At 33.3% G+C, this 144,179-nt stretch overlaps 1 protein-coding gene across 4 annotated transcripts; it reads right to left on the bottom strand.

Moving 5' to 3' along the window:
- Positions 1 to 33,804: 33,804 nt before the first annotated feature.
- Positions 33,805 to 134,658, bottom strand: LOC150110390 (uncharacterized). 4 transcript variants are annotated; one of them, XM_090393462.1, is made up of 9 exons: positions 122,171 to 122,210; positions 114,888 to 114,986; positions 109,718 to 109,784; positions 71,177 to 71,307; positions 60,395 to 60,456; positions 54,226 to 54,351; positions 41,857 to 41,955; positions 37,541 to 37,614; positions 33,808 to 34,013 (listed from the first exon to the last, which is right to left on the bottom strand). In XM_090393462.1, the coding sequence occupies exons 3-8, from the start codon at positions 109,780 to 109,782 to the stop codon at positions 37,564 to 37,566; spliced, it is 534 nt and encodes a 177-aa protein (XP_090249588.1). In that variant the 5' UTR covers positions 109,783 to 109,784; positions 114,888 to 114,986; positions 122,171 to 122,210; the 3' UTR covers positions 33,808 to 34,013; positions 37,541 to 37,563. The 4 variants fall into 4 exon arrangements, with proteins under 4 accessions (XP_090249594.1, XP_090249588.1, XP_090249604.1 ...); XM_090393468.1 differs by lacking the exons at positions 109,718 to 109,784; positions 114,888 to 114,986; positions 122,171 to 122,210 and adding an exon at positions 86,547 to 86,581 and having other exon boundaries at positions 33,805 to 34,013; XM_090393478.1 differs by lacking the exons at positions 33,808 to 34,013; positions 37,541 to 37,614; positions 41,857 to 41,955; positions 54,226 to 54,351; positions 60,395 to 60,456 and adding exons at positions 126,622 to 126,680; positions 132,450 to 132,620; positions 134,609 to 134,658 and having other exon boundaries at positions 122,171 to 122,299.
- Between the last annotated feature and the right edge of the window lie 9,521 nt (positions 134,659 to 144,179).

Below are 144,179 nucleotides of genomic sequence, written 5' to 3'. Positions count from 1 at the left end.
ATTGTTGCCATAGAAAAATCTATTGCATGACTCACACAAAAGAACGTTCTGCACACTGTGACTGGCATTAGTGCAGCAGCAGATGCACACATTTTTACAACTATGCATTTGCGATTCGATTGGGTTTTTGTATGTTTTTAAGCAATTGGGGCAATAATAGGAACTCCCAAATAGAGCTGGCACATTAAGCACAAAATCATAATGAGAGCTGTCGTGCATTTGGTCTCCAAAACACCACAGAAAAATCAGCATCTGTCAAAAAATTGCGATTTGGTATTCAGGAGTCAAATGCTTTTGAATGAGACCTGCTTCTGGAATACCGCAAGAAGTAAACCGAACCCCTGCAATTCTGTCGAGAGTTAAAATCCTCTTTGTTTGTAACTTTTTACGATCTACCACACTTGTCTGTATGTTTGGGCATCATCAATGTGTACAAAAACAGCAAGAACAAGTGCTCGGGCCATGCAAAGATTGCCTTTGTTGGTAATTTCCACAATAGCTTTTTTAACTTCACAAATTCATCCAGGCTAAGCAGCTTTCTTCTTTTTACACTGGTTCTTCAATCACTATTGTTACTTATTTTGATAAGAACAACATCAATAACAACATCATTTGCCAAAATAAACTTATGTTTCGATTGGGCAACAGTATAAAATTCATCAATTATCCTTTGAATAGTTAGTTCAGAAAGCAACATGAATGGTAAGTTAACATTGCTTTCTAAATTGGATGTATTAACGCCCAATCAAACATGAGAAAAAGTTCCTAAACTCAATAAACGCTGAATGATCTCATTAAGCATATCTTGAAACATTTCAAACAAACACTCTGTTGAGAGGAGTTCAAGATCATGAAATCGAATTTGATACTCCATTTGACGAGTTTGATATTTGATAGAATTACGTGATTGGCCCACTGAAACAGTATAAAAATCCCTGTAGAGTGAGGAGTCAGCAGTGGCAGAAGAGCTTTTAGTTTCACATTCAGAATGTAAAAATTGTGGGGGGTCACCAGCAAGAGAAACACATGGATGACCTGTGTGTTGCTGTTCATATTCACTTACAGATGAATCTGTTAAATCAACTTCAACAATAACTGCACAATGCCGCCACTAACAAACCGAATGACTGATGATCACTATAAAAAGATGTAAAAAATTATGTTCTAGATTCAGAAATCTTTTATAAATAAATATTAATCATCACAAAGTGATTTTGCAATTGCAACACTATTCGATCCTTTCACTAACTCAAGTTGATTAAAAATCACCCCTTAAAATCTTTCCAAAAACCCTAACAAACAAAAAATAAAAATAAAAATAATAATGACTTATGGACATTTCACTTAACACAAAACCACTTTGAAGTATTTTCATGAACATGTTTTTAATTCCATTGCAAAACCACATTATAAACTTATATATTAAAAACTTAGACCTTAAAAAATTATATTCTAGATTTCAGATAAATGTTACTCATCATAATGTGTTTTGCAATTTCAACACTACGTGATGCTTTCACTAACACAATTTTACTAAATAACCACACTCAATATCTTTTCACAATCAATAACAATATATATATATATATATATAATGACTTATGGGATTTTGCTTAACACAAAACAGATTGAAAATCATGAACATGATTTTTAATTTTCAATTGCAAAAACCACCTTATTACTTTATAGACAAAACTCGCTAATATAGTCACTAAAAAATTCAGCTAATGTTAAAATTTTCAAATGACATTGCCATAAAAATGATATAAAATTAACTTAGATTTTCTCCAGAAAAACTCATTTTGGAACTACGAACTTCTGAATGCATAAAGATATTCCAAATACTGGAAAGACAAAGGGAAGTAGTCTATTTAAGTAAGCCCATTAGTCTATTTATAAGAAATCAGAGCCATTGGAAAACCAATAATAACAACAACATGTGACATCAAATAACTTAGTTCTCATCAATCACATGAAGTCAAATTAGAAACCTTTGCTACCGAACAGTAGTGTAATCGATTCCTGTATCACCTCGAAAACAATTAGTCACATCAGAAATCATGAGTAATGTACACCCGTGGTAAAAAATTTTACCTTTGAAGAAACCATGATATGTCTATGAAAGGAAGTGATTCGAATAACTTAGTTCTGATCATCACATGAGGTTAAATTGGAAACCTTTGCTACCCAACACTTGTGTAAAAACCTAGTCACATCAGTTTTCAGGAGTAATGCACAACCATGGGAAAATTTTACCTTTGAAGAAACTTCGATACGTCTATGAAATAATCAATATGAAAGTGATTATTTATTACAAATGTCTAACTAATGTTCCCAAGCTCTGAACGAGATCTGATCGGATATGGGTCACTCAGTTATCCACACACAAGTCTAATGAAAATTAACAGTGTGGGAAAATAAAACACAGTTTATTTATTTATTCTCCTCAGTTATTCTGGTTACAATATGTAGTTAACAGAATTTTAAAAGTAAAATAGAAAATAACCAATCATTTGAAATAAAGAACCATATCAAAAAAAATAAAAACTCTGCATTGAGAGAAGAGAAATTACCGATCCCTAGTGGATATATTAGTCAAGGAAAGACAGTTTGAGGTTACACTCACCACCTTGGGAATAAAAACATGGTATGACCCAATGATAAGGAATTAATGGTGTACCAAACGGACAGAAAATCTAAGGAACAAAAGTCAAATAACTTTTCAAATTATTACAGAAATTTCGTTCTCTCAAGCTTGTGTTTTTGCGTGTTGTGGTGTGGATAAAAATTCAACTATTTTGGAATATCTACTTGCATTAAGAAGAATCATTCTGGAAAGACTCTAAGTAAATTTAAATTATTATTAGAATTTCTAGACTACATACAAAAAGTTATTGTGAGCTTTTAAGTCTCCGTTTATTTTTAATTAGTTTTTTAAAATGGCATTTGGTTTTTTCTCTTCATGAAAACTAAAAACAAAACACCATTACCCAAACATTAGTAAACAAGATAACGCTAATTCGAAAAGAGGTTGTCATTTGCTAATAATCTTTTTGTGATGTCACCTCCAACTGATAGTGATAACTTCAGAGCAAAAAAAAGTGTATGTTAGGGACACCAGTATATAACTAAATTATTCAGAAAAGCCTAAACACTGCCGCCATTAGACTCTAAGAATTCTCACCCTTTAACAGGAAAGAAATACCCCAAAATGTATTGGAAAATTAGTACAGCCATCTATAGATAACCAAAGACAAAACATGACAACAATGAAGGGTGAGTGTCACCCTGGAAAAATTCCAAGATATCTTATCTCAAAATCATTGCGCACAATTCCATAGGCAAACCAAAACACAATGTAATATCACAGAGACATATTTCCCCAGAAATTTACAAACAAAAAACGTCATGATTCCTTATCTCTAAAAACACCCACAATGCTTTAAGCAAACCAAACAGACCACATGATGTCCCTGACAGATGAGGGCCCCCAGCGAAATTCCAAATTTTACCTTATCACTATGCATCACCCATAATACCATATGCAACCATTTACTCAGGGCCGCATTTATACTTTTGGAGGTCCGAGGCGCAACATCATTATGAGGACCTCAAAAATAAGAGTTCTTTTAGTTTATTATTATTATTATTATTATTTTAACGGTGTCTCCATGGAGTCAAAAGACTCATCGCGGGAGACCCGACATTGACACACTAACCATTATTTACACAATACCTGTCATACCTCTCCTTAAATTCATTCACAGTTGAAGCATTCATTTTATTGAAATTTTATTGAAAATAAAAGTCAACATTTCCATAATAACTCATTTTAATAACACAACACAACATTGGTATACATATATTTGCATTTTAAAAAAAAGTATGAAAAGAAATCAGTTCAAATTTAAATAAAAAATTAATAACTAAAAGTTTTTTTTTTCTGGTTTGGTTTTAGCAAACACGTATATCTATAATGTCATCATAATTGATTGAGTCCATTACATCTGATTCAATGCATAATATTGACAGGTCATTTGTTTTATTTTGGTGCGAGTTGCTTCTTAAATAATTTTTTATTCGTTTCAACACTGAAAATGAGCGTTCAGCACTTGCATTTGAAATAGGCACCGTCAAAAATATTTTTAAAATTGTTTCTACGTTCGGAAAAGTAGACCTTAACCCATCGTTTATAAATTTGTACATATTTTTAATTGAAGAATTTTCTTTCTTTATTAAAAATTGCTTAACTTCATCAGTAAATTTTTCTGCATCAATATCAGTACCATAAGTTTGTAAAATTTTATCAATACTTGTCTTGATCTATATCTTCCTTCAAAAAAATGTCAAACATATCTAACATGTCGAATTAGCTTTTTGTTCTTTCATTAATTTCCAAAATTAGCTTATCGCAAATGACATTAAAAGTGTTCACAGCGAAAATTTCTTTCCCATGTAATATAATCTCATCGTTAGATTTTGAGACTTCGTCACTCATTTTTTTTCGTTTATTAACTCTTTCCTTTTCATCTTTAAATTTTGTCTCATCTGTTAATAAATTCCCTTCTTCATTTACAGCAGCAAAACTATTTCTTATATCTAAAATAAAACCAACTAAAGAGTGTAACAAATTATTAGCTAAAAACAAATCCATATTGGATCTTGTAGAGATTTACTAGTAGCATTTATTCGTTGTAAAATTTTGTCCCACACAACTGTTAAAATTGCTGTTTCTGGTTTGTCAAAACGTTCAGCCAATGATGAGCTCTCCGATTTAGAAATAGGGTTTTCATGAGGAAAAATGGATAATTCAAATAATGCGTCTTTAATTTGTTTATATCCACGTTTCAAAGTATATTCAAAATGTATATAATTACTTTTCATCTTCAACAAGAATATCCATTTTCTTGTTGAAGATGAAAAGTAATTATATACATTTTGAATAAAACAAAAATATTGCACTGCCTCCGGACAAGATTCTGCGGCATAGTTGCTAATTAAATTTAAGGAATGACCAGCACAGTATATAATGTGCAGAGGGACTACGTTTTTTCAGCCTAGCTTGTAAACCTGTATAGATACCTTTCATATTGGCAGCGTTATCATAGCTTTGCCCTCTGCCCATTTTCATATCCAAATATAATTCTTCTAATTTTTTAATACTACCTCTTCTAAATATAAAGAATTATGTTGTGTAATTCTGTTGAACCCGATAAATGTTTCTCTAATGTCAGAATTTGCAGCAATATACCTAAATATCATAGCTAGTGGTCGTTATGAGCGATGTCTGGCGTTGAATCGAGTATTATTGCAAAATAAGCAGTTTCCTTAATTTCTGATATTAATATTTCTCTTGTTTTTTTAGCTATTAACGCTATGAATTCATCACAAGTATGGTAAGAAAGATAATTTGATCTGCCAGAACCACAGTTGGTGTACATTTTCATGTGATGTTTTAAAATATCATCAAATTCACTTAAATAATGTAAACATAATAAATAATTTCCGCAAGAATCAGAAAAAATATCATTTGTATTTCCACTAAATGCTAGCCCTAGTTTACTCAGTAACTTAATGGTAGCTATTATTCTTTTTAAAACCTCTCTCCAATAATTTTCTTCAGATTGTATTTGTTTGATCAATTCAGAATCAATTCGACTATTTACAGAACTTGATTTTCTTTTGCGATATGTGCACATCGCCCGTATATGTAGAATGCTCTTGATCACATAAGGTTCGTGATATATTTCCCCAGTCATTAAAACCCTTTTATTATTTCATTATTTGACTTAGTAAACAATTTACAAACAAAGCAGTAAATTGCTTTGCTGGTTTCTGAAAAAATTAGCCACTCTCGTTTCTCTTTTGTTCCATTCGCCTTTTTACAGTAAAAGTGTGATATATTTACATTTCTGCTATATATTCTATTGCGTTCTGTTTATTCTTTTTTTTTATTTTAATTTTCGATTTTACTAACATTCTGGGGCATATTTATTAAAATATGCTCGATAAACTGTTCATTAATAGTAAGTGGCCACACTGCTATGGTAGGATAAGAGATAGCTTGCTTGCTGGTAAGTACAGACTCCAATTGAAAATTTTCTTCAGAATCCTCTTGATTTGTTTCATTTACTTCTTTCTCTCCTTCTATGTTTTCCACATCATTTTGATGTTCTTCATTTTCACTTTCATCTCCTCCTGATAATGATACCAGTGTTTTGTTTTCATTCTGAGAACTGTGAAGTACAACTTCAGTTCTACGAAATTCTTCATTTTCAGAACGCAAGAAAGACAAAATTGCCCCCTTTTGACGATTTAGCTGTTTTTCATTTTCGCTAAGTTGTTTTCTTTTACTAGCGCCGAATTCAAATTTTCTTGGCATCATTATGTGTATTAATCTATCAAAAGCGAAATAAATATTTATTAAATCCAAAATAAACTTATGAATAAAATAAACAATTACGATAAAAGCTTAAAAAATACAAAACTAGAAACAGTAATATCTTGGTTTTGTTAAAATAAACGAGTAACAGTAAAATAAAAAAAAAAAAAAAAATCAGCTAACACCTGTTTGTTCCCGAATAGGGAGTAGTCTAACTTTGGAGACTGAGTGGGCAGTTCAATCTCCACTGGTAGCTAATCAGAGAGAGATAGCTGGCCCAAGGCCAGTAAAATAAGAATAATAATTAATTGAATAATATATTCTTACCGACTGCGACAACTACTTTAACCGTATAATTAGGTATATACATTTGTATACAGCTTTACAAGTACTAGTCAAATAACGATAACTAAACTGTCAGTTTAATTACCGTTTTTTGGAATTTTCTTTACTGTTCTACGATATTTGAACCATTTTTGGTGCACAATTTATTTATTGTGTCTCTTCCCAAAAATAATAAAAGAATTTCATATGTATACAATAAATATTAATATTAAAAAAAAAATTGGTAATATTAAACTAGCAACCTTGTAAGTCATTTATAAATAAATGACTAACTTATATCGATGGATTATAAATAATTATGCAACTTCTACGATACTTTATGTTTAATATTAAATTGTCTAAATAGTTTAAAATCTTTAATATAATTCTAAATGTATATATTATTTAGATTTTTAAATATTCCATGTAATTAAAATATTTCTGTGAAAGATTTCAATTGCAGTGTTGATTATTGATTTTGAGGACGTTGATTTTGTTTGACAAGCATCATAGTTGCTACAAAAATTCTGAATACCGAAAAAATATTAAAAGATATGGTAATAATTTAGTATAAGGATAAAAGTTTTTTTTTAATAATTTAAATGCAATCAAATTCAGCTTGCTAATCATGGTAAAAATTGAAATTCATGAACTGTAAAGTTAAGATATTCTCACTAAAAATAAAAATTTTGAATTTATGGTAATAAAAATTATAGCAAAAATCACCATATTTAAAGAATTACAATATTTATTTATTACAAGATTTATTCAACTCCAGCTTTGATTTTTTTAAGTTGCGGTAATAAGCATAATAATTCCAGCTTTAATTAAAACATACAGGCAATAAATAGTAACGATAACTTGCTATGCTCGCTAACATCCACTTTTTTACTCGACATTTTACCTTCTAATGACTAGAATCTTGATGCACAAAAAATGAACTGAAAAATTAATTTAATTTATAAATAATAATAAACTTGAAATTCAAATGCTCTATTTATGTGATATAGAAACTGCTCTTACCCAACTAATTAATACAAATAGCAGCAGGACACAAAAAACCTCTGTTGTCTCTGGACCGTGTTTCAAAATGATCGCAAAAAACTTTCTTTAACTCTAAAACTTATTTACTCTGTTTACAGTTTCCACTCATTAAACTCCTAGTATACTTGCAAAAAGGTTACCAACTCACTATTAATTTATTTTTACACACTGTATATCTACTTCAAATATGCCAATAGATTCTCTTAATGACACTTCTTGTTATTGTTAATCTAAATCTAAAACAAACTAAAACTAATTATCCAACTAAAACACAATATAAGAGGAATTACACAAAGGTATATAACTTACAAAATCTCTGTATCACACATTCAGTCAAAGGTCTTGCACAAAAAGTTTTAAGGCAATTCTCTCATCTCAGATCGTGAGCTTCCTTCAGGAAATCTGGCTTCAAAAATATCTCATTGGAAAAACAGCGGACCGTGAACTGCGCCCTGCAGTACTCATATACAGCTCCGGCAAAAAGAAAAACTTCCGAGCGAAGGTGCTTCGGGTAATTTGTCTCGCCTTTTCTACTCTGCTTGGGCTAGCCAGAAATGCCTGAACAACTGCCTCCTTTTTCTGCTGCCTCCACTAACTCAAATTGCCGCCAACTGTTAACCAGGATTCCTCTCTGGCCTGGAAGCTTTTCTCAGGCGATTGGAACATCTCCTTTCGGCAACCCGAAGTCTTCTCTTAAGACTAGGACCAGGAAGCTCCTCTCTGGCATTGTTTGGAAACGGGAAGCCCTCTCTCTCTCTCTAGCGACTTCTGGATCCAGGAAGCACTATATGCTTGGCTCTGTCTCCTTTTATTATGCCTTCTCTGAGACCTCGCACGAAGTTTGTAACCCCCGAAAATTTCGGCATGATTCTTTCATCTTAAGTTTCAAGTTCGGCCTGCTCTTTGTTCTCTTCTGTGCCTTCTTTTGATTGTAAGTTGCCGACCATCAGAAAGTTGTTTGAACCTTTCTGACTGACTTTGGAGGTGTTTACGTGCAGAGCTTATAAGCCTTTCTCATACATACAAAATTTAATAAACATCCTTTTATGTCTCCTTTTATTATGCCTTCTCTGAGACCTCGCACGAAGTTTGTAACCCCCGAAAATTTCGGCATGATTCTTTCATCTTAAGTTTCAAGTTCGGCCTGCTCTTTGTTCTCTTCTGTGCCTTCTTTTGATTGTAAGTTGCCGACCATCAGAAAGTTGTTTGAACCTTTCTGACTGACTTTGGAGGTGTTTACGTGCAGAGCTTATAAGCCTTTCTCATACATACAAAATTTAATAAACATCCTTTATGATGCCACCATGTAGATTTATTACATACAGCTCTGGCGAAAAACATTGCCTTTGTTTTTTTAACACTCTAACATATTCTTATTAAAGAAGTATATACAGTTATTTTCCAAAGGGCTATTTACAAAAATATCTAATACAAAATATACAGAGACAAACAAGATTATTTTTTACAACATTCTTATGGGACTTGACATAAGTAAATAATCGATGTAATGTGCTTTGGAATATTTAAGCTACAATCCAGCTTTAACAATATTGATAAGAACAATAGTCCAAAAGTCCAGTGAAAACCATCTGTGACAAAATGAAACTAGTTATTTTAAAACACAAAAATACAAATTTATTAAGTATATCTTTATAGAATTCATAATTAAAAGGACTCTAATAATAATAATAATAATAGATTTCTACAGATGTGTCTCATTTTGTTTTGGTATTGTCAAGTTATTCTGAATCATTATGAATTTCGCTATTTTATTATTATGCCGCTAATATTTCTTCAAATGCAACGCGTTTTACAACAAAACTGGCTAAGTTATGTTGAATATATCTGTTCGCAAATATACTCAAAATCCGTTTGACCTAATAAAAAAAGCAGCATACTGATGAAACTTCATCAGCATTCAATCTGTTAAAATGCAATTACACTCTCCCCCCCCCCCCGCCGTTAACGGACTGTTGTAGTTAGGTGCACTGTATTTTTTGGATTGACCCTTTTTTGCTGCACAGAATTTCACATGTGTGAAAATAAATAATCAAAATGTTTGTTTGCATTGGAAATATTATGTCAAATATTTATATTTTTCTAAATAACATTTATTGAAATAAATGTGACATTTTGCTTGCTTTCCTTGCAAAATAAGATTATATGGGTAGCACATTTCAGTTTTAGGAACGATTTTTTTATTTATTTTTATGAACAACAAATGGTGCTAAACTACATTAGTCGGGGTTTCCGATTGTGAGTCTTTTTAATTTATAAGCAATGGTATTTTATCAGAGATTCTACTCCTTTGTCTTTTGCTTATAACTGCAACAGTACAATTACTTTGGAAAAATAACGAACTCAAACAAAAAGAAAGTGGGCACAAGTTATCTAGCAGTATTTGTGTGTGTGTGTGTGTGTGTGTGTGTGTGTGTGTGTGTGTGTGTGTGTGTGTTGTGATAATTTTGGGAGGGGGGGGTTAGCCATTAAAGGCGAATTAATTCTGTTATGAAAATTTTGGAATAAAATTTCATTTTGATGCATGCATACCTACACAAGTTTCAAAAGATAAACTGTAGGGAAAATATCGCTAAAAACTGCCGCATAATATCGAAATTAGCCGAAAATATGTATCTAACAGTTAACTTCATAACTGCCGTTTATTTTGATTTGTAGTGAGTGATTAGGGGGGAAACCAAGAAAGTTGAAATGCAAAAACCAACAGATTACGTTATAGAAATTATGCATTACATGATATGATTCAAGATTTACGTATGATAACTAACCTTCGAACTAAGATTATGAATGAAATAGGAAACTTAATTTGGAACAGATGGAGGCTGTATTCATTTTTAGATTCGGATTTTCATGAATTTCTATAATAATTGTTTGACAAAGATAATTATCTTCAATCAAGTTCTTGGAGAATTTTAAAATGTATTGGCGATTAAAATAATTAGCAAAAAAATTGATCGCTGGCATTCAAAACTATAATTATACGATAAAAACAAGCAGCAAAATGAATATAACTCATAGGTATTTAGTCTGATATAAGTTAGATTCAGGTTACCGAGCAAATGGCAAGTAACTGTGTTTCTTGCTGTAGGTCAAAGAACGTAGTAACTAAGTAGGTCAGGTAATGTAGTTAAGTGTTCTTTTAAGAGTGGAGGATTATCACACCTTCTAATGGACATGACGGTCAAACTACACTTCTTAGTCATGTTCTTTCAGCAGGTGGACAGAATATTATCCAGGTTTGCTGGACGTGTATATACGTCCAGCATAGAAATGGTACACTTACATACATGACTTATATGGAATACAGAGTTCCTATTAGTTTTATATTCTAAGGAAAGAACAATGTATTTCAAATGGAAGCGGGAAGCTTCACATATTTTTCAGCGGCCTCTAGTTTTTATATTATGAATTTAATATTAAAAAATTAGTATTTTATTTTGCAACTATAACTACGCTGTGATTTTATTGTTTTTTGTGAGGAGTAAGGTTTTAAAATGAGGCCCCCTAGAGAGCGAAGCCCCATCTTGCGCCTAATGGTAAATTCGGCTCTGCATTTACTTATCTACAACTCATAACAACACCCATCCAGGACACTGACATCGCTTCCCCTTTCACCCTACCCCTATTTGGTTTATAGTATCTCACCAATCACGACACGAATGCTTATCCACTAATATCTTCCTTTTCCATTCAAAACAATAACATCACTTATTTACAACTAACAATTACATCACTTATTGTTTTGTCTGGTTTTTAATTTATTTCTCATTTGTATAATGCTATTTGATTTAGTGATCACCACTCTTTCTTCTACCTTATTATATATGTTGGCCTCTGTTTCTATCCCTTACCCTTATACAACCCTAAATTGTCTGCCTAGCACTGAGTATATGATCTTATTGCTTATCTGACTATTTCTAAATTTTGGGCTCCTAGAAAATACCTAATCCCTGATCTCTACAAGTCATCTGCATTTGCTCAGACAAATTTATTTCCTGCACCAGCATGGGCTTCAAGGACAAAGTCAAACTCAGCCTAAGGGTGGTTATAGAGTATTAGATGATACTAGTATAATTCTCTTGAAATCAGAAGCCATAGGTTTTCCCTTTTGTTTGTTTGTAGTCGTCTCCACTTTCCTTTCTTACTTAGGATGTCCCCGCGCACATATATATATATATTCATCAGGTTCGTATTTTTTATGAAGGCTCTAGATCAGTCTACATGGTCAGAAAAGCAAGCATGGAAGATAACAAACAGATTTAATGAATTCATAATTAATTACAATATAAAAGACAAAATTGATATTTATGCTAGATTAAAACTCTTACGTTTCTCTCACTTTCTTATTCTTAGATAAACATGGATTTCTTAATCTCTATTATACTATTCCTTTAACTTATCAAATATTTAGTTTAAAATTTAATACGAGTCAGCTAGGTATTGGCGCATTATTAATCTCCCTCAAGTAGGTCACAACAGAATCTCCAGTAAATTAATAGTTCTCTGAATTCAGTCTAATGGTATAGAGTCATTCACACAAATAATAATTCTTCATGCTTATTCTTATCATAAATTCGAGTTACACTTTTTTCCGTTTCAGTTAATCAAGTTCTCTAAAGAGCTAGAATATGTAAAAGTATTTATCTACACTATCTGAGGTTCTTTCGGGATTTTCTCCGTCCTTCCTTCTAGAGAAGTTCTGGCTGCCTTGGCTCTTGCTACGTGGGAATCACATGCTCTCCCTGGATCGGGTGCTTGGTTTCTTTACTAAGGATTTACGTCGATGCTATTCCTTACCGACGGCCTGCGTTCAAGATTTGCTGTGTTCTGTACTCTATACCATTAGACTGAATTCTGAGAACTATTAATTTACTGGAGATTCTGTTGTGACCTACTTGAGGGAGATTAATAATGTGTTCTGTGGCGGTGCCATACTGGGATTTCTCGGAGATCAGCTCTTAAAGATAAGAACTGAATCACGATGACCACTTGAAGCACACAGTGAGAATACAGGAACAAACAAAACGGGGGGAATTCGATTCTGTGTTGCAGGTTTTATCCCCAAGGGCGCCACCTTTCCGAGTTTGATCTCTCCTTTTGCCCTTCTGATCCGTCCCCGACTGGGTGACTTCACCGATCCACATATGGGACTTTCCAATTCTGGAAATGCATGCGTCTTGATGTTTTCTTAGAGGTAGCATCCACAGACACTTACACTGCTATTGTAGTATTGGGTGACCTTTGCCCCTTCTTACCGAATTATTGGCATTCTTTCACGTGTAGTAATTCACTGATAATTACTCTCACCTGAGCCCTTTGTGTTGATTTACAGTTACATTAAAGTATAAACACACTAACTACAATACAAACAGTTCTTATTCTAATTTGCCAGTTGTTATTTCATTTAAGACATAGTTAAATTGTGCCAAATGATAAGTATGCTCATTTAATGGATATCTTCTGTTAGATTCTGGAAAGGTAACCTCATTTAGAGTGAGGTCGCCCATTTCAGATCTAACATTATATTCATTTGATAACAACACATCCACGTCACGATTACTTATCTTATGTTGATCTTGATCTGGTCATAAGTGTCCCACCAATCATGACACGATACCTTATCCACTAATATATCTCTCTTTTCCATTCAAAACAATAATGTCACTTATTTACAACTAACAAATTACGTCACTTATTGACAACAACAAATGACCTCACTTATCTACATCTGAAAAACAACACACACCCACGACACGATTCCTTGTCTTATCTTGATCTTGATCTGGTCAGAAGTGCACTACCAATCATGACACAAATCCTTATCTCTACCATCACCCATAATTCCATACGCAAACCAAAACACAAGAACTGATGCCATCGACGCATATGCCCACAGAGAAATTCCAAACATTCGAAACTCATGACATCACATACACAATGACGTAATCTTCTTAATAACCAATCACGTCACGATTCCTTGTCTTATCTTGATCTTGATCTGTTCAGAAGTGCCCGTACTACTACTGAGGGCGTTATGTAGACTGATGAAACGGTAAACGGTGTATCGCTGTTCCCGTTTTCATAGTTTTAAAGTGGTTCTAACTCCTGTTTTTAATGTAAAAGTATACCCGGGTCTAAAAGTAGTATTGCAAAGTAATTATACTTGTCACGCTGAAGACAGTGATATATAATTCCCAGAAATCGACTAAGTAGAATCCAAATGCTGAGTGCTGAAAATTGAACACAGCATGAACCGTGGTCACCAACAAGTGAAGAACAAAGGATGACACCATTTTTAGAGTCACACTACAGTTACTCAAAGGAATAAAGGTGAGTTATGAATGCAACCAGTGCCTGAAGGATCTATCTTACGACGAAAAATCATTTAACTTCTAGGAAATGCTGTAGTTTTTACATGTCTTTACATGTTCCTGCCTTTCAGAAGCAACCTGGCAATGTAAATCCAAGACAAAACAGGAGGAATGGAAGTGCAGGGAGAAAAAAGAAATGCTGCTACCTACGGTGCAGCCGATTATACAAGAGGAAAAATCCAATGATGAAATAAACAGGCAAAAAAAATACAGTGGGTGCTATAATTTAAATTCTTTAAATAAAATACAAGATGGTTTAGGGACTGTAGATTAGTAGATCTTGTCCAAGAACTCTTTGATAACCAGAAAGAATAAATAAAATTTTTGACTAATATGAGGATTTTCTTAAAAACAATAATCTAGAAGTAGAAGAAGTCTAACTGGCAGGCAACATAATTTGATGAAAGGCACGTCTGAATTCTGTCAAGAACTTAATTTCCCAAAACTACAATACGAACTTTTAAATCAGCATCAATATACAGAAGAACTTGTCATAAACGGTCTTTCTGAATTTGCACCCACAGAAAATCTCAGAGACATAGTTTTAAAGTTAGGCCATGCAACTGACATCCCCTAAAGCATAACGACATTCAGACCGTAAAATGGAATTCCCAGGAAAAGCAAAAAACAAGGCTTGCCATGACCCATACTACTCACAGTTCGTCTTACAAACAAGCCCACAAGAGACAATCTCATGAAAGTCAGCCGTCCGAAAAAAATCATTTGCCAAGGACTTGAATGCACCCCAAGACAACACACCAATTTTTTTGGATCAGAGATGCTAAGGTATTCATAAACTTCAAAGTCGTTACAAATCAGAAGCTCGGAATATACAGATAGCAGTGAAAACAAAAAAAACTCATAATTAGAACAAAAAGAAGACCTAACACAACAAAAAATGAATGTGAACCATCAAACAGATGTAGTAATCAGAGTATATCAGAAAATGTACTATTGACTCCCTCTATGCATCGAAACAACATACAGATCAAACGAGACGCGTCTCCATCCTGCATATTAACATCAGAAACATCCGAAAACATTGGTTAATGTTACAGGCTTATCTGAAGAATCTTCCAGTGTTATTGATATATTGGTCCTAACAGAAGTATTCTTTACTAATGATGAAGCAACCGATTTCAAAATTCCAGGCTTCCAACAATATAGATCATGGTGCCAAACAAAAAGAGGTGGTGGAATATTAACTCTCCTACCGGCCAAGGTGGAAGAAATAGCAAGACTACCCCAGACTTTTTCATGGATCTAAACTTCATCAGCATTCTATCTTTTATCAAGTATTTACCCTCTTCCGCTGTTAATCCTTAATGGCGATTTGAGAGCCATTAGCGGATTAACTGTGGTCGAGCGACTTTTGTGTCACTTGTCTTTACATGTACTCTTTTACTTCGAATTTTCTTCACTGTACTTGGATATTTGTTCGTTTTTTTTTTTTTTTGATAAACAATTTATTTATTGTGTCTCTTTCCAAAAATAGAAGTTTGACATCTGCCAAAATAAATAATCAATCCTGAAATGACCATAGATCAGCTTTTGCAATGAATATACTTTAGTAATAGTTAATTTGCTCCACTTTACACAATATAGATTCTTTTTCGCGAATTTTCAAACGTCTGTTTACGTTTAAAATATTTTGTCAAATATTTATATTTTTAAATAACATTTAGTGAAATAAATGACATCTTGCTTTCTTTCTTTGGAAAATAACTTTATATGGATTGTCACATTTCAATTTCAAGAACGATTGTTGTTTTTTTTTTTTGAACAACTAATGATTATAAACTGCATTACTCGGTTTCCGATATTGTGTCTTTTTTAGTATCAAAAATATATACCTAATGGTATTTTATCAGAGACTCTTCTTTTGCTGAAAATTGCAACAGAGGTTTTTTTTTTTTTTTTTTTTGTAGCATGCACATTACTATAATATCCAGTGCTTAACCACTGTAGATATGTTGAAAATATAATAGGAAGGATATCCTGTATGGAATGATTAAAAATGTATGATCGTTTTTAGGATAATTTACTGCACCCCCCATTCCTGTCCTGGAACTGAGAAGCTTTCAGACGGTATTCAAAATCTCTTATTTCAGCTTACCATTTTGACAAAAGAAATAAAGTAATAATATTGTTGTATATCGAAGCTTCTAATTCCGTACTCTTTCTTTGAATCTGAAATCAGCAATCTGCTGAAATTGTTCTAAGATTTAGAAATACTATGCTGTATTTTCAACATGTAAAACTGTATACCACACAAAGAAATTTCAGTTGTGTTATTTCTGTTTCTTTTTTTTTTTTAAATCTAAATATTACTACTTCTATTTTTGCCGATTGCTATTTCTGAAATATGTCTTAGAAATGCTGGACAATAATCGTCTTACCTAGAAAAAAAGCTAAAAGTCATAGATTACTCTTTTGAGAAACACAAGACAGAAAGTTTCCGAGAAGTCGCACTAAATTGCCTCAAGCAAGAATGTCTTGTTTCATTTTCTGTTGTTCAGATATCATAACACAGTAAAACTGACATTTCTTTTACAGACTGGTGAAGTATTTATGCCAAAAATGATTTCTTTATTTATAGTGATCAGTTTCACTTTTATTATCTAAAAATTCAAAATTATTTGATAATTATCTTGAAAAAAATTACTGCTATTGCTGCTGCTGCTCTTGCTTGCCATCTCACAAATGAATTGTATATTGGGCATACTTTCTAATATTCCTTTCTGCCCAGTAACAAGTTGTAGACTAATGGAAATTACTAACCCCCCCCCCCCACCCACACACACACTGGGAACTAGATCAAAAGAATATGCCCAGAAGGCAGCCCACACTAAAGTACCTCGTACAATAATTGAATATTTTACAGGCAGAAATTCCTTGTTCTGTTTTTCCATCTTTCTGATTGATTAGCAGACATTCGAAGCATATTCTGATATTGCATTTGTAGGATGACAGTGTTTTTAAATATTAATTTCCCCTATTAGCCAACGTCACATAACTTCCTGATTTATTATTTGTTTTTTGCTATTTATTTATTATTTATAATTTGCAAATAAATAATGATCAAAATTTAGTTTCTGTGTCGAAAAAAATAAACGTTATGTGCAACAATTATGGAAAAGTCACGAATGAAATAAAAACTATACCTATGTTTCATAAAAGCTTTCGTGTGTCTGGTAATGTTGCAACGGCAGGGGGGGGGGGATGATGCAATCAAAGTTGAAATAAAGTTCATTTCTATTGTGAAAATATGAAATTTCACATTTGATACATGCACATATACATATTCTGTATCAGGGCATATACGCAAAAGTAACGCTTACTTTAAAATTGGAGCAAAATATATAAACTAGCAGAAAATACATGCATATCAATTTAAATAATATCTGTTTATTTCATTCTATGAAGACCGATTATACAAGGAACCAAGAATGTAAAAGTACAAAGAACAGTAGATTACTATATAATATAAAAAAATTTAGTGATATGATTAAAGAATGTCATGTTATTCTCTATATAGCAAAGTTGCTCCAGCGTGTCCCAAAGGAAATCTGTGAAGTATTATTCGATTTCGATGGTTTTGTACAAAAATAAAAATAATATAATCTGGAACGTCGGCAGCCGGTTTTCTTTTCCTTTTTAAAAAGAATATTTCAAATAATTATCGTGAATTAATTTCTTCGAGAACAAAGCAAAATGTTTTGTCAAGAAAGCGATTAGAAAAAAATTAGCGCAAAAAATTAAAAATGAAATTGGTTCTCCAAGGTAAGGCAATATTTAAGTGAAGAAATTATGCAAGACCTTTATTTTGTCCAGAAATTAAAATTGTATTGTACAATAAAAAGAGAAAACAAAAATATAAATAATTTCTCTATTTTTAGTCTATCCTATATAACTAAAATCCAGTTGTCCAGCATAGAACAAGAGTGTGCGTTTCTTGTTATAGGCAACTGACAGGTAGCTACGAACATGAGATAATGCGATTAACCGTTATCTTCAGCGTGATGGTTTATCACACCTTCTAATGGACAGGACGGTCAAATTGCACTTCTTATCCTGGTTCTTTAAACAGGTGGGCTGAATTATATCCGGATTTAGCTGGACCTCTATAGAAGTCCTGGCCTTTGGAAGGTTAATATTTATCGAACATAAATTAAAGCAAAAGAAATTGTTTATCAGTTTGAGCATGCTGAAATCCTTTGCATATAAATCATTAATATTGCAAATCGACAGCACTCTTTAATAATAAATGCTATTTACAGGCCACCAAACTTAAACCTGATGAAATTCTTGCACGAACTAAACTGTTGGCTGTTAAGCCAAGAATTATGCTCAACTGCATACCTAATGATAATCGGCGATAAAAACATAAATATTGCAAACGAAAACCATAACAGTAATGTATAATACCTAGATACACAATCTATATATAACTTAATACCAAACATAACGTTATGCACTAGAGAAGAAATAGTTGGACATGCTATCACTGCTTCTTGTTTAGAACATATAAACATTCGGGCACCACCACCAAATAGTTACTCTACAGTTGTCATAAAGTGCAAAGTAGCAGACCATTACTTTATGTCTCTAAACCTACTAAACATTAAGACAATATCCACGCAATGCTCCACATACGAAAAGCAACAAAAAATAATAATAGAAAAAAAAATATTCAACAACGAAATAAGAAAAATCGATTCAGAATACATGTCATCGCCAGATTCAACAGATGCCTAATGCAACAACAACATTAAACTCACATTGGATAAAATATATAAGTAAGCTCCAAAGAAAGTCAGAATTCGTTAAAAACAATCTTGGACTAAACATAATCCTAGATATACACAGAAAAGGCATCCTATGAAAACAATTAAAACGATATCCAAATCACGCAGCTTTTAAAACGAATATAAGATAACAAGGAATTACTTTAGAACAAATAAGAAATGAAAAAGAAACTACTACAGAGACAAAATAACATGAAACAATCTGGCATCTGATCAACGAGATGCTAGATTGTTTCAAATACCACTCCCTCTGAAACCATAAAACACAGCTTCGTGAAAGACGCTAAATCTATCTAATAACTAGCAAATAACTTTATGCAGTACTTTGTAGACACCATCTAAGAACTACTCAAAAATATCCCTCAATCACAAAACGTGATCCTCCACTTGGACCACAACAAAACAAACATTATGTTTCCCAAGCATAAAAGAACCAGATCTTCTCTCTGTAATCCAACAAATCAAACCAATCAAAGGCTCAGGAACCGACAAAGGATATCAACGAACATGCAACTAGCCTAGGCGCTGTCCTATTAAAATTAATAAATAAAATATGTAAAACCAGACAAATACCAATATGTTAAAGACAGCCATAATCACACCCATATACAAACCTGGAAAAATAAAAATAACTGTTGCTATGAGTCTGTAAATAATTACAGACCCATAGAACACTACGAATTATCAATCAAATTATGGAAAGGATCGTAGTTAGGAAATTTGAAACATATACAGAGATCTTTGGTATTATCCCCAAAACACAATCCGGTTTTCTGAAAAAAAAAAGGGAACAAAATATCTCTTGGAAGACTTGACGTACATAATTAATACTACTCTAGAAAAAAAAAATTAAAATTGTCATGGTACTCTTTATCGATTTGACCAAAGCATTCGACACACTCACACATCAAATCTTATTAGAAAAGCTGAGACATATTGGAATAGATAGGCCTCTTCACAGGCGGTTTATAAACCACCTTTAAAATAGAACATATATCACACTTATCGGGTGAAACCGCAGCAAAATGCAACCAGTAATCTGTGGAGTGCCACAGGTAGCTGTTGTTCGCCCAACTCTATTCAACATTAAATGCACGATATTGACCAGCTTCCTCTCAAAGACAAGATCTTCCAATACGCTGACGATACAGCTATAATATCCATCTATATTAATGCAGGCATAGCTCAAAAAATATGCAACATGACGTATATCTTCTGACTGACTGGCTCACAAAAAAAACTCCATACATCTAAACTCTGACAAGATAAAATTAATTATATTGAGAAATCTCCTGGCTGACTGAACCAGTTGATAATATATATATATATATATATATATATATATATATATATATATTATCAACTGGTATCTTAACTTTAAACTTTTCTGTCATTTAAATTCATTTTTGAATATTTAATTTTTTTTACTCGGTAAAATTATTTAATTCATTTTTTCAAAAATGAATTTAATTATTAAATTCATTTTCAAGCGAAATTCACTTGGTCAACTAGGATATCATTGAATAAGTAGTTATATTTTATAACTCATACAAATATTATTTGTATATTTATAAATAAACATATATAATTATTTGCTTGTATGCATAAGGCGGGTAAATTGAATTTCTAGAACAGCGGAACGAAACTAAAGTTTTATATATGTAAAATATTATTCCAACGGAATATTATTATTCACGAATATGTTATATTTTAAACATTTCATTTAAAACATAAATTTTAAACGAAGTATTCCTTTCATTCCATTATATAAAATTTATCAAAATGTAGGTATTTTGATAATGAGACTGTCTCAGTACCCACAGTGCAGTAGGCTGTGACGTCATTCCTTTATAATTCCTGTGTATCGAAATTTAAAACAGAGAGGGTGTTCCAAAAGCTGTGTGAAATTGTGTTGCGTTGCACAAAGCTGAATCAAACGCTTTGTGCATTACAAAGCTATGCAAAGCACATAATTATTTTATTATTATTTAACATTATATTATTTTTATATTATACTATTTATGTTGTGTGTATTTTTTTTCCGAAAAAAATCAAGATCCCGTGGTACTTTTGCTCTCTGCTGTGAAATGTAAACTTATATGCTACTCACACAACGAAATGTAAATGACTTAATTAGTTCTCAAGGCTCTATGAAATTAATTTCAATTTCATTTCATGAAAATTATCCAAAATTGTTTAGAAACGAGGACATATATCATATCAGGCTTACATTTTTAAATGATGCCAATTACACACTTCGAGGGCTCTAATATTTAAATGTTATGCGCAAATTATCAAAATATAATTTTAATATTAACGGTGTTGGCTTATTTTATAATTATTTAAAAGTATTGTTTCAATTTTTTTCCTGATTGGATGATGAAAAGCACCTACTTATTGCACTTGAAGTACATATCCCGTGATTTTTATCTTTCGGTGCAAAACTGTGTTTATCAGGTTGTTTACACCAACGTATGAATGGCGTGACATGGAATGACGGAGACATCTACAGATATGATAATCAAGCAACTGGACATGCAAGTAGAGTGTTAACATGTAGCACAAATTTTGCCGGAAAGAGACTCACCGAAGAGAAAATACCCCAATGTTAAATGCACTTTGATTTTAAAGTTTTACGTGTTTTTTCTATGTGTATGTGTATATGCGCGGGCGCGCGCGTGTGTTTGTGTATGCATACATTATAACTGTGTAGTTATTTTGTAGTGAACAAATTATGTTTGTTTTGTATAGATTTCAAACACATTTCATAAAAAATTACATCACTGAACAGGTACATTGTACTTGTTCTAGTACTTTCTTTTTCTACAGTTTTTTCTTTAAATGCAGCTGTCAATATCACCCCGTTATACAATTTATATAATTGGTTTTAATTTTTCCATCTCTTGAATAAATTTTAGGAACTTCGAGATATAAATTAACCACAAAAAAGTGAATTATTAGTGCTTATTAAAGATTCATATGCTCACTTTTATGACAAGTAAAAGTAGGTTTCGAATCTCGTTTAGGACACGACGAACTTGACCGAAATTTCACATCAGAACGCTTCATTGAAACCAACTGACTTAGTGCTTTGCATGTTGAATCTTTAGAATTTACTACATGAAAAACTACATGGAAATTCCTTTGTGGAATTTCCATGCAGAAATTCCACAAACACTATGGATACGCAGGCCAACCAAATGAACAAGTGATATAATAATAATTTATTTCTCTTAAAGAAATGTAAATATCATTCGGATCACTTTGAAATGTACCTGTTATAAATGATAGATAAGTTGGTCCATTTTATCAAGATTAGGTAGGTATGTGATCTCTTATACAAGTTCTGTTAATTATGAATTAAAAAGAATATTTAACTAAGCATATAACAGAATAGTTTGCATAATTGGCTGCTAACCTAGGAATTAGTAATGTATTATAGTTTAGCTAAAATAAATAAGTGAATTTTTCATTCGCCTAACAGCATTTTTTGATAAGAGTAATACTTAAATATATTATACTTTATAACTATCTAGAGTGCAGCACAGTGAAAATGATGACAGCGCAGTAGATATATAAATGCTGTACACATTAAAGTTAAAGCAATCAAACATTTAGAGAACCTTGAATTAATAAGAAGAATTATTTAAAAAATGTGCAAACTTTGGCAAATAGTGAAAAATATAGTTTTTTTTACAATTTTGTGTCCACACTTAACAGACATCTTACACGAATAGGCAATTATTGTGGTATTTTGAAAGGAAGAATAGCACCAGTGATAATACGTGGTCAGTGTGATCAGAAAAAGTAAATTCGCTTCAAAAATATGTAATCGTCGTATATTTATTATTCGTATACGTAATAAAGCAATTTGTAAATACGTTATAAGAAAACTCTATGGGAAAAGTGAAGAAGGGATAAATGTATACTAATTGGATTCTAAGTAGCCAATGCGCTTTACATACATGACTTGGGATTTATTCATTTATCAGATAATAGTAAATGGTTTTCCTGAGTTAATACAGTACATACAATACATACAGTTTGAAGACAGGCAAAACAATTTAGTTACCTAGTTACCGTAGTAAGAAAGTACTTCATGAATGTAAATGTGTTGTTAAGGTGATGTTATTCGTAGTTGAATAACAAACTGGCAATGTGTTTAGCACGTTTACATAAATGTTACTTGTATTTACATACAAGTAACGTGTATGTAAACGTGCATCACTTACTGGGAATGGAATCTGGATTATCATAGACATATCAGAGAAATTAGCCATTAGAAAAATCCGTCATTTAAATCATCACGAGCTGCTATATAAGAGTTAAACAATTAAACCAATGTTAGAGTTAAAGTATACATTGCAAAGGACTACATTTTGCTTACAAAAATTAATCCGTATCATTTTTATTAATAAGCTAGTTGTCATGATCATGTAACGGTGCAGTAATAATAATAAGTATATTATTATTACTGCATTAATAATAATAAGTATATTATTATTACTGCATTCCACTACATACACATATCCGGCCGTCTCCCCTGCTAACTCCTATAATCACACAAATAATGACGTAGATTCCCTAAATATATTCTTTAAAGAGTAACATTGGTTGTTGAAATATTTACAACAGTATTCAAAATATAATATGCTGCATTACAGAATTGTCTAAACTTTATTTTCTATTTTTATTTTTTTAGATGTTTTAAAAATGCTGATGACTATATGCATGGGGATTATCTTCTGTTTTGGGGATGCTTATCTATTTTGTTTGCATATTGATTAATATTTAGATTTATTAAATATAACCTTCTGGAACAATTGTAGTGCGATTACTCAGTAGAAAATTATATAATATCGTGCACATATACCTGACGTCATTTCTTTACTTACCCATATTTAAGCTTTTAAGTGCCTTTTAGCAAGCCTACCTCCCATGATCTTCTATCAGAATGACATCAGAAGAATGACGAATAACGAGATAACAATTAATCTTCTATTGGAGATGGTTTTCTTACAAATAAGCTCAAAATTTGCGTTCCAGAATCATTATCCATTCAGTGTCGCACAGTCTTTTAATCCACCATCATCTACCTACTTTACAGGACAGGAGCAAGTTAATATTGATCTCATTCTAAAGAGAAATACCATGATCTATCACATTTCACCCCCCTCACTTCCGTTTTTTAAAAAGTCCTGGAGAAACTCAGCTATCGAAACTCATTTGGGCGGTTCATGGGCTAATTAATAACTAGTAATATGAATTCCACTACTCTCCACCCACAAAATATATTTTGGACTACCTTTAGATTAGCCTATGGAAAAGTGTTAAGAAATTTGCGCTCTCTCTTTCTCTCCCTCTCTCTCGATATTTCCTGAGAATTTAATTGGGGGAAAACATAAATACTTACTATCCAACTGCCATCTTCATTTCTGTCACTCACATTTTGCAAATAGATTGCCAGTTTCCTCTCCACTCATTTACCTCATGATATATCGAAAACGCTTTGTACGTTTTTGCATCCAATATTAATAAACATAAATGAGTTCTCACTAATCCCAAATCCTTGTCATAATCCGTCAGATCAGCGTAGTCTATTGATTTCTTCATTTGACAAATATTTCGAGGCTAAAATTATTTCATAACCAATAAAATAAACACCACTGAACTTCACGGTCTTCAATAGTACGAAAAAATAACACTCTAAACTTCGATATCAGTAAATCACAATCGTGTTTTATTTCTAGCAAAAAAAAAACACTTCGTTTCCATTTTTCTTAACTTTCATGTTAGGCAGAATTGTAATCAAGACCAGATTTTTTGTCTTTTTTGGTATGACATATATTTAACATTTCTTGGTACAAAGGCGGTAAATTCACAGTTGCTTAACCACTAAATACCTTAATGCAGTTTTACACTCAAGACAATACTTTTTCGCCTTTATAACTTTTAACAACTGGCAAACCTTCAATCCAACCAGAATCAGAATAGTGTACTCACACTCTGGTCCATCAAAAGCCCTCTTTAAAAGTGAGAGACACTTGGTTAGCAGATGACTCTTTTCTTTTACATACTTCTAAATGTCCTGTATTTATTATCCTTTTTCTGTAGGCATTTTAATGAACTCTGTTTTGTTAAACTTGCTGCCATCAATTCTACACCAATATTTCTTAAAGCAAGTGAAAACACAATCTGTTGCTTGTTGAAATCCATTCCGTGTCCGGATTTATTTCAAATCCCACTTCTAATCCTTCTCATATTCCATCCATATCGGTTCTTTGGAAAACCGATATGGATGGAATAATACTATCTTTCCCAAAGAACACATCCTTCAACCTGTTTAAAAAACAAACAAAAACATATTAATTGGTTGCGACACTAATATGTTATAGGTTTTCCTGTCCACAAGAATTCAAGTCTGAGAGAGAGAGGTTTAAAACAATAATGCTAACCAAACAGGCGTTTCTAAATTGCAGTCAAACCGCTTCCTTTTATGAGATAACGCTTCATTTAGCAAAATCATTCAAGAAATACTTCATCCAAATCGATAGATTGATGCAAATTAAACAGATATCGCATCATTTTAATCTCTCTCTCTTTCTCTCTCTCTCTCTCTCTCTCTCTCTCTGTGTGTGTGTGTGTGTGTGTGTGTGTGTGTGTGTGTGTGTGTGTGTGTGTGTGTGTGTGTGTGTGTGTGTGTGTGTGTGTGTGTGTGTGTGTGTGTGTGTGTGTGTGTGTCCTTTACAACCGTATTCAACATTATATTCGAACTATACCGAAATTTTCAGTCAACGTTAAGCAATTGATGTTTAGGTTGCTTACTGCAGACGTACGATTTAGCGTTACTGATATATTTTTTCCCTGATATTCGTGATATTTGTCTTCGAAAACATTTGAAGGAGGCAACCTGTAGCTATTCCAGCAGAAGAATCCATTTTCAACCCTTCCTTCAGTCCAGTGTCAACTTGGCTAAAATTCTCAGCAATCTCCTATAATTCGAATTTTTTCTCACTGAAAACTTTCGTTTTCTCATAGGGGGAGCTTTATATTTCTCAACTGCCAACTGTCTCCCTCTAATCGTTCTGCCATCTGCTTGAGCTGCAGTTCCTGTTCTGCTTTATCCTACTTCAGTTCAATCTTAATCTATCCTTGTTGCTCAGCAGTGACACTTATTACTCTTAACAAATATTTCTTAACTGTTCCCTTGGCATATTCAAGACACTGAAATATACATATGTTATCGGTTTTCAGGTTTCCGATTGGTGTTCATATAAATAAATTAATAAAACTCTCTTACATCACTGATCGTATTTCCTTGACATTCATCCATAGTATAATCATAATCGCCTCCATCACAATTAATCCAATATAATTCTCTTCTCGAACCAGACACTTGCCTACTCATTCTCAGCATAACGAGTGTTTTATTTTTCTTTATTTCATGTGAGTGCACTTATGAAATGTTCATAATTTATAGTACTACTTTAATGTTAGTATCGTGGCTAGGTCAAGGGTTAGATAGTCATGAAACATTGCTTTACATAAGGAATACAGAAAGTTTTTTGAAATGATTGTTTGGTGCCTAATAAGCAGAGTGCTATGATGCTTTCATTCTGCTTACTAGACAGGGAGTATCATATCAGTCAGAGAAATACATCCTCTCCATAAAAGAGTTCATAAATATGTCTGCAGTGGAAATCGAACCTATCTATTGGAGAGCTGAAGCACTAGCTAATTAACCAACAAAGTGGAAAAACCAGCACAAAAAGTACATTTCGTTATTATTAGACATGTTTCTTATACAAACACTTTATACAGGTTTTTTTTCCAATTTTCTTAATATTCAAACATATTTAAATTAAAAAACGTATCGCATTTTTCATATTCATGCATTACAAATGTGAAACTGAAATTCGTTCTATCTAAAGTGTGACCCCATCTTATGAGGTATAGAGGATAGGTTACATTAATTATGCTATAAATTTTCAAACAATTTAGATTTAGTATGCCAATGTCTACCAAAAGCTTAGAGGAATATTTTACTACTATTATTGCAATGCTTAGCTACGTTATGAAGATGTTGACAATGCTACTTTGTACTTCGTTTTTTATCAAGCAATAAAACATATGTTTATTGATTCTGAGAAGATACTGATTATGCTGCATGGACATTGCAAAAATGAAATCTCGAAATTGTTGAAAATCTTTGTGTTTGGTGTAAGATACTCTTCAAACTGATAGCGAAGAGGAAACATTAATTGACGCTTCCTTCAGACTAACTAAGACTGGGAATTTGATTGTGAAGAAAGTTTGAGCAAAGATTCCTTCAAAATGTCAAAAAATAAATAAATAAAATAATTGAATCAGATCAAAAATGCTTTTCTTTGCATATGTTTGAAGAACAGTCTCATTGATTAATTGTTGTATATTTATTTATTTTTTTAATCTTAAAAATTTCATTTCTCTTGTATATAGTCGCATCCAAGTAAATTCGTGCTCTTCGGGAAGTACTCATTTCGGAACAACAGACAACAAAACTTGTAAATTTGTTCAGCTTCCCTTGAGTTAAACATATTACTAACGCAGCCAGTTAAAAACATGATTAAAAACAAAATTCTTATCAATAATATGGTGATTATAATTAACTTAAATCCATAAAGGAAAAAGAAGTTAAGGTATAGTTTAATTGGTAATTTATGCAAACATATGATAGGATACATGCCAAATACTGAATGATTGTTCTAATAGTTAACAGCGGTTACCATTAGGCAACTAAAGTTAGGAGACGTCAATGTTCTGCATATTATGCTCTCACCTATCTCTGTATGTCCTTCTTTTTTCTTTTTTTTTAAAAAAAAGAAAGAACATGAGCTGTCGTCTTCTGTAACAGGCTGGACGAACGTAGTTAATTTTCACTTTAAGTAAAATGGAAGGGGGGCGGGGGTATTTGGTCGCAACTGTGATCTAAGATGACAATTATGATCATAAAACTTGAGTTTTGAAAACAAAACAAAAAAAATTCTTATCTAAGTCACGTTATTCACTATCACAGCAAGTGAACCTCGATTTTTTGTCTATATACTGTAAACAGCTTTGTCATTGCCATTTTCGACGTATACGATTACTTCTATATCGTTGCGAATCTTCTCAGATTTTTCAAGTAAAGTGGTAAACGTTAAATAAAATCCATGTGAGTATTTTTAAAAAATATTCTTCCTCTTTTTCTTCTTCTTCTTTTACGTTTCAGAAGAAGCTCAAACTTCTTGCATTCCCATCAAATCCAAATTCTCTCAGGTGGAACAATTTCCTATTTTTAAGGAAAATAACGCTCGCTTTCATTTATTATTTATTTCAATTTCTTATATAAATTTTATAGAAGAAATTCTATAAACATTTTTTTTCTTTTGATTTCAGTTCCTCTTATTTTACTCAATAAAAGTCAAATTCCAATAGCTTAGACTAACCTTCCAAATATTTTTGCTCTTAAACTCTTATTCTAGCTTTAAAAGCGTATTTAATTTATTTTCTGTTATATTCTTCATATATTTTTCTATATGTCATAGAAAAATATATGAAGTTTTATGTCATAAATATGTATTAAAAGCCATTTTTATACTTTTCGTTAGTTCTTGTATATAATAGGTTTGGCCATTAGTTTTGCATTTTCCGTCTGGTATATGTTCTAATGCTTTGCCATCTGCTTGTTTAATGTTTGTTTTTAAATATTCATTTAATCAGATTGAATTCATTAGATTTGCTTATTTTACTTTTTCAATTTATTTATATTTTGTTGGAGCCAAGCAGTTTCTATGAAAGGTATCTCAATATACTCACCGGTGGCTTTCTATGTCTCCCAATATTAGAACTACAATTCCCAGTATTTCATTGATTTCACCGTATCTTATGCAATTATATAATATGTAGTAGATATTTATATATCACTGTTATTTCTACATTCTAATTTATCTTGATGTTTGCGATTAAATAGTATTAGTTTTTCCGAATTATATGTGCAAAATTGAGGTAATCTTAAGGAAATTCAATCTGCCTTCATATCCATTTCAGATCCGAAACTCAACAGATTTTAGGATGTATTGATTTTTAGATCCTAAAATCAGACTGATCCGAAAACCGATAGGTCAATATTTTGTTTATTAATTAAATTTTGTTTTAGAAAATTACGGCCCATAAACATTCTTGATGTGATGATTGGCTCATAGGTAGAAATTAAAAGTTATTTATTTCAATAATTTATTCTTATTTTCTGCAATTTGAGATTTAATTGATGTGATGATTGCAACATTGGTCGAAATTACAATTCATTATTTCAATACTTTATTCTTATTTTCTATAATTTAATATTTCAAGTGTCTACTTTGTATTTAGAGTTATTTTGTATTCATTGTTTTGGGAAATTCGTCATCAGATTTCTTTTTTCTCATCTATCAGATGACAGGTTGAATTCACTATGAATATGAAATCTTTCCCATTTATTATTCATACCGTAATTAATTTATAGCGGACTCTCTATCTCATACCATTTCTGTCATCTCTCTGAAGCTCGATAATTGTGAGCTTTCCTTCAAAGACTGCCTAAGTTTTCTTTGGTCTAATTCTTGATCGCCTTCCTTCAATGATTCCATTCAAGGCTATATTTGGTAATCTCTGAGAAAACATCCTCTGGGGGTATCCAAACCATCTTAATTGCTGTTTTAATATTATATCTGTGACATATTCTCTATTATTTAATTCTTGTTTACTACTCATTTGTTTTGTGGTCTGACCACTGAGCCTAATTTATTTTTCTTAAAGATTTCATTTCAAATGCTCTGATTTGATGTACTCAGATTTCTTTTTGACTGTGTCAACATGTTATGGTTCCATATGTTGTCCTAAGAATAATAATGTGATTTTATAGAGTTCAGAAAATAACAGCATTTCATAAAGCCTCAAGGCTTTTCGAAATGTCTTCGAGATAGACAGTAATTAAATTTAGTGATAGTGGGCAACCTTGTGTGATTACAGAAAGCGAAAACTTGTTTTGAGCTTGTCACCTAGTTTGAAAGGTGAATAGATATATATCTAATATCTCTGGATTATCATTTACGTAACAGATTGTTTTGTTAGCGCTATTTCTTTTTAATTTTTAGTAGTTTTTTTTTTAATTTTTAATGATCTGTTCTTGTTTCTCCATAGTTTGTGTTCCCCCTCTAACAAGCAATTAGTATTTAACATCTACATTGTTAATTCCTCAATTATTTATACAGATATTATTTAATTTAACAATAATACTGAACATGCATGCGAAAATTGCGCAAAAAGCTTAACTGTAAACGCTTATTTCCAGTTAAGGATTGCGTCAGTAATATGAAATTATTATTCGTTTGTAATTTGTCAAGTTATGGTGAAATGTGTATCTGATGTTGTTCTGCTGTTGTTCTCAGTGATATATTATTTTAAATGGTGTTCCTTGGTATCAAAATTGTATATGTTTTTCCTAAATAGACCTATTTGAAGCCATGCTGTGTTGTTCTTTATTTGATGTGTGTTTGTGTCCGGTGTTTTCTTATTATGTAATTGTGATAATCACCGAAGATGATATGGTTCATTCTGGTAATCCAGTTTATAAATCAGTCTGAAGCCTCGAATGATTTGTTTGGTCGCTACCAGTGAATCAGATTTAGACCTAGTTGTTGAGGCAGTTATTTAACTCCTCAATAGTTGGGCTATACTCTGTGTAGATAAACCTATAACATGTTACAGTCTACGCTTACAGAATAGTTGGTTACGAGAAGTTAAATTTAGCAAACTTTTATACGGTAAAGAATCTGTATTATCTTTTTAAAACGATAACACATTCATATCATCCTATGTAAAAAAATATAGTGCAAGTGTCACCATCTAGCGATGAGATTAGGAAATATCATCGTTTGATGGTGCGAATGTTAAAAATAGAGAAAGCATTATACGTTTCATTTTAGGGATGGAAACTAGAATATTAATAAAGAGACGAAGAAAATTGTAGCAGCGGAGGTTACTGGAAACAGCATTATTATTTTTGTTTATAATTCATATTTTACTAATGGGATTTTCTTTGATTATTACTTCTATTTGTTTGAAATTTTTAAGTTGTAATATAATTCATACATTTACACAGACAGTTTTCTTGTTTGTTATTTGTCAGAAACTTCAAAGTAGTTCTTTGCAACATCTTAGAAAAAGAGAGAGACATTTCTCCTTCTGAAGCCTCGCTTGGATCAATCACTTCATTAAATGCAACAAAAAAGGAAAATGAGTCACATGAAACTGATATTTGATTACAGTTTCGTGAACTGCATCAGAGTTACTCATGAATATGATGTTTCTATCTTCAGCGTCAATCAAATTTGAATTTGATTCTGTCATATGATCTCAATGATCTGAATTTTTATTTCAGATTACCATTTAAGGGGACTAATTATGTATATGTTCTGCAGAAAATGAGTTGTAGAAGTCAAAACCACTCTAGGTTTGTTTGTTGGGAAAATATGAACGACGTACAGAGCACAAATGTCCTAGGACTTTTTAAATTGGAAGGAAAAAGAAAAATCTTCGTATTTCTATAAAATAAAGGGAGAGAGAGAGAGAGAGAGAGAGAGAGAGAGAGAGAGCGTGCAAACATAAATTCTTCTGACGTGAAAGAAAACAAAGAGATAAAATGAACCCAGGCTACCAATTAAACTACATTATATTTGCAATATATAATTTCGAAGTTTTGAATTTTTTTGTCTAATTTTATAAATAAAGTAGCCCAAATTAAATCGAAAATAAGTCAACTAGAGAAATTGAAGAAAAATAAATAAATAAATAAAAAGGTCCGACCATATATCATACTGCCACTTTGAAAATTTTGTTTAACATACAACTGTAAAACTGTACAACATACAAAAATCGTCAAGTTTCATGTTTGTTTGGTTTCCAATAAGGTGTTATTGTCCACTCCACATCTGGAAAATAATCAGATCTTCATATTCGCAATGGGATGCGAACAGAGGACAGAGGTTACAATCGCTATCGGGGAACTAACAGACCAGCAGTCTGTTAGTTTGTTACTAATTTAAGTCTCCTTAAATTAGTAACAAATTATTACAGTTTTTATATTTACGAGGGTGGTCTGAAAAGTTCTCGGTCTCGACCATAGATGGCAAAGCTTTCGGCAAGATTGTTTTTTTTTTTCTTTCTACGCTGATCATCTGTCATAAGCATCCGTGTGAAACTGCAAGACATTCTATCAAGTAGTTTGTTTTATGCAGCTGTCTGAAGCAAACGTATTGTCTGTATCCCTTGAAATGGATAAAATTGAGTATTGTGCGGTTATAAAGTTCTTTGTAAAAGAAGGTTTAACGCCAAAAGAAATTGATTCGAAGTTCATAAATGTTTATGAGCACACTTCTCCTTCGTTTTCGACAATTAAGAAATGGGCTGCCGAGTTTAAACGTGGACGTACCAGTTTTGATCCACGTGACGGACATCCAAAAAGTGTAACAACACCAGAAATCATTGATCAAGTGCACGATATGGTATTGAATGACCGGTGAGTCAAACTGCGTGAAATTGCTGAGACTATAGGCATTTCAAAAGAACGGGTAGGATTTATTTTGCATGAAGAATTGCAAATGAAAAGCTTTGCGCAAGATGAGTGTCGTGCCTGTTCACAGCAGGCGCGGCACTCATCTTGCGCATGGGATATGAACTGGATTTGGATTCACCATTACACACAAGAATCTAAACAGCAATCAAAACAGTGGACAGAAGCCGGTGTTCAGCGCCAAAGAAGACAAAGTCGGTTCCACTAGCAGGAAAGGTCATAACATCGGTGTTTTGGGATGTTATGGCATTTAATTCATTAATTATCTTGAAAAGGGTAAAACAATAATTGTGGAATATTATTCCAATCTTTGAACCAGACGATATGAAAAAATTCGGGAGAAAAGACTACGTTTGTAGAAGAAAAATGTTATCCTTCATCAGGACAATCCGCCTACCCACAAAGGTGTTTTGGCAATGACAAAATTAAGTGATCTGGACTATGAATTGTTGGAACATCCACCCTATTCCCCAGATTTGGCTCACTCTCACTTCTGTCTCTTCCCAAAAATCAAACTCTTACTCGCTGGTCAGCGTTTTTCTTCGAATCAACAGGTGATTGCAGCTGTAGAAGGGAATTTGCAGATCTTACTAAGAACCACTACAGGGACGGGATAATGGCTCTGGCGCATCGCTGGTATAAATGTGTTGTTCTTAAGGGAGACTATGTTGAAAAATAAAAATAATTTTGATAATATAAATTCGTGTTTTCATTGTTAGGCCGAGAACTTTTCAGACTTCACTCATATGTATTACAAATGTAAACCTGCTTTTTCTTCTCTCTCTCTCTCCCTCTCTCTCTCTCTCTCTCTCTCTCTCTCTCTCTCTCTCTCTCTCTCTCTCTCTCTCTCTCTCTCTCTCTCTCTCCTTATCTCAAAGTTTGACCCATTCTTAAGAGATTAAGAGATGGATTACATAATTCGATTACTAATAAATATTCAAATGACGATTAATTCAAATGCTGTAATTAGAATAAGCACAATATATTTAATATAACAGTTTCCTTATGCTGTAATGTTTGGCAAAATTTGATACAGTATTTAAAAATGAATAAATCTCCTTGTTGCTTTTATTAGAAGGTCGAAAATAAAGTAACACGCCTTTTTTTATTTGTTTAGTAATTATTATGTATGTATGTAGTAAAATGTTTGCTCTTGTTTCATTTATTTTCTTTAACAATAGGATACATCAATGTCTGTCATCAAGAGTATATTTAAATTATCTTGAAGAATACATTCAATATATAACATTGGTAATCATATGATCCAAAAATTATTGATAGCCAACATGGATCTGTGTTATATTTATGGTGAACATAAAGAAACCAAAATACGTGACGATGTCTCATATGTATTCTTTTATTACTGGGTATTGAAAAGGTCAAAAAGAGGAACCTCTGAAAAGATAGCTTCATGTTGGAGAACATTCCTTTTCCAACTAGAAAGAAAGAATCATCCGATTAAGAACACAAATAATTGATAATCATGTGTCACAATGATCAATAACCTTGCAGGTTTTCTATATAAGCACACTTCCAAAAAGAAAAAGCTATTAAATAATAATAATAATAATCTGCAGGGGAACCCATATGTCTTTCAAACTCTTCACCTGCCCAAAATGGCTTTCGTAATAATAATTCTACGAAGGTCGTTCGTCTAATGCTTAAAATCTACTTTGTAAATTGTTGCGTTCAATAGGGAGCAGAATCGTTCCCTCCGTATGAGTCCAACTAAGTCATGACAACTAAGTCCAACTAAGTCGCGTGCTATATAAGATTTGAATCCAAGGTATTCCATCCAAAGTGCTTGTTTCCAACGAACTGAGCTGCGAAGTCTCTCAACAAGTATTAATGGAATAAATGGATTTTTTTTTTTTTTTTTTTTTTTTTTGGCTAAAGGACAGTTTTCATCTCACGAAACAGGAAGAAAAAAAGGATCAAAAGAACACATAACATGTAGACACAACACACAGACATCACATCCTTAGTTGCTTCTGTCGCAATTGCAAGCAAAAAAGCAACGACATCTTAAACGAGGAATCAACGAAAATCCTCTTTTCATTGGCTAACTCTTACCTCAAATCTCTCTTCGCACAAACGTATTACAGAGATTGACACCTCTGCATTTAAAACATTAGGTTTTTTTTTTTTTTTTTTTTTTCACTCGAAGCATTATGTCAAGTTTAACCAACTACTAACCTATAGAAATCAAAAATTCGCCCGACCATTGAACGATAGCTTTCACATCTGGAGTAGTTTCCCTAAGAGCTATCTAAAAATACTGGATTCTGTAGAGAAAAGAGCAGTTATATTAAATTGATTGACTGATTGCATCTCTCTCTCTCTCTCTCTCTCTCACTAATTCACTCCACTCACTTTCTCACAGGCATTCAGCTTCCGCAGCTTGCATCATCTATAAATACTTATATGACAGCTGTTCATGACGTATCCAAATTGATGATTATATAAATTTATTTTTCATTTAAGTCTCATATATTGGCTAAAGGTTCTGTATTTTATATTTACTCGGATGTAAACCAAGGCATTATTTCAGGGTATCATCTAAAGTTTGCCATCTTTGATTAATTCGTGATGGCTTCGGTTTTGAGACATTATGGTGTGAGGTAGAAGTAAACAGGATGAAATATTTAAATGGATGTTGCTATAGACCTGCTAATATGTAGGTTAATGAGACGGAAATGTATAGGCAAATTGGCCTAGCTAGCAAGAAACAAGTGATCATTATGGGCAACTTTAATTATGGTAATATAGACTGGAATCAAGAGACTGCATCTGGAGATAAAGAAAATGATTTCGTGGGGTTTTTGAAAGACAATTACCTTACACAGTACGTAACGAAGGGTACACGAGGATCAAGAGTATTGATTTTAATCATTTAATCAGATGATGTTATTATGAATAAGGTGTCAAATCTTCCAGTTGGTGAGAGTGACCACGAGGTGATCACTTGCAGGGTGACCAGTCATTCGAGGACGTCTGTTAGAAAGGGATATATGTGGAATTATAAGACTGGTTATTACGAAATGCCCAGGAATCAGCTTGTGATAATAAATTGGAAAGAGGAACTGAATGGAAAGGATATCAATGCTGCTTGGGGCATACTCAAGAACTATTTGGTGGAGGCAATATCAGAGTGTATTCCAAAGGTTGAGAAGCTAAATAGAGCAGGTGTGAGATGGATGAATCAAGAGATAAGGTATTCAATCTGGAAGAATAATAAGTTATTATGGAAGAAACGCAAGATGAGTAGGTATAACAATCAGTTGAATGAGAAGTACAAAGAACTGGCGAAGAAAATGACTTGATAAGGGTAGCAAAAGTGCGGTATGAGAAGCAGTTAGCTAAAGCGGCCAAAAAAAATCCTAAGGTGTTTTTTCTATATATGACCAGTAGAAGAAACAACGATTATGGTAGGATGGGATTGATTGGTGAAACCAAAGGAATGATAATCGCTGCGGAGAATATAGTTGAGATATTTAATGAGCAATTTGTAAAGGCATCTCATTCTAATGAATGTGACATCATGCTGAACTGGAAAGCAGTGGCAAAGAAGGAAGAGGAGAAGGGGTAGGGGACTGTTAGTAAGTGAACAGGCGGTATATGAGGAATTGAATAATCTTGATGTAAATAAGGATGTGGTACTTGATGCTATTTAATCACCTATTTTCAGAGAATGTTACAGAGAGTTAAACACAGATTTTGCATATCTTTTCAACATTAGTCTCTCACCGAGTCAAGTTTCAAAAAAAGTGGAAAGAGGGAAAATTTGTTTCAATTCATATTGAATTATAGACCAGTCTGTGTATCTGGAATTGTGTTTAAGGTATTAGAGAAGTTAGGTAGGACTAAGATTCAGAATTGGGCTGAAAATACTCTTTGGCGGCCAGCATGGATTTACTAAAGGAAGATCGTACTTTAGCAATCTGCTTACTTTTTTTATAATAACGTTACAAATGAGTTGGATAAGGGTCTTGCATATACAGTGGTATATTTATATTTTGCAAAAGAGTTTGATAAATTGCTACATGACAAGCTGGTAATTAAACGGTAACGGATGAGGCCGAGCAGTGGGTTAGTTCTATGGATTGGAGATTAGCTGTCTGATAGCTATCAGCGAGATGTCTATGGAGAAGCGATATCCCAGAAGAGAAAAGTTACTAGTGGTGTATCCCAAGGGTCTGTTTTCGGTCCATTGCTATTTAGTTTGTATGGAAATGATATTTGGAGGGGTCTGAATGGAGACATGAAGTTGTTTGCAGAAGATGCAAAATTAGGGGTGAGCTTTCAGGATTGGAAAGCTCCCCCCACAGAGGTGATGCTGTAGCTTTGCAAGAGGACTTGAATACACTGGCTGAATTGACAAAATTGGGGATATCAATTCAATGTTGCAAAGTGAAAGGTTTTGAAATTTGGGAAGCAGAGATGGGATGTAGAGTACACAGTCGGTGGATATCGGAAAACTCAAGTTTCCTTGTGGGAAACCTGTTTCTTCCATTTCGGCTAACTCACCTAGTGAAAAGCTTTTCATGTTCTGGAAAGAATTTGAACACACTAAGTTACAGAAGATCTCAACGTACCAGAAAACTCTTAGTATTCATTGTAAAAGAACTGTAAAGAGAAAAATTCTCAATAATAAAGACGTCTTTTATATTATAGATAACAAAAAGTTTTGAACATTTTTAAAAATAAAGTAATTATTCTGTGAACATTTCTAAATAAAATTCATAATCCAAATTGTGGTTAAGGATATTATTAAACTGTCGTTATAGCCAAGTTGTTATTCAAGGCTATCTGTATTTGAAAATGATATGTTAATGATATCCTTAAACATCCATAAATTAGCTTGGATGAATCATTTTAGGCTCTGTATTCTAATGATTTAATAATCGTAATTTACATGGTGTAATAATATTCAATAAATTTTCCTTTCCTAAGTAACACTTACTTTAATCATACAGAGTTCAGCTTTTAAGATTCCTGAAGTAAACATGCCAAATGACTTAAATCAATTCCACATATCTGAAAAATAGAAAAATAAAATTCTTCAGTATGAAGCTATACTCACACAATTATTCCTATATAGCTACTCATTTATAGTTCACATAACATTCTTAAACGTTAGTTACAAATGTTGCTTTTATAATGCTTTTCGATGTTTTATTACATAAATTACGTGATCTAATTAGTTGTGTACAAACACCTGATCGATTGCAAAAACATAACCACCAGTCCAAAGATATTCATTATTCATTACTGTTGTATGATAAATGCATTATTAATATAAATACCAGACACATAAATGTTAGTATTAATATTTAAAATAATAAATATATAAATAAACCCAGTAGCTTCCGTTCACTAATAAGTGAACGGCAGCTACCGTTCACTAATGAGGACCAGAGTCCTGTTCAGTGAATGGACCAGAGATATTTCTGGCTTTCTAAATCATCTGAATCAGGTAAATCATCTAACAACTTATTTATAATTGACTGAGACAGACACTTATTTGATTTTTAATGTTCATGATCATTTTTCGTGAGCATATTGGCATTAAAGTTTAAGCCCGCAGCAGACTTTGAATCAGTTTTCTTATCTTTAGTTTCAGTGATTTAAAGACATTATAAACGAAGTAAGAAACACTACATTCCACTGTAGTGGAATGTAGTGTTTCTTATTCTGTCGGGAGTTTAGACCTTTGTAATATCATCCCTCGTATTCCTTGCTAATGTCTGTAGCTCATATAATCTCATTCTGTACTTATTATTTGTGTTCGGTAACTCTACGTATAGTCTTTTTAATTCTCTTTAGCACACTGTATAGCTTATTCATCCCTTCGTAATCCAGGACAAGAAATAACCGTATACTAGTAGAGGCGTGGTTTTACCAAGGCTTTGTAAAGGGGCAAAAATACTTTCCGTATTGAAATTATTCTATGGGCTATAGTTGCCGTGTTTCCTCCGTAGTCTTTGAAAATAATATTAGCGGACTTGGAGAAATGCATGAGACCCCAGAACTTGGAGTTATGAGGAGATAGGAAGCCGAACTATGTAAACATTTGTTTACATAGTTCCGAAATTTTATTATACTCAGTAAATTATATGCAAATTAAAATAAATTTTCTCCTGATAAATATCCGAAATCAAAACCATAAAGCCAAGAGAAAGGTAGAAAATAAATTAATAAAGAATACTATTGTTATCAGTGTATGATTAATAATCATTTGAGCACCTGATATCAGGTCCTTTCCAATATCATTTATGTATAGAGAAAACAATGCAAGGACTGATCCCTGTGGTACATCAATGGTCATCTTAAATCTATCAGATTCACAACTCCCTCATATACTATTTTCTGTGCTGTCGGTCAATAGTTTATTATATTCCGGTCCTACACCTGCGACTTATGCAACAGTCTTTCCAATTTTGTCTTTCTAATCCTAGTCAACATCATTTTTCAAGTGTATGCGAATTCTGCTGTCGATTTTTCTCAGATGCAAAGATTTACCAAAGTATCTTCTTGAAAAAAAATTCACTTGTTTGAGTCAGATATCGACCACCTTGTGACAGTTTCAAAATAATAATAATAATAATAAAAATAATAAATCAGAAAATGGCATCCAATAAGCTGGATTAAATGAAATCTATATCTATGAAGTCTTTCTTCGTGAGATCGGAGTTTCATGAACACTTCCGTAATGCGCTCTCTCTGTTGTCAGTGTTGTTGATGACGAGGACTTTGTCGTTATTTGTAAATATGGAAGAAATAACTAAGGCTCTAAGGGCATGTAATATGCCTATAATGCTTTCTATAATGCTTGTATTATACCTTCTTGCTGCTTTACCTGGTGGTGGGATGAAAAATACTGCTTTATGGAAGGAAAAGCTCTTCCACTTCGGTAAATGATCTTCAGTGTGCATAATACCTTTCATCAATTATTAGGTCAGAATTAGATATAGAATCTCAGAAAAAAGTAGGAGTTTCCGCTTCCTTCCAAACTTTGTTAAATGTTATTATACTTAAATTATATGCAAATTAAAATAGCTTTTCTCTTGATAAATATCCGAAATAAAAGCCATAAAGTCAAGAGAAAGTAGGAAAATAAATTAATAAACAATACTATTGTTATCAGTTACTATTGTAATACTACTCTTACCTTGGCAAGAAGTCATTTAATAAGAGGAATTTTCGGTGTCTTGTTTCAAAACCATTTTGATGCATACATTTAAAGAGGTATTATTTCATAAGATAAATTCTAATTTTTTTTTTTAGTCAAGAAGCCTTTAACTCTTCATTATAATTAGTAAATTCTAAAAATTTGATAAGCTTTCATCTATTATTTCTCTTTAGGTTTTGTTGAGGAATTGGAACTTCATAGTTCTCCTTATAGAGTCCTCCTGATAGAGAATGGTATATTACAAGTCTCAACACCTTACTCTTCATTTGTTTCATTTCTGAAAACAGAATAGAACTGTTTTAGTAGCGCTGATTTCATATATATAGGGTACAATCCTGGTATTATTACCAAAAAAGATTCCTCTGCCTGTTTTTCTTTCATCCTATTTCTTTATCGATAATTTCTATAGTTTCCATTCCATATGTCAAATATTTGATTCAGTAACTCGACAGATTAATCTTTAATTCTCCTTCATACAGAATAGTGAATGAAATTCATTCTTGTTCTATTGAAAGAATAAATATTCTTCGATTTCTTTTTCACATTTTCTTAGTTAAATGCCTTCATATTATACGCAGAAAATACTATCTACTCAAATTGGTTTAGAATGGAGAAAAAGCTACATCCTTTATGATAATTCGGATGAATATCGGTTTTATTGACAGTCATGCCATATCTACTAGATACAAAATTCACTGTAATAATACTAGTGATACACAAAAGCCAATTTCATTAGAAAGATTGTAGAGCTGTGAAAGCGATCTTCATCATCTGCACCTAAACAGAAATGCTTTTCTATAATTTATTCACTTTTGGAAAGTTATCCTACGTGATACTTCTCATGACTGTTCTAAATAATTGATTATTTGATAATAATTTTGTTTCATTTCTTTGAGATTAGTTTACAGAAAAACAAGATAAAGCAATAAGTAGTAGAATCATATATGGATTAATCTGGTGTTTACCTACGGAAATCAAACATGGGCAACAACTTAAAAAACAGGAAGTTGAGTTGCATGCTCTCCAAAGAGCCTTGGAGAGAAGGATGCTCCACATAACAAAAATGTTACAATACGAAATATTGTAATTAGAATGACAGAGATGACTGGAGTAGAAGAGAAATTGTGAAGGTTTGTAAAGCATGTAAATTGAGATGAGCTTGCCATCGTAGACTGCCGAAAGGTGGACAAAATTAAGAACTAAGAGGGTTCCAAAAGAAGGAAAGAGAATGAAGTGTCGCCGAAGAATATCCCTCTATCTTGATCAGCAAAAGTTTGAAATAAGATGGTGGACGTTAGCTAAAGATAGACAGAACTGGAAAGTTAAGTTTGCCTGTATTCAACTTGGATGGAAACAGTCTAAAAAAAGAAAATTTGTACAACGGGGTGTACCTTTCATTCTCCAACTGAACGCACTAAAAAATTGTCTTGAAACAAGATGCCGAAAATTTTGCTCTTGTTAAATGATTTGTTTCCAATGTATGTACATTTTAAATTCCCTATCTTATATCATAAATGCTTCTTACATACGTTATATATGTTCCAAATTATTCTGTCTTGTTGGGCAGTTTACTGATAATAAATTATAGGAACATGAATTTCTTTGCCTGGAAATAGTGGTAGGTTTAAAAGTTCGGTTTTTGTGCACAGAATATTTTCTTTCTTTCTTTTTTTTCAGTTGAATAAAATACATACTCAGAAACAACGCCGAGATTCTTAATGAGATGGTGGGTAAAAGAATCCTAACTTATTCGACATCTAAAGAGGAAAATTAGTCTTTTCTTAAACTAGGCAAAAATGACTGAACTCTAAATTTGAACTCTTCTTCATTTGCTTTAGTATAATAGTATAGCCTTATATTTACATTTTGGAGGGGTACTGTTTTAGAATAGTTATGTTTTGTATTATTAATACTCTCAGTTTTTCAACTACTATTCCATGCTTTTCAAGTAACTATTAACATGATTTATTATGTAATAAATCATGTATGAAATCTTCGCTTTCGATTAATGTACAACATTCCAAAGGAAATGTGTTTTCAGTGAATTAAAAAAAAAAAGGTTTATATGAAAATTAAAGATACATTACCTTACTAGATTCTAAAGCTTTTTCTAGTATTTGCTCCATACTGAAACCACTTCCTTGTATTACTTTCTGAATAGTGCAATCCAACCATCTCTTCTTAAGCTAGTAAGAAAAGTTTCTTTTGATTATTAATATCTTATATTATTCGATTCTATTTTATTAATCACAAATTGATTATAAAATCATATTTGCCGGTGTATATAAGTTGTTCGAGTATGTGGAGTTCTCACAAAAGGATTTTTGTAATCATTTTGATGGATTGTCCGTGCATGTTGTATTAAATTTTCACAGTTATACTTTTCATGATGTATTCCTCAATATAGTTTTACGTGCTGTGCATAACAAAAAAAGAAATAGCGAAAACACTTGCTTTAATCTCTTAACATTTGTTTTTTTGTATACTAATGCAAGAACCATTCGAAATAAGAAGGAAGAGTTTTTGAAGCAGAATTTTTTGACTTGGCTGACAGCAGAAGATGGGATTATTGGAATATGCGATGGGTACATTATTATTTGGGAGAACAGAGAAAATAGAACAAGGGGAGGAGGACTACTGATGATAACTGAAGAACTGCAGCGACAAAAAAAGTAGGATATCAGGAAGATAGACGTGTGGATAATAGTTCATTTGAGGCAATTTTGTGGAAATAGTGGCCAACGGAACCAAATTTACGGTTGATTGCTACGATTGGCCAGGGGGCAGAAGGGGTGACATAGAATGCACACATCAGAAAATTAGTGCAATGAGTGCAGGTCGTGGATTTATTATGGAGAATTATAACTATGATGATATCGATTGGAAAAGGAAAGATCAAGTGGCAAAAAAGAAATGGAATTCATACATCTTTTTATGAGATAATTACTTGACACAGCATATAACGGAAGGCCTGTTGGTGGGAGATTATTGGATCTGGTCATAGCTTCAGAAGACATATGTATAAGTACGCTTTCCACGTTACCTTCGAATGGTGAGATCGATCATGCGGTATTTTCACTTGGGAGGTTGCAAAATTTATGGATTTCTCTCTCTTAAGAAGGGGGGGTATGTACGGAACTACACGTTAGGTAATTATAAAAAGCTTCGGATAGCTTACAGGCATAAAACATTGCAGGGAGAATGATGTTAGCAGGGAATGGGATGTAATCAACGGGTATCTGAAGGAAGCAATACTGGAATGTATTCCCTTAGTCTGGAAGATAAATAAGGTAGCGGTTAGATAGATGAGTATTAGCATTAGGTGTTATCTGTAAAAAAAAATGATAGAGGATTTGCAAGGAGAAATATGATGAGTATACTCACGAGCATAACAAAGCTCAGGCTAAATAGGTTACCAGCATAGTAAGGAATAATACATCGATTATAAAAACACCTTAGCCAAAGAGGTCAAAGGAAATTCCAAAGAATTATTTCGCTACGTGACAAATAAAACGAAGAATGACTTTGGAAGGATAGCTTCAGTAGGCGCTGATATTATCGAGGTGACTGAGTCAGATGTAACAGCATAAATATTGAGTGACCACTTTTCAAAACTCTATCACCTGAGAGAGCATATTTTTGTGTCTCATGTAGCAATAACTGATATGAGAATTGAAGTTAATGTATCAGAAATACTTACGGCATTGTAGAATTTAAATGCAAATACTGCTCTAGGTCTGGATGGAATGTCAGCTCGGGTATTAAGAGGAATTGTCAATACCTTTTATTTGGCTATTTAACTTAAGTTTGAGCTCTGCTAAGGTCCCTAGGGAGTGGAAGGAAAGTAAAGTAGTTCCTTTCCATGAGAAGGTTCTGCGGTAGAAAAGTGTACACCAATCACCATCTCGAGAGTGATGGTTAAAAGTATTAAAAAAATTGGTTGAAGACAGAATTCAGGAGTGGAGCCAACATGCTATTGTTAAAGGTCGGTCTTGCCTTAGTAATTTATTAACTTTTATAATAGAGTGACAGCTGAATTGGACAAGCGGACTGGCTACACGATGATACTGCTGGATTTTCGTAAGGCTTTTGACAGAATACCCCATGCAGTACTATTACACAAATTAGAACAAATGGGATGTATATCAAACTGGTGATGTGGATAAGAGAATGGCTCATGGAGAGATCTCAAAAAGTATGGAGGAGCAGAGTCCAGGTTGAAGCATGTGACCAGTGGTGTCCCGCAAGGCTCTATTCATGGACAATTATTGTTTAATTTGTACATAAATGGCATAGGAAATGATTTGAAGGAAGATATTCAGTTGTTTGCTGATGATGCAAAGTTGGGTAAAACAAAAATTAATCAAGCTGATGTAGAGTTCTTGCAGGATTATTTAAATAAGCTGACAATATGGGCAAAGGATAATGATAATGGATATCAGTTCATTGCAGAAAAGTGGAAAGATGCATTTTGGGATTAGAGGATTACAAGCTGTGCACCAGACATTGATGGAACTGTACTCCAAGAGTTTGATTAGACTATGGATTTGGCGGTGTTAGTGGATAGAGAGTTGAAGTTCAGAGAGCATATTGCTAAGGAATCCATATTTCCCATAGTATTACTTGGTTATTGAAGAACACATTAACATGCAGATATAAAGAAGTTATTATTCTTCTTTATAAGGCGTTGATATGTCCACATTTGGATTACTGCGCTCAAGTGGCATGGATTCCTTGGAGATCAGGAAGTTGTAGAAAAGATTCATAGGCTAGTGATAAAGTTGGGAGTGGTGTAAGGAATGCTTCTTACATTGATAGATTAAGAGTTTGTGGATTGGTTGATGAGGGTGTTGTGATAGAAACATTTAAATTACTAAAAGGTTTTATAAGACTGATGCAGCGGAAATATTAATAGCAGTGGAATGGTAGTGGAAGAACAAGATGTTATCCCTGGAAATTAAGTAAAAATGTGGTTAACAAGAGTATGAGGACTAGATTTATCGCTTGGAGAGTGGCGAATGAATGGAATGCGTAGCCTGACTCAGATGTGAGTGCTTCGTCTGCCGATGAGTTCAAGAAGTTGTATGATAGTCATTGTGGGAATAGTTTCGATCTCCCGCAATGATTCTTCTTACTCCGTGGAGTGCCCGTATAATAATAATAATAATAATAATAATAATAATAATAATAATAATAATAATTTTTACAATAATAATAATAATAATTTTTTTTCAATCAAACTTTATTTATACATAATATTTATATTACATTACATGAACAGAATTGTGCGTAACAGATACTTGCACTTACATAATACTATTTTTAATTTTATTATTATTATTTTTTTAATAATAATAATACATTTTCTTGATTGCTAAAATATTTATACATGTAATAAACATCTTGTGTAACATTGCATCTTATAATTTTACAGAGTTCAGCACTAAGTGCTGCAATTCCTACATTGGATTTCAATTAAAAATTTTAATAATACTTTTTTGCCTTTATATTATGTATTTACAACACATGTTCTTCTAATATTAACAATGAAGATTATACAGAATTTTTTTGTATGATTTGTTACTTTATTTTTATTTATTTATTATTATTATTTTTTTTTTAAGTTTGAGAAAGAATGATCATACATACACATTTCTGCATTTGCTTATAATGATTAATTATAAGCAATTGAAGATGAGGGAGGCAAGTTAATACCACCTACTTCGTAGCTTGGGTTAGCTTTTATGAAGAGAGTGGGATTTAGCCTTCACTATTTGTGTTGCTGCTACAGTTTATGTATGGGATGTAGGCATTGGATGCTAGTGATTTGTGATGTGCATATTGGTGTTAATGGTTTCCTAACTTTGTTGGTATATTTTCCAGAGTTCGTTTTTTAATCTTCTGTAGTTATCTACGTGTTTCAACTTTCTTGTTAGGTTGTTGAGTTGCGTGGGTATCTGATGTGATCTCACAAAAGAACCGTATGAGTTGTTGAAGGGTGTGGGGATGTAGAGAGTTGTTGTAGGTCGTATTATACGATATGTGATATGTTTCGATAGATGATGTTGAAGTAATTCCTTGTTAATGTCATGTAGTGTTTCAGGTTTTTAATACTCAGAATTCTGTGTATCGCCATGTGCTTGTCGGATATTGGTTGTTGGATGTAAGGTGTCCAGGTCACTGTTGACACGATTTTCCTGTGTAGTGTCTAATTTTGTTAGGTGGCTGTTTGATGTATTTGTATAGACTGTTATTCCGTATCTGAGTAGGGATTCGCAGATACCGTGATATAGGAGTTTTTTTTTTATTATATAATAATATTTTTTATTTTTTTATTTCTTCATATATATATATATATATATATAACAATGATAATAATAATTTACAATTATATTGTTCAGAGTTACATGTTGTATAATATTAGATGTTGTGGTTTACTATTTTTTTTTCCAAGTTTCAAAAGGTGTGATTGTACAACAGTATTTACCCATATGCAATCTAAATATTATGTTTCCTTATTTTCACAAACATATGGTGTAAACTCATGATTTTCTTTTAAAGACTTCTTTTATTTTTACATTGCATACATTTGTTAAGTTATTATATACATATATAAATTTGTTGCAATTATTATATACATTACATTTGTTACAAATTATTATATATACATTTGTTTACATGTGATATTTACATTACGTAATTGTTTTTTTCATGCGATACGTACATTACATGCATTTGGTTACATATGATACATCTTAGATGAGAACTAGTTTTTGTTCTGCTTTCATCCTCTAAGCTTATATGTAAGCTTATCTGAGGATGACACCAGTTGGTTATTATGTTTTTTTTTTTTGCTGTGTTGGGAAGCTACGAAATCTATGATTGAGAAATTCGCGTGCGTGCACGCACACGCTCACGCACGCATGCACAAGCGCGCGCGCGCACACACACACACACACACACACACACACACACACACACACACACACACACACACACACACACACACACACACACACACACACACACACACACACACACACACACACACACACACACACACACACACACACACACACACACACACACACACACACACACACACACACAATAACTTGGAATGTATTGATGCGTCGTGAAATGGAAGCCTGGGTGAATATTGTGTTTCGTTAAGTTTGGTATTTTGGGTGCGTGTTTCTTGTTCGTAGTATGTCCTTAGAGCTCATTTCAGGCTATTGTAGTTCGTAAGGTTTCTGTATTCAAAAGGTAATTTGTTTATTATGTCTAGGATGTAGAAGTTTCGCGTGGCCTTTCCGTAGTGATTATTGTATTTATATGTGATATAATTAGTAGTCTGAGGTCTTGTTATACGGTATGTATTTCTAACTGTTCTGTAGTTAGTATCGAAATAATGTTTTAGCAAGGCTGCATAGTGACATGAATGTTTTGCTGTCAGTATTTTGTGTTCTGCCATTGCAATGTTTATAAGGTCGTGATTTTCTCTTTGTTCCCAAAAGATCAGTTTTGTCATTTTGTACTATAGCGACATTAATCTATTTAATTTGTAGGGTGCACAGAAATCATACGTTGTTATAGCGTATCTTGGTATATTTTGGCATAGTGCTTTGTATATTAGCGATTTTAGGCGTATGGGAACTATGTCTTTTAACCTGTAGAGTTTGCCATTTATTGTTCGAAGTTTGTTGTGTAGACAGTTTATGTGGCTATTCCAGTTCATATCTGCATCGAAGTAAATTCCAAGGTATCGTATGGTTTCAGCCTAAGTGATTGTAGTGGTTTTGCTGTTCTGTGTGTTGTTTATGTTGGAAAGTGGATGTTGGATGGTTATATATTTGTTATCAACTGGTCGAGTCAGTGGATTTCTGAATATCATTAAATTTGTCTTTTCTGAGTTTAGGTGTATGGAGTTTTTCGTGAGTCAGTCTATGATCAGATTTATATCATGTTGCATATTTGTTTGGGCTATGCTTGCGTTATAATGGATGGATATTATTTCTGTACTGTCTGCGTATTGGAATATCTTACCTTTGAGTGGTAACTGATTAATATCGTGCGCGTAAATGTTGAATAGAGTTGAGGAGAGTACAGCTCCCTGTGGCACTCCACAGGTTACTGGTAGCTCTCTGCTTCGGTTTGATCCGATGCGTGTGATATGCTTTCTATTGTGGAGGTAGTTTGTAAACCACCTGTAGAGAGGCCCGTCTATTCCAACATGCCTCAGCTTTTCTAACAAGGTTTGATTTGTAAGTGTATCGAATGCTTAGTTAGATATATAAAGACTACCATGACAATTTTGTTTTTGTCTAAGGCGGTATTAATTACGTCTGTAAAGTCTCCTAAGAGAGATGTTCTTCCCTTCTTTTTCTTAAAACCGTATTGTGTTTAGGGGATAATATGAAAGATTTCAGTATATGAGTTTCTTCAGTATGATCGGCTCCATAATTTGATTGATAATTGGTAATGTTGCTATGGGTCTGTAATTGCTGATTAAATTTCTTTTTCCTTGTTTGTATATGGGTGTAATTATGGCGGTCTTTACCATACTTGGTATCTGTCCTGTTTTAAATATTTTATTTATTAATTTTAGTAGGATAGGAGTTAAACTAGTTGCATGTTGCTTTATATCTTTAGGTCTGATACTATCTATTCATGGGCCTTTTTTTGGTTTAATTTGATGTATTGCTGAGAGAAGTTCTGCTTCTTTTATGGTTGGGAACCATAATGTCTGTTTTGATTGCGGTCCAAGTGGAGGGTCTCGTTTTGTGATTGGGGGAATATTTCTGTGAAGTTCTTGGATGGAGTCTGCAAAGTATTGGTTAAAGTCATTTGCTAGTTGTTGGATAGGTTTTACGTCTTTCATGAAACTGTGTTTTATGGTTTCGGAACCGGTGGTGTTGGGAACAGAATCTAGCATCTCATTAATCAGATGGCAGGTTTGTTTCATGTTGTTTTGTGCGGAGGTTAGTTTGTCTCTGTAGTAGATTCTTTTTGCATTTCTGATTTGTGTTGTAAGGCGATTCCTTGTTATCTTATATTCAGTTTTTAAAGCTGTGTTATTTGGATTATCGCTTTAATTCTTTCCATAAAGCGTCCTTTCTGTGTATTTCTAGGATTAAGTTTTGTGTTATCCATGGATTTTGTGTTGTTTTTGATTGAATTCGGACTTTCTTTATAGCTTTCTTATATATTTCATCCAGTGTGAGTTTAATGTTGTTGTATAAGATATCTGCTGAATCTGATGCCAGGTGTTCCCAGTCTGTTTTTCTTATTTCCTGGTTGACTATTTCTTCGTCTATTATTGTTTTCTGTCGTTTTTCTTCTGTGGGACATTGCATGGGTATTGTCTTGGTGTGCAGGTTTAGAGCAGTGAAGCAATGGTCTGCTACTTTGCACTTTATGACTGATGCAGTGTAACTATTTGGTGATGCTCGGACGTTTATATGGTCTAGAAATGAGGCAGTCATAGTATTTCCGAATATTTCTTCTCTAGTACATGACGTTATTGTTGGTATATTAGATTATACATGGATAGTGTGTCTAGTTATTGTACAGTGTTGTTCTGGTTTTCATTTGCAATATTTATGTTTATGTCGCCAATTATCATTAGGTGTTCGGTTGAGCATATTTCTTGGCTTGAAAGCCAGCAATTGAGTTCGTGTAAGAATTTTATCATGTTTAGGTTTGGTGGTCTGTAAATAGCATTTAGTATTATGGGATGCTCTGTATTTTCGTAGTATTACTGATTTCGAGGCAGAGAGTTTCAGCATGCTCAAACTGATAGGCCGTTTCTTTTGCTATTAATTTTTGTTTTTTAAATAATAATATTCCACCCTCTCTTTTTGTTTGGCGGCATGATCTATATTGTTGGAAGCCTGGAATTTGGATAGCAGTCGCTTCGTCATTAGTTATGGATAATTCTGTAAGAATCAATATATCAATAATATCAGGTAATTCCTCAGATAAGCCTGTATTAATAACCAATGTTTTCGGATGCTTCTGATGTTAATATGCAAGATTGAGAGACCTCTGGCTTGTACTGTGATTTGTTTCCATGCATCAAGGGATTTGAACGTACAATTACTGATGTATTCTGGTGTAATTACATCTATCTGATGGTTCACATTCATTTTTGTTGTGTTGAGATCTTCTTATTGAACTAAGTTGTATAGACTTTGAAGTCTGTGACTTTCTCAAGAATATTTTGCCGTCTTTGATCCATAAAAATTGATACTTTTTTTCTGTTTTTTCTTTTCTTGCTTGGTACAAAAGATTCTGATTGAAAGGTGTTAAATACTCAGATAGAAAGATTGGCGTATTGTCTTGCGATGCATTTAAATCCTTGACTACTCTTTTTCAGTCTGCTGGCTTTTATGAGATTAATAATAATAATAATAATAGTAATAATAATAATAATAATAATAATAATAATAATAATAATAATAATAATAATAATTTTTAACTGCAATCACATTTTATTTATCATCGTACAGGGTATTTACATATATACAATAAAGCATACTCTTATATTTTCTGTTCAGTACAAAATGTAGAGTACAGTGATTTTTTTTTAAATATAAAGGTGCATATTTTTTTTCAATATCAATATCACAGCTTATTATTATGCAGCCTGTTTGCATATACACAATTTTTTATATCATTATCTTCAAAGATCCAGAAAAGAAATGGGATCAAGTTAAAGAGAAAATTAAGTAGGTTGCAAAAGAAGAAATTGGATATGTGAGAGCTAAAAGAATTAAAAAAAGTTGGATAACTAATGAGATGATTTCTCTAATGGAAAAAATAAAGAAAAGGGATAAAGAAAGAAGAAAAGGGAAAAATAAAGACACTCTAGAAGGGGAAATACAATACAGAACTCTGAATTACAAATTGAGAAGGGAAGCAGAAAGAAGTAGAGAAGATTGGCTTAAAAAATGTGAAGAAATAGAAAATTATGAGAGAGTGGGAAAGTTTGACCTTTTATATGAAAAGGTAAGAAGCATGAATCACAAGAGTAATCGAATCCGAGGCTAGAGGCATAGAAAATAAGAATGGAGAAATCATAACTGAAGAAGATAAAATCCTATTGAGATGGAAGGAATACATTGAAGATCTATATGATAAGGAAAATAGACCAAATGAGTTGCCATTAGAAGATATAAAGAAGGTAAATGAAGATTATCTAGGCCCAGAGATTTTGAAGTCAGTCAGAAGTAGAAATGGCCATTAAATAACTAAAATGTGGAAAGGCAGAAGGAATAAACGAAATACCTGCAGAATTCCTGAAACAACTTCAGAAGAAAGGAACTGAAGAAATAACCATAATAATAAATGTAACTTACAACAAAGGTAAACTACCAAAAGATTTTATGACCTTAATATTTATACCAAAGAAACGTATTGCAGTGAACTGCAATGATTTTAGAACAATAAGCCTCATTTCTCATACATCAAAAATACTTATGATAATATTACCACAAAGAATTGCATCTAAAGTGAAAGAATTTCTTGGAGAAGATCAGTTTGTTTTCAGGAAGGGTAGGGGAACAAGAGATGCGATTGGACTGTTAAGAATAGTAAGGGAAAGAAGTCTGGAATTTAATAAAGAAGTTAATGTCTGTTAAATAGATTTTGAAAAAGCTTTTGATTTTGTAAAATGGGATAAGATGGTAGAAGTAATGCAAAAGGCTGGTGTAGATTGGAAAGACAGAATAGTAATTATTTCACTATATATGGAACAAACTGCCATGGTGAGAGACATATATGGTACAACAGAAACAGGTATCATTGGACGAGGGGGTAAGATAAGGCTGCTCTTTGTCACCAATTTTGTTTAACAAGTATTCCGAAGCAATGTTAAAAGAAGAGTACTGGAAAATTCGGAAGAAGGAATAAAGATTGGAGGTAGACAGATATTTGCAATAAGATACGCAGATGACAAGGCATTACTATCAAACACTGAAATAGGACTACAACATCTGTTGAACAGGTTATTGGAATCCTGTATCAATTATGAAATGAAAATTAAATCAGAAAAACAAAGGTGATGAAAATAGCAAGGAAAGAGGCAAATATGGATATAAGTATAAATGGGGAAACATTGAATGAAGTAAAGACATTTAAATCTCTAGGAAGTATTATTAGCAGTGATGAAAGATGTAAAAGTGACATAAAATCAAGAATAGCAATAGGAAGAGATGCCTTTAATAGAAAATGGGATTTATTCAGAAGTCAAATGGATAGAAACCTAAAGAAAAGACTAATAAAATGTTATGTGTGGAGTGTTGCCCTCTATGATAAATAGGTTACCAGCATAGTAAGGAATAATACATGTGTGGAGTGTTGCCCTCTATGCATCTGAAACTTGGACATTGAAGAAAGAAGAAATTAAGATTTTGGAAAGCTTTGAGATGTGGATTTGGAGAAGGATGGAAAAAATCAAATGGACAGATAAAATAATTAATGAACAGGTCTTAAAAAGAGTAGAAGAAGAAAGAAATATGTTAAGGAGGATAAAAAGAAGCAAGGGAAACTGGATCGCACATATTCTGAGAGGGAATTGAATCATCAGAGATGTAATCGAAGGAAAAATAGGCGGGAAAAGATCCAGAGGAAGAGTAAGTAAAACAATGCTAGATGATATGCTGAATGCAGACAGGTACACAACCTTGAAAGAGAAGGCTCAGAACAGAAGAGAGTGAAAGGAAAGTTTCTGTTACTAAAAGAAGAATCTGCTCAATTGCAGAATACTCAAGAAGGAGAAGAAGAGAAGATCTTCGTTGTTATTAAACAGCGTACTGAAAGTTTTGTTACAGAATTTGCAGTCTTTGATTATAAGGATTATGTGTTGTTGAATTGAGACGAATTAATCCCACTACATCGAAGCTTGGGTTAACTTTTATGAAGAGAGTGGGATTAGCCGTCAGTATCTATGTTGCTGCTACTGTTTATAGATGGGTTGTAGGCATTGGATGCTAGCGATTTGTGATGTGTATATTAGTTTTAATAGTATATTAACTTTGTTGGTATATTTTCCAGAGTTTGTGTTTAAATGTTTCTGTAGTTGTCTATGTGTCTTGAATTTCTTGGTAGATAGTTGAGTAGTAGGTATCTGATGTGATCTCACAAAAGAACCGTATGAGTTGTTGAAGGGTGTAGAGATGTAAAGAGTTGTTGCCGATCGTGTTATACGATATGTATCTATGTTGTTTCGATAGGTGATGTTGAAGTTATTCCTTAATAATGTTATGTAGTGTTTTAGGTTTATAATGCTCAGGATTCTGTGTGTCGCCATGTGCTGGTCGGATATTGGCTATTATGTATAAGGTGTCCAAATCACTGTTGACATAATTTTCCTATGTAATATTTCTAATTTTGTTAGGTGGTTGTTTGATGTGTTTACATAGACTTATTCCGTATCATAGACTTATTCCGTATATATATATATATATATATATATATATATATATATATATATATATATATATATATATATATATATATATATATATATATATATATATATATATATATATATATGAGTTAATTTAACGCGTCTCACCCTTTCCGAGATGCTTCTATGTAAATCATCGTAGTGGCTAAACAGAAGCTTGTAGTTTCTTTAATGATATTATTTTAATATCTGAAATACTGTATATTAATATACGCATTAGGAGTCCTCTTTCATTCTCTTAATCGGATGTATATCATGCTAACTGACTCTGTTCCTGAATTATGAATCCTGCTTTTCTTTGAAATTTACATTTTAATTTGCGAAGTTGCATCGATATTCATTTCACTACTACATCCAGACATTCTGCATATGAAATAATACCTATGACAGCATACAGAAACACAGAGAACGTAAAATCTAATCTACATAACAAAGATGTTGATCACTAATTATCATCTTGCCATCACACATACGGAGAGAGATAGTGACGTGATAACAAGAAGTAACATGAACCATCAAAGAAGATGATCACAAAAGGTATAATTTGACGTAATATAAATGCCATTTTATATCAAACTATGTGTACGCATAAGATATCTCTATCTGCAAATAGAAGTTTATAAAGAATGGCATGATTTACGTCTATGAGTTCATGCGATTTTAAGTTTTATCTTCAATCAATCAGAATGAATTTCGATATAATTACTGATGACTCAATTGAATCATTGAAGCTGAGAGAATCTATCATGGGCAGAATTGATTGTTTGAGGGGAAAAGTTTCCTAGAAGGATATTTGGATTATGTAATTTTCTGGAACATCTGGAAAGACTACTTCGTGTTGAGCAGTTACTTTACTTCACTGTGCAACAGTTAAGTAAAGTTAAGTTTCTAATTAGTATATACTATGTTACTATATATTCTGTTGTTCACAACAACGATCAAAATATTACTTAAAATAATTCACCATTATAATGTGAATATTTACCTCAGTAGGTTCAGCACAATGGCATTTGTTTCGAACATCGCCGCACAGAAACTGAAAGAAACCACTTGTGCTATTAACCGATGGACCTCCAACTTCAGCAACACAATCAGTTCTGTCCTTTATAACCTTGAAAATAAAATTAACACATTACTGTGGAATAAATATGTGGAAGTCTATTTAATTATCGCTTTAACCACCTCACCGGCCATTATGGATCAAATACGGATACGCATACGCTTCGTATCCATCACATATTTCAATGTAATATCAATGGTATTAAAATTTTAACATGCACTTCGCATCCATGATAAACTCGACGTCTATAGACGTCTTGGCCGGTAGCGTGGTTTTAATAACACTCTATTGCACAATAAAATATCTTTAAAAAAGAAAGTAATTTTAGTTTTTCAGCTAATAGCATAAATCACAGAGCTCAAAGTACTATATGAAAACAAATTGCGTCGACAGGAATTTGAAAATATTCTCTATATCTCGTTAAAAATCCTTCCTAACCATAACTCTCCAGGAAACGATTTCCCTCTTCACTTTGGAAGCTTCTGTTCTAGAGTATACTATATATTTAATATACTGAATATTACATTAGACTCCGAAAGAAACAGGTAACTTCGAATTCAGAAAATGAAAATGATAATGTTATTAAATAATTAATGAAAATAGCAAAGCTTTTTTGATGGAGCTGACTCTTATCTTCCACAGAATAAACATAGAATTAACAGTTTTACCAATTAAAATATATCATATTAGAAAGATTTATAATTAGACATACATGGGTATGTTTGAATCTAAGGAAGACTTACTATTTAGCACAGAACTTGATAAATGAACTAAAATAGCATGTGATTGGAAATTTTGTTAAAAGATGAATAAGCAAAAGTAACGAGAGAAATATATTAAACAACGGAAATAAAACAGGAAAAATAAAACAACTGTTAAGTTAAATTCTTTAAAAATAAAAAATATAGATTGTAAAATATTAAGAAATAAATTTAATGAATTAAAACCTGTAATGTACACAAGAACGAGCATAATGTATTGAAATCAATAACACTCACTCTCTTTCTATAGATTTCTGGTCAGGTTTTAGACAATATACAATTAGCTATGTGCATAGGTAGTCTATGAAATAATCATAGGCCACGCTATTATTTCATGAAATAACCAACAAATAATCAGGAAAGGATCATTCAAAAAAATCCTAATTTTATTGGCTAAAATATACGTATATCAGAAATATCACAACTACTCACAAATACTCATTAACCTTTCTATTCATTAAATAACATACATCATTTTTTCATTATTCTATATGAAGTCTGAAGCTTTTATCGCTTTATTTAATTTCCAAGAGAAGAAACAGATTATTTGAATGAGAGCAGATTGAATTCTTTCAGTCTGCTTCATTCAAATTCATCTTCATGGAATTTTGACCGAAGCAATTAACGCTACAGATGTGGAGTAAAAAACCAGTAGTACCTGTTTGAAAGAAATCAGTCGTGTACCAGAGAGCACAATACTGTTCTCAACTCTGATCTCTTTCCACCAAATTGTGTAGTCCTCATTGCTGTTTTTTGATCTTCATTTTAATAACATCAACCACACGTAAGCTCACCTTATTTGTTCCATAATCCACAAAATGATCACTACAAGAAACCAGTATTTGACAACACTTCGATGGAAATCCATTAACTGCGAATTATTTGCCAGTTCTAGTAATGGACTACTGCACAGGCATCGTTTACCAGAAAACTGTGCCTTTATACGCACGCTCCTGTTCAGTGTAGTTTTTCCATATTACTCACCAGAGTAATATGGAAAAGAACATACTTTGGGAGGGCCATATACCTTTGCAACAAAACTTACAACAGTAACGCGAAAAATGTATGTCAAATTCAATCAAATAAGAAAGAGATTTTTTTTTCAAAATTGTGTGCATTGTTAGCATTATTTTTAGAAATAAAGATAAAGATAAGCACTAACGCCAAACTAGCTCCCAGTGTGTGTGTGTGTGAGAGAGAGAGAGAGAGAGAGAGAGAGAGTGAGAGAGTATTCAAATGCGAGTTTAGCTTAACAAAAGTCTATTTAAAAATTACAGATAATTAATTGGTGAAAAAAATAAGGAGGAAATTGATTAGTTCAGGGCAGTATTATAAATTCTCTTGGAAAGATATTTGTTGCGCTTATATTTCGCAAACGATTTTCCAATTTTTTTATATTTTTTCAGTATTTAATAATATTTAAAGTGTAATGAAGAAAATATAATGTGCTAAATAGATGTTATAATAATAGTGCATATATATATATATATATATATATATATATATATATATATATATATATGTGTAGATATGTAGAAAGTATTTTTACCTTGGGTAAAATTATGTTAAAGATACCAAGTAATTTTTAAACTTGGTTTTACTCCATTTCCCAAGTAAGCAAACAGACAAAAAGTCAAGTTTGCGCTTGCAATTGATGCAAGTCTAACTGATCCTACAGGTAGTGCAAGACCAGGCAACTCGTGGTAAAGGTGGGGCAAGCTCCGATCACTAATCTTAATATTTACCCTTAATGCCAAAACACATCTCCAAGAAGGGGATGTATGATGTTTTGTATTAAAGGCAAGGTGCCACTACCCAGACCGGTTTCGACCTTTATTGAGGCCTCATCAGTGGGAGCTAGGCTAGAATACCAAGATTTAGTAATACAGAGCTTGTAAGTATTTTACCAAAACTAGTTACCATAAGGTGTTTTAACCTTATTAAACAAAAATCTCTGGAGGAGATATAAATGTAGAAAGTATTTTTACCTTGGGTAAAATTATGTTAAAGATACCAAGTAATTTTTAAACTTGGTTTTACTCCATTTCCCAAGTAAGCAAACATACAATACTTACAAGCTCTGTATTACTAAATCTTGGTATTATAGCCTAGCTCCCACTGATGAGGCCTCATAAAGGTCGAAACCGGTCTGGGTAGTGGCACCTTGCCTTTAATACAAAACATCATACATCCCCTTCTTGGAGATGTGTTTTGGCATTAAGGGTAAATATTAAGATTAGTGATCGGAGCTTGCCCCACCTTTACCACGAGTTGCCCTGGTCTTGCACTACCTGTAGGATCAGTTAGACTTGCATCAATTGCAGGCGCAAACTTGACTTTTTGTCTGTTTGCTTACTTGGGAAATGGAGTAAAACCAAGTTTAAAAATTACTTGGTATCTTTAACATAATTTTACCCAAGGTAAAAATACTTTCTACATTTATATCTCCTCCAGAGATTTTTGTTTAATAAGGTTAAAACACCTTATGGTAACTAGTTTTGGTAAAATACTTACAAGCTCTGTATTACTAAATTCTAGCCTAGCTCCTGTATTACCTGTATTCTAGCCTAGCTCCCACTGATGAAGCCTCAAAAAAGGCTGAAACCGGTGGGAGCTATTATGAGTTCGCTCCCTTGGGGTTTTTGCCTTAAGGGAGCAATTTGGGTCTCCGGGGAAAGTGTTCTCCGGCACGGCCCGCTGAGGGGCTTTGTCGGTGAATGATTTTCTTCGGAATTTGAGCGGTTCTGCTCGGTGGTGGCGTGTGGGTGGAAGGCCATCACTGAGTGGAGCCAACGCTGAGATGGACGGTCTTTCGCCCACGATTGAGTGGCCTAGGGATCGTCCGAATTTTTAGAGACGGCTTTACTTACTCATAAGGTCGAAACCGGTCTGGGTAGTGGCACCTTGCCTTTAATACAAAACATCATACATCCCCTTCTTGGAGATGTGTTTTGGCATTAAGGGTAAATATTAAGATTAGTGATCGGAGCTTGCCCTACCTTTACCACGAGTTGCCTTGGTCTTGCACTACCTGTAGGATCAGTTAGACTTGCATCAATTGCAGGCGCAAACTTGACTTTTTGTCTGTTTGCTTACTTGGGAAATGGAGTAAAATCAAGTTTAAAAATTACTTGGTATCTTTAACATATATATATATATATATATATATATATATGTTAAAGATGACTGTAAAGCTCTAAGTGGGGATTATGCCGGATTAGCAATGACCAAACACCAACCAAAGGTGTTTGCAAGGTCAATCGTTGTTGACTGATCCGCACAAATGACATCATCGCTAGAGGCTAATCCCGAAAAGACTGCAATAGAGAACAAAGGGTGACCTTTTTGCATAAAAGGAGATTGTTCCCCTTAACTCAAGGATATCCCATGTGGTGGCCGGGATAGCAATAGTTCCATTGTAGCCCATGCATGTCGTATGAGGCGACTAAAATGGGTAACCAGGGAGGGTAATGGATGGCAATGCTGTAGCCAATGAAGTTTTAAAAGAGGCAGAGCTATTGCTGTTACCTCCTAGCGATGATCAGGGGTTATAGTGCTATATTACCCCATGCATACATTTTCTTTTACAGATAACATGGAATATGAAAAGCATTCTTGCTTCACCCAGCTAGCCAAAAAAAAATAAATAAAAAATCAAGCCTTTTTCTTCCGCTCGTCGCCAAGGCTATTCTCCCGTCGAATGCTGTAGGAACTACGTCTCCAGATCACAGCAGACGATTTCCTCAGCAATTAAACGCAAGCCCAGCGGTAACTATGGCTGTTTCCGTGTTGAATGGCCTGGACTCTTTGCGTTTATGGTGAATATGTAAGTAGGCAATTTTTTTTGTAATTAGTAGGACGTGAATGTCGGGAGTCAGGTTCATGAATGTGCCTGCAAGAAAACGTGTGTATATAAGGCGGTAACTAAGTCACAAAATTTTGTGGGAATAATATTAGAGAACTTGTCTATTAAAACTGTGAATGTGCACTTAATTTAATATAGGGAGCTGTACTATTAAGAATCGATATATAGTGAGGCTATATTTATGTCAGTATTTGAGGGAAGGATTTTATTTAATCTGTTTACGCAGTGGGCAAGTATGTACATAGCTTATGTTTAATGAGTATACCCAGCGTTGTGATTTTTTTTTTTTTTTCATACAGATTGCATCACCTGTTTGAAAAAAGGGTTAAGTGTGATAATTTCAAAGTCTCTCTAGTGTAAATGTACTTCTTGTCTAGTAAAAATACCTGATGTGTTCCTTTGGCTAATGCACTATCTCCAATACAAATAGTCACGACTTGCATGTAGAAAATTTGGATATAATTAGTGATTAATTCCTGCTTTTCCTCACCCTAACGTTCTATCAAAATTTAACCAAATGAGATGGCACAGTTGATAATAAAATAAATTTTCTAATTTGATTTGTATGAGAGTAAGAACTGCACACATTATATTTACTTATAATACAAAGTTTGTTTAATAGCAGGGGGAACAGAAATTGGTCATAGTAAGATTAACCCTGAGAGGTTTATGTTAAAGTACTTTATAGGCCTAACCTAGTAAGTTGAAAGAAGTAGTTGGAAAAAGTAAAGTTTAAGTTTAAATAATTAACGTTATTTATGAATGGCGTAGATATATATTTACTTAACACATTTAAAAAGTTAAAGAGAGCTATCATGGATATTTTTCGCAATTCTATAGCATATTTTTTTGCAAGAATTATATTTATTTTTTACACATTAATATTTCTTGCACATATTTGCGCAAGAATTATATTTAAGTAAACTGTATCTATCTCTCTCTCTCTCTCTCTCTCTCTCTCTCTTAAGTGCTATTTGGCCTTTCTGGACGATCAGCTCGAAATCAAAATATTTCCTTTTCTTTTGCTTTACCTGTGTGCATGATACATTTTATATCCATCATCGTCTTTATTTCTTTAACCTCGACGAATTACTGGAATCATTATAGCATCCCGTAATTTCATTCTTCTGTGTGTCATGCTTTATTTCCTTCAAATTCCTAGCCTTTTTCCCATACGGTTTTAGAACTGCAGCTGCAAGTGATTTTATCGCTCGGTGATATCATCGCCCCAGTTATGGAAGGCATGAAGCAGCACGAAAGCGTTGCTCGCTAGAGCATGATTTTTCAATTATGAAAAAAAAAAAAAAAATATATATATATATATATATAAAATAATAGTAAAATAATGAAACAATTAAATAAATCCTTTCTCCGCTCACTGTATTGATGTAAACCAACAAAAGGCTTACAACATTTCGTGGATGGGAGGCAAATACTAAAAAAATATATATCATGGAAAAATACTTACGTTTTTGTAAAAATTCTCCTCTAAGCATTTCAAATATTTTAAGTGGTGTTCTTCTGTTAACACTATAATAATAAAGAATGAGAAGAGATTAGTTCACTCTTTCCTAGACAGAATTTACATATATGTTACGGCTAAAGTGCGAAAACCGTTAATGTGCACATTACCTAGATAATCTGCAGATTAACTGATTTGCTCCGTTAAAGTGCGGAATCAAGAGTTTTCCGCATTTTACCTAGGTAATGTGCACATTAACGGCTTCCGTATCGTTAAAGTTCAAAAGTTTGTTTCTCTCATTTCCTTTCCCTACTCCTTCCCCCCTCTCCCTCCACTTTTAGTTTGGTTTTTTAATAAGTAAACATAATTTTATCATGTTTTTTTTCTTAATTGTAATAATATTTTAAACCGTTTGATTCCTTGTATTATATTAATTGATTGATGATTGATTCTATCAACTAATTTGTTGATTGTTTGATTGTATTAACTTGATTCTTTAGATATCAAAAAATAAATAAATAACATTATCTTAATTTAAACATACAGAAACGTTGCTGTTGTTCCAGCAAAGATCTTATTTTCACTTTAACGAGTGCCTAGTAGGTAATGTGCAGATTACCTAGGTAATTTGCAGATTACCTAGGTAATTTGAGAAATGAAACAATTTTCCGCACATTAACGGATCACCGTAGTTAATCTGCAGATTAGCTATTAATGTGCACATTAACGGTTTGCACTTTAGCGGTAACATATATATGCATTACAATACTACTTGTGTTACTTCAGATGCGATTTCATTATTGTTATTAAACTTTTGAATGTACACTTTTCACTCGATACTCTGAATAATAATTCGAATTATAATTCAGTTAGCACAAGGGATAAAACCATAGCGGTAGAATGAACAGCAGGTATAGTTGCAGTCAGTTGGTGCATTGAGTGGCGGAAACAGAGTTGTAGAGCAGGTGCCCTCCCTCGATGAGTCTTTGGACTCCCTGGAGGTGTCTAATAATAATAATAAAATTTAAATCACAATTTCCTTATCCATAGTGGATTAAGTGGCGCTTTGTTCTTGGCTATTTAAAATTGCAACCGATTAACTAAAAAATTGCAGTATTTTATTGTGTTTAAACTTCATAGTTTTCTCATCTCATTTATTTTATTGGTGTTGATTTTAAATTGCCTAATCAAAGAATGAGTGTATATATACGCTATCTTATTGAGAGATATCAGAATAAATGCTATAAATTTGCTATAAATAAATGCTATAAAAATGCTAAACAACCACTCGTATTGTTAGCGTATCCGCTCTCCAGCCAAAAGGCTGCGGGTTCAAATTCCACCGTGGGCATGGATGTTTGTGATTATCCTTGAAAATACTAGTGGTGGTGGTGGTGGTGGTGGGCGGTGGTAGATGGCGTTGGTGTAGTTGCAGTCAGTTGGTGGATAATAATAAAAAAATTTAGGTCACAATTTCCTTATCCATACTGAATTAAGTGGCGCTTTGTTCTTGGCTATTTAAAATTACAACCGATTAACTAAACATTTGGAGTATTTTATTGTATTAAACTTCATAGTTTTCTCATATCATTTATTTTATTGGTGTTGATTTTAAATTGCCTAATCAAAGAATGAGTATATATACGCTATACTATAGCTCTTAGATAAGTAACCATTTAATAATTTACAGGAGTATTTATGACCTCTTCATGGAATATATTTCATCTCAATTATATAGTATGAACACAAAACTGGTTCAAAATAAATAAAAGTAAACAAATTAGTCAGCACTAATGCTAATTTACAGAATAGCTCTGATCAATGTTATGGTCGATGTGCTATTTATATTGAAGAAAGTAAGTGCTTCATAACAAGGCTTTACCTAAGAACATGTATCAGTAACAAATCGGAAATCCATCCACGATGTACTCGTCTTCATAGCTCAAATTGGTAAAAGCGAAATAATTAATCCGTTTCTAACCAACATGGTGTAGATTGGAATCGCAATGTAAACATAAGTATTTATGAATGACTTAGGTAATGGTTGAAGTTTACAGCGTGTGTGACAATAAGCGAAACATTTCTATGCTTCGTTTATCGAGTAGAGTCAATGAATTACATTATCCTGCCTATGGTACTTACTATGTTGAGAATTTTGAAAACTTTTGTAAGTGAAATTCGCATAAAATATTAAAATTATCTTCCCACCTAGACGCTGTATCTTACATAAAAATACATCGTTTTTATGGATTCCATTCCTTTACTTTGCTAAAATGAAAACTTTTGAGTCCCGAACATCTGCTGGCCAAAAGGAAAACCGAGTATTATTGAAAGAGGCTGCAAGCGCATGATACCGTAATGTTGAGAGCGCTACTATAGCCATGATGCAGCTATGGAGTCAGGCTCCTTATCGTACAACAGTAGTCCTAGGGGTTTACTTCGTATTGCTTACATTTTATATCCATAACATTTTGAGATCTTTAATGAGAAGGTGCGAGAATTCTATAGCCTCTCTTGACAAGCCATTCTTCACCGTTAACTGAAAAACCTTTTGAGTAGCCCACTGGTGCCAACCGACGGAGCATTCGATGGAGGACAAAGGACATGAAAATGTAATATCGTAGAGTTTTTTAAATCACTCCCAAACACTGGAGAGCATGCGACCTATATGCGACCTATAATTCTACTGAACACTGTCCAAGAAAATACATATAGAAGAGACACATTACAGAAATTGTCTGTGAGACAATGGTTGAAGATATTCCGCGGAAAAGTTGATTCATCAGTAAACCTCTGTCCACTGACCAGCATGAGTGATTACACTATGTCTTGGGTGCATCATGTTAAATGATAAATTGAGAAGACCTAAGATTGCTTTCCAAAGTGAAAAAGGAAAAGCTGTGTTTTCGAAGTATTGAAGGTGACCATGTTATTATTGTCCTAATGAGGCACAGTCTGCGGGTCTATGTTCATGACAATTATTCTAGATAATCTTAAAGACTGAAATGCTGGCCCACTGCAGGATTTACGTGCAAGTAGGACGAGTAGAGAGCGTTATCATCAGCAAAACTGGAAAATCGGACGACACACTTTCCGCTATTACTTGTGGGGGAACAATTGGAGGGCAAATTGGCAGCCTAATTACTAAGGGAGAAAGGTAAAATAAAATGTAGAAATTTGCTGAGAAGCCTCGATGACAGACCGTAAAAAACGACATGGAAATGTCAACAACACGGGTTTCTCTGGATAGTTTCTTAACTTGTTCTTCCTTTCAGGTACACTGTTCACGTGACTACTTCTCTTGCTAATGTCGATTACAACCTTATCCAAGTCTCATATCTAACGGCACGCCCTCCCATTAGGCAATCACAGCAATCACAAAACCAAACGGGAAGTCACTGAAATGCTGATCGGGTTATTGTATCCGTTCTGCAGATACTTGTTGTGTATCTGGCACTTGTCCAGTGGTGAGTAATGTAGGCCAGGAGATCAGCTGTGTATCTTGACTAGAAAAATTCATGTTGGTGGTCACTGATTAGTTAAGAGTTCTCCAAGTGCCACAGAGGTTGACTCTAAGTGACTTCCATTATTTTGGATACCATTAAGTGAGAGCAATAAGTCGAAACTTAGGCGGCAGATTCCTATCACTTTTTTCAGAATTGGACTGTATATGTGTTTGCTTTCATACTAGCCAGATCTGCTGTTCGCAAAATTATGACTCCAGCCAGGCGGGCACCCACAACTCCTTTAACGAACTCCGAAAGATTCTTTGTTTTTCCCATAGTGATCAATACTATTGACTATTACTGACCTGCTGCATTATTAAATATTGCGTAGGATGATGCACATGACCAAGTATTTTGCATAGCCGGCAAAGGTTGGTCGATTAGTAGAGCTTCTGCTACTAATGGCTCGCAAAAAGTTAAGGAAGTTTGAGCGCGGTTAGGAGTTGGAAGGGGACCAATTGTTCGATGCTGTTGGCACACTCTCCCTCGATGAGTCTTTGGACTCCCTGGAGGTGTCTAATAATAATAATAATAATAATAATAATAATAATAAAATTATAATAATAAATGTGCTGCGTAAGTAACGATTACGTGCATCTGCATAAAGGTTTCTAATTCAGTGGTTGGTATTGTGTAGATGGAATTTTGAACAGAGTAAGGAACGAACGAACGCCTCCAATAACAGCATAGAGGATTCGTATGACAACACCACAACAAGTATCTGCAGAACCGATACAATAATCCGAGCAGCATTTCGGAGACATTCCCGTTTGGCCTTGTGTTAGTTTAGTACCTAAGTACATGACGCTGTGATTGCCTGAGGGGAGGGCGTGCCGCTAGAGATGAGACTTGGATAAGGTGGTAATCGATATTAGCAAGAGAAGTAGTCACGTGAACAGTGTACATGAAAGGAAGAACAAGTTAAGAAAATATCTAGAGCTGTTTCTTCAACATCTTTGCAATTTTCCCTGTGCACATGGGTGAAAAAATGAGCTCACATGCCTAGTAACTGTGCTCACAAAATGTACGACTTCAGAATTTCTAATTTACAGTGAATACCTTTTTGAGAGTACTATAAAAATTAATTATGTGATAAATCATACGTGTCATTTTATTTTGTAATTTCTCCAATATCACCACTCATATATTACTCTAACCCATTCCAACTCAATATACTCTGATAGTTACTTTTAGCCTACATCGTATAGGCAAACTGTCACTTCTGCAAGTTGCAGAAACATATTTGTTTAGGGTGTCTACGCTCTAGAGAGTAAAATCAGTTGACTCATGAGAGCGGAGATGGATTTTTGTAGCTGTGAGGATTTAAGCGAGTTAATTTAGTGCTCGTAATTTTATAAGTTATATCGAGACGAAAATAAGCGCAACATTAATATAAGAAATATCACCTTAGTGGTTTTAGAGCCTTAAACCCACAAAAGGTCACTGTTGAAAATGAAAAGGAAATGAACTGTAAATGCGTTTAAATATGAGTGGGTGGACAACTGTCACATGGGTTATGAACTGCATGCACATGCAGTATTCAAGTAGCTGAAGGAGTAAATGTTTAGCTTGATCTTATAGAAATATTTAGCATACAAGGTCTTTTAACAAAGATGGTGTCACCAATTTTGTGCGTTCAAATTACGATTTTTTAACACTTGTAACTTTTGCTATTTTCAGTACAAATTGATTGACATATTGAATTCGAGAGCGAAAATTTGGGTACAAAATGTTTTACATATGCATATGGACCGACAAAAATTAAAGAGAATATTTATCCAGAGTGTGAGTGAGTGAAACGGTTATCCGAGATCCTGGTTGGGAGATGAGTTACTTGTTTCAAAGGATTGGTCACAGCATATGCCTCCACTTCAATTCGAACTTGGTCAGTAGAAATGGAAAACGGAGCCAGCTGGAATTGAGTAAATTAAAATTAATACGGATGACTTTGATAATGGCTTTGCTCTTAGCGAGATGGACTGTATGCAATCAATCTTAAAAGATAAGAAATTAAAGAGATCAGAATGATCTACAGAATTTATGGAAGTAAATACAGCAAATAAACGGGATAATGACGCTGTGAAAATTTTAAACCACAGAAGGGAAAAACGGGATATATATATATATATATATATATTTTTAAAGGATCTTCTTACAGGGAATATGGAATCTTTCAGATGCACAAGCATATCCCTTTTTCTTTTGTATGAAGGAATTGAAGGAATTATACAAGGTATAGTTTGAAAAGTTTAGATTGGCAGTGATGAGAAGAGATGTCCTCAACTACAGAGATGTCGGCAGGTGATGATGACGCACATCATTTATGTTGGCGTTCGTGCTATGAATGCTGCTGAAGTGAGTATGGTAGATAAAATATAAAGATATTTCGAATTATTATTATTTTTTGGAAGGTTCGTTTTGATAAAGAACTGATTAAGCCGGTAATTCCCAATAAACCCTGAGCCTTCAGATCATCTACCTGATAGTCTTCAAAGAACAGCAACTGAACCCAGATAGTGTGTTCATGACTTTCCCCACGTAAATCATTATTTGAAAATTTTCCATAATTCAAGGTAACGTGGATTTCTGTTCTACACTCTGTTCTTTGCATTCAGGTGTTTTGGAATTATTGAAAATGAACTTCACAAACATTAAAAAGTTTTTGCAATATTGGTTCAGAACTGGATAGATTGTCTGAAATTCCCAAATGATTATTATTATGTCCCTCTTTGAGATATGTGGCAATCTGTCTTAGAAAACTTTATAGAATTTAAATATATTGGAATCACTACTCGCAGAGCAGCTGTTAATCTACAGTACGATTGTGACTTCAGCAACGTTCTAGTTCTTCATTCGTGTGAATAGCTACCAGAATTATTTTTGGTCAGTATCAATTATTTAGGGATTTTCAGATATGTACTCGAAATCTTGCTGCCCTTTATAAAGGACTCAAGCTGGTTGGATATTCGATGGATATTTATGAACCTTCTACTGTTCTACTGCAGCCTAGAAAATTCGAATGATGTGTTAGTAGCAACAATTTTAATGTGGATATTCCTGACAATCAACTGAAATTTCATACCCAACTATTATTTGCATAACGATGTGCTATGTAAAGTGGCTTGTTATACCTACAGTGGGACTATAATAACAGCAGCAGCAACAACAAACATTGCGGATGCATTTTGAACATACGAACAGAAATATTCAGCACAGATTTCTCTGAGCAAAAATCACTTGTGTGAAGGAATTCATGTAATTCAAAATATTATTAATATAATTGCACATACCGGTCACTAAATTAGAAACCTTTATTTAAATGTACTAAAAAGTCACTTACGCTCCGTATATGCAAAACAGTTGGTCAAGTGATGTTGTGGTGGCATCTTGTGCATCATCTGAGCACTATCGTCAATAATGTTGATCACAATGGGAAAAAAAAAATCTTTTGGAGCTCGATAACGGGAGTCACGATTTTGAAAACAACAGAGCTCACTGGTTTCTGAAAAGATTAGATATCCCGGGTGATTAATCCGAAAATCAAACCACATGATTTGTCTAAGAGGCGTAACTGTGGTTCGAAGACCATCTGTCAGGAATGAGATCACAGTGATCTGAGAAGGTTTGTACCGACAAACTAGACGTCCTGTATGCAGCAATTGACCGAAACATTTAATGAAGGCTGTTCCCGACTCTTATTTCACCGAGCTATGCGATCCTTGTTGGTGGTCCGACAAGAAGGTCCAACACGGTATCAAAAAAGATTTTAATTCAATAGCAGATGTGCGCATCTGGAAACCTTTGTCTAAAGGAAAATTTAAAGGAATTTTCTGATAATATAAAAGTAATTTTAATGTAATATGATTACTATTTAATCATTTAAATATCATATATTTATATATAATGTGTTTATAATAACATATAATTTTTAATAATATATGTTATTAATCTTTTGTTAATACGATGCAATAATTTCATTTTCCTTCAGGTCCTATTCTGTGTATACTGATCATGATCGAACATGCTATTTGTATTACAACAAAAGCCAGATCTCGCAAATAAATTGTCACTGTTTATATGAGTATCCAATAAGTTGTAGCAGATGAATTAGATCGCAAATTCGAGTCCTGCTGAAGTGACTTGATAAAGTTCCTGTCTAATCTCCAGAACAGGATTTCGGTGCTATTAAAAATTAAATGAAAAATACTAAAAATATAATATTAATAAAAATGAAAAAAGGAAATACTTAGTATACACAAACAGTATGAATATACTGTAGGTTTAAGGAGCCTTTCGCGAAAAATAAAAGAGTATAACCTCCGTCGAAGAACAGTAACTTATCTTAAACAGATGTCAAGTTTCTTTCATTCCAAAATGGATTTTGAGTCTCTCTTCAGTAAATAAAATTAGTAATAAGGGCGTTACCATTCTTCATCATAATCACATAGCGTATACTAAAATATGCGATATCTTTGTAAAACGCGCCTACTGTTCTGTTCGAACAAAAATCACATAATTTCCATTCACATTGCTCTAGAAACACTATTATTATTATAATAATAATAATTATTATTATTATTATTATTATTACGTGACACCTTCATGGAGTCCACAGACACATCGAGAGAGGTCACCTACTGTAAAATTCACTGCTTCCACTACTCTATCCACCAACTCTCTCTCTCTCTCTCTCTCTTTCTCTCTCCCTATATATATATAGTAATAGAAATTTTCATAAAATTATTCTATCATTTTCTTTATTTACAAGTAAATATTATAATAACATTTCTCAATTAAATGGGAATATAATCAAAGTAATTGAAAGAGCTATACAATTTGTATAACATTCATATAATTGATATACAAATGAATAGTTTAGTTTTATGCTAATATCGAATATACATCGTTTTCCAATTATAATAATGAAATATTTCTTACTTTAAGAAACATTAAATGTGTAATTGACTAGTAATTGAACCTCAGTATACGAGGAACAAAACGATTATGATTAAATGATTTTCTACGTGTAAAACATTTAATGAGCACCAAGCGATCAGGATATAACTTTTCCGCATGAAAAGTCCGAGGGCACCGAAACAATCATTTTTTTTGTGGATCGGAATTTTCCTTCCAGATATATTCTTAAGACATTATAACCTTCTAAAGAATAACAGTAAAGAACTGTTACTCTTTACACTTATTGCAATAGTTTTTAAGCGCATTTGCAGATTTGCCAGTTTGGATTTGAGAGAAAATCCGATTCCAATAGTTTCATTTCTATAAGTATATTTTACTAAATAGAATATAAATAGAATATAAAAGAATAAGAGCCATAGCTAAAAGAGAAGTCAGAAAAAGACAAACAGAATCATGGAACAAATTTGTTTCTAATTTAGAACATGATTTATATAAAATAAGGCCCAATGTATATAAGATTTTGAAACACTTAAATGCAGATACCAAAGAAAACATAAAATTAAACACTGAATTGAAATTAGAACCATTTCTAAATTACTATACAGAACTGTGGACAAACAAATATTTTAAAACAGACAACTGGCAAACAATTAACGAAAATGAAAAAGAAATAACTAAAGAAGAATTAGAAATCATCCTGAAAGAAACAAGAAACGGAAAATCACCTGGAGAAGATAAGCTAGGTTCAGAACTATATAAATACGGAGGATCAAGATTCAAAGAAAGACTCTTATTATTTTTAAATAAACTTTACTCAACTGGTATCCCCCAATAGAATTACAAAAGCAATTGTGATTCCTATCTTTAAAAAAGATAACAGAGATGACCCTAAAAACTATAGAGGTATCAGTATACTAAATTCCTGTTACAAAATATATAGTAGAATCTCAAATAGCAAACTAATGAAATATTCCGAAAACTTTATTTTAGAAGTACAGAATGGATTTAGAAAAGGACGATCATGTATAGACCCGGCCTTTTTCCTAAAATTAATAATAGAGAAAAGAAGAGAATACAATTTAGAAACACATATTGCATTTATTGACTTTGAAAAAGCATTTGACAAAGTTAAAAGAAACATATTATTTAACATATTAAAAGAAAGACAAATACCAAATAATATCCTAAAAGCTATCACAAGTATATATGAAAATAATCAAATACAAATAAGATTAAATCACAAGCTATCATATACGAGAGAGATAAACCAAGGAGCCCGACAGGGATGTCCCCTCTCAGCAACTCTTTTTAATATCTATTTAAATGAAATAATAATAAAATGGAATAAAAATTTACATCAAGGAATTAAACATTCTCCTACAATAAACTTACACACTCTCCTCTTTGCCGACGACCAAATAATAATTACAAATTCTGAAGGTAACTTACAGAAAGCTATTTTAGATCTAAATGAGATATCCGAAGATCATGGTATGATAATATCAACAGAAAAATCAAAAACTATGGCCTTTAATGGACAAGATCCAGCAAGAACTAATAGTAATAGATAACAAGATCTTAGAACAGGTGAATTCATTTAACTACCTAGGATGTATGATCACATATGAAAATGAAAATGTATAAACGTAAAAATTGCAAAATATTTAAAAATAACAGGAGTAATTAACTCTATATTTAAACCAAACCTAGTTCAAAAACAAACCAGACTAAAAGTATACAATACATTAGCCCTACCAGTCTTAATGTATGGAAGCGAAATCTGGACAATAAAACAAAAAGACAATCACAGATTAACAACAGCAGAAATGAAGTGTATGAGAAAAACTGCAAAGTATACTCTATTTGATCACAAAAGAAACGAAGAAATTATGAAAGAATTAATTATGAAATTATGAAAGAAATAAGCACGTTCAAAGAATGAAAACAGAAAGATTACCAAAACAAGCCCTAAAGTACAAGCCATTAGAAAAAAGAAAACCAGGACGTCCTCTTAAACGATTCAACGATGACTTCTAAGGCCGAATCAGGCCATGCTGAGCCTAAATCCTTGATACGTATGATGATGATGAATTTACTAAATTTTAAAGTAGTATCATTTCGTGCCTCTTATCTAAATTTTCCTACTGCATTCATATACCCATTTTACCTATAATACCAAGTTAACTCCTTATAAGAAATTATACGTTTTTCCTGCTTAACCAATGCCAACCACGACGTTTCCTTTTGTTAACATGTTGTAATACTAATTCTCAGCATAAAGAACAATATAGAAACGGTAGCGCTGAAATAAATTTGCTATTTCTGAATAGCTTTCAAGAAAATTAAACAAATTTATAGTACTTACTGCATGAAGCACATCTGTGCTCCTGATCAAAATCATAGATGTCACAAACAACTACCTCCGAGAGGAATGCTAAAAAAATTATCATCATCAACTTCATCTTCCGATATGTAATTATGGGCGGTTTCCTAAAACTGTTTAAAATAAAATTATTAAAAGATATAATAATAATAATAATAAATGTATATATATATAGCTAATTCATATAAATTACAGCAATCCTTTATGGCGATCCATAAAGTAAAGAGGGCCAGCTAAGATTGGTGATTGGTAGAGTCTCCGCTACTAATGGCTCACAATGGTGTTGGCAGTCTGCTGAGGACTGGCCATTCTCACAGGGTTAACTTCGGCCTGTAAACTGACGTATGTCAGACCTCTGTACCCTTGAGGGCACTTGTGGATATGACAATAAGGTAAAGTTAACAGTATTTTTCTAGTCATTTTGTTGTCGCCATATAATTATGCTTCCTTCGGTATAAAATAACAAGAACTAGTATCTTTTAACAGCTGTTCTTTATCCATAATGTCTAGTCCCCAGGACTAATGTACCTTCGCTAATATTGCTTGAGCTTAGTCGTCGCTGCTTATTCTGTTTGAGGCATTTAATACTTCAGTGGACATCTGTTATTATACGCTCCATTTATTATATTATATGCTCCAAAGTGTTGCTGAATGAAGTGAAAGTGGAGGTTCATAATCAGGGAAACTAGAGCTATTAAGTTGGGAGAGGAAGTGGATATGCAGATATCAGGGAGGCAGTTGAGTGTAAGAATGTGTATAATATGCCTGAGCTGGTACGAAGGACAACAAATCAGAATGGGATAGTTAGTATAAGGCATCAAGATAGGGGTGGGACTAACAGGCTTCTGCACTTCACGTTTACTAATGACAGGAGCATTAGGAACCAGAAGGAAGATTTTTGGCCTTGGTTGGCTCTTCCTGGCCACAGGTTATTGGCATTAGTGAGCCATGGCTGACAGAAGATGATATAGCTAGCGGGAGAGAATGTGAAGGGTATAGTGTGTTTAGGAAGGACAGAGAAAAAAGAATGGGTGGGAAGAGTGTTATTGATGATAGCTGATGAACAACAGCCAGGGAAAATTGAAGATGAATTGCAGGATGGTGAAGAGAGTACATTTAGATAGCATGCATAGATAAATAGACGCAATGAGTGGAAGGAGGGTAATTATTATGGGGTATTTCAACTATGGTAACATTGATTGGAAGGTGGAGAGGATACATGGGAGGAAGGAATTGGATTTTATGCAGTTATTAAGGGATAACTACCTGAGACAGCATGTAATGGAATATACTAGGGGTCCGAGAGTGCTTGACCTAGTAATTGCATCTGAGAATTTGACAATGTTGCCACCAATCCGTGAGAGTGATCATAATGTCTTGACCTGGGAGGTGGCTAAATGTGTGGAATTTTCAATTAAGAAAGGGTACATGTGGAATTACCGGGCTATTAAGTATGACAAGCTTAGGAGATTGCGAGATTGCTTGGTTCAGTGCCATGACATGTACAGCTGCAGGGACTGGAGGTTGATAGTTCATGGGAAGCGGTAAAGGAGCGTTTGAAGAAGGTAATGGCTGACTGTATACCTACTGTCCGGATAGTAAATCAAGTAGGGATTAAATGGATGAATAACACCATTAAGCTTGAGCTGCAAAACAAGAAACAAGTTTGGAAGGAATTTAAGGAGAAAGGTGACCTTCCAGGTGCATAAACAGTATAAGGCACAGACCAGAAAGGTAGCGTGTGTGATAAGAAAAGCAAAAGTGGATTATGAAAGGAAATTAGCCGTGCAAGCTAAAGAGAATCCCAAACAGTTTTTTCGATATATTGCAAGTAAAAGAAAATATGTATACGGCAGAATGATTTTAAGGAATGCCAATGGTAGGGAGGTAACTGAATCAGTTGATATAGTGGTATTATATCAGGAATGAAGGAACCAATAGCTTCTACGGGAATTGAGGTGAATGAAATGGAGGTGAATAGTATATTACAAAACCTTAATAAGAATACATCTGTGGGATTGGATGGTATACTAACTCGGGTGTTACGTGAAACGGCTAAAGAATTGTCGGTGCACTCGACCATTTTGTTTAATTTGAGTCTCGGGTCTGGGTTATCCCAGAGGTGAGGGGGGGAAGAGGGGAAATAGTTCCACTGCATAAAGGAGGTTCCAAGACTTCTGTTGCAAATTACCGACCGATCAGCATATCAGAAGTCGTTGTCAAGGTTTTGGAAAAAGTAGTCAAGGGAAAAATACAGGAATGGATAGATGAAAATGGGATACTGTATGGGGGACAACATGGTTTTGTGAAGGGTAGATCATGCCTCACTAACTTGCTTACTTTTTATAACACAGTGACGACTGAACTGAATAAAGGTAATGGGTATACGGTGATACTGCTGGACCTTGCTAAGGCCTTGACAGAATACCACATGGAATTCTAATCAATAAACTGCAGCATATGGGGATGGATTTAGGGTTGGTGAGATGGATAGGAGGGTGGTTGGTGGAGCGATATCAGAGAGTAGTTTATTCAGGGGTAGAGTCCAAAAGACGACCTGTGACCAGTGGTGTGCCGCAGGGTTCTGTTCTTGGACCACTACTATTTAATTTGTTAATTAACGATATAGGAAAGGATTTGAGAGGAACTGCTCATTTGTTTGGTGATGATGTAAAGTTGGGTAGAGCAATAGTGAATGCACATTGTGTCAAAATTTTGCAGGATGATTTGTATATAGTGGAGGATTGGGCTATGGAGAATGGATGTCAATTTAATGTGGCAAAGTGTAAGGTTATGCATTTCGGGGTGAAAAGATTAGCAGCAGTATACCACATTGGTGGAACTGTACTCCAGGAGATTGACGAGGCCAGGGATCTGGGAGTGTTGGTGGATAAGGAGTTGAAATTTAGGGGGCACATTTCAAAAGTGGCTAAATCAGCTCATCAAATAAATTGGTTACTGTAGAATACTTTGACGAGCAGAGACAAGCAAATTATTGTTTCTCTGTATCGAGCCTTGATAAGACGCCATCTTGACTACTGTGCCCAGATCTGGGCGCCAGGGTTTCTTCTTGATGGGGAGGAGGTGGAGAGTATCCAGAGGCGAGTGACCCAAATCATAGCAAGTCTATGGAATGAACTTTATGAGAACAGGTTGAAGATTTGTGGGTTGCAGAAATTGGTTCATAGGCGGAAAAGGGGTGATATGATTGAGACATCCAAATTACTGAAGGGTTTCTATAAGATTAATTCAGAGGATTATTTTCAGAACAGGACTGGTGGTAGGAGGACTCAGGGCCATCCATGGAAACTGGGAAAGAGTGTGGTTAGCAAGAGTATTAGAGCTAGTTTTTTCACTTTGAGAGTGGTGAATGAGTGTAATAAGCTGCCAGCGTCTGTTGTTGGTGCCATGACTGTGAATGAGTTCAAGGCAAAGTATGATAGCTACTGTGTGGATGTTGAATAGTTGGTTAGGGCCTCCCTCGATGAGTCAAAGGACTTGCCCGTAATAATAATAATAATAATTTGGTATAATGTTAGATACATGTATTCGACATTCTTCTTTTTCATTTGTCGGTCTCAATGTCATGCAGCTAATAATATTCCAACCGCATATCCTACGTACATTTGATGTTTTATGTTTTTCTCACAATTTGCAAAATAACTGGGAGATTGCATGTTCTTCTCACTAAAACACCAAACAATGCTTTCCTACAGTCTTGAATTGGTGGATCTCAATCATGAGCTATTTATCAATGTGATGTCTGTAATATTTTGGCATTGCAAGCATATATGATTATATTCGAATGTCTTGTGTCATATTTGTTACTATTCTTCAATCTAATACTTTGAATTTATAATACCATTGTGCAATTTGCAATGTTAGCTGCTCTGCGGTGTGCAATGCATTTCACTGGTAACAATATGAACAAACTATCATAAATTTATTCTTAGTAATAGCGCGACAATATTATCAGAGATTGAACTTCTAAATCATTAAAGAAAGTGCAAGCAGAAGTTTTGAATGTGTTCTCCTTGCTGAATTAATTGAGAAATGAATTTAAGATATTTGTCTTTAGATTCTGTTAGAAACATTCATTTACTTAGCATACCACATCTAGGACTGAATTATATTTTTAACAAGGAGTAATAATTTCCATATTTCCATTTTATATGCAATATATTGATGTGTGATTAATGATTCTTAGGGAGTGTTTATCTCTCTCTCTCTCTCTCTCTCTCTCTCTCTCTCTCGCGCGCGCGCGCGCGTGTGTGTGTGTGTGTGTGCGTGCGTGCGAGTGACAGAGAGAGAGTGTTTAAAGAGAATTAAGATCGATGTTTTTTTCTGTTATGAGTTGAGAGGGAGTGTTTTTAGCATGATAGGTTAGTGATCAGTTGATTGTGCATAATCGGGTTAAAAAAACGAAGTTCTGCATAATATGTGGCTGTTTAAGTGATACGCTAGTGTCCAAAAGCTAATGATGAACTATATTTTTACCTGTATATGAAAAACTTTTCATGACTACAGCCAAATATCATTATTATTATCCTGTTACACCTCCAGGGAGTCCAAAGACTCATTGAAGGAGAGTGTGCCAACAGCATCGAACGAAAACATCCCTTCTAACTACTAATCCCGCTCAAACTTTCTTAACTTTTTGCATGAACCATTAGTAGCAGTGCGTATTTGTGCAATACGTATTTGGCAAAACAAATTGTCTAAAGTCGTAGCAATGGAATCAATCCACTTGATGGGGCAATGCCTAATAATGATGTGAAACAGTACTCCGTAGTAAATAATGTTTTAATTAGCGTTCTATTTTAAAAACTGTGTTATTTTAATTCCTGAAGTGTAGCCTGGTACCAGGTACTGTAGTGCTCAGTTCTATGAAAGTTAACTTTACCTCTGCAAGCAGTTTTAAAACTGTGCCTATTCAACCTGCTGTTATTCAGCTGTCGCCATTCGGCTAGTATACAATTTGAGTACCTACCTAGAAAGAATAGGATTAACTTTTAGCACTAAACTCTATGTAACATAATGGAAGTCCGCTGCAAAGTTTGTGAAGAGATATGCATTGACGTTACATCTGGTATGAAGTATGCAGACAAATACAAATGTAGTTATTATTTTTATTGTGCTGGTCTCAGCGAAAGCCAATTTAAAAAGCTCTCCAAAGACAGGAAGCAAAATTGGAAATGTTCTTCATGCAAATGTTGGTTAGCACTGGAAGTCATTCCAGTGCTAACCAACATTTGCATGAAGCACATTTCCAGTTAGCACTGGAAGTCATTCCAGTGCTAACCAACGCTCGCCGGCAACCTCTCCCAGGGGTGATGACTCCTGCATTCCCACAGACAATATATCTATAACGGATTTAATGGGATGAATAAAAGAAATAAAAAAGACGTCAACGACTTAAGAAGTTAAACTGAATATACCTCGTACAAAATAGATGACTTTCTGACTATCATTGCTGGCCTGACACAAGAAGTTAAGGAACTTAAAACAATGAACTTTGAACTAGAGAACGAAAATATGGAGCTGCGTAGGGAGCTGAAAAAATTCTTGAAACATTGGATGACTTGAATCAACAGGTAATTAGCTCAAACCTGAAAATTATTGGTGTTCCTTATGAACCACATGAAAATGTGATGAAATAGCGAAGGAAAATTGCATGTAAAATCAAAATCAACTATAATGAATATGATGATATTGAGGCTATACATCATGTTCCTAATGGACAGAAAGACAGAGCAATGCCTATCATTATAAAATTTAAAAGTAAAGCGATGAGAGACAAATGGCTACACGGAAACGAAAGTATCAAAATATAGAATAAGTACAACTGATATATGTGACACTTTCAAGGATAGTAAAATATATTTAAACGTGCAGTTGACTGGAAACCTAAAACATCTACTGCTTATTGCCAAGAAATGTAAAGAAGAAGTCCACTACAAATATCTGCGTATCAAACAGGGCAAACCTTTCATGAAAAGAGACGGTACATCTGAAATATGGCGAATCAGATACAAAGAAAACTTGTCTAAAAACTCCGAGAAAACAGCAAGAGTGATAACTAATTACGAACAACAATGGCAGTTGGGAATAACAACTGTGATGTTACTTTTTATGAAAGTGTAATTTGTCATGACTCAGTAGAATTAAAAACTTTTTATCCTCAGACACTGTAAGTACCTTGAATATTTTGCATATAAATAAAAGAAGTATTCCAGATAAATTAGAACACATTGAGTTACTACTAGACAATTTAAATTATAGTTTAGATGTTCTGATATTAACAGAATTCTGGGTTAAAGACGAAGAAATTGATTTGTACAATTTAAGCGGATTTAAAAATTATTATCAATGTAGAAATTATAACAAATCTGGAGGTGTAATTATCTTTATTTGAAATTCCATATCTGTTAATAACATTATTAACATAAAAAAGAAAACAGCTGAAAATGTCAATTTATATTTAGAACATCATAATATACAATCATAATTTGGGTTCAGGTAAAAGTTTAGCACAGTACATGCTTTACTGAACTTTAAACACAGTTTATGAAGTTTTCTCAATAACACAGTTTACTGAACTTCACAAACAGAGTTTATGAAGTTCAGAAAAGCTTTGATGAACATGAACTAAAATTAGCAGTATTTCTAGATATATTCTAGATATACACAAAGCTTTTGACACTGTATCACGTGAAATTTTAATAAAAAATTTAGAAGTCATTGGAATACGAGGTACTGCCCTAATTAGATTCGTATATATAATGGCTGTATATAGGTCGTATTGATGCCCAGAGTCCAACTTTATACAAGAACTCGAGTGCAGTCTAGATCAGTGGTCTCGAAACTTTTTTGATCGCTTACCCCCAAGACAGAAAAAATAAATAGCGCGTACCCCCAATTGATTGACCAAAATCTATTGTAATAAGTATTATAAAGAGGAAATATGCCTTGTATCATCATATAATAATTAAAAACGCTAGATATTTTTACACATTATTTTTATTATTAACAGCTTACAAACATATTTATTACAATACTTAATGTGAACAATGGCCTTGCATTTCTTTCATAATTTCTTGAAATTCCGGTTTGATGGCTTCCGATACTGCGATACGTTATTTCTTTAAATTATCTGCAATTATTTCTATATGTCTACCAATAGTATTTGCTGATAAGGGAATACATTTTAGTTTATCTGCATATTCTTTTCTATGGATTATTTCTACCATTTTTATGGTGGTTGGGAGAACAAGTGTTTCCCCAATGGTGTGTGGCTTTTTGTCTTTTGCAATTAAGAATGCAAACTCAAAAGATGGCTCCAAATATTTATCGTTAATTATAGTGAATTTTTTTAAATTGTTGGATTGAGAATTACATGTCTTCAAACATCGTTCAAAGAATTGTAATGATTTGTGTTCATGTTCAGGATATTTAGTTTTTAAGTGTCTTACTAATAATGATGATTTCATACTTCCATTACATAGCGTCTCATGACACAACACACATGTAGGACGAGGTTCATTGTTGACTATCGTCGATGTAAATCCCCATTTCAAGTAGTCTTGATAATTTCGAACTTTCTTGGGCAAGGTTTTGTTAAGTTTCGGATTAATGTTTTTATCACTTAATTTGACTGATAACGAACTTGTTTGAATAGAAGAATTAATCTTATATTTTCCTTGTTGTTGGTCTGATGTAGAAGTACTATCATAATTATTTTCAATTCGCAGTTTCCTTGTAGGAAATTTTTTAAACCATTTATCCATTTTGTGAGGGTTAATTTGTAAAATTAAATATAATTTATTTACTATTGATAATGTCAAACACTTTTAAAAAAAATGTAAGCAATTTTGATAATATTAATTCACTATTTCTAGTGTAAACGTAAACGTAAGCCAAAAAGGCGTTGGAATTGCACAGAAACAATATATACTAAAAAATCGTTAAACTTACTACTAATAGTCAAATAATTAATACAACTGTGGTGTCATGTATAGCAGGATAATTAAGCAATTTTCCTTCTCTAGTTAGGCTTGTCAACACTAGGATGCTCTACAAACAATGGCAATGATAAGAAGTAAGAGATTTCTCCCTAGTTTTAAAAAACATGACAGCTTTTCCACGGACAATTATGTGTGCAAAGTCGCCCAATGTGCGCTACTCGCAAATTTAAGTTTACAGGATATTTATAACGTCTTTGTCTATATTAGATATGTGTTTAATTGATGAAAGAAAGTCACATTCTTTATCTTTAATTAATTACTTAATTTTTTTCCTATCAATATGAAACTTTTTTTGATGTACCCCTACGTATCGACTCGCGTACCCCCTTGGTTAGGCGTACCACACTTTGGAGACCACGGTTCTAGATGATATCAGAAGTCACAATGTTCTTATAATTGGGGATATGAATATTGACTTGCTGAGGAATAGTGGCTCCTCTCAAGAGTATATAGATCTACTTGCCATGCATGGACTCAAAAATCATGTTTTCAGGAGAACGTTTAGTGGAAACAAAATCCAAGCAGCAGTTCTGCTCCAAACTCTCGCGGATCACTTTCCAATCGGTATTAAAGTGCATTTGCAAGTACAGCACAGAGATAGTACAACCCAAAACATTCCCTACAAAACAATTGACTCCAGGGTATTGAAGCATAACTTGAGCACTGTTTCTTGGGAAGAAATAACGACGAAACAAATATTATAAATGTACTGCAATTTTAAACAATAAAATACAAGACTCAATTAAAGTTAAAATAATCGAAAAAAATGAAAGAAACGAAGCCCTAAATTACACAGGAAATCAGACATTACATTTATGGTGTATTAGATTTCAATAGTACTTGACACTGTGTTCATAATATTGATTGTGCGGGTATTTTGTAAACTTTTTTATACACTTTATCTCTAATTTTTGTGTAGTATTAAAAATTAGAGATAAAGTGTAAAAAAGTTTAAAAAATACCCGCACAATCAATATTATGAACACAGTCTCAAGTATTATAGAAATCTAATACACCATAAATTAAAAGAAAGTAGAAACGAATACTACAGAAATTAATTCCTAAAATGCGAATAAAAACCTCAGAAAACAATAGAAGTTTTTGAATAAATTAATCGGCAAAGATATACGCAAATAAACCCTCCCCACAATTAAAGATATCGATAGGAATAGAGAAAATTAAGACAGACAATTAGCTGAAGAATTCAATAATCACTTTGCTACGGTCAGTGAAAGCATTCTGGAAAATGCTAAAACCACCCTTCAGAATTGCGCTCTCATTTGATAACTCCATATATCTTTTCCCCACTTTTGAAAACAAAATCAAGCGTTACAGCTAGCCTAAAAACAACTAAATCTTCAGGATACGATGGTATTACACTAGCATTGTGAAAGAATGGCAGCCGTACATTGTGGAACCCCTAATGTGCATTTTTAACTTATCACTGATGACAGGCACGTTTCCATCGGATTTTAAGAAGACTGTTGTACCCATTTATAAAAAAAAGGAAAAAAAAACTTGCAAATTACAGACCGATCTCCCTTCTACTGGTCTTTTCGAAAATATTAGGGAAATTGGTAAAAATTAGACTCATGAAATTTTTGGACAAAATCAACTTTTCAAAGAATCAATTTGGGGTTCAGGCAGGCAAACGTTTAGCACAGAACATGCTTTACCGAACTTCACAAACACAGTTTATGCCTCCCTTGATGAACATAAACTAACATTAGCAGTATTTCTAGATATACAGAAAGCTTTTGACACTATATGACATGAAATTTTAATTAAAAAAAAAAAAGTAGAAGTCTTTCGAATACGAGGTACTTCCCTAAACTGGTTCAAAAATTATTTAATGCCAGATCATTTGTAAAAATAAACAACGGCTATAGCAGCTCCAAAACAGTAGGCTGCGGTGTGCCACAAGGAACTGTCTTAGGAGCAACTTTACATATTTAGCAAAAACTAAATATGTAAATTTTAACTTGCGAATACAACATGCAAAATGAACTTCACTGCATAATTAATTTTGGATGATTGAAATTGCAGGACAAATTCTAATTGCAACTGTGAGTAAATAGAAAAAGTCAGTGTAATAATTTACTTGGGATTAAAAATTGGTAGAAATTTATGCTGGAAACCGAATATTGCCGATGCCGTAAATATAATAAGGATTATGTTGCTGATGATTATGTTATTTACTACCTAAATAGATTAATAAATTTAAATATGCTAAAAATATTATAATCTGCCTGGATTCAAAGCACACTACAATATGGTGTATTAAGTTGGGGAGGAATCTATCGCAGTGCGCTGAAACCTTTAGTTTCGACTCCGAATAAAGTAATTCAAATCTTAACTAGAAACAAATACAAGGATACTGCAATGTATGATAAATACACCATAATAAACATACTATCTCTTAGATATTTAGACGCCTATAGGGTACTGCTCGTCATAAAAAAAAAGGCAACGAATACGTAAATATCAAACAAGATTTCCTTAGTAGACATAACGGCCTAAAATTATAGTTCCTAAAGCAAATAAAGAAGCAATACACAAACATTATACTTATTTAGCACCAGAATTATTCACCACACTACCTGTAACAATAAGAAATGAAACTAACCCACACAAATAAAAAAACTCGAATAAAAGAATATTTATTTTCACAGAGAAATGAAGAAGCTCTGTTCAGAATAATAATATAAATGATTGGTTATTGCATATTGGTATTGAAAAGATCCAGTTTCAGGTGTAAAATGTAAAAAATTTAAATGCTAGTTTATTTTTGTTCCTAATTAATGTTATGCAACTTTCTCTGTACATATTACATGTCTCCTGCGATTATATTATTATGTTATAATAATATATAATGTGGATTATATGGATGTATATATGTGTATATAATGATAATGCATTACATAACGTTTTGTAATTTTATGCCTATCGTAACCTGGACGAGTTTTTGCTCATAGGTTACACATATGATTTTGTACTAGAATATGAAGCTTACAAAATAAAATAATTATATCACAAAAAGTGTACCGTGATTATAGAAAACTATGTGGAGAGACATTTCGGTGTGGAATATGTCCGCCTCAATTTACGATTGAGCTCTCACAGCGTCCTAGCAAGCTTAGAACCAAGTGATTAAGACGTTCTTCACGCAAACTGATAAACTACTCGTTCACAGCAAGGATAAGAACTTGTTTGTTTTCTCGAGGGAAATTTCGAGCAGCAATGCGTCTCTCTATTAGGTCCCAAAATAGCCGACTTGGAAGCAGACCTGCTGTGGTGCATCGATTACGTTTTGCTGTTATAACCAAAAATCTGTCTTGGTGCTACTTGGTAGAACGAAGTCGAACTGGAATATATTCCACTGGGTTGAAACACTGACCAAAACCCTAATGCCAAGCAGTTATATGAGATGACAAAATCTCTGCCAATATCTGTAATTCCGCGGCCTTCTTAAGTTTTCCAATAATTCGTCCCTGAGTGAAATCATCATATTTGAGACCAGTGTTTGCCACTATATTGTTTTACGAATTCCTTCAAACGCAATTCGCTTAGCGCAGTTTTTTCTTTTTATCTTATTGAGTGTACCACGTGACCCCTTTGTGCACTATTCGAAACTTTTAAATTTCACCCACTTTCTACTCGAAATCCTCCGTAATACAAATTGCAACAAGCTGTTTCATCTGAATTTGCGGGCTGTAATCTTTAGAATTAGTGTTGGTCCTTCGGTTTTTTTGGACACCAGTGTACTTGTGTCATGAGCAATTTCTTCAAATTATCATGAAAAAAGGCAAGGGATGTGTAATAATATTTACGTAAACCGTATAATCGAGTATGAATATTACAAGTTATTAACAGTGGCGATAAATAGTTATATAAAATAAACAATCTACAACCACGAATTAAATTTATTATGAAAATTGAAAAATACAACTGTTCAACAATAATACTTCGCTCACCATCAGACGAATTAATTACTTCCGTTTATCTAAAGTCTACTTTCACTTGATGTTGAATCTAGATTCAACAGCCTGATCAATATTCATCACACAAGACTGTAATTATGAAAACTTTATTGCGACATGATCATACTAATTGTTCTGCACCTCATATCACAGCAGGAACTCCTAAACATCAAACAATATATGAAACTCAATGGCTTCTCAGAAAGGACCACACAACAGCTTTTTAATTCCTATAACATAAATCAAATAATAAGGAAACAGTACATCGAGTTCCAATCTCATACATTTCTGGTATCTCATAACCCATTTCCAGAATTTTTAAGAAATACATTTAATGATCATTTTTCTTCCTATTATCAAGTTTTCAACATTTTCCATCTTCAAAAGATAAACAATCGCATCTAGCTCTCATTGGTGTCTATCGTGTTCCTTGTGACTCTCATTGTCTTTTAACAAACTGGATGCTCTGTGGAAATTATAACACAAGAGCACCAGCCTTATATTAATAACAGTAAATCTGCAAAATCTGAGCAAAATCCATTGAAATGAAACACGTTTACTTCATTGACATCGGTATAAATTTGAATACTTATTAAAGAAAGCTTTGAGGCCTCTTCACCGTTCGAACTTAAATGGGAACGATTGCGTTTCTGTATCTAAATTATTGGAAAGTCTTATTTCAATCATACAGCAGTATTTTTAAATAGCTAATGAATAATTAATATTGCAATATTTCTTCATTTACCCCATTGCGTTGTTTTAGGTATAACATCATGCGGCTCTTACTTTTTCAAATCAATCCATTGTTCGCATTCTAATTTGTAATTAAGTATTGTCGCCACTTATGATGACTTGTAATATATTCAGGCTGAATTATATATGGCCTAACTAAATATTATTACTTATTCCTTGTTTTTTTTTCTTTTTCCGATAATTTAATGAAGCCATAATGCGTTGTTTTGCGTAAGGAAATTATTACATATCGCTGTCGAATATTTTCATAGGAATTAGAAAAATATCTGTATTACAGGATGTTCATGGCTCTAACCACGCTACCGGCAGACGTTTAAGTTATCATGGATGCGAAGTGCTTATTAAAATTTTAATACCATTGAAATTGCATTGAAATATATGATGGATGCGAAGCGTATGCGGATGCGTATTTGGTCCATAATGGACGGTAATGAAGGTGGAAATAGGTATTGATATCAATAGTTACTCTCAGTAGAAAGAAAAACTTATTTTAAATTCATGTGGTGTGTTCCGATTTTCTTTAATTAATATTGTGGTTAACGGGTAAAGGAATTATTTTCAATAATGACTTTATTTTTCATTTACGTGGGCTGTTCAATAAGTAATAAGACTAATTTTACTGTGGCGAAACCACTCATCACAATATTAATTTCTGTGGAATAAAAAAATGTTGCTGTCTGTATTAAAAAAAGAGGTTGATAGATGGCGTATACGGGCTGATATGCCAGAGTTTCACTTGACTAAACGCAAGCTTGTTTCGGAGCGACTACGAGGCACTACCAGTCTTCGAAAGGGAAGCGTACTTGGAACAGAGTTATGCAATTAAATTTTGTGTGCGTTTGCAAAAATCGGCATCGGAGAAGAAATATTACTTCAGGTCTCATTCTAATACTTATATTATAGTGTCTTTCCACTTTTCTGTTTTTCGTAAAAACAGAATAGTGGAAAGACACTATAATTCGTTATCCTAAATTTCTTTCGATTTAAAGTACTTCTGATAGTTTTTTCATTAATAATTTGTTATTAGCATTTACTGTTATTTGCATTTTGCTAATGATGAGTAAGTGACGTTTTGTTTTATTGTTAACTAAATAGAGTATCTTATTTCACTTTGAGCTTTCCGGTTTTCAAGAGCCATTTTATTTTCGTATTTACTCATTTTTATTATTATTTTTATTTAAATAAATTACATTATTGTTACTTATGCCATTAATTTAGTTTTATGATTATTTTTAGTGCTCAAAATTACATTTAACTTACTGCTTTATTACATCTAAATTGGATACATCTTTCCCTTCTTTCTTCCTATTTTATGTTCTCGCTTGGGCTAACATCGTACTATACTTCATTCGAATTACACGAAATAAGGACTAATGCAATGCTCAAACCAGTTTCTGTGTCTGAATATCTGCGGGTGCTACACTGTTCATAATGGTGTTATATAGAAGAATAAAACTGTAGTTAAGCTAGTGCATATGCCAATGAAACCCTCCAACTCCGTATGAGAACTGCTAACTCACATTCAGATGAAAAGCCTAGATAAAGGCTCTTCGAATCCTAGTTGAGATTCGAACCCAGGTAATTACAACCAAAGCTCATTACCTAAACTGATTGTGCTTACATTCCTACCATATTGTATTTCTGAAATAATTTCCAAAAATTGAAAATTTGTAAGACATCTTGCACATAATTCTTTTTAACTTGCACACCTCTTCCTAATTAATATATTCTTCATTTTGCAAACCAACCTGAAAAATGCAATAGCTTGTTCCAGAAGAAATACGTTTCAAAAAGAGGTAGGTATATTAAGTATAGACTGTATATTGCTAACTCTATGTGCATCGCTATATGTAAAAGAGACTATCCTTAGGGAGATAGCATTTCGTTTATTATTATTATTATTATTATTATATAAGCATTTCGTCTAAATGGGGAAGATTGTTAGTCAATTCAGTCCCACAAGTCCTACAGAGACACAACAGATCTGAATTTTTCACCATAGCTATGCTTTTTTTAGGTAATGCTACTACTATTATAGAATCAACTCAAAGAAAAGTGAATATTAGGTATAATACACGTATCTTATCCCTTCTTTGAACTGCGGTCTTTCAGCACTTTTTATTTAAAACTCAAGATTAGACATGATATTTAGTTTGGAGAAGCAATTCATATGAACCCTTATTTATCTTCCAAATGTCACTAAAGTTAAGCTACTAAGCAATTTAGGATAAGGCACCATAAGTGCAGACTGCATATTATATACCTGTGGTATACTGCGATTTTGCACATTTTCATTTAGGTTATCCTAAAACATTCGTTATCAAAGACGCTTTGGTATTGGAATAAATAAATACATAAATATATATGTATATATACAATCAATAAATCGTAAAATGACTGCATATCAGTATTCTTTATAAAATTAAACCCAAGAAGTGCTAAAACCAACAACTTTTACCCCTCTTTTTTGATATATTTCTTCATATTTAATTAAAAATATTCTTTTAAAAATTGCACTTCATGTGTCCTCTTTGAACAAATATCTATAATGGAAAACCCATATCTTATATAATCATATAGCTTGAAATAAATTACCTTTAGATGTTCCACAATACTAATGAGGACGATCTATCTTTCCCAACTTTATGCATATGTGATTGCGTTGACTGGGATTAAATACTTCGATCCAGAAAAAGTAGCTGCACAAATCAAGGTCACAATTCATAATATGAAGGCAGATAAGCAAGTTCTCCTGCATATTCATAAAACTGCTATCATTTCCTGGTGTTAGTAGATTCGAAGAAAAAAAAAAGGGCAACGTGTCACAAGAACTTCTGCACAAAATGTAAATAACCAAGGTGCGATTTATATATTCTCATTATACCTTTATTGATTTTTTTTTAAACGAATGTTGCCAAATATTTATCAAAATATGAAAACAAATAATTAAATATTTGCATAATTCCTTAATCGTTTCACTACTTATTAATAATAGCTTTCGCTAATGTTAAAAAAAGAACAAAAAAACTATTTAATGTCACGATTCATCTGTAGGGAAGTTAGGTTTCGGTACCCTTGGCATATTCTTATCAATGCTTTATTAAAATTTTTATTATGTCAATTTTGATAATTAATAAAATATCCACTGTTACTGGCGTCCTTCTGGCAGCGGGATCCTTGGCAAATGTCCCAATGTCACAACATTGCTACACTACTGGTAGAGAAAACTGGTTTAAGTAATGTCTGTTCCATTTTAGTTTCTGTTATTTTTGTTATTAATATTCTTATTCTTATTTTTATTGAGTCCATTAGGATTAATTTTAAGTTGCGATGTGGATATGAAACCGAAACGGTTCCATATCCATATCGCAATGGAACCGATATGGAACCAGCACGAGATATTGCACGAGATACACTGTGATTTTTACAAGAATTTTTTTTTCCTTTTGTTTATTTATTATCTAAACGAGATTTTTCTCAGTTTTATTTTAGAAATACAGTGACCATGTACTTCTATAACTTTAAATTAAAAGATTCGGGAAAATAATGTCTTCAAGTATGTGATTTTTAAAATTTGTAAGCCTGCTTTGTATTTTTAAATTTGTAATTCTGCTTTATTTTACAGAACCCGTAATGTATTTTTCAATCAGCTTTTGATGTCAGATTGATAAAGTCTCGGAAAATTACAATCCTGCTGCCAGTATTTTTACTTAACTACAAGATAAGTTCACTAAAAACTCATTATCTTTCTTAAATGTCGCATATTGTATCTATACGTCAATTATAAGGCACTATAATTAAACAAAACCAAAAACTAGGCATATACTTATTTCCGATAAAAAGACTTGGAAGAATATCCATTCCATCCCTAAGATTGAAAAAAGGTATATTGGTGACGTTGTCTTAGTTTGTTGCCATAATTAACAATCTCTTGACGGATTTAGACTATACCATCAACCAGTATCCCTATATAAAGTTTACTCTTGAACGCAAGTCAACGTGATCACTCCTTTTCTTAGATTTAAATCCCACCAGTGAGTAAGATCTCCATATACGGACAACACGCAATCTAAAATGTATCACTATGCTCCTTCAGACATTGCAAATTTCAAAAATTATGGATTATCTGAATACTGAGAGCACGAGTTCACCTATGAATAATGATGGGATGGGATTAAACAAAGACAATTGCTAACAAACCTTGTCTATAACGATTAAGCACTATCTATAGTCATCTTTTTGTCAAAAAAAAAAAAAAAATTCAGCATATACTTACAACGAGAAGATTTTTTTTTTGTTGTTGTTGTTTGTTTGTTTCTTTTTCGTGTACTAGATCTGTTTCAGAAAAGCAAGCCAGAATTCTTGAGTACTAAACAAAAGCATTGTTCATCCCTAATACAATTCTAACTTCGACTGGTTTAACCTAAAATGGTCCTGTAAAATATTCCGGAATTAATTGCACATGCTCTGTGCAATTAATTCCGGAATATTTTACTCTGCAATCTCGGACACTGTGTAAAGGTGAAAAAATCTACCGAATAACGCATCGAAGAACATATCCGACACCTGAAACGTGAAAAAATATGACTGAAAAGTGAGCCATAGTGTTATCAACGCAATGCCCTGTTCTCACCTGCTAGTAACAACTCAGGTTTTGATAGGTCATAGCATTTCAACATCTGCATTGAACTCAGGAGGTTACAAGCATTATAGGGGATTGTAATGTTTTTAAAATGTTCAGATATACATTTAATGGGGTACGTATTGTTTGGGATCCAATGTTTGGTATCCAATACCATTTCAAAGATTCTTAATTTTTTCTTTCGGTTTTGTCATAACATGGTGTAACAGTTCGGAATCAATAAGAGTTGATGTCTCTCTTTCTCTGTGTTCACGCGTCTTATGGATCATCAGAAGAGAGTCTATCTAATGAAAGAACTGACACCTCGTTTCTTTGGTAATCAATATCTTTAATATTTTTCTGAATGGAATGTTGAAGAGATTTCTCAATCTGTTCGTTGTATGGTGTCCTGCATTCACGTCACAGTCGGTAAACCGCTGTATATTTTAGGCGACGGTATCGAGGATCCAACCGGTAAGATAAGATTACATCCTTAGAAAATATCCTCCGGCTGGATATTTTCTAAGGATGTTTTGCAGGGTCCATTGAAATGGAGCTATTATAAGGAAGAATAATAAAACCTTCCATATCTTTGGCATTGGAGTTACTTCCATAGTCATGTTGGAAAAGAAGTCTTGAGCTCATGATTTTGCAAAAAGGTGTTTTTTTCTTAGAGGCTGGAGTTATTTGGCTAGTTCATTTTCATCATTACCAAGTTGTTTTCATATCGTTCCATCAGACTATGTGACTAGCCTTCCTATTTTGTAGGTTTTGCCACTAACGTATCATTTTAATGAATTCGGTCACATTTCTTATTACATGCTCCATTCGCTGCAGATACATGAACGGATGGATACCAAAAACGAATATAAGACAATACTTCTAAGGAAATCGATTAACTCTGAAACTCTCCAGTACTAATATGATACTACACACAACCACTGTTATTTAGAATGGAACGTACCATTATATTCCCTTGTTTCTCGTAGTTGTTCGCCAGAATGCTATAGTCGAGAAGAAAGATAAATTGGCAGCGATAGACGCTTTTACAACAAAACGTAAATCACCAAACCTGAAGAATTTCATGTAAAATTTCATTAAACAAAATATTAATTATTTTTTTTCTGCTGTTCTTGTGGACGTATACATTTTTTAGGCAAAAAATAGAAATATTAGGACAGTCCTAGCAACCATAGATTCTAAATATTATCATATGTATATTGAAGGAAATCACCTCAGTGTTTCAATAAGCAGGGTGCTGATCTCTATTCAGAGATAAAAGTCACCATCAAACAGTAATGGAAAAAGATATCAACAAGTAAGTTATTAGAACTAAATCGTTATTAGTAAAAAGAATCTGTAAAGAGAACTTATCTGCACTGGTTTCCGTAAAGTAACAAGCAAAGAGAAAAAATCACGAACCTCAAAACCTTTTTTGGTGAATTTTTATGCAATTAGATGAAACGCAGAACGATATGAGATGTGAAAGAAACACTCACAATACTTTAAATAAATAGTATAATTCAGTACAAAATGGGTACATGACGACAATGGTCAAAAACAAGACGTCAAAATGAGATTGCCAAATGTTCTCAATAACGAATGTGGTCATTCTTCACAGCGATAAAGTGCACACAACGATATTTCATACGGTTTATAATGTTGTCCATGAGCTCAGTTGGTAACAACAAGAACAAAAAAAAAACCTCTCTCACTGCAAAGCTTTCCTAATTTGCTCAAAGATTTGAGGAGGGGTGGGAGTGAGAACAACACGTCTACCTAGAGCCTGTCAGACATACTGCATACGATAAAGGTCAGGAGACATGGATGCACATTCCATACACACAATAGTTTACTTCACAATACCCGTCCACGAGCTTCGCACGATGAGTACGAGCATCGTTGTTTTCTCCAGAACAGTACTAATGAAAATACTGAAGAAAAGGCAAAGTGCAGAAGCTACCTGGTTAACGTAGTCTGTAATGGAAGAGTCATCAACCAAGTGAGCCAAACTCTTCCTAACTGCAACAAAAATATTTAAAGAAGTCATTGTTATATAGTACCAAATGACATAATGTGAGAGCAGTTGGGAGGTGGGATTTCATATTCTAGAGTGAGTAGCTTCCAAAAGTGAAGCAACCTGTTTAGGAAAAAAAAAAATATGCCGAATTTTTTGGTAGTTGAGGTCTGCTCTGTAGAAGTGACGTGTTCATGACAGGAAATACTACAAGTTGGAGTCTGTTTGAAAACAGATAGTTGGTTATAGCTGTTAAGTTAAAATCATATCTCTCTTCATTATCAAAGCTTTATCAAAGATAAAGAACTGAGGTCTCTTTTGAGAGAAAACACAAAACTCTATTTTTCAAGCATTGAAGTTGACGAGGTCAAACGTTTAATAAGACATTCTTTTTCTTCATTTTTCCTAAGCATTGATTAGACAACTTTAAGCAACTGTTGTTGTGCATTCAGACATTGGAAGATGATATTCTAATGCATTTTATGTGCTCGCACTCAGTTTCAAAGTTTCTTCGTCAAGGACAATCCAGGGTTTTTGTCTAAATTTTTGTGCATAAACTCCTTCCTGAATGCCTGTTAAAATTATTGGCCAGCTATTTTTGAATGATTAACAGTGGAAACTGGCAATCCCTTAGTCTGTTTTCAAATGCTACTTAGGACTAAATATACTCGTCAACTTACTTTATAGAATAAGAGCGATTGAGAACATTTATTTTTATTTAATTATTTACGATCACATTATTTTTTTTTAGTTTTTCTAAGGAAATAGTTTGTGCAATTTTTTTATAGTTCGACTCGAGATTTAGGGCTGGCTGTTGCCTCTGACTCGTCGAGTCTCAAAACATAGAGTCATCCAAATAAATGCACCCTGTTGTTAGAGATTATATATTTTAATAAAATGATATGATATTTACAGATTAATGAATTCTCTCTTGAATTCTATGAATTCAAGAGAGAAAGGAAAAGCACCTACTAATTCATACGACGTTATCATTTTCCTGTATTAGTGCATTACCAAGTCTGCAATGCGCTAAAAAGGAGAAAACTCAAATGACCTATAAACAAAAAGGGATTTTTAAAGGGCACTAATGATGCGCTTATCCGGATAGACATTGATTTGCCTTAAACTGAGCATTAAAAAGAGTTCTGCAAAAAAACGAAAAGTATATAAATAAACGTGCAGTTTCTTTATATTTCATTATGTGTATTAAGTATTCATATCATCATGAGGAAAAAATCACAAATATTTCCATTAATCTTTTAAAAACTAGCAACTGCTTCCTACTATTACAGTTATTTACAAAGAAAATAATTGGTTTATGCTGTATTTGCGAGATTTTCTTGAGATTTCTTATTGTGATGATCATTATTATTAAATATTTAATTATACTTATATTTTATATATAATTATTAATTATATAGCAGATAACACTTCATATTCTTTATAAATCATATATATGAATTATGGCATGCAACGCCTACATTTCATCCTCAAAAATTAGCTAATAACATAAACAATTAATTCTAATCTCACTCTCTTCATAAAAGCTAATCCTAGCTTCAAGGTGGGATTAGTCAGCCTCAGCACAGCTTAATCAACTAATCCTCATAATTACCATTATTGTTATATTGCCTATTATTCACTAAGCAGTGAATACGGAACTCTTCGAACATACAATGGTGTGTAAACTGTATAAAAGTTAATAACCATAATGATAATGATCTCTCTCTCTCTCTCTCTCTCTCTCTCTCTCTCTCTCTCTCTCTCTCTCTCTCTCTCTCTCTCTCTCTCTCTATCTATCTATCTGACAGATGTATTTACTTATGCATCATAGTATAAGTTAATATAGAAATACTATCTTATTTCTATATTAATCTTATTATATATACATGACTATGATGATGATGATGATCATGATGACAAAGATGATGATTTTTATATATCATTTTGCATGTAACAAGTCTTTTATGCACATATCTATGCATGCACATATTGTAAATATTACATATGAATTATAAATATTAAAATTCTTATCATTATTGTTATTAGCTGGTGCACCGAAGAGTATGCGTGCAGATTATTATATATGCTCCCGTTTTAAGTTTTAAAGTATTTTTTACTCCAGTTTTTAATTTGAATTGCAATATAATTCTACTGTCACGCAGAAGACAATTAGGTATAATTCATCGAAATCTGCCAAGCAGTATCCAAATTTTATGTACTCAGAGTTGTAATCGGAGTGGACTGCGGTCACCAACGAGGAAAAACAAGGGAAGTTGCCATTTTTTTACTGTCGGGCGGTAGTTGCTCAAGGGGAGAAAAATGTCATGAAGTAATAAATTCCTGAAGGATCTGTCTTATGATGGAAATAATATAAAGGTGTGAAAAAAGGCCTTATGAATCATCCCTTTCCATGCGACAGCCTTCAGAAATACCCTGGCAACGTAAATAAAAGCGAACCGCAAGAAAGGAAGTGTCTTTATTATAAGAAATACAGCTACCCAGAACAAGATATAAATTAACAAAGAAACCCATTTTACCAGAGGAGGAATCAGACGAGAAGCTGATTTCTAGTAGTAAATATAAAAGATTTATATTTACTACTAGAAAACAGTTTAGAAACTATAACAACTAGCCTAATAGCAGCTTTCCAGGAACTTTTCGACAAACACAACGAACAGATAACAAAAACGTTTAGCGAGTATGAGGATTACCAAATTTAATAATACAGCAGTTGAATAAATGTTAGAACAGTGTTATTGTACTAACTGAAAAGCAACGTAATCTAATCAAAGCATCCGAACTCCATCAAGAACTTAATTCCCTAAATAACAAAGGAGTGAGGTTGCAGCTTTGCTATTACATGTACTCTTCAGCTGACGCACAGGACGCCTCGGAAATGAGACATTAAGTGTTATATGATAAGACTCTATTACTATGATATAATGGAGAGGAATATTTGGAAATCCTTAGAAATAGCATTTGATCCTAAGCACTTAAATATGAACACGAATATCAACTCGCTGGATACTTCCTTGCCATAGCTAGCCATGCACATGTACATGCAGGCTTAAACACACATACAAAGAGTGCAACAACCCAACTCGTAATTTAAAAGATTTTTTAAATAATCCGATTCTTGTATAATGGTCACATAAAGAATGGAAGGGGAAAGATTAGCAAAACAAGTATTCTCTGCCAGGTTGGCAGAAAAAAAAAAAAACAGAGGCGGACTAAGATGACATGGGTGGATTGATATGGCAAAAAGTTCCTTATAAGTTCTGATAATGTTGGAGTCTTGAAGGGTAACAGATTGATTTGGAGGAAAATTGTAGGTAGGAAGCTAGTAAAGATATACAATTTTCATGTAGTACTATCATAATATTCTGTACACCCCTTGAGGGTACATGTCAGGAATTTGATGATGATGATGATGAGATTGTTGTATAAGTGCCTTCTTCGTTTTTATAAATGAAGAAATTCCATGTTATTCGGATGAAACGCTGTGTTTATTGAGTAAAAAAAATATATATATATATATATTTTAAATCACAATTTATTAACTTTCAAAGAAATTACATGAGTGTGGGATACATTTCGCCACATGATATTATTATGATTACGACAATATAATACTATAAGTAACGCGAAAATTAATAGTAATCCTAACAAAAACAGTTTACAGTTAAAGTTTTACATCAAACGATTAAAAAAGCTATTTTTGCAGTTTGTCATTTACATTATAATTTTACAATTTATTTTTATTCATTTCGTGTATCTTTTTGCCTGTTGTATGTGAGCCCTCCCAATTCACATTAACAGTTACTTCCTTATTAGCATGCAATATATTATGTTAAAAGCATTAATTTCACTTTTCACAATAATAATTTTAGAAACTTCGAGAGCAATAATGAACAAGGAAACTTTACCATTTACAAGTTTCCAATTCTGTACTAACCATGTGTACAAATTCGTACATCACCTTAATTTCACTTTTCATTACCTCTTAGGGAATGACATATTTTATGATATTTAGACAACAGTGTTATAATTTCTTATGTTACACTTTTTACTTGTAATATCTTTATAATGTCGAATTCATGTAACAAAATAATAAGGATCACACTAATCATTCGCAAATATAGTTCACAATTACAAAAGGTAGTTGATATGATTGCATGCTGCAATTTAGATTTTATTATATATATATATATAAACCTGGTTTTATTTTATAAATATAATATATAAACCTGGTTTTAATCCTATTTCCCAAGTAAGCAAACATACAGGTAAGTCAAATTTGCGCCTGCACGTCGTGCAAGTCTGAGGCAACTAGTGATAAAGGTGAAAAAAAAAAACTTTCTACATCTATCTCTCATCGTGAGATGTTTATTTAATAAGGTCAAAGCACCCTATGGAAACTTGTTTTGGTAAAATTTATAAGCTCTGTATTACTTAAACCTTGGTATTTCTAAGCCTGGCTCCCACAGATGAGACCTCAATAAAGGTCGAAACCAGTGGGGCTCTAGCTCTGATTTGAGAGGCTCTATTGGGGGTAAGTTTTTGCCTGTCTCTGAGTGGGCCACCGCTGAGATTATGGCTCTGCTGCTTGGTGGTGGGGTGAGCCTGCCACTGGGTAGAGTCAATGCTGAGACGTTCTTCTCAGCACTGGCTGAGAAGAATTTCTCAGCCAATGAGTTAAAATATCTAATATAATAATTATAGAATATCTCAGCCAATTATAACTTCTGCAATGAGAACGTCTGAGCCAACTCACCCCATCACTGATGAGGTGAGCTTGTCACTGAGTTGAACAATGCTGAGTTTTGCGATCTTTCGGGGTCGTCTTATTTTTAGAGCTCGCTTCACCTATACAATGGTGGAAATCAGTCTGTTTAGTGGCCCTTGCCTTTAATGCATGGCGTCATACATCTCCTTGCGGAGATGTGCTTTGCATTAGGGGTAAATACTAAGAATAGTGATCAGAGCTTATACCACCTTTACCACGAGTTGCCTCAGACTTGCACAACGTGCAGGCGCAAACTTGACGTACTTATAGCTGGTGGTTTGTTAAATGAAAAATAGGTATATATATATATATATATATATATATATATACCTGCTTTATATACTAGGTGTTTAGTAGCATGGGTACGAGATGTGATCTCACTGCAGAACTGTATGTGTTGTTGAAGAATCTTGCTGTGCAAAGAGTTGTGGTGGATATTGTTATGCAGTACGTGTCTGTGTTGCTACGATAGGTGTTGTGAAATTATTCTTTGGTAGCATTAAATAGTTTATCAGATTTTTTTGCTCTGGATTTTGTGTATCGTTATATAGAGTTCGATTATCGGCTGTTGTATATGAGTCCTCCAAATCGCTGTTGAAATAATTTTTCTAAGTACCGTTTCTATTTTTGCAAGATGGCTGATTGATGTGTTAGCATGGATTGTTATGCCGTACCTGCGTAGCGAATTGCAGATACCATGATATAGGAGTTTTGGTTATATAGAATCATGTCTTTTACTTGGAAAGGTTTTGCTGCAAAGATGAGGAGTTTATAGTTATTCTATATGTTTTTTCCATTTGTAGTGGCAATCTATGTAAAGGCCAAAGTAATTTGCACGTGTCACGGGTGTTATTTCGCGATATTGGCATCTATTTTTTTTTTTTAATGCAGTGATATCGTGACAGTGTAGAGATAGTGGTGCGGGGTGCATGATTATTGTAATATGTATAAATAACAGCTGTCTTTTGCTGTTATTCATTATAATTGGTTTTGGTAGAAGTGAGTTGTGATTTCATTTATGTTTTGTTGTGCTCTGGAAAGAGTGGTGCTGATGTCTTTATGGACTGCCAGTAGCGACATTGTAGGTAATAATATAGCGCCGTATGGGCTCTTTGTTTTATCGGTATAACCCGGCTGTAATCTGCGAACATTTTTGTCACTTGTGTTCTGATTGAGGGATAGTTCCTGAACCAGGTATACAGTGTTCCTCTTATTCCGATTTAATGTAGTTTGGTCAGCGCTACATCATGTTAAAGTGTATCAAAAGCTTAAGTCAATAGGTATAAAGTCAGCAAACTTATTTTTATCGAGAGCTATGTTTAGAGCGTCGGCAATATCTTCTAATAAGGTGATGGTGGTTTTTGTTTTCTGGAAGTCGGATTGGTTTTGCGATATAATGTTGTAGTTTTTTAAATAGTTCTGTAGTATACTGTGTCTTATTTTTTCAAGAATTTTGGAGATGACTGGTAGGGTGGTTGTTATTCAATAGTTCTGTGAATCGTTTCTTTTATCTTGTTTGTAAATTGCCGTGTTATTGCAGTTTTTTGTTATTCTGGAATAATATCAGTGTCGATTAGCGTTTCCTTCAGTTCCTGTTTTGTTACTGGTTGAAAATACATGGTTTTCGGTTGATTTTGTGCAGGAAAATTTTTGTCGATCGTTGGTAGGTTATCTTTTTTGATTTATGTGATATTGTTTGTGAGGGAGTAGGTGAATAGGTCTGCTAATTCCTTTTAGTTCATATACTGACCAAAGCTTTTTCAGACCAAATCTTGTAGTGAAGTTTTTTTTTTTTTTTCTAGTTAGTCATTCGTTAAGTTTAGCTCATGTTTTATTCATATTTTCTTTATATTCCATAAATATTTGGTAGTGGTAGCCTCTTTTTGCCGAACGAATTTTTGTTATTAGACGATTTCTTGTGTTTTTATATAATATCTGTAGTTTAGTATTACTGGATGAATTTTTTTGTTTTTTTCCATAGATTTTCCTTTACAGTAATACTATAAAGGAAAATTAAGTCTCATTTGTTTTAAGTAGGCAATTCCAGTATGTATATTTTAGAAGGTTATCGTCAATAATCTCTGTTATGATCGATTTTTGTCGAGTTTTGTGGTGTTAGGATGCGGGGAAGGTGACATAATGAAACGAAGTTGAGACAAAGTAGTGATCGGCAATTTTGACGTTATTACTACTGATGTATATGAATATGGGAGCCCGTATGTTGATATCGTCAATCGTATATATATATATATATATATATATATATATATATATATATATATATATATATATATATATATATATATATATGTGTGTGTGTGTGTGTGTGTGTGTGTGTGTGTGTGTGTGTGTGTGTGTGGAAAGTTTTACCTTGGGTATAATATACGTTAAAGATACCAAGAACTTTTATAAACTTGGTTTTAATCCTTTTTTCCCAAGTAAGCAAACAAGCAAATAAGCCACGTTTCCGGTTGAAGTATTTTCAGTACTGAGGCAACTCGTGGAAAAGATGGCATAAGCTCTGATCACTTAGTTTAGTATTTCCCATAAGGCAAAGCACATCTGCTTGCGGACATGTATAATGCTATGCATTAAGGGTAGGGCCACTACCCAGAGCAGTTTCGACCTTTATTGAGGTCTCGTCAGTGGGAGCCACACCCTGAAGTGGTGACACCAAGGTTGAAGTAATGCAGGACTTATAAATTTTACATATGCGAGTTGCCATAAGGTGTTTTGACCTCACTGAATAAAAATCTCAGGATGAGAGAAAGGTGTAGAAAGATTTTTTACCTTGGTTATACTATACGTTAAAGATATCAAGAAATTTTATAAACTTGGTTTTAATCCTTTTTTCCAAAGTAAGAAACAAGCAAGTAAGCCAAGTTTTCCTTGAAGTATTTTCAGGTCTGAGGCAATTCGTGGTAAAGTTGGCATAAGTAGTTAACGTATAGTACACCCAAGGTAAAAACCTTTCTACATCTTTCTCTCATCCTGAGATTTTTATTTAATAAGGTCACCGCACCTTGTGGCAACTCGTATAGGTAAAAATTATAACTTCTGCATTACTTCAACCTTGGTATCACCACCTCAGGATCTGGTTCCCACTGACAAGACCTCAATAAAAATCGAAACTGGTCTGAGTAGTAGCCCTTCCTTAATGCATAGCATTATACATGTCCACAAGGAGATGTGCTTTGCATTATGGGAGATACTAAGGCGAGTGATCAGAGCTTATGCCACCTTTACCACGAGTTTCCTCAGACCTGAAAATACTTCAGCTCTGAGGTCAGGTCTGATATATATATATATATATATATATATATATATATATATATATATATATATATATATATATATATATATATATATATATATATATATATATATATATATATATATATATATATATATATATATATATAATATATGGATTCCTTTTTATTTCATAAATATTCGTTTCACAGAGAGATGATTATTATCATTCAAGTTATTTACATTTATACGGTTAGCTCATTTGTAGTCTCTTTGAAGTTCGGTGCCAATAGCAATGTTAATAACAACTATAATAATGGTGAGCTCCCCCATAGCACACTCAGTATAAACGAAGCCTTTTGGATGGAAAGAACTGGGCTCGATTTCAGTTCCATGATGTGAAGTAGTTTTATCTGGTATCTTTTCACTAAAAGGTGAGTTAGCCGGTCTCATACGGAGGTATAATGGTTTTGCATTTATATTTACCTGTTGTGATATGTGCCTATTTTTGATAGTTGAGTTCTATTCTGAGATAATTCCTAAGCCACGTATGCATTGTCCTTCTTATTCCGACTGAGTAAAGTTTTTTTTTTTTTGCAGCATTTTATGGTCAAGTGTATCAAACGCTTTGGCAAGATCAAGGAGTATGAATACAGCACATTTGTTTTCATCAATAGATGTCCCCCTAATATCATGGTTGTGCTCTTCGTTTTCTGGAAACCATACTTCTTTCGTGAGATGATGCTATATTACTGTAAGTAATTTTGTAGTCTTGTATGTAATACTTTTTCAAGAAGTTTTTAGATGACAGCCAAATTAACTATAGGTCTATAGTTGTGAACATCATTTCTTTTTCCGTGTTTGTAGATAGGTGTAACTATCGCAGTTTTTATTTATTTTGGAAAAAGCCCCAGTGTCGAATATCGTGTTCACAAGTCAGAAATACAGGATTTATTTGTTCAAAATGGGATATAATGTGTATGCGTCTAATTCTGTCAATTCCTGGACTGATATTTTGTTTTAATTGTGAGATAGCATCCTCCAATATAAATACAGAAGGAAAGTATATGGTTTGCTGTTGAACTTGGGTAAATTGCTTTGTGTTGGGCCTAAAAGGGAAAGTACCTTTTTTCGAGTTGTATGATGTTCTTTGTGAATGCGTAGTTAAATGATTCTGCAAGTACCTTCTGATTCTTCTCCTGACCGAAATTTTTGGCAATACATTCTTGTGGTGATGTTTTCCATTTTCAGGGTAATAGTTCATTCATTAAGTGCAGACCATGTTACTTTCATATTAAGAATGTATTGCACGAATTGTGAATAACAAAAATTTATTATTATTATCATCATCATCATGAGCCAATCTCTACAATTAACTCAAAGTCAAAATACCTTCACCGATAATAATACTAAACCGAAAATATAATATGTGAATAGTGCAAATGTAAATAGCCGTATGATGAAGAAAACACTTTTTCATATAACAAACAGAGCGATATATATGTGTAGAAAGTTTTTTACCTTGGGTATAATACATGTTAAAGATACCAAGCTATTTTAAAGCTGGTTTTACTCCATTTCCCAAGTAAGCAAACATACAAATAAGTCAAGTTTGTGCCTGCACGTAGTGTGAGTCTAACTGAGCCACAAGGTGGTGCAAGTCTAGGCAACTCGTGTTAAATGTGGTATAAGCTCTGATTACTATTCTTAATATTTACCCTTAATGCAAAGCCCATCTCCTTGAGGAGATGTATGATGCTATTCATTAAAGGCAAGGGGCCACTGCCCATACCGGTTTCGATCTTTATTGAGGTCTCTTCAGTGGGAGTCAGGCTTAGAAATGCGAAGGTTAAGTAATACAGAGCTTCTAAATTATTAGAAATTTCATCAAAGAATTTACTGCAATTAATATCACTTTTATTTAGTTTGTATCTCGTGTATTGAATCCTTTCTCGTACAAGCGCCAATGAAGTACATAGATACTTTTTTTTAGCTGATATAGAGTTGATATGACCTCTGACTATGAGGAACTTTGGAATGATGGAGAATTCCCTGCAAGGAACGTTAGGTGGTTCAAAAGTTTGGCCTTTCTGCATTTTTCTCTTTCCATGCACCGAACTTTGTGTTTCATTAAACTGTTTAGACTAAACATATTTGGTCGTTTTTAATTAAAATACAATTTTATTTAATGCTGACCATAAAAACAAACTTATAATATAGCCTACCAGTTTCGCCAGCAGACTGTCTGGCTTTTTCAAGGCGTTTATGAAAAGACAAAAAACTAGTAAATGCAAATTGAAAGGAACATAAAAAACATTGTAAACCAACAAGAAATGCAAAAAGGCCAAACTTTTGAACCACCTAACGTTCCTTAAACGTTGCAGGGAATTCTTCATCATTCCAAAGTTCCTCATAGTCAGAGGTCATATCAACTCTATATCAGCTAAAAAAAATATCTATACACTTCACTGGCGCTTGTAAGAGAAAGGATTCAACACGCAAGATACGAACTAAATAAAAGTGATATTAATTGCTGTAAGTTCTTTGATGAAATTTCTAATAATTTAGAATATACCATATGGAATCAATTAGATCAAATGATACAACGCAGTTATAATACACGTACAGAGCTTCTAAGTATTTTACCAAAAGAAGTTACCAAAAGGTGCTTTCACCTTATTAAATAAAAATCTCAGGATGAGAGATAGATGTAGAAAATCTTTTACCTTGGGTATAATATATGCTAATGATACCAAGCTATTTTAAACCTGGTTTTACTCCATTTTCCAAGTAAGCAAACAGACAAGTAAGTTCAAATTTGCGCCTGCACGTAGTAAGAGTCTAACTGACCCACAAGGTACTACAAGTCTAGTCAACTCATGATAAAGGTGGTATAAGCTCTGATCACTATTCTTAATATTTACACACTACGTGCAGACGCAAATACTCACAATACTCACACTACGTGCAGGCGCAAACGTGACTTATTTGTATTAATTCTGTATTACTTAACCTTGATATTTCTAGCCTGGCTCCCACTGATGGGAGGCGGATGCTAGAGATGAGATTCGAGAGTTTTTGAGTTCGCTCTCTTAAGGTTTTTGCCTTAAGAAAGCAATTTGAGTCTCCGGGGAAGTGTTCTCCGGCACGGCCCGGTGAGGGACTTTGTCGGTGAATGCTTTTCTTCGGAATTTGAGCGGTTCTGCTCGGTGGTGGTGGAGGGTGGAAGGCCATCACTGAGTGGAGCCAACGCTGAGATGGACGGTCTTTCGCCCACAATTGAGTGGCCTAGGGATCGTCCGAATTTTTAGAGACGGCTTTACTTATTCATAAGGTCGAAACCGGTCTTGGTAGTGGCTCTTTGCCTTTAATGCATAGCATCATACATCTCCTCAAGGAGATGGGCTTTGCATTAAGGGTAAATATTAAGAATAGTAATCAGAGCTTATACCACCTTTAACACGAGTTGCCTAGACTTGCACTACCTTGTGGGTCAGTTAGACTCACACTACGTGCAGGCGCAAACTTGACTTATTTGTCTGTTTGCTTACTTGGGAGTAAAACCAGCTTTAAAATAGTTCGGTATCTTTAACATATTAAGTTTCATTGTTCATTATTTCTGTCGGTTATTATTTTTTTAAATTATTATTGTGAGAAAGTGAAATGAATGCATTTAGCATTATCTATTGCATGTTAATATAAAAGTAATTGTTAATGTGATTTGTGAATAAAAATAAATTGTAAATTTAAATATAAATGCCAAAACGCAAAAATAGGTTTTTGTCTGTTTTTAACGTAAAACTGTAACTGTAAATTGTTTTGGAATTATGAATTTAAATTTATACAATAAACATAAATGGAAAAAGGCTGCATCATCTGAAATTTGCAGATGATATTGTCTTAATAGGAGATAATCTTGAAGATCTTGAATAAAGACTAAATCAGCTAAATGAAGCCTCCAAAGTAAATGTACCAAAAAATAAATAGAGAAAAAAATGATGAATAAATACATAAACCATAGAACTGTCAAAGTTGAAAACCATGAAATAGAACAAGTTACTTTATATGTATATTTGGGCCAATTGTAATCCTATGAGGATTGCCAAAGAAAAGAGATTGAACGAAGAATTCACCTTGGATGGATGGCTTATGGGAAAATGAGAGACATATTCAGAAGTGACATCCCTATGAGTCTAAAAACAAAAGCTTTCGACCAGTGCATACTTCCTGTCCTAACATACGTAGGAGAAACATGGAGTTTAACAGAAGCCCTAAACAAAAAGCTGAGAACAACACAACATCACATGGAGATAAATATGCTAAAAATCACATTAAGAGATAGGAAGACAAATACCTGGATAAGATCTGAAACAGGTGTCATGGATATTGTAAAATACGTTAAACAGGCTAAGTGGAGATGGGCTGGCCATATTGCCAGATGCAGTGACGGGAGATGGACTAGAAAAACAACATAGTGGAGACCAATGGATGCAGCAAGACAAAGAGGAAGACCGAGAAAAAGGTAGAGGGATGAACTGGAACAAATTGCAGGAGTGAGATGGATAGGAGAGGCAAAAAAAAAAAAAAACGAGTGGTTTGGTAAATCATGGGGGCGACCTTCGTCCAGCAGTGGACAGAACCAAAAGGTTGAAGAAGAAGAAGAAAAATAAATTGTTCTTATTAGGATTACTATTAATTTTAACATTAATTATAGTATTACATTGTCCTAATCATAATAATTTTAATAAGACATTTAACAAGATGTATCATATACTGATGTAATTTCTTTGAAAAACAATAGACTGTGTTAAAAATATATTATTATTCTTCCCTCATTGAGGGAGAAATATCCATCAACCAAACCAGCTCTCATACCTTCCCTTTCAGTCATTTAGAATTGATCACTCACTACTTAAACAGGCAAACTCACTCATTTATTGTTCTGTGAGAGAAAAATGTGGCTTACATCACTTTCTTAACAGCGAGTAATTCAACTTCCACGGATGTCCCGTGTTCTCTCCCCACCTTCTATTTAAAAAAAAATTCCGTTACACAATATCCTATGGCACACATCCACAAGTTAATAGTCTTCCATCATGCTCCCTTCCTTTATGCAGTTACCAGAGTTTGTTTTCCACACTATCATGTGTGTTGTATTTAGAATTTTACTATGTGAGCATTGAAATTTAAATCCATTTCCACCATTACGCTATGATCCGAAGCTTGATTAGTTTTTGTAACGTAACCCCGCTAATAATATGCCGTTGGAAGTCTCATCACACCAAAGTGCATAATTTCACACTAATTAACAGTGAACCGATCCGATAGTCATTTACGTTTACCCAAATTTCCAGCCTATTCAAATCAATGTGTAGGTGTTGAATTTCATTAGCATCCCTGATTGCCCTTCCAATCTTTTCATCATCATCAAACATTGAATATTTTCTATTATATCCTTTCTGATGTCATTAGTGTATAGATTAAACAACTGTTGTTCAGGGACTGAATCTACGGATACATCACTGGTCACCTTAAAATTGCCAGATTCACATCCGTCGCATAGTTTTTTTTTTGTTGTTGTTGTTGTTTATTTCTGTCCATCAACCATACACATATCCAAGTCAGGAATTTATATATCAATCCCATATTCTCAAATTTATGCAACAGTCTTTCATGTAATATTCCATCATGTACCTTCTAGAGTCCAAGAGTTTCAGAGAATATCAATTTCCTTTATCCTACTCGTCCCTAACTTTGTTATAAAGTATGAAGAAATTGCTTAAACATGATTTTCCTTTAGTAAACCCATGCTGTTTCTCACAAAGTGCATCTTATTTTTATAACCATTGCAAGTTCTTACCAACATCTCTAAAATGTTCGCTATAACACCAGAAATACTGGTAGGAACTATCGTGCATTCTTTCCATTCTTTTAGTAACTTTTCTGAGTTGAGACTCGTGTTAAACAAATATTTCAAAGGGCTAGCTAATTTGAGTTGAACCTGATATTCACCTGCTCCTGTTGACGAATTCTTATCAATTCGCCAACAGGAGTTTATTCTCCAAAAGGAGTTTATGCAAACACCTTTCGAACATATTCTCAAGCACCTCTAATTCTGACAATGCACCTCTGACTCTGCACCATGTTACACACACACACACACACACACACATACCTGGTTGATATATCATAGCAAACTGAGAACTAATTAATTGAACTATCTGATTAGCTCCTGGCACTAGAATACTATCTGTATTCACTAAAGTTATTATTCTAGATTCATTGTTTCTTTTACTTACAGAAGAGCGATAAAATTTAGGATTCCCTTAGTCTGCATAGCCAACGTCATTTCATAATCCTGAACTTTCTACACAATATTTATTACTTTTCTGGTCAGCGCTTGATATGTTTAATAACTCTCTCACTCATATTCTCGCGACTTTCCTTCTATCTGATATTCTCATGCTTAATAAGATTGAATATCCATTTGACTTCCACCCTATTCTACAAACTCTAGGGATACTTTGGGATGAAATTGAACATTTCCTATTATATCCTTTCTGACGTCGTTAATGTATAAACTGAAGAACAATGGTCCAAGGACTGAACTCTGAGATATACCACTGGTCACATTAAATCTACTAGCTTAACACCCACCGTCTAAGCACTTTCTCGAGGCTTTCCATGCATTGCTGTGGGACAAAAGATATTATTTTTCTAAAGTAATCATTTCCATCTTTTTAGTTCATCATCTGACATGCTCTAATTGGAACATTTATATAATTAGCTATTTCCAAGGAAAGTACAGCATGATCCCTGTCACCTGCTGGTGAAAGGGATCATGCTGTACTTTCCCTGGAAAAATCTCTTTAACAGAGACACTTTTTGACGCTGCAAACAAATTAAAAATTCTCTGATTCTGAGCTCCTTCTTTCAAATGCTACATGAAGTTGTTGTCTCTCAAGGACTCAATAAATTTTGCTTGATTATTATAATGAGATTACTCATCTACTCAAACAATATCTGGATAATTAAATTCAACGATAACGATTACTCGTTCAGTACACAGTATAATTTCATTTTGTTAAGATCACACGATTTATAATATGCTGTTTTGTTTTCGCCATATAAATCTTTATATGTAGGATAAAATATTAGGGTAAGGCTATTGCGACATGTATAATGGCATTCTCACGGTATTTTTGATTGCTTCTTCGCCAAGGACAATCCTCGACATCTTTGAATAATAAAATCATCGATGACCTTGAGCCAGCGATCTTTGATTAGCTAAGAATCGAATTTGGCAGCCTTCCAATCTTAAAAAGTGAGTTAGGAATAAATTGTACAATCAGCATGGGGAAATCATAGGTTTCAATGAACATTTTATTAATATAATTATTTAATGTCACGTTATTTTTTAAATTTGTTTATTTAGTTGATCAAAGAGAATAATTTTTGTAAATTGTGTCGGCTCTTACTCCGAACAGCCACGGTGACTTCGCAAACTATAGTTACCTGTTATTAGAGATTGTATAGTTTAATAACAAGAAATGGAATTCACATGTCAATGTTAAAATGAGACTAAATTACTAAATATTTATTACTAAATCTGCTATACTATAAAATGGCGAAAAAGAAACTACCTCGACACAAATTTTTATTTTTAAACAGCACGATGTCTGTAATACTGGTTTACGGAATAATACGGAAAATTTGTAATACGGAAGCGTACAAAGATTCCTATCAAAACAGAACTAACATACAAGTAAATACATACTTGTATTATTATTTAATTATATTATTATTATTATTATTATTATTATTATTATTATTATTATTATTATTATTATTACCTAATACCTAATACTTTATTACCTTTATTACCTTTATTGCTAAGTATTACCTAATTACCTAAAACCTAACCAAAAATTCCCCAATCACAAAACGAGACCCTCCACTTGGACCGTAATCAAAACAGACATTATGGTTCCCAACCATAAAAGAAACAGAACTTCTCTCAGCAATACATCAAATCAAACCAAACAAAGGCTCATGAATAGATGGTATCAGACCTAAAGATATATAGCAACATGAAACTAGTTTAAGTCCTCTCCTACTAAAACTAAAAAATTAAATATTTAAAGCAGGACAGATACCAAGTATGCTAAAAACCGCCATAATCACACCCATATACAAACATGCAAAATGAAATTTAATCAGCAATTACAGACCCATAGCAACGTTACCAATTATCAATCAAATTATGGAGCGGATCATACTGAAGAAACAGCATACACTGAGATCATTCATATTATCCCCAAAACACAATATGGTTTTCAGAAAAATAAGGGAACAACATCTCTCTTGGAAGACTTTACAGACGTAATTAATACGCCTCATACAAAAACAAAATTGCCATGGTAGTCTTTATAGATCTAACTAAAGCATTCGATACACTTACACATCAAACCTTGTTAGAAAAGCTGAGGGATGTTAGACTAGACGGGTCTCTTCTCAGGTGGTTTACAAACTACCTCCAAAATAGAAAGCATATCACACGTATCGGATCAAACCGAAGCAGAGAGCTACCAGTAACATGTGGAGTGCCACAGGGAGCTGTACTCTCCCCAAATCTATTCAATATTTACACGCACGATATTAATCAGTTACCACTCAAAGATAAGATATTCCAATACGCAGACGATACAGCAATAATATCCATCCATAATAACACAAGCATAGCCCAAACAAATATGCAACATGATATAAATCTGATCATAGACTGGCTCACGAAAACCTCCATACACCTAAACGCAGAAAAGACAAAATTAATGATATTCAGAAATCCACTGACTCGAACAGTTGATAACAAATATATAACCATCCAACATCCACTTTCCAACATAATAAACACACAGAACAGCAAAACCACTACAATCACTCAGGTTGAAACGATACGATACCTTGGAATTTACTACGATGCAGATATGAACTGGAATAGCCACATAAATCATCTACACAACAAACTCCGAACAATAAGTGGCAAACTCTACAGGTTAAAAGATATAGTTCCCATATGCCTAAAAACACTAATATACAAAGCACTCTGCCAAAATATACTAAGATACGCTATAACAACGTATATGCTTTCTGCGCACCCTACATATTAAATAGATTAATGTCGCTACAGTACAAAATGACAAAACTGATCTTTTGGGAACAAAGAGAAAATCACGACCTTATAAACATTGCAATGTCAGAACACAAAATACTGACAGCAAAACATTTATGTCACTATGCAGCCTTGCTAAAACATTATTTCAATGCCAACTACAGGACAGTCAGAAATACATATCGTATAACAAGACCTCAGACTACTAATTACATCACATATAAATACAATAATCACTACGGAAAGGCCACGCGAAACTTCTACATCCCAGACATGATAAACAAATTACCTTTTGAATACAGAAACCTTACAACCTACAATAGCCTGAAAAGAGCTCTAAGGACATACTACGAACAAAAAACATGCACCCAAAATACCATACAAACTTAACGAAACACAATATATTCGCTCAGGCTTCCAGTTCAGCGACGCATCAATACATTCCAAGTTATTTAGTGTGTGTGTGTGTGCGTGCGTGAGTCCGTGTGAGTGCGCACGCGCGAATTTCTCAATCATAGATTTCGTAGCTTCCCAACACAGCAAAAAAAAAAAAAAAAAAAACAATTCATAATAACCAACTGGTGTCATTAAGCTTACATATAAGCTTCGAGGAAGAAAGCAAAGAAATTAGTTCTCATCCAAGATGTATCATATGTAACCAAATACATGCAATGCACGTATCACATGAAAACCAATGTATGTAATGTATGTATTATATGTAAACCAATGTACGTAATGTAAATATCACATGTAAACAAATGTAAGTAATGTATCATATGTAAACAAATGTGTGTAATGTATATAATAACTGTAACAAATGTATGCAATGTAAAAAATATATTATTATTATTATTATTATTATTATTATTATTATTATTATTATTATTATTATTATATGCATGTATGTAATTTATGACAAATAAAATGTTTAAAAAAATATTATTAATAATAATTTAGTTTTCACCTGTTGTGTTATTTCTGAAAATTTTCTGAGTAAGAAAAAAATGAAATTATGAGTAAGTTATTGCAATAAGAAAATACACTACGCAAAATTCAAATATATATATATAATATTACCAAATTATAAGGTTGTACAAAAAGTCAGTGAAAAGGTTTTCGCTAGTGATGTGAGAGAGAGAGAGAGAGAGAGAGAGAGAGAGAGAGAGAGAATTCACATTCACTTATTTTTGTTACACATAAATTGGTTAGATGCCAAGAAATAAATGTTTTCTTGATATAAAAAGCTTAATGAATGATTTGGTTCAAATTCTAAGTGCAATTATCCTGATCTTCAATCTAAAGTTCCTTCCATAATTTGTTTTAGGTATTCCAATGATTTGCCTTCAGGTAACCTTTTTATTTTAGACTTTGTAAATGCCTGAAACAATAAAAGTTAAGAACTGTATTCCAAGCAATTATTATTATTTTTAGACGCGAAAACTGTTGTTTACCATAAATTTAGAATACGGAATTTCAACATTGGAGATTAAGATGGTTTAAAATATGATTCCTATTAAATAAGGAAATAAATATTAAAACTATTTTGTGTGCCATAGGTTAGCAAATGATGGTTATGCAAAAAGGGGACAACTAATATTTATTTAGATTTAAGCAAGAATAAGAAGATATAGTGGAAATCCAGAGGTATAGTAAAGCAATGAATGTAATACACCGTCCTTTCGTATTTAAGACAGCAAAAATATTGAAAAAGACTGCAAGTGAAAAAATAATACTATTTCTAAACCATCTCACAAAATTGTTGGCTTTAAGCAATCTTTAAGCAATCACTTTAGTTCAAGGGTGGATTAACACACTTGTAATTTTAAAAGGATCAGTATTACATATCAATTTAATTTTCAGCAACATTACACAAAAGTTTACAAAATCAGTCATAATAAATAAGGTAAATACTTACATAATTACCGCATTATTTAAGGTAACTGTAAAGCGCAAAGCATTGGGGTAAAATCCAGTCCACATTTCTGCGAAGAAGAAAAAAAACAAAAAACAGTTTTAAATAAGTTTAAAAAATGTGATTAATAAATAATATCTTAAATTAGAATTTTAATTTCAGGTATATATATATATATATATATATATATATATGACTTACTACTCAAATATATCTATATATTTGAGTAGTAAGTCAGCAATTAGAATTGAAGGAAGTAGAGAAAGATGGTTTAATGTTAAATCTGGTGTCAGAGAAGGATGTACATTATCCCCTCTGTTATTCATTATCTATATGGATCACATTATGAAGGAAAGTGGTATTAAATATCAAAATTGATATTTAATATCAAAATTCGAGTTGTTAATGTCAACGCTTTGCTTTATTCAAACGATATTATATTTCTAAATAAATCCGCTAAAAGTCCGTAAGATTCCCTGACTAAAATTGATTTACTGTTGTAATAGATATGGTATGAAGGTCAGCAATAATAAGACAAACACAATGAAAATAGATGACATAAATACACATGAGAATATCAACTACATCGTGAATGGAGAATCTATAGAACAAGTGAAACATTTCAGCTACTTAGGCACGATTTTTTTGTGAAGATGGTAAATTAAATATGGAAATAGACAACGGAATCAACTAAACTGTATGGTTGGAAGTCAACTGAATAAATTTAAATGGAATAAGAGAGAAATCAGTCAAAACACTAAATTAGCTGTATACAATACATTATTCAAATCAATTTTAACCTATGGATCTGAGAGCTGGATTAGAAGTAAAACACTTGAACAAAATCTATGATCACAGATATGAGAGTCCTCGGAAATATTAGGGGCATGAACAGATGGCATCAATGGCAATATCATATTAAAATCGAGGATATTAGGAAAGAACTTGACATTGTCAGCATCCAGGAATGCGTTAGCAGAGCAAATCTTAGGTGGTATGGTCACTTAAACAGAATGGGAGAGGAAAGATTAGCAAAACAAGTGTTCTCTGCTAGGTTGGCAGGAGAAAGACCCCACAGGAAGACCAAGATATAGGTGGATTGATACGGTAAAAAAAAGATCCTTAGGACTTGGAAATATAAGATCTGATAATATTGAAGTCTTGACAAGTAACAGACTGATTTGAAGGAAAATCGTAGATAGGAAGTTAGTAATGATGTAAATTTTTGGTTTCCCTGTTCTGTGGGATGAAAAACCTGAGTTTCCGGGTGAAAAACAACCTACTGGTTGTTTTTCACCCGGAAACTCAGGTTTTTCACTGAATAAGACCGGCTAACTCACCTTTAGTCTAAAGGTGACCACATAAAGATGCCTCACGTCTTGAACGGGAATCGAACCCAGGTCTTTCCGACCAAAGGGCTTCGTCTATGCTGACTCAGCTATGGATGCTCGAAATGTTATTTTTAAGAAAAATAAGTTGATGCATTAACATGCATTAATGTATATACTGTCGTTGTTTAAAATTATGGCTAAAACAACTAAAGCTGTGATGAGAGTGGAATTATGTCTGTCAATTGAGTGTTATCTGCTGTCAGGTGTGCCTGCGTAGCGGAATGAAATGCAAGAGCTTTCACGAGCAATCAGCATACTATCATGGAATGAGAGCGACCAACTCATCTTCAACTTCGACTTCTGATTCTTCGCTTCGCATACAGGATTGAATCTGGTCTTCATAACAGAAGAGCACCGTCGGTTCCATCTCAGCTACAGATGACCAGTGCTGAAGCAATACAAATAAGATACACTAATTTAAACCAAAATAGAAAAAGGTAGCATTATTTCAGGCTAAAAGATAAGTCAGGAGATTCAGAGGAAAAATCAATACACAGGTATATTGATGCAATCAGGATTACCGTTGAAGATAAAAGGCTAAGGCCATTTGAAATGGGAGTTCAATGTGCATTTCCAATACTGCATAAAAATAATAATTACAGTCATAAATGTGCGAATCAATAAATTCAAGTAATTAATTTGAAATGGAACAGTGAATAAAAACTGAAAATCTAAAAATGCATACATTTAATTATTAATCCATTTTTTATTCACTGTAACATGTGTAAAGTATCTGTAACATGTGCTAGTTTGCAATAATATATTGTTTATAACTAAGAATAATGTGCAAATTGGACTAACGTAATTGTAATTCTTCTTCTTCTTACTATTTTCTGGTTTCTCCTATTTTTCTGAATATCAGTTGCACATTTGAAAGATTTTAACGATGTAGTTGATTTTATTAATCACATAAGACGAATGCGCTATGTAATGTGTTTATAGTGAATCATGATAATCTGATTTCATAATGCACATGATGCAATAGGATCAACCATTTCTTTATGACTTTACTGTATTCATAACCATTTGAATTGTAACTAAAGCATTTTAGGATTGTAACATTTTAATAACCATTTTATAGCTCTTGTATACTGTATGAGCTTTAAACAATTTTATTGTATTTTATTTTTTATTTTTGTTATTATCTTTTTTAATATTAAATGTTATATCTACATTTTACATGACCTCAGTTGATAACGCAGGAAAATCACAGAGAAATGGTTGTCTTAATTACTATTGCTGATATTCTTGAATTTTCTAAAATCCAGTAGAAGACGCATCAATCAAAATATGCCAAAAGAAGACTGGAATGGGGAAAGACTAAAGAGAGCTCAAGCAAATTCCGTATTTTATCAAAGGTTGGCTATATAACCACACTTTACTGTGCGAGGGAGGACTTCAGACAGGAAATCGTGCAATTGAAACCAAGAATAACTGAATTGTTTTATGATATTATGCTAATATAGGCACACGCATATTATCGTGTAGTGGAATAGAATACGTATTGTCACAGAGATCTACAATATCTATTATTATTATTATTATTACAACACAAATCAGAAATGCAAAAAGAAGCTACTACAGAGACAAACTAACCTCCGCACAAAACAACATGAAACAAACCTGGCATCTGATTAATGAGATGCTAGATTCTGTTCCCAACACCACTGCCTCCGAAACCATAAAACACAGCTTCATGAAAGACGCAAAACCTATCCAACAACTAGCAAATGACTTTAACCAATACTTTGCAGACTCCATCCAAGAACTTCACAGAAATATTCTCCCAATCACAAAACGAGACCCTCCACTTGGACCACGATCAAAACAGACATTATGGTTCCCAACCATAAAAGAAGCAGAACTTCTCTCAGCAATACATCAAATCAAACCAAACAAAGGCCCAAGAATAGATGGTATCAGACCTAAAGATATAAAGCAACATGCAACTAGTTTAAGTCCTATCCTACTAAAACTAATAAATAAAATATTTAAAACAGGACAGATACCAAGTATGGTAAAGACTGCCATAATTACACCCATATACAAACAAGGAAAAAGAAATTTAATCAGCAATTACAGACCCATAGCAACATTACCAAACATCAACCAATTTATGGAACGGATCATACTGAAGAAACTCACAGCATACACTGAGATCCTTAATATTATCCCCAGAACACAATATGGTTTTCATAAAAATAAGGGAACAACATCTGTCTTGGAAGACTTTACAGACGTAATTAATACCGCCTTAGACAAAAACAAAATAGCCATGGTAGTCATTATAGATCTAACCAAAGCATTCGAAACACTCACACATCACCTTGTTAGAAAAGCTGAGGCATGTTGGAATAGACGGGCCTCTTCACAGGTGTTTACAAACTACCTCCAAAATAGAAAGCATATCACACGTACCGGATCAAACCGAAGCAGAGAGCTACTAGTAACCTGTGGAGTGCCACAGGGAGCTGTACTCTCCCCAACTCTATTCAACATTTACATGCACGATATTAATCAATTACCACTCAAAGGTAAGATATTCCAATACGCAGACGATACAGCAATAATATCAATCCATAATAACGCAAGCATAGCCCAAACAAATATGCAATATGGCATAAATCTGATCATAGACTTGCTCACGAAAAACTCCATACACATAAACTCAGAAAAGACAAAATTAATAATATTCAGAAATCCACTGACTCGACCAGTTGATAACAAATATATAACCATCCTACATCCACTTTCCAACATAAAAAAACACACAGAATAGCAAAACCACTACAATCACTCAGGTTGAAACAATACGATACCTTGGAATTTACCTCTATGCAGATATGAACTGGAATAGCCATATAAAACATCTACACAACACACTCCGAACAATAAGTGGCAAACTCTACAGATTAAAAGACATAGTTCCCATACGCCTAAAAACACTAATATACAAAATATACTAAGATACGCTATAACAACGTATGCTTTCTGTGCACCCTACAAATTAAATAGATTAATGTCGCTACAGTACAAAATGACAAAACTGATCTTTTGGGAACAAAGAGAAAATCACGACCTTATAAACATTGCGATGTCAGAACACAAAATACTGACAGCAAAACATTTATGTCACTATGCAGCCTTGCTAAAACATTATTTCGATGCCAACTACAGGACAGTTAGAAATACATACCGTATAACAAGACCTCAGACTACTAATTATATCACATATAAATACAATAATCGCTACGAAAAGGCCACGCGAAACTTCTACATCCCAGACATGATAAACAAATTACCTTTTGAATACAGAAACCTTACAAACGACAATAGCCTGAAAAGAGCTCTAAGGGCATACTACGAACAAGAGACACGCACCCAAAATACCATAACTTAATGAAACACAGTATATTTGCTCAGGCTTCCAGTTCAGCGACGCATCAGTACATTCCAATTTATTGTGTGTGGGGGGGTGCGCGCGAGTGTGTGTGCGTGCGTGCGTGTGCGTGTGAGTACGCGCGCGCGAATTTCTCAATCATAGATTCCGTAGCATCCTAACACAGCAAAAAAAAAAATACATTATAACCAATTGGTGTCATCCTCAGATAAGCTTACATTTAAGCTTCGAGGAAGAAAGGAAAAAAAAATTAGTTCTCTTTCTCATTATTATTATTATTATTATTATTATTATTATTATTATTATTATTAATATTATTATTATGTTTCAACTTCATGGATCTCAGTGAATGAAACGTTTTAAAATGTAAAACAAAATTTACCTTACTTTCTTCTATGAATCCTTTCAGTATTTCCTGATCCGTAAGATTTGTGATTGCACCGTACTTTGCAAAACTGCAGTCTAACCATATTTTCTTAGCCTGTCAAAACGTGTATTGTAAGCACAAATATTAAGCTCAATTTCCATATCAATAAGAAAATGAATGAAAAAAAAAATTGTACATGTCATATATGTTCTAAGAAATAATCACTAGAAATTCTTTAATAGTTTATCCCTTTCTTCTTTTTCTTATTAAGTAATCATGGCTGTCAGCTTCAATCTGTCATATCATTCTTATATAGTGGTATCGTTCCTTTTTATAAAAGTTGAACCTGGAGTCATTTTAACGTGCATAAACACACACACACACACACACACACACACACACACACACACACACACACACACACACACACACACACACACACACACACACACAAAAAAAAAAAAACCTATGACAAACCCCTCTCAAAAAACATCATTAAAGGACACAAACAAACACACCATGTCCAAATCTAACCCTAATTGCAAAAAAAAAACTTAAACGGAGTAATAGCAGTTGAAGTCTTCTAAGCACGTACCAACAAACAATAAAATCAACACCTGTATAGAAACACAACCACGAAACCACTACCATCTATTATCTTCCTCAGATAAGCACTGCAAAGCTTCGAGGAAGAAATCCGAAATGCCTCCCAAATTATTATTATTATATTAGTTATTTTATTCAATAAAACAAATTGTGTATAATAATCACTTCTAATATTAGAACATGTATTGAGAATGCACAATACAGAGGCAAAGAGTGTTATTAAAATTATTAACTGAAATCCAATGTAGAAAAATTTTGTAAAATTATACTCAAGATAACTATTGTACGTATATGTGTAAATATTCTAGCAATGAATAAAAATATAATTTATTTTAAAAATATTATTATTATTATATTAATAATTTGTAGAAGCATACACTTATATGAGATAAAATAAATTATACGAGATCTCTAGGGAGTCAAGTACTCATCGAGGGAGGCACCAAGCAAGTTGTTTGACTTCATGTGACTCCCTATCCCTAAAGGCAAATAATTCCACTCACTCACTCACTACTTCGTGAGAGAAAAACCTATATGCCGGGAATTCAAATGAATTTTTAAAGAATGCTTTTATTGTTGAGCGTTCACTATTTAATGGCAGCACTTTATTGAACAATTCCCAAGTAACCATTCGTCGCCACGAGTACTGTCTGAGTGATATTTAAGTAGCCATAACGATTATCGGTTGTCCATGCTGTTAAATATAACTTGAATAAATTAATTAACGTACGTTTAAGTTTATTTTATAATATTTGGGATACATTACCGTAGTAGTAATTATTCGCCGCTTTTTAATTATTATTAGGATTATGCAGATACCTCCATCCAGTCCATAGATGTATTGCGGGAGGTCCGTGTAATAAAAAGAATAATCAGAATTCACAGACAAAGCACAGACAACTGACTCTGCAATCTATTCCTCACTAACCGCTCTCCAAGGAAAAAATCTGCTTCTCACTTCTTTACTAACCATACTCTTACTCAATTTCAATGGGTGACCTCTAGTTTTCCTCATATTACACATATACATAAATATTTCGTCCACATCAATCCTCCTCACCCCCCCAACTAACTTATATGCTCTATCATATCTACCTTCCCCTCTTATCAGACGATCAGCCTGTTTTTAAGATTTATGTTACCCATAAATCTTAAAAACTTTCCTCATATGAAGCACAACACATTTCCATTAACAAGGCCATACCATTACGTAAATGATATTAAATAATGGCATAACCTTGTCGTACAATACAGAAATATTCTTCATTATCAAGTTTCGAAGGACGTATTTATTTGCATGGTGAATATTCGTGAATAAAAATGACGGTTCAATTGAGGCACTGGCTACCTAGTATGTAAGGACAGCTAGCTAAGTAAGACCAGATAATTCTTGATATTTATCAATACTATTGCACAACGGTTCGTTTGGAAGAACAACTTGAATTTAACAAAAGATATTAAAACTATATTTGTAGACTATTAAATTGAAGTGATATTTATTGACTACCAAAAAATGTGTTAACATGACAAATCCTGAGGGATAGATGTGGCATTTATAACAGAAAAGAAAAAATTTAAAAGGAGATGACACAAAAAAATTCAATGAAAACAAAACAGTCTGGATTATTTTCCTCCTAGAGTAAAAAATTGAAACAGCTGTATTTCTACCAATTACTGGTTTCAGTTTATATCATTCTTCTTTTGAAGGTTGCAAATTAATTAAGTAATTTCAATTTATTATTTTTCTTTAATTCTACCAAACTATTATGAACGTCCATACATATAATAATTTTAAATCCTCTTGATATTTATATAATTTAGTATTTACAATAATTTGAATTATATTGTTATTAATATATAATAATGTTAAAATAATAAAGTTTAAATAATATTATAATTAAATAATGTAATTTATATACATATACATCTCTCTCTCTCTCTCTCTATATATATATATATATCTATCTATATATATATATATATATATATATATATATATATATATATATATATATATATATATATATATATATATATATATATATATATATTATATATATATATATATATGAGGAAAAAAAAGCACACTGAAAATAATGAAAATTCATCAAACATTAAAAATCGAGTGAGTTATGTTGCGATCAGTTTGATGATCTTCAATCCGTTATCTATGATTGGCTGAGGGCGAAGGTTGGTTGGTTGCCTCTTCCCCACAAACAAGTTAGATAAGAAAGATATCTGCCCTTTGGGGGATAAAAGGAGTTAGCAGATTTATTAATTGTAATGGCTCTTCACTTCAAGAGATGTTTGATAATAATAAATAAATAAATAACAACTGTCATATTATACTTGTTTATTACTACATTAATTGTGCTCCAATGAAAGCTTTCAGTGGACTACGAGAACTCAACCCTGTTGGAGGGTAAAATAGAAAAATAGACAAATGAAAATAATCATTTGTGCTACATGATGATATTTGCGAACCATACATACTGACTGGAGGTTAAATGCAACCAACAGACCAAATTCCAACCAAACCGTACTGCTAGCAATGGATGGAAGTTTTGCTATTAGAAGTATTTTAACACATTTCTAATAGAATAATTATAAATTTTAATAGTAATATTATAAGTTAAAATTTTAATTTGTTTGTTTAACATTAACGCCCAAGGAACTTATGGCCAAGAGACATTCTTCTTCCCCGTTTCTTCAAGTACTTAAATGGTTTGGGTTTAACATCGATCATAAGAAAATCTTTATATTTCTTATATTTCTATGTAGTTTTTAAAATGCGTTTCACAAAATGCATAAACATTTTACTAAATTTGTGTTGTCCACATATACAACAACTCCACTCTCCCGTTGAATAAATTATAATGAAATTCAGTATTCCGGATCTCCACTATTTACAAGTGGGATTTTTTTTTTTTTTGGAGGGGAGTTGTTGTTGAAACAGTTCGAAACGATACATTTTTATATTTTAAATAATAATAATAATAATAAATAAGCTATGTTCAGTATATATAAAAACCAAACCTTCTCTGGGTTCAGTGTGATTTTTTAACAACGAGGTAGGTTCCCAAAAGTTTCCAGCCTGACATACAAAATTCGCGCCGATTTTACGACGCCATGCGTGACAGATAGCACCATCTATGGGAAATTTAGTGTACCAGTGTGAACTATACTTGCTTCGGCGGCCGGTGGTCTATAATGGTTGCAGAGCTGCAACCATTATAGACGAGCATAAAATGAAAGTTCCTGTTTTATTATCGCTATTCTTAAATTTTTATATATTTATCTAAAAGCCGTTGTTTTCTTGTTTTACAATACCGCTCGATAGTATTTTATATAATTCATTTTGTAGCGATAGTTTGTATTTTGTAATAATCAATGTGCTGTAACCAATAGGCTACGGCTAGTGTCAGTACTGGCTAGTGTACTCAACGCTAGAACTGCATTCAATGCAGACCACACCAAACCGCTACCTGTGGGATAACGTAGCGGGAGGAAAGCGTGATTTACTTGCAGTTTGGGCTGGTATCATTGCGGCTTCACTACTACCAATTCTTACCAGCCGCCACTGCTTGCGTCATTCAGTTGGAAGCATCGTTTGACTAATGCGTGTCACGATAAGTGGTTTTAAAAATTGAGTAATGCGCGGTGATAAAGCTTTTCAGCAAAGAAGGGCTTTCTTTCTCTAAGTGCTATCAAACAGCGATCGGATGATGTGGGGAAGTAGGGCTAAACAATATTGATGTTTTCGGCGAATAGTACTTTTTCCATTGTTAATCATAGAGTAATACTGAAGCAAGTACTATAGGAAATGTTTTCAATGTTATCTATAAAGATATGAGTTTATTATCTCTCTCTCTCTCTCTCTCTCTCTCTCTCTGTTGCCATACGAATTTTCTGATTTCGTTACCTAATAGCATATATCCTCTAAAATGTGTCCTCAACAATTTTAAATGAAGCAGTGTTCGAAAATTACGCGATCTATCCATATTCCTTTGTAGTAGCTGGTTGACAAATAAGAAATCTGAAAATCCTTGGATGAGTGAGCTTTATTTTATTTTTCGCTCCCCACCAGAACTCTGTCTAAATATTTTTACACTTCCTGAGAAAATAATAATTATTCATTATACCAAAAATTTTAAAATATTATTATGGAAAAGATTTCATCCATGCCTCATTCATCAGTTTACTGTATAGGGAGTTCAAGCTGTTAATGAATCATGGCTTTTAGGAAAGACATGGCATAAGACAAAACCATCATTACGGGGACTTAAAGCTTAAACATAATATGTCTGAAATAGTGAATTCTACAGTCTATTTTTAAATGCTGTTTTCAAGATAAAAATCGCGATATTTATTTGTTTGTTTGTTTGTTTATTTATTTATTGGATATGATCTACGTATACGGAACTAAAACAATTGGAATGGGTGTTTTAAATCACTATCCCTGACCGGTCTGTGTATTCTGTGGATTTCAATATATCAACGATTTCCAGGAAGTAAAAATATCCACCAAAGTATTTGTGAAAAGATAATAGAAAGTATCCCATATAACATTTAATTTACGTTATGTTAACTATTTAGTTGAACAGACGTCAGTTATATACCAGAGTTCATTCAAAGAGGCGCCTCTCATCTTTTATGTTTTTACGAGTATATAGATAAAAATGTCTTCATAAAAAAGGTCAATGCTCCTGAGTATTTGTTCATGAAGTAATGTACTCTTTTTTTTCTTTTTTTTTTTTACAGATTAATATTTCATCATATTACAGAATTGTGTAATTTAGTGAATAGAGTTAGATAAATATTCATTATAAATAACAAGAACAACAGAAAATAGAGTTAATTGCTATTATTCAAGATGCTGTCTATTCAGATAAAAAAGCACCTTGGCATTTGTTTCTGCTTTATCTTTATCGATAAAGCATATAATTTATATTCTTTAATGCCTGTGCAAGGTACTTAATATGAAAAATGTAGTAAAGCAAAGATTTTATAGCAGGTTCCTTTGATTCATTTTATGGCCAGGGATTGGACTCATTCTAATTGTCCATTACAAACTTCATACTAAAATGATCTGTCTGTGGATTTTTCTGATCGTTCATGCACTCCAGTTTCTGTTTTATTTATTCATTTAAGAAGTAATATTTTCGACATCTACCGTCCAATTCTGAACATTTAAAGTCAAGCCATTTGCGCTATCTGGCATAAGTTGATTTGAAGCAAGATTACATAGCGACAAGTAATATAATATACGAGTGTGTGTGTGTGTGGGTGTGTGGGTGTGTGGGTGTGGGTGTGTGCCTTAACGAACTGTGCAAATCCCTATTCGCGAGGCAAAAATTTACTCATCCAAGTACCCCCCCCCCCATGCTGATGTGCAGTACCGTCTTGGATAAGTTATTATTATTATTATTATTATTATTATTATTATTACTAAATTAAAAAATATATTCTGTTTTGTCCAGTCTACAGCTACTCGCCACGGGTGAGAATGCAATCGTATTTGCCGGCGACTAGGGAAAAAAAAAAGATTACTACATCAACTAAATGCTTTTATAAATACCTTTCACCAGAAGTTTTCGCATTTCTGCACATTAAAATCTTAACCTCATTTCCCTGTCTAATTTTTCAATCTTTTAAGATTTTCCTGTAAATAACTAAGTACGAGTACATCAGAATAAGAAAAAAGACTACATTATTAGGTTTCACGTCAAACGCAAACTAGGAATTTCAGTTAATATTTGAACGTAAATCATTTATTAATATACAGGCAACAAGATCCCTAACACGGAACTCCAGATATCCGGCCCCGTACTGTCCATCTCTTAAAATAACTGCTCTACATTATTGTCGTTTATCCGTTAACACATTTACTATTTGTAATTACAATAATTAATCATCATGTTTAACTGGAACATTTCTGTATACTAGTTGTTAAGTGGAACATCCACATCAATATATATATATATCACAACTTGTCGATTATCGTGATATATTTACGATATAATCTTTCGACAAAAAAAAATGAAAACAATTTTATAACCGATCGTTCCTTAACGAAGTCACACTGCTTCCTGGTCAACAACTGATCCTAGTTGTAATAAGTTTTCAGATATCTGTAAGTTATTATATTATGCTCAATAACAAGTGGTCCTCTTTTACAGAGATGATAACGCAAGTAAGAGAAATGGCAGGATATCAAGAATGTCCTGATTAAGAACGAAAAGGCAATTTTTTCAATTAAAGTACAAAACAATTATTTATGTGTATTTCGAAATGAAATATGAATTATGATCTTGAAATATATGCCATTAGTGAAAAATAGCGTTTAGTAATCTTAATGAAAGAAGAAAAAATCTAATATGTTTTTATTACATCCAAGTTTCCTGAAAAAACTCAATCGCTCTATCATAATGAAAGTCAATAGGCGCTTGTTTTATTTCATACAAAGTGGTTCCTTGGAAAATGTTTATGTAAGAAATAGAGCTCTAAGTGCACATGCACTAAAATGAACAGTGTAAGAAAGTGCTACAGTATATTTAGTGATTATTTTACATTTCAATGTTTCTTTTTTTTTTTTAATTAGTTATGATTTTCTATTTTTATAATAAAGAATTATTTCTAAATCTGCAGAGGTACGCGTGTGTGTATTCTAAGAAACTACATTAAAAAGTTACCTCAGTAGTATTGATGCTGCAAAGGCAATCTATATAGAGATCGGAACACCAGAATTTCACAATCTTGCTGAAGCAGTTGGAAGTGGAGGTTCCAACATCAGGAAGGCACCGCAGAAGGATGCTTGCGAACTTGAAAAATAAATTGCAAAAACGATGAATATTTGACATATTCTGTTGCTGTTTATTAATTAGTGATAAAATTGTATGTGAGTTATGAAGGTAGAAAAGTAATAATGACATAATTAATAATGAACCAATAAGATTTTCGAAAAAATACCAGTAAGATCGCATAGATTTATTTCCGGATATTGACTTTAAGAATTATTTTCGTGTCCTTTGTTCTCAGCATTGGATGTACTCAAGATAAAAATAAGTGAAAAAAGAAAGTTACAAGAATAAATACTAGAATATAATTATTTGACAAGTAAAAGTTTTGATCTGATTACATCTTCCCTCCTTAGCATGGAAAGTTCCTTTAATGAGAAGCTTACTGCCATTTTAATTCAGTAGGCTTGCTATTTCCCAGCTGTATTTATTATGGGCAGGGGTATTTAATGATGTTGTAAATTGCCTATGTTTTCAGGCCAGTTTGCATGTTGTTACATTTAAAAAAATCGAAGTGGAAAAATCCAATTACTCGGCATGAGGTTGACTAACTCAACATCAACTAAAAAGCCCTACAACAATAGAGCGCCATAGTAATTGAATCCAGATATTTCTAATCGAAGAACCAAAGTAAGCGTACTCGCAAATGAGTTACGGGCTTTATAATTATAATAATGCTCTTAATTGTTTTTAAAATACACTATAGACAGTACTTTCCATATTTGATGATTAGCATACTTTGCGTTTATTGTTGACATGTTCGATCCAATTTTAATTTAAAATTTTGGTTCATATTAAGGTATAAACCATAAAATGTTCAAACAAACACAGAGTAAATATACATTTTTGGTCGTTTTATAATAGAAATACAATTTTATTAATACAGACCAGTATTTTACAATAAAAACATTTATCCAAACCTACCAGTTTCGCCAGCAAACTGTCTGGCTTTTTCAAGGCATTACGGAGATATGAAAGTTAGTAAATGCAAATTAAAAGGAACATAAAAACGTTGTAAACCAAACTAGTATCTATGATTACACGTTTCGCGTGACAGAGATGACTTATTGTTCTTATTCATTATCATGCATGCGTGTTTGTTGTAGACTTGTAATGTGATTACTGGCTAGCTGTAGTTCAGATTGATTGAGAGAGAGGATCAAGTTTTTCCACGAACTGTTTAGAATTACATCCTGATTTCTGTTGAGGTTTCCGCCGGTTATTAGTACTATTGTGGCTTCCTTAAATACACGATGCCTGTAGTCGTCATCGAGATATGGCATGGAGGTGTTTTGCCAATCTATCGTGTGGTTAGACGTGCAGAAATGATGTGCTAAGCCGGAAGAGATGCTTCTGTTGTGGTTTACATCACCAACATGTTCTTTTTGTCTAATTTATAAACTTCGTGAAGTTTTTCCGATGTTGGAAAGACCACAGGAGCAGGGAATGTAATATACTCCTGGATATTTGTAGAACGGAACTTTATCTTTTGGAGATCTTAAAACTTGTCTGATGTTGGTGGTTGGTTTGAAGACCACTCTGATGTTGTGGGCTCTTAGAATTCTTGCTATTTGATAAGAATAGGTTTGAATAAATGTTTTTATTGTAAAATACTGGTCTGTATTAATAAAATTGTATTTCTACAAACACAGAGTTTTAAACAATAAAAATTATATAAGGAATTTTAATATAATAATAATTATTATTATTATCAAGATAGACTTCCAGGTAGTCAGGGACTCATTGAGGGAAGCTACATATAATACTTCACGCGCCAGCTATCATACTTATTCTTGAATTCATACAGACAGCTTACACTCACGACATCCAAAGCAATCCATTCCAATCACACACCACCGTGTGAATAAAAAATCTCGCCATTACTTCTTAATTCCATTCAATCTTAATTTCCAAGGAAGCCCTCTTGTCCTTTCCCCACCCTTCATAAATTGAAAAATTCCATCAACTGAAATCCTGTATGACCTATCAAAAGTTTGTAAATGTCAATCATATCACCCCTCTTTCTCCTGTTTGCTAAGTGTTTGCAGTCTACAAATTCCCAGTCTGTCTTCATAATCACTATTCCACAATCTTGATATCATTTTTAACGCTCTACTTTGCGCTTTTCTCCACTATATCAGATTCAAAACGGAAACCAGGAGACCAGACCAGACCTGCGGATTTTACTAAGACCTTAGCAAAATACGAAAGTATCATCGTATATCCCTTCCCTTTGTCTAGTTCAATCGTAACATTGTTTTAGAATATGAGCAAGTCGCTAAAATATGACCTTCCCTTAGTAAACCAATTCCTCATTGAAAAGTAGAGATTCACTGTCCACCCATTTCTGAATGCGATCCCTCACCAATTTTTTCAATATCTTCGCCACCACTTTTGAGATACTATCTGGTCAATAGTTGGATACATCGGTCTTTGCACCACCCTTGTGCAATGGAATTACCATACTTTTTTTTTTCAATGCCTGCAGAATCTGCCGTGTTTAGAGACTCATTAAACAGCCTGGTAAAATGAATAGCCAAATCAACTGAATACTCTTTTTTAGCACACGTGCTGATATCCCATCTGTCCCAATTGCTCTATTCTTATTCATTTTGTGCAACAGCTATAATAGCTCCTCCTCATACACCTGAGTTTCTGTATCCAGGGAAGAGATAGCGGTGAGCTAGACATTTCTTACACCAGGTTCAGAGCTTTTAACAAAATGGGCACTCATTTGTTGAGCAACCTCTTCTGCATATGTTACCCTCACGCCATATGCATTCAGAAGATATATTCTTTGAGTAACGTTTTGATTTTTTCTTTTACTTGCAGCATATCGTCAGAATTTTTGTGGGTTGTCTTTAGCACGCGAGCCAGATTTCCTTCATAATCAGACTTTGCTTTCCGTACAGTTGTGACTATTCTAGACTGCTACTTATAATTTTCATATCAGCCTTATGCAAATCCTAATCCTTCGACATCATCCATATGCAAATCGTAATCCTTCTACGTCATTTATATGCAAATCGTAATCCTTCTACGTCATTATTTTCTTGCGAATTTCCTGCTTAATAGATTACACTCCATCTGACTCCTACCCTATTTATTCTTCGAACTTTCGGAACACATTGCAATATCGCATCATTTAAGTATTGTTTAAATCTTCCCATACACTGTCGATGCTCTTCGCGTCCAACAACCGATCCCATTCCTCTGAACTCAGTATAGTACTTCTTAGTTAGTCATTATTTCCTACTTTGTAGGGAGGATAGAGTTCAGCATATAACCCTTTCTGAATGGAACATTCATAATCTTAGTCACTTTCTAAGTGAGTGCCGCATGATCACTCTCACCAACCGGAGGCAGAATAGTTACGTCTTTAACTGAAACGCCAAATCATAATCATAATCAAATCTAACATAAAGTGTTAGATTTGATTATGAGAGTATAATCAACTCTAACACTTTATGACTTCGATTTCCTTCTGCACATGCTACTTGAGGACGTTGTACTGCAACATATCAAAAATCCAGTTTCATTCTTCTCATGAGATTCTACCGCTATCCAATCAATATTTGTATAATTAAAGTCTCCCATTATGATTACACTTTTCGAGCTCATCTTTTCTATTTGGTGATATATTTCTTCATCCGTACGACCGATCGACCAGGTCTGTAACAACACATTTCTATGTAATTGATCATGTTAAATATCACCTCACACCAGCTGGCTTCAAATTCACTGCCGCATAAAATACTGTTAGCAGTAGCACTACAATCAAAGCTCTCAACTCTAACTGGATTCAAGTCATCTGATATCATTAGCAGCTCGCCCTCTCCTCTCCTATCCTCTCTATCCTCCCTACAATAACAGTATCCTTTACACACCAGTTAGTATGTCTGTTTCTGGTAGCCAGGTCTCGCTGATACCTACAATCTGATATCCCAACATATCGTCCAAGGCAACAAACTCTTTGTTTCTGATACTCTTAGCATTCGTGGTCATACACAATATCCTACCTGTTTTTTTTTTTATTGTCTTGTCTGCAGTGTGCTTGACACAGTTGGACAACTTGCAGACCATTATTAATATTTTATTTAATGATATTTATTTATAATATTTTATTATTATTATTATTGTTATTATTATTATTATTTAGATATTAATATTTTATTTATTTTTGAAAAGTCACGTAGGTAAATTTTAAAATTTTTTCTATGTGACTATATAGTCACATAAGTAAAATATTAAAATTTAATTATATGACTATATGAATATATACTTCACATATTTCTATGCAGCTAAGTTTAAAATCACATATTAATGAAATAAAGTGTACAACTTACGCCATTGAAATTTTCTTCCATGCAATGCAGATATTTTATTTGAACTTCCTCAGATAAAACTGCAATAAAAATGTAACTAGATATTACAACAATGCAACGTTATCGTAATGGCCAACTCTTTTTTTTAAAATCTCATAACAGTAATGATTAAAAGTTATAAAGGAGAGTTTTATAAAGTGAACATATTTTTGAATTTCAAATGTGAAAACCCTGATATCTTTCTCAAAAAGAAAAAAAAAAAAACGGTTGAATGATCTATTTGTTTATATTCAAGAATATTTTGGGAAGAGTATGTAACGTAAACCTATGGTATGAAATAGTTGATGACTATCATACAATCAAAGATTGATGAATGAAGAAGGATAATCTAAGAAAATGAGAGTAACTACTACTGTATCGTAGAATTCAGAACTCTGAACAAAGGGATGGTCTAGAGGGAAACACATGATGCGTAGTTGGATCGAGTGATAAGTGAAACACACATCCAGCCGAAATATTACGGTCATGATCCGAATGATTCGTTGAATTCCTGTAGCATCAAGCATGCCACTACACTGTATGGCTTGAACTGCAGAAGATATTTGAACTTTGTAGGATATATGCTGTGCCGCATGATAAGTCATGCATCCAGTAGATCTGTAAGTGTTCTAGTGAAGTATTCAAATGGATGAGAGACACTCTCTCTCTCTCTCTCTCTCTCTCTCTCTCTCTCTGATGTCAGGAATGCTTTTTATTGGAATGTACATAAAGAACATATCGAAAGACACCAACAATACGGCAAGACACTTTATCCTGCTCGAATATTCTCCACGTCAATCTACATGTTTAAAAGAACAGCATATCAGACATCACATCACATATTCCCACTGTATAATACTGGCTTTCAATTTGATAAGAGATTAAGCTTATTCTGATAGGAGCTGTGACATTTACATGTCCTGGTGTCGGAGAAATTGTCTTCATTCCTCGGATACCCCTCAGTCTAGACCATCTTTCACCATCTTAAGGAACAAAACTGTTAATTGTGAAATACCTTGGTGGTCCTAATACAGGGTTAGCCTAAAAGAAATAGACAGTTTAAACCCTTTATAAATTGAAATTTGTTTGTTACATCAGAAAGTATTCAGTACTGTTTTATAGAAAAAGTCCTCAAGTTTACGACCTCCGCTTTTCGTTTGTCTTCGTGACGTCAGCAACACATGAGCGCCCTTGATGTGAGTCGAGCAGTATGGCCGCTAGCCAGGTGGGGAAGGCCTTCTGCGTGATTGAATTTGCAAACACAAATTCTGTTACTGTCGTGCAGCGTCGTTTTAGAACAGGGTATGGTAAACAACCACCCACAAGGCAGTCAATCTACGATTCAATCAAGAAATTTAAGGAAACTGGTTGCCTGTGCAAGGGGGAAAATCCTGAGAGACCATCTGTATCCGAGGAAACAGTGACTCGTGTTCGTAAGACTTACACGCGCAGACCGAAGAAGTCGACAACACGTGAAAGTTTACAACTTCAAGTTCCACAAAAGACTGTGTGGAATATCTTGCGCAAACGTTTACGAATGTTCCCTTACCAGTTGCAATTATTGCAGAACCTCAATGAAAACGACAAAATCCTCCTTCACTCATTCTGTATGGACATGCAGGAACGGAGTGAAGAAAGTGATGATTTTTTTGACCGGCTAATTTTCGGTAACGAATCAACTTTCCACATCAGTGGTACAGTGAAAAAACACAACGTTCGTATATGGGGAACTGAAAACTAGAGAGCTGTAGTGGAGCATGTGAGGGATTCACCCAAAGTGAACGTTTTTTGCGCTGTATCCCGTTAAAAGGCGTGTGGACCATTCTTTTTCCAGGAAAAAACAGTGCGTGGAATAACTTACCTAGACATGTTACGTGCGTGGCTGATTCCTCAACTACAAGAAGACAATGACAATTTCATGTTTGTCCAAGATGGCGCTCCGATGCAATGGTACCTTGAAGTTAGAAATTACCTGGATGAAAATTTGCCTCGTCGTTGTATTGGACGTTCAACCGTCCAGAATATGGCTCTTACATATTGGCCACCAAGAAGTCCGGATTTAACACCCTGTGGCTACTTCTTATGGGGGTACATATAGGACAGAGTTTTTGTTCCTCCCCTCCCTACAGGTGTGGACAATCTTAAACAACGCATCACAATAGCTGCTGCGACTGTTGACATGGACATGCTGAGAAGTGTTTGGGAAGAACTGGACTATCGCATTGATATTTGTTGTGTTACAAAAGGGTCACACATAGAACACTTGTAACTTACCCATGTAAACTACAGGATGTACTCTTCAAACCGTGTAAGTATTTCAGCCTTGCTATTAAAACTCTTCTTTCTGTAAAACTTTGAATGTGTCTATTTCTTTTAGGCTAACCCTGTATATTGTGTGGACTATTCAATACAGACTCTTTTCTCTGACTTAAACAGATTAATGCTATGAACAAATGTTAATAATTGTCAGTCCCATGTCGTTAAGTGCATGGTTAGTGTTATTATGATTTAGTATTATACTAGCTGAGCCCTACCGCTTCGTTGAGATGAACTTATACTGCCAGCAGTTCACTTCAGTGTATTTACTCGAGTATTTGGAACTGGTGCTTTCGTCATGGTGTAGAATTGTGAGCATTATAAAATTTTTTTGTAAACAACATTATATTATTCAACAAAAATAATTAAATTCTCAGGATGCTAGCTCGAGAACATGCCACATATCACTGCCCGTGTTTGAAACATTTACCTCTTAAATCTAAACTTTGTTAATCGTCATTGCAAAACAAACTCTTATTGGACATTGTAACCGTTTAAAGACAATGGACAGTCTGAAAGAATGAGGGGTATCCGAGGAATGAAGACAATTCTCAGATACTAGGGTTCTGTAAATATCACCGCTTCTATCATATTCGGTTTCAACAATTTCACTTGAAGCTTAGTTATATTGCAAAGACTTGGGCGAATGCAAATTTCGGAGCAAAATAATAGGAACACCTATTTTCAATTTAATTTGCCCAGGCAACCCATATGGATTAAGCGAATTTAAAAATTCCATAGAAAATTGAACTGCATCATCTGAATTCACAGTAGTATCCACTAATTTGTAAACACTAACAGACCCAGTAACGTTATTAAGAACTAACTCGTTCATTATTGAGAGTTTAATTTTATTGTTTAATTATTGAGGTAATATTTAGAGAATAATTATCATTATTCAGCATCATTTAGAGGTGCGAGGATAGCTCTCTTCCTGAACCAAGCAGGCGACTTTTCTAGTATGTTCTCAATAGATGGATAGACACTGCACAACAGTTCAGATAATGTTCCCAATATATTGGTGTGTTAATATAATTTATCCGTCTCTACACGATGTCTCAACTTTGTCAATTTTTAAAAGTTTTGAGGAGAGGGAATGAACACGTTTATTGCTTTTGAGAGTAAAAAATATCTATGTCATTCCATATTGACGATTTCTTGAGGCAGGCATTCACTTCGTCCACCCTGGTTCCGCTAGATGAGACTGGTAGCGTTTTCGAAAATTACTGGCAAATAAAACAGTTATTCCTCCCATTCTTTGATCATCTGATCTGATATCCCTCTAGTGTTCTGTCCATCGCTTCAAACAGATGTTTTAGGGGACATTGTACATTCATCCCAAACAGTCAAAGAAGCCTTTTGTAATAATGTCGACAAATTATTTTGTTTCGATATATTGCACAAAGGTGTATCATATTTTAAGAGTACTTTGAAGGTAGAATGAGCACATCGACCACCATGCGATAGAGTAGCTGCCATATCTGAGGATGCTATGGAGGGATTTTACCTTGGCTTCTCAACTTAGCTAATAACAAATTTGTAAAAATGTTTTCCCAGTACCACCAGGAACATCCAAGAAAAACAATTTTCCTCTCTGATTTTCTCAACAGTGTGAAAAAAAACTTCAGCTTGATCTGAAGTTAGTGATTGTTCATAAAAACTGAATAAATACCGAAATTCATTGAAATAAACATAATAATGGTAACAACTAGAGAATTTAATGCCACAATATCTGAAAATATAATTTAATAATATCTAAAAATGTAATAATATCTAAAAACTGATAACAATATCTAAAAAATGTAACAAAATCGGCCACAAAATAGTGGCCAGATATTTTTAAACTGCACTACCGGCCGTGGAGGGAGGTAAAAAAAATCCATGCTCCATAATATGGATGGGTACATCGATGAAAATGCACAAAAACCATCTTTTGAACATCTTCTATCTAATAATGCCACTCCCGAATGAGATCGACTTATTCACATTCAACTGAAAAGTCATGATTAAAGTTCTCTTCATCCTAGACGGGATTACAACACCCAGTTGTTTTCCACCCAAACACCATTATAAATACGATACAGCTCTAGAAGGTCAGCATTGAATATAAAATAATCTGTTGTAATCTTTACACCATAGGAATTTATTTAGCAATTTTGTTGTAGAATTAGAGTTGTGTGACTAATTACTACAAAGACTAATAAGCAACTGCATATTTTTTTATTTTATTTTGTTACCCTCAGTTAGAAGCAAAATATTATGCATAATGACAATCTCACTGACGAGTGGACTTCTATTCCAATAACGTGAATGAGATACGTTTCATATAATGTGCGAGTGACGTTGCATGGTACTTTAAGATACTTTCGTTTTCCCAATGAATAGAGTGGTCTCACATTGTAAATCATCAACTACCCAAATGTAGGGTGGCCATAAAATAACTTTCCCTCTTTGAAGGCATCTGTAGTTAAAACCAATAAATGGAATGAGACAAATTTTATATTGAGACTTTTGAAGGCATGGGTAGATGATTTCCGCGAAAAAGAAGATTTAGTACCAAAAGTCGCTGATAGGGGAAATTTTGGCGCTATCGGAGCCGAAACAAGCGGATAATTACATTAAATGCAGACAAAATGGAATAATAACATTTCGACGGGGTAAGCGAGCTGCGTCACTCATTCCAGCTGGATATGTAGCGAGTTACAATGAAAATAAGAATAATAATAATTAAACTAAAACACAGTGAAATTTGCATAATCCTTTTACTGCATTTACTGCAAACATTTGACAACATTTTGCTCCTTCATATATATTTGTATATTTGTATTTTATTCGCTTTATATTTCTTCTTTCAATCAATTCTTGTAACCCACATACCTGTTACATATACATGAACAATAAATGTTCGAAACCTTCTTAAAGTTTTCTATATATTTGACAATAAAATACTACTGAATTCATAATATTCTCCACTTATTATCTTACCTTTGCTTTATTGATAGGTTTCCCTCTATATTTTAGCAATATGTTTATTCACTTTTTTTTGAAATAATAAAATAGAATAAAGAATTTTGCTAAAAAAATACACTTCTCTAACTGTGATCTAGCGAAAAATATAAAAACGCAAACGAAAAATAATTAAAATTCATGGTTTGTTTCTTTTTCTTTGAGCAGGAAGTTACTTTAAATGCTTTGTGATTTCTGTACCTAGGAAAAATTAAATCCCAATTTACATCTTGAACCCAGACTGAAGAACTAAAAATGCTGCTCAATTTTAATGAAAAATCTTTGATATGTTGAGTTATAACTAAAGCATTTATTATTATTATGTTCATTAAGTGTTTATGAAGAGAAATATGGAAATAGAAAAAAATATGGCATATTTAAATTCTGAGGTAAGTAATTAAGCAATTATATACTACAAAATAAGCAAGTAAGCATATTTAAATTTTAGGTAAATTTGAATAAATTCATTAATTTTTTACAGAACTTACTACATGTAGCACGACTGACTAATACGTCGAATTCATAAACTCCACAAACCACAAACGTCACAAGAACTGTGAAAACAATAAACTTTAACATTGTCGGTTAGATTAAAAGGAAATCTGCAGGAGAATTATTCTTTTACTTGCTGTGTTCAATATGACTGAAGAAAACAATGCCTGGAATTGGAAATATATTCTTTAAGTTAAAAATAGTAATAGTATATACTGTTATTTAACACATGATATTATTATTTATCGATCTACAAGTTTCAATATTCAATCATTAAACTTTCCTATTTTTATGAAGCAAATTTTAATTTTTAGACTCGAAAAGTATGAAAGTTTTCAGTTTATTCAAGAAATACACAATAAAAATAGTAAATAATAAATAAAATGTAATTAAAAGAAATTCATATCGATGTGTTATTATGTTTAAAGTTGTTAACAGTTTAACTTTTCCCATTTCTACTTACAATGATGAAACTCCACAATCATAGGGAATGCCAAAATATTTACCGATTATAGTTGTACTAAATTGTATGAAATAGGAATAGTTACACCTAACCATATATTTTGTAGGTTTTTAAGAGGACGTTTTAGCTATATTTAAAACGGAGATTAAGGTAACTGAAATTACGGAGGAATAATTTTATTAAATGCAGGTTACAAAATATATGGTAAAGGTTTGAAAAAATACATGGAATTATTGTATACAGTCTACATTCAGAAGAACAAAATGGTTTGAGACATGGAAGTTCATATATAAACAATATTTATGTGTTAAAACAAATTATTGAAAAAAAGACGACAATTTCATTTGGACACTAATTTGACTTTTACCAATTATGAGGAAACCTTTGAAAAAATATATAAAGAAAATTATGCAGCTCAATGATAAAGCAAGAAGTCTGGTTCGTTTAGTCCAAGATATACAAAGTTTACACAAAGACTCAAAAATTACATTAAAGTACAGTCAGATTATAAATTAACGAAGCAGTTTAAAATTAATCAAGGAGTAAGATAGGGATGTATTTTAACTTCGAATCTATTCAGTATATATAATAATGAAATTATTAAAATATGATAAACAACAATTAAACAATATATTCAGTTAACCAGAAAGAATGTTATGAAAGCAGTGATCAGAGTATATTACAAGACAAAGAAAAAAATAGTAAACATACTCGTTTAATAAACAAAATAAGCCAACAATGCAATGTAAAACTTTCGCAAATGAAAACAAAAGTCATGAAATTTGCAGGTCAAGATCATATTATATCAAATATAGTTATTGAAGAAAAAACAATGGAGCATGTGATACAGTTTAATTATTTAGGCAGCATAGTTATATATCTAAGAGTAAACGATGTAAATGAAAAAAAAAACGTACTGTTTTAATAGCCTATTCATGGGATTAATGTATTACAAGTTTGCATCCTTTTGTAGACAGAAGTCACATTATACATGTGTGTGTGTGTGTGTGTGTGTGTGTGTGTGTGTGTGTGTGTGTGTGTGTGTGTGTGTGTGTGTGTGTGTGTGTAGAAAGTTGTTTAATTTGGGTATATACTATGTTAAAGATATCACGCAATTTTATAAGCTAGGTTTTAATCCTTTTTCCCAAGTAACTCATGTTTGCGCCTGCATGTAGTGGAAGTCTGAGGCAACTCATGGTAAAGGTGGAGTAAGATCCGATCACTTTCCTTAGTATTTTCCCCTAAGGCAACTAACTTGTTTAGGTAAAATTTATAAGCTTTGCATTATGAGTATCTTAAAAAATAGACGCGCTGAAAAATGTAAATTTTACTAAATAACTAAGCTTATTTGCATACTAGATAAACGTAAAATTTACTGCATATTACACATTTTAAACGTATTGCATCTGTAAGTCACAGTTCATTGTAAAAAGGTAAACACACACATAGAGAGAGACCACTTCAAAATATGTAAGAAGTGATCATTATACTCAATATCTTGCATGTCAGTCAGTAATTGTTTAAACATAAAGAAAAATCAAACAATAATTTATTTATTTATTCGCACAATATTTCGCTTTTTTGCATATGTTTACATTTTATAAGAATTTTTCACTTCTATCCTTTTATATCTTTTATATATGACATAAAAACCCCATCGAATCAGTTCATAGTGAACTTTAAACAACTTACCTTTAAGATATCCTATAAAACAGATGAGGCTTCTTCAGCTTTACTTTCTCAAACTGATACACTTATTATATTGTAGCAGATTATATATTCATATAAGAGGATGTGGAACAATTGCAAAAGTCGTGAAACCGTATACTGTTATCTAAAAGCAAATAAAAAAATGAGTTCTGCAGTAAAGATGCGAAGTTTCAAAAATACCTCTACACAAAATGTTCCGTAGAGTGTGTCGGAAACGAATTTAGATAATGATACACAAGGATGAAAAACAGTTTAATTAGCATTCGGTGAGTTTCGTCTTTAGCAATCGAAATATCTGTACGCTGTTCATACGAATCCTGATTTTATTCAATACGCAACCCAAAGTGGTCTATGAACACCCGAAAATAATAGAAGTGAATGTTATTGCTTCGACCGAAACAAACTGTTTTGTTTATATTTTAAAATATTATTGTTTAGTACAAATAATAAAAGATTTTGCTTTTACTTCTTTCTTCTGTGGTAGTTTTCATTTATTAAAGTTGAATCCATTGTCAGGGTGCTACTATTTACAGATTAAAACTCCAACTGTTATGTTTATTAGTAGTAGATATTTAATTTTATTTGATAGGAGACGATACATGCAAGTATATGAATGCATTTTGTTCAAAATGTTTTATAATGAGCCTTTGTGTTCCCATGTCCACTGAGCATGGAACCTCCTACTTTGTTATTTTTGGCAGGATTTACTTTATGAATGAACTAGCTATTTTAGAGGGTAAAACTCAGATATGAAGGTTTTGCAAAACAGACTTGATTATCAGCACTTGATGTATTTTGTAATCGAATTTGGACCGCAGAAATTTGATATGAAACTATTACGAATATTGTTGCTTTCCCAGGATGAAGATATCCTTCCCCGATTCCGCTTTCTGTCATTTCAATTTCCTAATAGCGTCATATTTCAGGATATATGACGTTATACCTGATTTAATTGTTTTAATCATGAATCCATTCTAGAACTTTGTTCTAGAAACCGAAGACGATATTTTTCCAGTCGGCTTAATCCTCCAGTCAGCTTCGGTGTTTCATCGAATGGTGGTATCATACAGAAGATGAAAATCATCAATCACTTAAAGACTTTATTATTATTATTACGTGACACCTACAGCAAGTCCAAAGACTCAGGAGGGCATCTACTCTACAACTTTCCGTCCCCATCACTCAATTCACCAACTACAATCATCATCTACACCAGCACCATGTACTGCCCACCACCACCACCAGTAGTTTTTTTTTTGTCTGTAAATGAAAGACAACCACAAACATCCATGCCCATGGCGGGATTCGAACCCGCAGCCTTTTGACTACAGAGCGCGGATATGTAGCGCGGCCTGGTTTGCCACTCGGCAAACCAGGCCGGCAACAGCCCAGACCAAACTTTTCGAACATCCATACCGCAGAGGAATTAGAATCCTAAACCTTTGATTATAAATCGGTGATGCAGTCCACAAAGTGAAACACGCAGGATCTAATAATGTATTAAATGTTGTTAGACAACGATAATTTAAACTAGGATTTTTCCATTAATATTTTAGAATTATTTGTTTTACAACAATAGATAACGATTTGATTGTTGTTATCTGAAATGTTTGTATGAATGAATTGATTTCCTCAATTTCATTGTTTTATACCATTGTTTATGAACTATTTTTCGGGTATATTTTCACTCGATTCTGGAATCCGTCGATCTTTGGCACAGATAAGTAGGTTTTTTCCCCATTCTTTTTTTCCCATACATTAGGATTTTGAACCACCGCATTTCTGCAAGCGGAATATATCATCTCGTAGTGCATCGTGCGTTGGGTATGAAATATTGTTTAGGATAACGAATATTGCCTGCTATCTAATCACAAAGCTAATTAGCATAATGAAAGAGTGTGCTCTGTTTATTCTCTTTCGTGAATTGCGAAATTTAACCGGACATCATAATTCTCGGCGTTTCCTATTAATATATATATATATATATATATAATTTAATTCAGTTTGAATATCAAGTTATTTATTCACTAGCCTCTCTGAGGATACCTTTATTCTTTTCCTTTCTTTATTTTTAATCTGAGAAAGTACAAAAATGTGGCAGAAACCAGTAATTAAATAATAATTTCTTATAAAATATTCAAGTTATATTCTTTAGACACACAAGCATGAATTCAGTAACTTTCTAAAAATTTCAAAAAAAAAAAATAATACTTCCTGTTCTTCATATCATTAGATTGAGCTATATTTTGATTATGCAATGTTCATTCAAAAATTCAGGAAATGTGCTTAATCCACATTCAGCCTTTCACACTTATATTCATATTCCACAACCATAAAAATCAGTTCGTTGCTGATTCAATTTTTAAATAATAGTCAGTGAAACCAAGTCTAGGAAAAAATGTTATTTCTTAGGATGCTACAATTGTTTTCGATATCACAATGATAATTTAATTAAGCAAAAACTACAACATAATACAAACGTCAATTAATAATCTAGCAAAATATTTAAATTAATTGGAAATGAAAAATATTTGAATTTAGTGATAATCTATGGAAAACTATCCGATTACACGCTAGTTACTAGATAATTTTCTACATCTTCATCTCCTCATGAAATTCTTCACTCCCAGGACACTCGTGTTTTTCATCATCAACACAGGCAAACAAGCCAGGAGAACAGATGGAATTAACATACCTAAATATTAGCTGCATGACATCGATACTAGATCACTCGGTATCGATGATGTCCTTTGGTTACAAGCACTTGGGTTGGAATCCCATCTAGAAGGCAAAGAGCATCTCGATTCTGAACTAACTTATCATATACAGCGCTGGGAGAGTTTTCCTACAGATAGAACCAGAGCAGCGTTTCTCAACACCTTTCTAAGCCCAAGGACCAGTAAAATGTCTAAAAACAATTATACGGACCACTAAGTTATGTAATTTTTTTAAATGCATGTGGGGATTACCAACATTTTGGAAAAACTGTGCGTTTTATAAAATAATAAATCTAAAGACATGTTTATACATATGGAAACATAGTTAATTAAGTTGGAAGTAAATGATTAAAAATGCATCATCACTGAACAAAGTTTTAATTTTATTAAATTAATTTTATTACCCGGCCTAGTTGGCCTAGTGGTCAGCGTATCCGTTCTCCAGCCAAAAGGCTGCGGGTTTGAATACCGCCATTGGCATGGATGTTTGTGATTTTATGCAAAAATACTAGTGCTGATGATGGGTGATGGATGGCGTTGGTGTAAGTGAAGATGGTTGTTGTGGTTCGCTGTAGTTGGACTGAGTGGTGGAGAGAGAGAGCTGTAGAACAGGTGACCTCCTTCATTGAGTCTTTGGACTCCTTGTAGGTGTTTTTTTTTAATAGTAAATAGTAATTTATTGATTGCCAAAATATTTACACATACAATAGACATCTTGAGTTGCATTGCAACTTATAATTTTACAGAATTCAGTACTAAGTGCTGCGTTTTCTACATTGATTTCAACTGAAATTTTTAAAAGTATTTTTTTTTGCCTCTATATTATGTATTTACAATATATGTTCTTCTAATGTTAACAAGCACGTTTATTTTTAACCCTCCCCTTCATATTTCATATTTTGATATTTTATATGTTATCCCCATTCATCTGCCCATAGTCATGAAGCTAGCTTCATGAGTATGGGCAGATGAATGGGGATATCAACTTTAAATTTTATCTTCAAGGACTCTCTGATTCGACCTGCAACAAGTAAACTGTTCCATTCGCTAAGTGCGTTCTGAGACGATGGAAAATTGTTGTTCTTATGTTACTCGATTCATCATAATACTGAATACGAACTTTAAATCCATGGATTCCATTATGTATGATATCCCTTGTCCTGTCCAAACCATCCGCTGGATAAACCCAAAAATGTCACTCAGAACATCCCAAAGCTATTAATGCCCACCTCCCCCATACACATACTTCCGGCCGATACGAATCGCCTCATTTTTGCTGGGCATGAAGTTTTTCCATGCCCAGCAAAAAAAATGAAGACATCCTGTTATGAGAGGTCCTTCCAGATATCTATAAACAGTCAATTGCACGATGTCAGTCGCAAAGTGCCATCCAGGTGGTCGGACGCATTTAACCGCCAGCGACCGTATGCCGTATATACTGTGAGCATGTGATTTGTACAGATCGTGTTATGATGGTGGTTTTGATTATATCCGTCGTGTGTTATCCAGAGGCACAATGGCCATCGTAAACCTGGCGACAGATTCGATGTGCTAGGCCGAATAATCCCGCAAGAGACCGTACAAGATGGGAACTTCGCTAAATGGGACCCCGACAGCTACCCTACTCAGCTACAGAGCTGAGCTTCACCGTGACGTCACTTTGCATAACTTTCGTTTCAACACCGATTTTGTCTGATTTTGGAAATGGGTTAATTCCAAAACCAATAACGAGAATAATCCGAAACTGTAGTCAGAATAAATAATATGATATAATTATGGTACTACTTATTTTTAATGAGATGATTCAGCTTTTCGGCCTTTGCAGAGTTGCTGGATATCTCAATATTGATCAATATTGGTATTACTAATATATGGATATATTATTATTATTATTATTATTATTATTATTATTATTATTATTATTATTATTATTATTATTATTATTATTATTATTATTATTATTATAGATTATTAATATATCAAGATATTAATATATTATTATTAATATATGAATGAATATTGGCTCAATATTGGTCAACTGTTAGTCGATGATCGGTATACACACTTAGACGATTTCTGTATTTTGATTTATTTGAAGGAGCAATTAAAATAATTTCTCTCAAAGATAGGTTGTAGAAAACTGCATGACGATTTTCAGTGCTTCTTCAGATAATTCGGGAAATTGACTTCTCACTGAAAGAGAGATCCAAAATTGAGCCAAACTAAGATCACGGAATTGCAGTTTAAGCCCACTGTCATTTGAAAGCTCAATTAACTGTTCTTTTTTCGTTAACGAAAGGTCGTTCTCGTGACTGTAAGCCTGAAATAGATCTCAAACCCACAGAAATTTCTTATAGAAGTTATTCGGAAAATATGTTTCAAAATTCTGTTTCACAGTTTTGACGGGGTCACAAACCTTTTCCAGAAACCGAGAATCAACAAAAAGATCATTTTCCACTAAAAAGGATTTCAATGTTGGAAAAGGAGCAAATTTTCTGTCTTTTACATAACTAATGCACAACACCAGTTTCTTTTTTTTTATCGAATGCCTTTATTTTGTCGTAGGCATCAAGAACAGTTAAAGAATTTCCCTGAAGGAAGAGATTAATTCATTTAATTTCGAAAAAAATCTGCTAAGGTTAGAATAGTGTTGATAACCATGCTTATTCAACAAGGAGTGACGCGAAGTCAGAATTACGTTCATTTACAAACAACAAAACTTCGTACCTTAATTGAAATAATTATGTTAGTACTTTGCCCCTGAAAAGCCAGCGAATTTCAGAATGAAGCAAAAGTTGCATATGTTCACTGGCCATTTCATCGCAGAGTACTGAAAATAACCTGTTATTTAACGGTCGAGCCTTAATAAAATTAACTAGCACAGTTTTAAATTCTGGTGGCATCCCTTTGGAGGCCAACCTTTCCCTATGTATGAAACAACATACCCGATTCATATCCGGAGCCACTTCCTTGACCATAGAAACAAGCCCAACTATACCTGCCGAAAGGGCGCAAGCTCCATCGGAACAGAGGCCCATGCATTTTTCCCACTGGATCCCTTTGCGTATTATGTAATTATTGAGAGTGTGAAATATTTCTTCTCCAGTTGTTCGGGATGACAAAGTTCTGCAAAACAGAATATCGTCATGAATGTTGTTATCATGCGCATATCTTACGTAACATATTAACTGCGCATCATCTGTAACATTAGTAGTCTCGTCTATTTCTAACGCATGATATGGGCTCTTATTAACTCTTTTGATTAACTGAGATTCTACGTCACTGCCGAATCATTAATTCTGCGAAATACAGTGCCATTGAAAGAGGAGTCAAATCAACATCTTTTAGTAACTTGTTGCCAAACATAGTTTTTACCTCATCTTTTATAACTGGAAGTAGTAAATTTTCCCCAATATAATGAGGTTTCTCTGTTTTCGCTATGCGCAAACTTAAGAGATAGATGCTTCCAGTGCCTTGGTATTAATCGAACCCATGGCCGAAACTACATCTTTCCATGATTTAATATGGTTAAGCGTCGCTGAAATTGGCTTTTTTTTTTTTCAATTTGCTTATTTTTCACATCACAATGTTTTGTTTCTAAATGCGGGAGTTTCGCAGGTTTCATGCACTCGTTCGACAACACCTCATAACACAAAAGACATTGAGGTTTCTGTTCACTTTCATCTCCACACCCAGTAAATCCGAATTTCAAATATGAACTGTTATATATCCTATTTTATTTTTTTCTTTGAACTGTTGTTTCTTCTACTTTAATAGTATCAGATTTACTCGCAGTTACAACATGCACATCACAATTAGGGTTAGCATCACCTGTTTCATTTGCTCTACTTTTCAAAGTCCTAGTTCTGAGCCACTTTTCCGTTATTAAAAAAAAGTTTTCGAAAAATATCTGAATATATAAAATACTGGGGTAAACTCACGACATTCTTTGTCCAAGTATCATTTAGCACTTCTGAAGGTATACTGAGCCTTGGTTGAAGGAGGAAAACCTTCAGTAATAAAAATCAATAAACAACAAGCAATCGGTTGAAATGTGAATAATACATGTTCACTTCAAATCTGACAAAACAGTACAGGAAGGCGGAAACAATAAAACTATATTGTTCTTCACTTCACCCTTATTATTCTTCATTCTGCCGCTTCAAATTATTGTAGTGCCAGAATGACGAGTAATAAAATGGGATGAAGTGAACAGCAATATAGTTTTATTGCTTCCACCTTCGAACATTCTGATACTATTTATTGCTTTTTTTAAGTCTCCATTTGATTTCAACAATTTTTACTTACTTATTCAATTTAATTTGTTTGGATAACTGAAAACTATATATTTATTTAATTAATTTATGTCTGCCTGCGGACCACCTGTCCCATCGTTGCGGACCACAGGTTGAGCCAGCCACAGCTACTAAAATTGCGATACTATATAAGTAAATTTACATGTACATTTAATTTCAGAGAAACTGACGCATGTTATAAAATATGAAGGACAAAGTTTACATGACAGTTTAGAGAAAATAATATATAGAAACTATTTTAAAAAGTTTATATTAATTTTCTAATATTGGCAGGCTACTAGACATTTATGACAAGCTTATTAGTAAGCTGTAACACTTCTTTTATAGTGCTAAAGTTCATTTATTCATTCAGTATAAAAAGTAAAGCTGGTAAAATATGTTTTTCTTTTTTTTTAACTAGTAAAATGTATTTGTAAGCTTCCTATAATAGTACAAAATGTTGAACAGTCATATGTGTAACCTAAGAGCAACAGCTTATCCAGGTTACGATATGCTTGAAGTTACAAAAATTTATGTAATTCATTTTCATTATATAATTATATATGTACATATTACATATTACTATAATATAATTACATAATAAAATCGCAGGAGACATGCTGATATGTACAGAGAAAGTTGCATAAAAGTATTTAGAAACAAAATAAAGCAGTTAAATAGCATTAATTACGTTTTACACGTGGATCTTTGAATACAAATATGTGAAAAACGATTAATTTGTACAGTTATAAGACTATTACACTTTTTATATAATCTTTGTCAAGTAGCTTTATTTTATCCTCCTACATGATTCGCCAATTTTTCTATTGGTATCCTCAGGGAATGCAAACTAGTAAGCTAAAATGAAGGTTACAGACTAGGTTATAACTAATAGTTGTAATTCATACAAAAATTCAAGAAAAAATTCAACACAATTTGTACAGTTATTTTGAACAGAGATTCCTCATTTCTGTGGGAAAATAAATACTCTTTGATTAGAGTTTTGTATTTCTTTGGGTTAGTTACATTTCTTATTGTTAAAGGTAGTGTGTTGAATACTTTTGGCACTAAATAAGTATAATGTTTGTGTATTGTTTCTTTATTTGCTTTTGGAACTACATGTTTCCTTGAAGCATTGTTGGATTTGAAATGTAATATTGTGCTCATTATAATAAGTTGTGCTCATTATAAAGATGCCAAGCTCTTTTATATATATAAACTTGGTTTTAATCCTATTTCCAAAGTAAGCAAACAGACAAGTAAGTCAAGTTTGCGTCTGCACATAGCGCAAGTCTGGGCAAATCCGCAGGTAGTGCAAGTCTGGGCGACTCATGGTAAAGGTGTAATAAGCTCTGATCACTATTCTTAGTATTCACCACTAATGCAAAGCACATCTCCTTGCGGAGATGTATGATGCTATGCATTAAAGGCAAGGGCAACTACCCAGAGCGGTTTCGACCTTTGCATAGGTGAAGCGGGCTCTAAAAATAAGACCATCCCAAAAGATCGCCCAACTCAGCGTTGTTACACTCAGTGACAGGCTCACCCCATCACCGAAGAAAAACTTCTCAGCATTGGCTCTACCGAGTGGCAAGCTCACCCCACCACCAAGTATAACCATAATCTCAGATGTGGGCCCACTCAGAGATAGGCAAAAACCTACCACCAAGCAGAGCCTCTCAAATCAAAGCCAGAGCCGCACCGGTTTCGACCTTTATTGAGGTCTCGTCAGCGGGAGCCAGGCTTACAAATACCAAGGTTTAAGTAATAAAGAGCTTATAAATTTTACCAAAAAAATTGCCATAAGGTGCTTTGACCATATTAAATAAAAAGCTCAGGATGAGAGGATAGATGTAGAGAAAGTTTTTTTTTACCTTGGATATAATATACGTTAAAGATACCAAGCTATTTTATATATATAAACTTAGTTTTAATCCTATTTTCTCAGCCTGGTTCCCACTGATTAGATCTCAATAATGGTCGAAACCAGTCTGGATAGTGGCCCGTGCCCTTAATGCAAATCATCAAACATCTCCGCAAGGAGATGTGCTTTGCATTGATGGTAAATACTAAGAATAGTGATCAGAACTTATTCCACTTTTACCACGAGTTGCCCAGACTTGCACTACGTGCAGACGCAAACTAGGCGGCGTCGCTACTGTTAGTGAATGGTTAGCACAGCAAGTAGCGAAAGAAGTTTTTTCAAAGTATAAACTGATTAAAAATTATTTGCGAACAGTAATGACCCAAGAAAGATTGGTGGTCTAGCAACTATATCGATAGAGGCGGACACAGCTTAGCATTTTAATTTAGTAGAGGTTATAAGCAGTTTTATTGTGCGATATCCCCGTAGAGCAAACATTTAATTAACATTATTATGTAATTGTTTTGCATTAATGTTTTTCTTTTAATAAAAACAAATATAGTAATTGGAGATTTTCTTATATTTTTTGTATTATAATCCATCATGGGCGATATTTAATTGTTTGCCTCAGGGCGCAATCTAATCTAGACCTGTATATATATATATATATATATATA

This window comes from Typopeltis vanoorti, chromosome 1 (genome assembly GCF_054136105.1).
Source record: "Typopeltis vanoorti isolate ZY-2024b chromosome 1, IOZ_Tvanoo_1.0, whole genome shotgun sequence".
NCBI lineage: Eukaryota > Metazoa > Arthropoda > Arachnida > Uropygi > Thelyphonidae > Typopeltis > Typopeltis vanoorti.
The sequence above is the reverse complement of the archived record's forward strand: the minus strand, read 5'-3'. Positions and strand labels throughout refer to the sequence as shown.

Bases quoted from the DNA above. Each gene is read 5' to 3' on its own strand.
- LOC150110390 (XM_090393462.1), bottom strand. From the start codon at position 109,782: ATGTGGACTGGATTTTACCCCAATGCTTTGCGCTTTACAGTTACCTTA. The intron at 71,308-109,717 runs GTAAGTATTTAC...TATTTTAAACAG, and splicing joins TTAAATAATGCGGTAATTAT to TTTTAGGAAACCGCCCATAA. The intron at 60,457-71,176 runs GTAAGTACTATA...TTATTATTATAG, and splicing joins GCACAGATGTGCTTCATGCA to TGTTAACAGAAGAACACCAC.